Source organism: Apteryx mantelli, chromosome Z (assembly GCF_036417845.1).
Source record: "Apteryx mantelli isolate bAptMan1 chromosome Z, bAptMan1.hap1, whole genome shotgun sequence".
NCBI classification, from domain to species: Eukaryota; Metazoa; Chordata; class Aves; order Apterygiformes; family Apterygidae; genus Apteryx; species Apteryx mantelli.
Genome location: NC_090020.1, coordinates 11,204,843 through 11,326,738, shown reverse-complemented (window position 1 = coordinate 11,326,738; position 121,896 = coordinate 11,204,843). Strand labels below are relative to the sequence as shown.

Genomic DNA, 121,896 nt, shown 5'->3' with positions numbered 1-121,896 from the left:
TGCTGCACTAATGTGCTCCAGTGTGCTATTGCGTTCTGAGATACGCTAAAATAAAATAGGGCATCCAAAGGGACAGAGCTTACTCACTTCATGTAGGTATCTTGAATCCAACAGTTTGCTAGTGGTCTTTCTTCATCTAAGGCAAATAGGAGATGAAAAGGGGTCTGTAAGAGTCCTTTAGAGAAAGTCTAACTAGGGACAAGTTTAATAACTCATGAGCAAGGGCCTGGTTTTCAGCTTGAGGATTCAGGTAATTTATAGTGAACCCACTGTCTTTATCAGTTGCTCTACAGAACAGGCTGTTGGTTGCGATATAGCTGTTTTCAGTTGTCCAGTGGCATAAATAGTATTAGGGAAGAGGAGCACAGCTTACAACCTGGGCAATTACTGATACAAACATCTGTTCTCACATAAAAAAGGGACAAATTTCTGTACAATTCACTACTGCAACTAAGTACAATTTATGGAAATTATGCCTGGGAGAAAATGTCACTTGCCCTTCCACATTCAGGTAAAATCTATGAGTTTTGTTACTGTCTTGAAGTGCATTTTACTTTAGCACTTAGAGATATGAGTAAGAACGGAGGCTTGGGGAAGTAGGCAAAAGTACTCACCTCTGGTTTAGTTGTGTTCATGCTCAACTTAATGATAACACTTGTGCAGTGTTTAGCAGGAGCAAGGTTAACCAAGCACAAAAGGCTTATGAAAGGAGTTTCTGTGGCAGTGTGTTGTAAAACCCACAAATATCAGTCTTAATCTACTGACCTTCTGAGGAACAAACACGCAGAAGCCATTACATCAGCTATCTGCATAAATACGTTAACCTTTCCACCTCACTTTCTGCGTGCTTTTTCCGTAATCCAGTTGCTTTGGGTTGTTCTCACTTGCAGACTCGCTAAAAATACTAAAACATGTCAAGTCATACCTCAAAAAAAGAAAAACGATTTCTTTTCACCTCAGAATCCGTTGCTGAAGGTCATTCTGGTAAGCAAAAATCCTAATTGAATCTTTCCTTTTATTAAGTACTTGTAGTGAAGAATGCTGTATGACGAAAGTTAAGTCATTTCTACCTTAATGGAGAAAAGGAAGGACCAATCAATTATTTTGGTTAGACTTCAAATTAGTTTCTTTGTGTACTTCAAAAGAATTTGTTTTATTTGTTTAGTATGCAATATAGTCAGGGATTATATTTAAATTTTAAACTTTTGTTCAAGAGGAGAAGCATGGGGAAGTCTTGTACAGGTAGATTCGGAGCTGCTGCATATACATTGATTTCCTTTGCAATTCTGTAATGAAAAGAAATAACTTTATGACCATGTCTAGATGATCATTAATTCTGTACTTCTGAAATGTTTGGAATATTAAGCATTAATTTTCATCACAGCTGCATTCCAGATAATCTGTAATATTAAATATGCCTCTTTTGCCATGGTGCTGTCCTTAATACAAGTTCATGTATGCTTCAGCCTGTACAAAATCAGTCTACTTTCTAGGTCTGGGACTGAAGGACAGTGCCTCAGCTCTATGTGCTGCTCACTGAATGCAGCTATTTTTCACACAGACTTTTTTAGACAAATACTTATCTATAAGCTTTGTTAACTGATGGACTGGAGGAAGTTTGGACCTCCAGAAGGAATCCTATGGCTGAAATTTGCTATAAAGGTAGCAACAGGTCCTATTATTACAACCTTTAAATGACATATATTTTAATGTTAAGACTAAAAATAACATTAACTGTCTGCTTTTCTGCAATAGAATGAAAGAAAAAAGCCTAATAGTGGGAAAATCGGGGTGATGTCACACACTGAAGGTTTGCAGCTGCCTTTTTTTCTGTGTATCTGTTTTCTCAGTGTACCTATTCATTAGGTGAAACTGGCATAGTTTGAGACCAGTTACATTGCTATCACATTTGTCTGCCCAGCCCCTAGAGAACAGTGCAAGAGCTGCAAAATGACTGCAGTGTGTAGCATTGCATCTTGAACTGCCACCACCGCTTGTTTGCTTTATATCACTGTGCTGTATGCTGCAACGGGGCAAATAGCTGAAAGCAACAAACCCTTTTAATAATAATAAAATTAAATAATAATAAAAACAGTTTTTCCAGGTGATGCTGTCCCTGCTTGAGCATCGGTCCCCTTGGTTTGAAACCGTTTCTTGACCTGCAGAGGTCAGTTTGCCTCAGGGTTGTTGACAGGCTTGCCAGCTAACAAATCTGGCAACATGGCATTACTAATTTTACACCAGACTGTACAAATGATTCCTGGGTCTGAATTTAGACCACAGTTTGTGTATTTGGAGCTTTTGTCTTCAGACTGTGGTCAGTTTTTATCAGTGAAGTTGACCGGGTACAATATAACTTACCTAACTGACCAGGATTCTGATCCTACAAATAAATATACTAGCAAGAAATTTCAGTAGGATAATGCTAGAACTGGGGATCAGTACAGCACCACAAATAGCTGAAGACAAGCTTTACAACTGTCAAAGCTTTTTGTTTTTTTCAAGTTTTCAAATTGTTGGGCTTGCTTGCAAATGCTTTTGAAATGCTTGGTTGAATGTTTACCTTAGGGTTGATTGGGGAAAACACTGTCAATCAAAATATAAAGGTACTGAAATTTCTGTTTGAATTGTAAAAAAAAAAAAAAAAAAAAAAAAAGCAGATTGTCAAGACTGTGCCAGTGAACAAGAGACCTGTGCACCGCTACAAGCAAATCTAATGCTGACATTGAGATCATTGTGGCCTGTGTGTACAGAAGTGGCACATACTTCTTTGGCACTTATGCTTTGCTTTTAGTCTGTTTTCTAGTTTGTATTTAAGTGGAATAGGATTGATGGCCCAAAAGCTCACCTGTTAAAAACTACATGTTAGCATGTTTCATATTTGCTTGCTTTTAGAGTATATTGGAAGATACCATTCTGCAGCTCTCATGTTAAATTCACTTTGAACCTTAAACTTTGGTTGTATTAGGACATTTTGGGGTACAAAATAGCTCTAATCATAGTTTATAATTTCATTCTGATGTCTGTTTGCTTCCAAAGCAGATTGCTTTAAAAGTAAATAAGTAATGAAGAAACATGACTGAAAGTTCAAATGAAATTAACTTCCTCTTTGGGGCAATCTAGTCTGCTTACAAATGTAACAGTACTCACACCTGCAAGAGAAGTGATATTAGACTAGAGATTACATATATTATTATACAGAGTTTTGCAAACACTGCAGGCGTATGACTCATTGCTACAGACAATATTTTGGATCCAGCTGTGTAGTTCTGTGACTGAATCTACTTTGGATATATATATTTTTTTGTAATGAAGTGGATGCCTGAAATTAATGCCTGTTTCCCATTTGGGGTGTGCAGATCCAATCATCAAAGCTGTACTTCTGAAGAAATACTATGAATTGCTTTTACCTGGTTCATTTATCCTGTTGAGACAGAGAACCTCAATTTGTCCCAAGATATAGATCATTAACTTTAAACAAACCAAATGCGCTTCTGAAAAGAAAGTAATGGCATTCTCAGGTCTTATTTGGACAATAAGTAATTAGCTGCTAAAGACAGAGTATGTAAAAACTTTTTTCTCTAATGCTTTTGTCCTTAAAAATGCTTTTTGTCCTTTTGTTCTGTTTTGTCAGAAATCTTACTGTGAAAACTTGTGAATGGCCAGTGCTTGTTGTCCCTGAGAATATTTGCAAGTTCTTCTCTAAATGCAAATGAGCTGAATAGTTGTGGGTAATTGTAAGAGTGGATTCAATCAAAAGCACATGTTTTCAGGAAGAGGAATGCCTCTTGTGATCCAGAAAAGCTGATACATGAGATCTCAGAGGTCCCTACAGAAGGTAGTGAAGGGATCAAAAGTGCTGTAAGTGCAGATCTCTGGAAGTTATAAAGTGCAGATAAAATTGGATACTTTGCACACAAAGTGCAATACAAATTTTAAAACAAAGAGGGGAAGAAGAGAAACCCCCTACAGAAGGGGCTTAGCTATCATGTAATTAAATTCTTCTTCAGAAAGTCTTTTCTCTTTTATTGAAATGAACATTTCAGGATGCTTTCACGGGCCTTCTTCATTTTTCCCTCACCTGGTAAGCTGCTGGCGCTTGCAGAGGACAGTGATAAATCAGTTGGGTTTGACTTGAGGGAAGTGAAAACATACATACATACTTAAAGCATACATTTCAGGATTTAAGTTGTTAAAATTGCATCTTGGCAGTTTTTTTGGCAGAGGTCTGCTGCCCACTAGAAAGGAAGTTTAACCAAGAAGTTATTTTTCTCTTCTCACAAGAAGAAATGTTATGTCTTTCTTATTTTTGTCCTCTAGATAAAATGTGTGATCAGATAAGCGATGCTGTTCTGGATGCTCATCTCACTGTTGATCCGAATGCCAAAGTTGCCTGTGGTAAGTACAATGCAGTTAGAAAAACAGATTAACAAAGTGCAAGAAACTAATCTATGCTGACTTAACATCCTCTGATCCAATATTCTTGTAGTAGGTGGTTGGCAGTTGAGAATTTCACAGACAAGAGGCCAACTCTGGCATCCTGACTTTGAGCTGAAGGAAAGGCAGAAAAAAAGCTGCAAAAAACAATCAGGAAAAGGAAATAGAGAGTATTCCATACAAATTAAAAATGACCAAATATATGGTTGAAAGGGCTAGAGATAATGAGGAATGCAAGAAAATTGGGGAAGAGGAGAATTGAGGAAAGATATATGTCAAGGCATATTTCTTGATATAGTAATTAAAATGTGTTAAATGTGTTGAAATCCAGAAGTATTAAATGCATATTTATCCTGCCTTTACAGAAGTGGGGTGATGCCCTTGGTTCACAGTAAAATGAAGTGCACAATTCATTTGAGTGTGACTCTCGCTGCACTGGTTTGCCTTTTTCTTGGGACTTTCTCTTAGAACTATACTGTATATGGACATTGGTGCTATGCAACATCACCTCCTCCAGAAGCTAAGAACAAGTCATCAGAGTAGAGTGCAGCTGCCAGTGGGGAATGAACACTGGGAATGGGGATAAGAATATTTCTAAAGAATGGCAATGTTTCTAAAGAGCCCTCTGAATGCAACATCATCTCTTTCTTAGAACAAACCGTGGAGGCAGTTACAGAGCAGAGGACTAGCTGCATCCCAGGAACACAGTGACCTAATATGACACTTGGTCTGAAAAAAATCTCGAGTGATCCTTGGAAGCGTAGATGTGAGCAGTGAGGAGAAGTGGAGAGAGAGTTTACCATCTGTATTTGACTTAATGAAGCATATATTTGGGTATTGCATGATGCTTCAAAACTGCCAAAAGCTGAAGAGCGTAACAGAAAAAGCTACAAAAATGATGAGGATGGAAAAACATGTTTTGAGAGATGTGAGAAATATGATCAGTTTATCTTACCAAATGGAATACTGTGGTGTGACATGATTATGTATGTAAATCCCTGATTTTTGTAACCAGTTGGGAAAAAAAACATCAAAACTGCTGACTGGAGTCAGAAAACTTGAATTAGCATTAAAGCACAATTCTTCCTGGTTGCCTAGACACACAGTTTACTTAAAAAGTAGTGGGTTGGAGAGTGGAAAGTAGTTAGTTCACTCAGTACAGGGTTTACTGGGTGAAACTTAGTGTCTCATATTTTATAGAACTTCTGCCTTGTTGTGCAAACCTCAAAGTTTCTGAAAAAAATTTCAAAGCATTATATAAGTACTAAGTCACTGTAACACATTATTTTACAAAACTATGAAATGCAGTTTACAGAGATGTTGGAGCTAGGTTCTATCTATCAGTAGAGACAGGTATTGATAAATATCTCCGAATTTTATTTGCTGCTTTGTGTTTTAATATTTTGCAGATGATGTTCTGAACTACTTCACTAGCACTGCTTCATTCCAGCAGGACAGAGCTGGGCTGTCCGTGCACTGCCAACATACTAGCAGCAGTAAAGTCAAGCAATAGAATACTAGGTGCAAATGGTATAAGGCAGAAGGCAGAATAATTATTCTAATTCTTCTGTGATTAAGCGAAACCAAATGCTCTCTTGAAAAAAAAAGAAGTCCTTCCCAGTGTGTCCAGTAAATCAGAGTCAAGAGAGAATATTAACTAACCATACACCATTAGAGTATGAAAAAGAAGGTGGAAGTTTTTACTTAGTACTGGAGTTCAAAATATTCTTTGGGGAGACTTAAACCTGTAAGAAATCAATCCTTCTAAGAACCAAAAATCTTATATGGTGACTTTCCCTTAGGTGGAACTGATGGGGGTGTTGCCTGTAGTATTTAAACTTGAAACAAATAAAATTACATAAGCAAGATGGTAACTGGATGACAAAAGTGATGGATGAAATTCAGTGTAGATTAATGTAAAGGAACAGGGAGCAATCTTAACCCAACATATAAGGAGAGATGTTTGGAGATGATGCAGCCATTCACAAGTGAGGGTTTGGGGTTGTAATAGACTTGCATTTCTGTGAAAATGGTCAGTGGTCAGTAGCAGTCAAAAACCATGTGGAGTGTTAGGTGTTGCTGGGAAGGGAATGGAGAGCAAAACTGAGAACATCATTAAGGCACTGTGTAAATCCATGGTTGCCTCTGTCTTGAATACTGTGCACAGTCTGTTCCCCTCTCCCCATACCAAAAAAGGCTATAGTAAAATTGTAAAAAGTACTGGAAGGAATAACAAATGTGATTATTGTCATAGAATGGCTTCCAGTGAATAGCATAGGCTTCTTCAGTCTGTAAAAGAGAGGAATTAATTAGATAAGAAATAGAGCTGTACAGTTCCAAGTTATATGGATGTGGTGACCGGAGAGTGATTGTTTGCTATCAGTTTCAACACAAAACAGAGAAGGCATGATATGAAATTTGGGGACTGGATGGACACTTGAAACAAATAGTATGTAATGATTCTGCACAAAATTTGTAATGAAATTGCAGAGCTTCTTGCTGCAGGATGCTGTAAATGCTGAAAGTTTTCATGGTTGCCAAGGGCAACTGGACAAATTAATGTAACAATCTATCAATGACTATTAATGCCAGCTGTTAATAAATGATTCTGCTTCAGGTTCAGGAAGTCCCTGAACTGAAATTGCTGAAGACTGGGACAGTGTTTGGAGAAATAGTGCTATATGCATGACCTGTTCTTATGGTTCACTGTAGACATTTGCTGCTGACCACTGTTGAGATAGGATAATTGAGTTAGATGGGCTCTCTGACGCAGCAGTTTTGATGTTTGTATCGGTAGAGAGAAGACTGATTGCATACAGAGCTATATGCATACTAAGGCATTACACTGAGTTCCCCTATGAGTAATCAGTTGTTTATAGAACCATCCTCAGAATCTGATTAACTGTGAATAGTAGCAATAGAATTCTGATATTTAATCTTCCTTTTCAGAGTGTGTAGCAAAAACTGGAATGGTTTTGCTTTGTGGAGAGATTACTTCCCAAGCTATAGTGGATTACCAGCAAATTGTAAGAGAGACCCTTAAGAGGATAGGGTATGATGACTCTTCCAAAGGTGAGTGAGATCCTTCATATGTTCATTGTTGGGTCTGTTGTACATGTGGTCATAGTCATGTTTTTAACAGTATTCTGGAAAATAAAAGCAAATGTGGATCCAGGCCTAGGAAAAAACTGCACATATATTGATACATATTTTCAGTGCCACAGCTGGTACCAAAGGAGCTATTTTAGGGTGACATATTCGTAAGAGTATCAGGTGCCTCTTGCTCCTCTGATGCAGAAGGACTGGTGTATGCACAAATGACTGGAGATGTTGGGGGCACCTGAAGGTTCATACTGTGAAAGCTTTAACACTGATGTTCCTTGTTCTTGGACTGTCTCCTCTGAGACTTAAAGTTCATGGCCAAGGGAACTCTTTCTGTATTCTTGACATATTTCCCACAGTAGCTTCCTTTTAGCATTGAACCCTCTTCATGATTGTTCTCCCTTTTCATGACTATCTTCCCTTTTCTTTCACGACATATATGGCTCTTCTCCAATACTATCTAATTTTCTATAGAACCTACTACATGGAAAAATGAATAACAATTGCTGGTAACCTTTTACACTCTTACTCTCCAAATTTGAATGCCTAAATGGTTTGAGCCTAGACATTTGTCCATAAGCAATGTAACAACCTTTGGTGGGGCAACCTGCAGGATTACACTGGGCCTCTCAGTTCAGGAGCCCAGGTTTCAGCTAATACCCTGAACTTGCCAATGTCCTGAGACTGTGATAAAAATGTGCTCATGTTATCTGCTTCCACTGGCAATACAAAATGATGTGGCATAAGAAACTTATACTTAAGTCTTGGGAAATATAAAAGCTTTAGCCAAGATGACTGGTCCGTAAAGGCTTCTCTAGCAGTCTGTGAACTCTTTAGCATGCTTGACCTAACTTTCTGATATTCTCCTCACCAGGATTGGACTATAAGACTTGTACAGTTTTAGTAGCTTTAGAACAACAGTGTAAAGAGATCAAGCATGCTGTCTCCCATGGCAAGAGTGACGATGACATTGGAGCAGGGGATCAGGTAACGGGACTTTATTCCAGGCACATAATCAATTTAGCAATTAGATTTGTGGTGAATCAGAACCTTTGCTTAAAAGTCATTGTGCATGTTAAAATTTAAGAATTAGTGGCTAAATACTGCCCACTCTGTTAATCATAAGTGCAAAATTGTACCACGGTCTTCACTAGTTTCTGTGAAAGTGGCTTTGCCTGTATCCAGTGGCCCTCCTGGATAGTGTGCAATTAAGCCTTTTATCTGTAGGTGGCAGTGCTGGGCTTCCAAGTCCCTGGGGTGGCCGGTTTTTGCTTCTCAAGAGTCAAATGCTACGGGTTTTTTTTATTTGTCAGGAGTGAGGAGAGGGCTGAGCAGCCTTTTATGAGCTTTAAGTCTATTAAGCCTTTACAGTGGAGTCTTAACACAGAGTTATTCTTAGGAACAGATCACAGTGTGGCTCTGGTTCTTGTTAGAGGGCATTACCCTGCGGATGCATAAATGTTACTTCAAGCTGGCTATATATCATAATGTATTCAGGCTCCCTGTTACTGCTGTCCTTTTCTAGGCTTGAGTAGTTTTAAAGTAAGTGGCAAAGACAGGTGCAGAAGTGGAAACAGAATATGGAAATGAGTGCCTTCAAATTATACCCTGTTTTTCAATGTAGGGTTTGATGTTTGGCTATGCCACTGATGAAACTGAGGAATGCATGCCCTTAACGGTCCTCCTGGCACACAAACTTGCTGCAAGGATAAAGGCCCTGGAGCGGAATGGAACATGGCGCTGGATTAGACCAGACGGGAAAACACAGGTTCGTAAAGAAGATGCATAAAAAGTAGCTTATAAACTTTAAAGGTGAGAAAGAACAGAAAAGATTTATTCTGTCGGCTACTAAACCAGAATTTGTTTTTGTCAAAAAATGGCGATGTCAGTTTTATATTTTAATGTAGGGTGAGAGTATATCAAGGTGCACTTGTATATAACACGCATGGTTTGCTTAAGCTGTTCTATCAGTGTCTTAACCGTTTTCTTCAGAATAACGCTTGTCTTTTTGCTTCTTTTCCCTGGAGATTAGGATGACTAATAAATTACTGTCAATCAGCTGTGTTTTTTTTTTTTCCTGGAGAAATATTGACATTTCAGAAGCATGGATTGAGACAGTGCTATGGTTTCTCAATTAAAACATGCCTGTTCTTTTGTCAAACCTCATATTTGCTCTATTTGATCTGTGGCCAGAGCCAGTGGCAGTTGTGCTGCAGAACTGAGTGGATAAATCACTGTGCTGTGAGAGCTGCAATTTTGCAGTCTCTGAGTCAGAAAATCCTCCTTCTTCCGAGTTGTGAAATCTGCAGGAAAGGGAGGGAAATCTATACATGTGGCACTTCTGGGAGAGCAGGGTGTTTTATTCTTAATTTCTGTTGCATTAGTGGCAGCGAACTGCATTAATTTCTGTACTGCTGCAGTTGTGGCTGTGCAACATGCGGTGTGTCCCAAGTAGTACCTTTTGTCAGCAGCGTGTAGCACATGTGGAAAGACTGACTTTTGTGTGGTGTAACTATCTGAACATTTCTGAGGGATAGAAAAGTTGACAGGACTTCTTCACCTACAAGAACAACTGTATTAAGGATAGAACAATGCTAGCACATATTTGTGTGTCTATAAATGCCTGTATCTATGCTACAGTTTGTAAAGGAATGTTGCTTCAGACAGATCTCCATTTCTGGCTAGACTTGCCATGCATAGGTCAGGGTTACACTGATGCCTTCCTTACTGTCGAAAGGCAGGAAATGACCTCTGGATTCCATTAATCAGAGCTGAATCCAGCTCAGATCATGCTCAGCCATTCCATTTAATATCAAGAGTAGAGGAACTGTAACCAAGGATTTCATGGTGAGATTTTGTACCTATTATTTTCCTATTTCCCCACTTTGAGGAAGGAGCAGATGTGGCAGAGACACTACTTTCCTGTGAGTTCAGCATCTAGAAGTGAGAGATGCTATGTAGGAGAGAAACAAGAAACACTCCATGTGAGAGGAAAAATTTCAGCTGCAGCTTGAGTAGGCACCAAAGACAGCTGGTTGCACCACATAAATCTGTAAGACATGGAGTAGTTGTGGCATTCACAGAACAACTTGTTTTTAGTCCAGTGTGAAATATTGGTGTGCAGCCCACTATATTCTGTTCTACAGTTACTCATTTTATCCAGGTCCTCCAAAATTTATTTTGGCCTTACTTTGAAGATCCGCTATTTGAAGTTATGTTAATGTGGGCCAGCTGTGAATGATTTTAGCATCTGCCAGATAAAATCTCAGGCTTCTGTAGCTTTCTTACTGTTATTCTTCTTCTCTGTGGCAATACATGTAATATCCTGTCCTTAACTCCATTTGATAGAGGTTCTTTAGTACTTTCTGTATTTTTTTCCTACAGTGCTTTTAAGCATCAGCAACAATCCAGCCTTTCTCATCCTAATTCCCTTCATCTGTTTATTTTTTGCTGCAAAAGAAATGTGAGGTTCATTTTTAACTTTCAGACTGGTGTTCTGCCTGAAGAAGAGTGCTGTGAGGGTGCTCTTGGCCTTGAATAGCCACTGCTCTTTTTCCTTTTCCAGGTCACAATGGAATACAAGGAGTGCAATGGAGCAGTGGAGCCCATCCGAGTGCACACACTTGTGATTTCAGTACATCATGCCCCGGATATATCTCTACAACAAATACGGAAGGAGCTAATGGAGAAAGTTGTTAAAGTAGTCATTCCAGAAAAGTACCTTGATGAGCACACGATTTATCATCTCCTTCCAAGTGAAAAGTTTGTAGAAGGTGGTCCTAAGGTACGGTATTTCAAAAGGGGACAGCCTAAACACACTTGGATTCTACTTTGCCACATGCATCTAAATATTCTCTTGCACAAAAGTGCAATGACCTTTTAACTAAGATACACATTTAACTAAGATAATTTCCAAGTTTTTAAAGACGTTTCAATCACTTTTACTTGAGTTTCCCATTGGGCAGCTGGTATCTCAACTGAAGCTGTATCAGCTTGGACAACCAGCTGTAGAAATTCTTGGATCCTAGAAAGTATTTTAAATGACCAAAAGTTGACCCGTAAGTTATGTGCTAAAATGCTTGACTTGAAGCATCTCTTTGCTTTCCCAGTAAAGGTAAAAAATAAATAAAGATAGATCTGAGTCTGTACCTTTAAATTATTCAGAAAGCTACAAAACTTTCAGTGAAGACCTTGTATATAAAGCCTTACTGCTCGTTGGAATTTGACATGTGTTCAGCTTTCCAGTTGCCAGCAACCTGCAAGCACTAGGCAAGTAGGTGATTGCTATGGAATGGTAACAAAATTTGTTATACAAAACCCTCTAGTTTTGTATGAAATCAGTGAGGGACTAAAACTACAAGATGTACTTCTGATCACACTAGGATGATGTAGAGATACTACTATTCAAAATAGTGTAGCTGACTGCTTTGGTTGAGGAACAAATATCAGTTTCACTCCCTTGCTACTTAATTGGGGACTTGAAGTTAGTAGATTAATGCAGTTTATGCTCTTTCAGGATGGAGGTTCTTGACACTCTGGAGTTCACTTATCAACTTGTGATCACCAGTTTTGCTAATCTGACAGAAAGGTAGTTTCCTGCCAGCTGAACGAGTTAAATCAGCTCATCAAATTTTAGGATGCAGGCTGAAGTTCATGCAGGAGGGAGAGGGAGGGACCCCATTGCTGGAGGCACAGGCAACTGAGAAGAAGAAAGGAGAAGTACCAAGTAATCCTTGTGGCACAAGTGAACTATTGGGTGAGCTCAGCTATAATGCCTAAGTACTCTTGTGCAAGACAGCACTGAGCCACAGATCTATGAAGTCCCGTGTTCCTCTTTCCTATGCGTATGTAAGTGAAGGCTGTTAATCTCTTAGGTCACAGGTGATTTATTTTTCAGCAAGGCTTTTGTTGCTCTGAACTCTTGGCCTCAGCCAGGTGTTACTGAGTGAAGTCATTGTCCAGTAATTCAGAGATCACGTTTCATGATTGCAGATTTGAAGAGAACACACTTTTTGTAATAATTATAGTTGTTCCCCATTCACATCAGTCTTGAAAAGTTATTGCAGCACTGATGGCTTAGTACATTTCTGAAAAAATTCCAGTCGAGTAGACAACATTCATTAAATTGTCGCACGAGAAGGCAAGCACTGTGAACAATCAATGATATCTGGAAAATCCAAAACAAAGCTCTATCCAATAACATACAATGGGATTGGGTAAGCTGTTGTGTCTCATGAATGTATTCAACTCTTTGTCCTGCAGAGCGACGCTGGATTGACTGGCAGGAAGATCATTGTTGATACCTATGGTGGCTGGGGAGCCCATGGTGGGGGTGCTTTCTCTGGAAAAGATCCTTCCAAAGTTGATCGCTCTGCAGCGTATGCAGCTCGCTGGGTTGCAAAATCTCTGGTGAAAGCTGGTCTCTGTAAAAGAGTATTAATCCAGGTAAGAACAACAGGGAAAGTAATCCATCCCTTCACCAGGATCTTGTTAACTTCATCCTTGCTTTTACTTCCAGCAGCTCCAGTGATCCCCTGCACCTCATACAATCTGCATACACACACATTCACTGCACTCCGACCCAGGCTGTACCAGCACATTACAGACACTTAGGTTAGCAGTGACACAGTTTGTGTAGCCTGCTGTATTGTGTGACCATATTAGTTGTAACTTAAACCATTTCAAGTTATTTTTGAAATTACTGTTAAGTTACTGTGGGTTCCCTAATATACTACTACAGTGTGAGGTGTAACTGAAAAATTTCAATTGTATAAGACCTTTTCTTGCAGATTAAAACAAGAGCAAATTTCCTGAGTTTTAGATGCTCAGAATAAATGCAGTTCCTTCTTTATGCATGAATACTTGGGACTACTAAGTGAAAGAAATGGAAAGAGGTGTTTTATTGGCGCTTAGACAGTTTCACCATTAAATATGAACGCAAAGCGAATGCAGAACAACTAAGGTGCATCTAGGCAGTTTGCAGTGCTAGTTTATGCACATACTTATTCCGAGTGGCTGCTGGGTGATAGCTCTAACTCAGCACAACAAACTACTACAGTAAAAAGAAGCTGTAGCTTATGTTTTGCTGCAGGGTTGTGTTCAGCGCCCTTTACTTTCCCATGGACCAGAGACTCAGTAAATGTGGTTATGATCAATGACATAGTACCCAGACATCCCAATTAGGAACAAGGCCTCTTACTTTAGGCATTGTGCAGATGTTTGATACCTTGTCAAACTTAAAGTCTGGAGTAAGACAAGGAAGGGGAGTTTGGGAAGAGGCATGGAACAAACAGTGATGGTTAGCAAATGGCTGGTAACTTTGTTTTCTGAGGGGACAGAAGACAAACTTGAGACCTCTTGGTACGCACATTCTGAATGGGATTTTTGAACACACACATCATTGGCTTAATTCTTGGGATAGGTGGGAATGTAGTTATTCCAGTACTTTTCAGAGACTGTCCTTAAATTTATCTGAGCCTAGTTCTAGACACAGCAAGACTAGTTTTGTTAACAACAAACTGTGGAGATATCACAGCAATAGAGATAAGAAGCAAGAAAGGAACAGGGAGAGGATAAGAGCAGAAAAGAAGAGGTTGTGTGAAGTGGTGGCAGACTGGATCAAAGATTAACAAAAAGAAAATACATCAAGTTTGTCCTGCACAGAATTGCCCTGCGAGTCTGTCTCCAGCCCAGTAGTGGCTGGGTGCTGTAGTAAGACATTCCCAGCCTCTACTGAGGCTAACAACTGAGCTGGCTTTGCTATGGTTATTGTTTCCATGCTAACCAGCTTTTACTACTGAAAGGGCAAAATGGATAATGCAGGGAAGTATAGACTGATTAGCTGTATGTATCACAAATACCATGCACGTTTTATTTAGTATGATAAAGAATTATCAGCTTCTTGGTTAATGAAAGACATAACATGATATCAAAATTAGCTAGTGGAGATGATTAGGACAGTTTCTAGCGAATCAATACTTTATTACTAAGAAGTATATAAATAGAACTGAGCCATTTGGACTATTACTTCTTGATATATGTAGAGAGAAGAGACAATGAGGAAGATGAGTGACAGACACAGAATGGTTTGCATTGCTTAGTCACATTCCAACAAAATGCATGTTCATCCAAATATATCGTAATGGAAGAAAAGGAAGTGTGTGTTAGCGTATACAGCAGGAGGACTATATTTTGGAAAGGGATTGAATGATCAAGGCAAATACATTTCAGGAGAATCTGTCAGTGCTGGGCTGTGGTGTAAAGAAGCTAATGTAATTCTTGGATGTAAGAAAGGCTATAAAGCTGAATATAGTGAAATTGCAGGTAACACTTCTCAGGTTACTTTGATAACTACTTTATCAAAAGTAGTTTTGATAATTGCATTTTGAAAAGTACATGGAAATGCTGGGGGAAACTCCAGGGACTGTATGGAAATAACTCAGACTCTGGGAAAACAAGTCTTCCACAGGACATCTTAAGGAGATTGATATATTTGAAAGGGAAGGATATCTTGATTGCTATATATAGACATTTATATGTTGAGGGCTGTCAGTGAAGAGCTTTGTGGTTTTGCAGGGAAAGATGTAAAAAAGCTGGTGGCTGGAAGTTGACACTAATAGGCTTTGTCTTATTTAAAAGTTAAATTAATCTGTCAGGGTGACCAAATTGGAAGTGATGGATTTCCTACCACTTGGAGTCTAGGGCACGACTGGCTGTTTCAAAGGATTTTATCCAACTCTGGGAGAAGTTCCTGCACAGGCAGAGGCAGAGCCCTGCCCCAGCTGGGGGTGCCAGCGCAGGCTGGGCCTGGTGGGCTGGGGAGCAGATCGGGGTGCCAGTGGGCAGTGATGGGGACGCGCGTCGGCTGGGGCCAGCGACCCTGGAGCTGGCTGTGGTCAGGGCTGCCATAGCGAGACAGGGCGCAGCTGAGGGGAGGAAGGGGTCCTTCCTCTATCATTGGCACTGTAAGCCCAATCGTACCTGGGGTCGTGTGTCCAGTTTGGGCTCCCCAGGCAGGACAAGACAGATGCTGATCCTGTGGAGCGAGTCCAGTGGAGACCACCAGTATGGTGGGGGGCTGGAGCACAGCACGTCCAAGGAGGGACAGAGAGAAGGGCCTCTGTTCAGCCTGGGGACAAGAAGGCAAGGGGAGGGGAATCTGACTGCTGTCCCCAACTGTTTGATGGGTGGTTTTAGAGAAAACAGAGACAGACTTCTCTTAGAGGTGCACAATGAAAGGACAAGAGGAAATGGACACAAGTTGTAGCAGTTTTTCACCATGAGGGTAGACAAACACTGAAGCAGGGTTGCCTGATACTGTGTTTCTTCCTGCCCTCATCTGAAGTACTAGAGATGAACCAAATAATGGTGCTCTGGAAAGGGGGCGTGAATGCTTTAGGAAGATGTAAACATTTTTCTCATCTTGTCCTATATAATTTTTTCTCTGCCTCAGTGAGAACTGGAAATACTTGTAGATCTCAGACCTTCCTGTTTCAGGAGCATGGAGTACTTGTATCTAGCTGAGCTGAATGATGCAGCATGGCAGTGTCTGAAGATGACTGGAAAGCACCTCTTTTGCTTTTAAGTCATGTCATTTAGGTCAAATATTTGTCCAAGCTGATCAGTCTCTGAAGAAAACTGATAATTTTCTAAAATAAAAGAGAAATAGTAAAAACACACCTCCTAGCTTTCTTTATACAGAAAAAATGCATGTGAAATCTTCCCCTGATAAGCAATATACATGTCTCTTTTTGCTTAGGCAAAATGTAGCAAAATGTTTTAACTGCTTTTGGGTTTTATGCATATGCCCTACAGCTATCATATGCTATTGGTCTGAGTCATCCTCTTGCAATCTCGGTGTTTCATTATGGCACATCGGACAGATCAGAGGAAGAACTGCTCGAGATCATACAGAAAAACTTTGATCTACGCCTTGGAGCTATCATAAGGTTTGTGTGCCATTAGTATTTACTGAAGGGAATGATTTGTATTTGTAGTGGTCTCTTAAACAGTCTAATATTAAAGCTTCTGGCTCCTAACCTGGCTGAAGACACCTTCATCCTATGTCTGTTATTGCTGTTATATCTACTCTTGCCATGCACCCAGTAAAAGATACGAAATCTAAATTACATCATGTAACAACTCCCAGTAACCATGATGGTGTGCTGCTTGTTGCAGCTCATTAGCCATGTTGTATTGTGCTTGATAAAGTATAATTAAAATTTAACATTGACTGTAGTTAGGCTTTCCAAACAGCCTGTTAACACGGTGTGTAAGGCTCCCCATTCCTGCCTTATCTGGAGAGTATTCAGAACATTGTTCTTACCAAGAAGTACTCTGTGAGTATGGTCTCCCTGCCTCTGTTTTTTAAGTGGAAACAGCATATGAGACAGCTGCCACAAGATGGGAAGATAGTGGTGCCCTCACTTCACAAGCAGCCCCACTAAAATCAGTAGGACGTTGGGGTTCAGTAATTTGGTACTTACTGTGGTACAGACACTGAGTGTTGACCTACCACAGTAGTGACAGGCTGGTGTTTGCTGTTGCTTTTCTGGAGATATTGGCCATTTGCCCCAAATAGAAAAGAATACTTCTAAGTAACTAGCTTCTTCATGAGGTGAAAATGTAACCCAAGTTCTGAATCAAAAAAAGCTGAACAATAAGAGCCCTAGTTTCCCTAGTTGCCATGCAGTCTTGTGTAGCCCATTTAAAGTCAAGTAAACTTAATTTCAAAGGAATCCACATTTCTTAAATGCTCTCCAAGGCTTTGGAAGCAATTGAAATATTGTATGTGTTTATAAAAACAAAACAAAACAAAAATCCCACCATGAGATGAGCTGTCCTCAAGCGAAAGTTCAGTTGTGATTAGAAATATATGAGTCACTGAGGCTGTCATGCAGTCAATAAGGACAGGAAAACACAAAGCTACTTAAGCTGTCTCCTGCAGCCAACCCAGCTATATTCCTTCACTATTTCTGGAGCTGAGTAAGCAGGTGTTTTAGATGGACATAATCCTTGCATTTACAGAAGCAAGGATTATCCTTTTCTGAGAGACAAGAATTTCTTGACTGTTTTTCACCAAACTTGACAGGCTGTGCTTCTTGCAACTTTCATGACATGTACAACTAATGGAGAGAAACACTGTTTTCTCCATTAAGGAAGCAGCCACACTGAATTCACCCTTATTAAACTCCATAAAATTGACAAGAGAACTCAAGCCTGAGATAGGTATCAAGAAGAGATTAACTCCTGCACATAGGAACCAGTTTGTCACTTTGTGCTACGCTGGTTTTAAAACTCTTTTGTTCTAAAATGCTGGCATATATGTTAGCTATCTCATTATTTCAAGAAACTGCTTTTAGTAATTCACCTCTCTTTTAAATCCAAAGCTATTAATATCAATCCAATCTACATATTCCACAGGAATCTTGAAAATATTTGTCAACATGTTACAGAATAGGAGATGTCTTTTGTTCCTTAAAAAGGACAGCCATTTCTGACAATCAATAACAGTTTGCTAGTGAGGCCAACCCTTTGCACTTGCTTTTAAGAATGTTTTCTGAACGCATATGCTGAGAGTACAGCTGACATTTCTTTTTATATTCTGAGATAATGCAAGGGGTTATGGTGACTACTGTTGCTAGGTAATGTTTTCCAAGTGTTTTCAGTTTACAAGTATAACCAAAACTCTTCTTTGCCTTTGTAATTATGGCAGTTCACCGCCATCAGTAATTTGTATGATGGCTCCCAGATACTTTCCTTGATTTGGTGTGCTGAAAAAATGCTGCATTTTTCAAGTACATTATCTTAGCCATGGAAGTGCTGAAGGAAGTAAGAAGAGAAAACAGGCAAAAACAGTAGCATTGTTTAGTGAATATTTCCTTGTTAAACTTTACCTCACAGCCTTTAAAACTTCTTTGAATGGTACCAGTTCTAATCAACTAAGCACTAAAATGCTTCATGCTGTCTTAATTGTTCATTTAGTCAGCACTCAGATTTTGATGGCTTTTTTATTAGGGTCAGGTGCAATTGACCTTAGTAGCCATTAGAGCATGTGCTCATGTTACACAAAATATTATTCAAAACAAGACTTAGCTACTATACATCATGAGACGCATAAATGTCCCCTCAAGTGCAAGAATGTGTAATTTCTTCACCATCTGAAAATGGATTATCCTGTGTTTGTTCTTCTTTCCTTACTTTACTATTCCTCAGCCATTTTTCTCTCCATCAGCCTAAGATATTAATCATCTATTTTAAATGTGTTTTCAAAGATAATTCAAAACAGAATAACAAACAGAAGAAAAGCCTCAAAATGTTTCAGGCTTTGCCTGAAATCAAGAGGAACATCTGGTAGACACCTGTGACTAGTCAGTTAGTGTAGCTTCAATCCACTACATTATGCAGACCAGAAGGTAATAATCATGACTTATATCTTCTTTATTTATGTAGTCATAATCAGTGTTAAGCCATATTCTAAACAGTGCTTTTGTGTGTCTACATAAGCAGCTTTAAATCTCCAGTTACTCTGACATCCAACAATTGGTGCTGGTAATCCAGGGAGCAAATGTATATATCCTAGTTCACTTTTAATTATAAATCTGGAGGAATTCATTCTTTGCGTGAAAGTGATATTGGATGATTATCTGTCCTCTAGATAATCATCTCTGGCTGCTTCTTTTGAGATCATCATCATCTTTATGGCATAGCAACATTGCAAATAAAGTGGCAATAACACAGAACACCTTGAGGCTTGCACAGGTGTAGCTGAACTTTATTTTTAATGCTTCTGCATTGTAGTGCTTATAAAGGTTAACTGCATACTTACTTCATCTCTGATAAATTTGAAGAAGAGTAACTATTTCTTGTTACTTTAGATTGAAACCATTAATCCACTACCTTTCCCACTGTAAATGTAGGTGATTCTACAAGGAAAGGGTGTAGTTAACAATACTGTGTTTTTTTGTCTTTCTCTCAGGGATAACACTGGTTATCCCTCTGATATGTTTATATCATAATATACATTGGAGTAGAGCTAAGTAAAACTTACATTCTTTTTCTTTTCATGTAGGGAGCTGGATTTGAAGAGGCCAATCTATCAAAAAACAGCATGTTATGGGCACTTTGGGAGAGAAGAATTTACGTGGGAGAAACCCAAAAAACTTGTGTTTTAGACTTTTCAGAATGTTTTGCGTAATTGATAGGTGCTTAATAATCAGGTTCAACTTTAAACTGTTCAAGAAAAAGACTGTATCTGGCCTTTAAATGACATTCTGTAGCTAATAAATTTACTGAAAATTATTTAATTTCTAACTTTCATAGTGGCCTGACAGTTTAAATGCATATCCTCTAGCTAACATACTCTTCATTTTGTCTTTGTTAAGGGAATGAGCAATTTAGGCCTTTGGCTGCGATCAGATGTTAAATGAACAGCTGGCTGTGGAAGTTGAAGTCATTCCTGTCCTGCCAGGGAAGCCTAGTGCTGTTTAGTCAGATAACTTAGTACTGAAGTGAATAAAGAGCACTCAGCTGAACTGCTGTGCTGTGGGTGAGGTAATGTCCAATAGCTCACTGCTCAAGGAGAGCACTAATAGTGCAAATTCGCATAATTCTTTGAGCAGTGACTTCTGTGACTACACCTTTAGTAATGGTTCTTCTGATCCAAGCAAATTAGTAAAAATACCTATTTCAGAACACTGTCCATTGTAACCCTAATATACATTATCTGTGAGGTAGTGTTATCTGTTTGCTTTTTTTTCACATTAATTTTATAGGCATACCTCTGTGAGAGCTGATGAATTCCTTTCTCATAGTATTTCTACTCAGTTAAAGTCACTCCTTTTCAAACCGAGATTTTCCATGCTGGTCTGCATGAACTGGAACTGGTTGTGTAAAGTTTGAATTAAGTATCATTCAGTCAGTTCTGAATGTAAATGTAAAGACTTTTTGTAAAAAACACTCAGAGGACATTACCTTTCTCTGACTTGTCTGGCTGAAAGCACAAAAAGAGACACAATTCAAAATCACATAGCTTTTCTTTGAAGGGATTAAAAGGCTTGTATAGAGGAAGTAGCAATTCCAGTGAGCAAATTTATCAGCATATTGTAATCTAAGACAGAATGTTGGAATGCTGTAATTGCTCTTACTTAATACCGGGGAATTTTAATAACCAGTTAAGCAATATAGCTCCCCCCTCCTCATCAAAGGGAAAGTATGGGCTTCAGTGGTAAGTCTAATTAAATGCAAGTAGTTTAATATAACATTAGTTTTCAACAAGTTTTTAAAAACTGCTTCCTCGCATGTAAAGACTGATTGATCTACTGCTCCTTTCATGAAGCAGAACCGAAGTGAGGTCATTGTACAGCTGTACCTGTGCATTACCTGGCTTGATACAGTTAACTTGATATACCACAGCAGTGCTGCAGTCAGTCTTCTGGCTTACAAAGGTCTCTTTTTGTTATGTAAGAAAAACAAGTTAGTTCCTGGAATAAAAGCTGCAATTCTCTTGTGGGTTTTTTTTAGTTTTTTTTTTTTTTAATGACAGTTTTCCCTTTGTATCAGAGGTTAGCTTAGACCCTCTCTTTGCCTGAAATCCAGTGTAGTCTGAATATGGCCATGTAGTTGTAAAACATGTAGTTTAATCTTTATTAAAATATGTCCAAATTAATGTTGTCTATGAAATAGTAACGTAGTTTGCTAAAAAATCTGAAAAAGTCAGAAAAACTTATTGCCACTCCTAGTAGTATGGAAGTAAAATGTTTAAATGATGAGAGACTGCAAAGATTGCTATATAGTAAATAGGCTGTAATGATCTTTTGAAAGAGTTTTCCATAAATGGACCTCTAGCCTCAATTTAAGTCTGTCATGAAACTTCACCCTCCCAAAGTTGAACAGTATTTTTGGTAGGAAGCTGTGGTTGTCTGTTTGTCAGGGGAAAAGCCCATTTTGATAAAGTTTTTCGTTAAATTTGAAGAGGGAATGAATTATTCTATAGAGATGTCTCTTAAACACTGCTAACTGTAAAAAAAACTTGCTAACTTTTAGACAGCTGGAGTCTAGAAGAGGCAAATTGACAATGGGATGTTTGGACAATAAGAATGCATCTCACCATCATTTGATTCATCCTACTCTCTGGCTACCTATAAAAGTGTTGAGATCAAAGTTACAGACCTTTTCTTCAAGGACTTGGATAGTTTTTTAAGGAATTTTTGTCAAGTACCTAACGTTTTGTAGAGACAGATCAACTATTTGGATTCTCTGCTGCCATTAAATGCTGTCATAATTCCATTAACTTGTGCAGGAGTCGTACTTTCTGGTCTGAGAGATGAACAGATGCTCTGGAATGACACTGTCCTCCTCCATTGTCACAGATACTGCCACCCCCTGCTCTAAGGATAAATACATGTGTGCACCTCTCTTCCAAAACAAAAAACACAGCTGTAAACACATTTAAAAAGAAAAGCAAACACTCCCTCTCCCCACCTATCAAAATAAAGATTGTTATTCACAGGCGCTCTCTCCCAGTGAGAAGAGAGAGAAGCAGCCAGAAGCCAAATCTGTTGTTAACCTCATTCAGTGTCCTAGAAGTGACAGTGTATGTGGGGTTGAGGTAACATGAGGACATCTGTATGATAAAAACTAAATCAAACCATGCTCTGAGTAATAGCAAGTTCTTCTAAGTTTTAGAAAATATATTTGATTTGGAGTTCTAGCAACAAAGTTAATTTTCACAGCATTTCTGTGAACACAGGCACTTATTTTATTTATTGGAAAACTGAAGAGTAGTGATTAGAATATCTGTCAACTTTGATGCAGCTGGGCCCAGATACATGAAGACATATAAGTGCCTAATTTCTATGTTGACATCGACATACCTTTGTGGATGATGTTCCAACTGTCTATTTTATAGCAATTGTGCTAAGAACACAGCTGCAGCTGGAGTCAAATGGAGCTATATATGCACTCTGTAACTCAGATCTGAGGGTCTCACTAAACATTCAGAAAATGAAAGAGAATCAGGAACAAGTTTGGTCAGTCCCAGTATCACACATGAAGTCAGAGCAGAGTTGGATTTCATAATGAGTAGTTAATTTAGTTATGTTGACTGAGCAACTGTTCTTTCCCTTCTTGTAGTTCTCTTTCTTCACTGCTGACTTTGTAGCTTTTATAACATACTTCAAGTATCTGCATTCAAGTCATGCTCTACTGTTTTTTATAATGCTAGTACAGCAACACTAAGCGTACAGATCTTTCTTTCCCCTTGTTCTCGATTTTGGTATCTTGTTTCAAAGTAGCCAGGAGCACCCGCTATTGAGGAAATCCTCCCCACTCACAGGCTGGAGCAGGTACAATATACCTCCAATCTCCAGAGATTCTCTCTAGTAGGTTTTAACAAGTCTTTTAACAATTAGTGAATTAATTTTATTTACATAGGGCTGATACTTGCCCAATATGAAATTTTCCTCAAAAACAGCAAAAGACATATCCCTGTTTAAAAAAAAAAGGCTACCTTTGCTAAATTTGAAGTGCCTAAGCCAAAGTCAGAGATAAAACAATTGCTCCACAAAATCAGTAGCCATTTCTTCAGAAAACTGGCATATTTCCCACTATCATTCTAGAAATGAATCACATAATCTCAAAAAAAGAGAAAAGGTTCCCAAAGCAGACACAAGCATTGAGACTGCAGTTGCTGTCTAAAGCTTCACTAAATTATAATGTAGCCTACCTACTATATAGGGACCAATCAAAATATTTGTTTCCAAATGTCACAACTTTGCTTTATTAAACTTGGGGATTTAGTATCAAATGAATAGGCTCCTCTTTCAAATACACGGCTACCATATATTATATCTCGTATATATTGCATAATGGCTCATAATTATGTAAGAAAAAAAAATGATTATAATGATACATCACAATAAAAGAACATCATAGCCTACGCACTGTATTTTGGGGCTTCATCCAAAGTGGCAGGCTGTATAGATTCTCAGCTAATAGAAAAAAACCTACATGAATGAAAAATCTTTATTTTAGTGAAAAAACTTCTGTGCATCACACACTATAACATGCACAGCCATTAGTGGCTATCCTAGAAAACAAATTTGTCAAATAGTGAATTAAGATGGGATTTCCAAAAGCTAATGATTCTTGCTGGATTTTGTGAGGCAGAATTAAACAAAAATCTTTCAAAAGGGCACAGCTTCACTCAAACCAAGACAAATCAATTAGAGAAGAAACTGAATGAAGCAAAGTGCCAGCCTGGCTACAGGAGTGCCTTTCATATCACCAAATCTTTTCTTGGAATAAATTCTTTTGTGGCCTCAGAAGAGCTGAAGGGTCTCTGCATTCAGAATGAGGACATTAAGATTAAGAAAGGTCAGAACCTGTTCTGTTTCCTTGGTGTCAAAATTAGCTTTGTGACTCATGCTTTCAGTGTACATCACAAGAACAGCTGCACCAAAAAATACAAACCTTGGAGATGGGTTTAATGTTCCTTCTGAACTGTACTTTCTGAAATATATTTTCAGCTGCACTGAACCTAAACCTTACTCTGCAGACAATATTTTATATGCTATTTTGCTAGCTATATTTCTTTTAAATGGTACACAGAAAAATGCGAAGTGGAGTGCTAATTCATTACTATTTAATTCATTTAATTCCTAATGAGCTGAAAGCATTTACTGGAATGGAAATTAAAATGAGTAATTTTAGTACATGCTGATAAAGAGAATGGATTTTTCATTTAATCCCTCATTTCAGAGCTCTCCACTGCCTTGACCTTAAGAAGCAAAAGAGAATCCCCTCTTTACTACATTCCCCACCCAGGTTTCTGGCCTAAGTACTCTTGGCTGATGCTGGGTGAGGCTATAGAAGGAAGAGGACTGGATGAGAGGTAAAAGGGAAGGCTGGAGTAAAGCTTTTTCACCAGGAACTCTATCCTGCAGCAGTCCAGTGTGTCTATCAGAACAGGGATGCAAATTAGTAATAGATGGCAAAAACCCCTTTTTCTCTGCATTTCATGAGGGATGACTCCAACATAAGAAAGGATAGGCCTTGCTGCCTTTAACAACTCACCAAAAAAAAAAAAAAAAAGAGGGCTCTCACAAGGCATAAATAACAACCAGCATGTTACACTTTTTGGCCAAGCACTGTTAAAAACTGGAGCCCTTTACTGCACTTTTGTCTCAGCAATAAATAAAAGAGCTCAACCCGCTACTGCAGAGCCTTTCAAACAGCAGCCGGCATTTCAAACTGCATCCTACTTACTGGGTCTGTCTGACCTCTCCAGCATAATCCTGAACCTTTAGAAAGACAGGTCAGTAAAATACTACCCTGCTATTCTTTCCAACTTCTGGGCCAGAAAAAATGCATCTATGTCAAAACTCTCCTAGCATACCTGTAGTAAATGTAGTGCTAAACCCATCCTGATTTTTCTGAATGTAACATTCCCGCTTTTTACCCTACATTTTTTCTTATACTTCCTTCATGTGTAACATATAGTTACTGCTCCTGCAATACGTCTTCAGACAAACTCCCACAGTAATCTATGAGTGTCCTAGCTGAGCAATTTCAAGCAACCAGAGGAACTGTATGAATCACTAAGTTGTGCTTCTAGTACCAGATCTCACACTTGGTGAGATGTGTATGCAATTTTTGGACTGAAACTTTGGATCATCTACTCCTTGTGCCAAGGTCCTTTCCCACTAGTCAAATCAACCCTCACTTCTTGCATAAATAGTACAAACCTGAAATTTGTATAAAAATCAGTTTTCACTTACAGAATTTTATTTGCTAAATTTTATACATTAAAATTATATATGTTGATGGGATATCAAGATTCTCAGACCACAGCTTTAAGGATGCTTCAAGCAGACATAAGCCTGTACTGCTGCTAAAAGAAATAGTCAAGCTGTCTTGTAATCCTCAGCTATTTCTTCCAGTCCTTGGGCCCTCTCTTCTTCTGTGCTGATGTAAATGTGAGGCTTAATAGTGACGCAGATGAGGGAACTGGCCTATGTTAAGGCTGGTTGGCAAAAAAAAAGAAGAAAAAAAAGGTCAGTTTAACCTAGGTCAATTAATCTGTTACTGAAGATACAGCAGAGGCTGCATTTAACTGGAGTATGAGTTTCAGTTGCCTCATATTCCATCTATGACATAGTCTTCCTTTTTGAAATGAGAAAAGTTGTTAGAATAAAATTCAACCCCTCAAATACAGCAGGATTGCTTCTGTGGTTCCTTATAGATAACCTTGCTCCTCTGCCAGTGGTCTTGTATGAACGAGCCTATGAAGAACACGCAGGTGAATGACAGGGCAAGGGACACTGAGCCAGGACAGCATGGTATAGCAGTCCTAACTAGCAGTGTTTTGTGGTCCAAAATAATTCCAGCTTTTGCCTGAAAAAAAAAGGAAAGTCAGAAACCAAAAGTGAGAGCAAGAGTAGGATGCTCTTGACATGAATAGGGTCTGCTGTTATCAAACTGGTGAGGGTGTTGTGAACTTTCATAGCAAAAGAGGTTTCTTAGAGCAAAATAGCAATTGGCCTCTGTTGCAGACAGAAGGAAGTTCTCCATCTGGTCTGACTTTAGTAATTTAAAGGATTTTTTCTTTGGTAAGAGATATAAAAACATGGGATCTCAGTACAAATCTATTGTCCTTTAAGACCGCAATTCTTCTCTGGTCAGGCATTACAACACAGTGAAGGAAGCACAAAACACCATGCACCTGCAGTTTATATGCTAGCATGAAGCACAGTGAGTTCTTTGTTTATGGAAGATGATTGAGAAACACTGCTTTAAAATACGTATCTAGTCATCTGTGCAGGAGGAAAAAGGTATGGCCATCTGAAATCTTCTGGAATTTGCAGACCTCTGGGATGATCTCAAAAGTGATGGCTGTAGGCAGAAGGCAGACTGCTACAGCAGCAGAGACACATGGCGTTTTGAAGGAGAACCCTGGCTACCAGTTTGCTGTCTGTAACAAAAGATTTCAAGACACCCTTGTTTTTAGTCACCTGCTGTCCCAGGCCATATATCCTTATGCAGCATAGGGCTTACCAGTTAGTTATCGGCAGCTGTAAACATGCTGAGAAGTTAGCCTTATAGCTAAACCATTAGGCTAACACTCTGCACCAATTATAGCAATTACCAATACTCATGTGCCTGCTATGCTGCCACAAAACAAACATGTAACACCACATTCTCCCTGCCTCCAGGGGCAGGAACAGGGAATGCAGAAAGGGTTGGGGTTGATCTGTCAGGGTTGCAGAAAAAAAGCAAAGGACAGGTACACTTCGATGGCAGATGAACAGTGGAAGAATTGCAGCAATATCATATATAAAAAGTGCATATGCTTTGCAAGTGGAATCTGTATAGGCCTATGTCATTTACATGACAGACGTTAAGTCTGGTGGCTGCTAGGTTGCAAGAGTGTGAGCAAAAAAAAAAAAGAGCTATTGTGTAGTGAATGATGTCACTCCTGAAGTGCATCAAATGTTCCTACTTCCTGTCGCTTTTTAGGTTTGCGGCTCCCACCTACGCGACACTGCCGAGCTGCACCGCCCGTGGCAGTAGGTCCTCTCTCTCTGCCCACATGCTGGCTGAAAGCAACCTGTGTTTTTACCCGTAATCCTGGTGCCGCTTCCTCAACCCCATCCCACTTCCACCGGTCCCACAGCAGCTCTCCTTCCTAAGCCATGCCCACATGAGGCCGCAGAGCCACAGCAGCCCCCGGAGACCCGCATCCAGCCCCTCCGTGACACCCTTCGGGGGGCTGGGCCGTGGGAGGCCCGAGCGAAACAACGCCCCTGGGCTGCGACCCGCGCAGAGCGTGCCCAGCCTTCTCCGGCTTTCCAAGCGCGGGAACGTGAGGGAACCGCCGCCGACACGCCTCCGCTCCCCGCTTTCCTCTGGAAACGCGCGTGTGCGCGCACCTCCACTCGCGGCTCGCCGCGGGCAGCGAAGCACCAACGGCCGCCCCCCGGCTCCGGGCGGGAAAGCGAGCCCCGCCCCCGCCCCGCGCGCCCAACCGCCGCCCGGGGACCGTTAGGGGCGTGGCTTCCTCACGAAAGGGCGGGAGGGGGGTGCTGCGACGGCGGAGGGGCGTGGCCGGCGCGGGGGGGCGTGGCCGGCCGGCCGGTGCCGGCGGGTGGCTGCGGCGGAAGGGCAAGGGGCGGGGACGGGCCGGCGGGAGGCGGCGCCGTGAGGTCATAAATGACGCAGGGCTCCCGGAAGCAGCCCGGAGCGGAGGGTACGGTGGGCGAGGAGGGGCGCGCCGCCGCCGCCGTCGGTAGTTTGGCGGAGCCGGCCCCCGCGCGGCCCCCGCGCTCCCCCTCGCCTCGCCGCCGCCGCCGCCGCGCCCGGCCGCCGGGCAGCGCCTGGCCGGGGCCATGTCGCTCCTCCAGTCCGCGCTGGACTTCCTGGCGGGGCCCGGCTCCCTGGGGGCCGCCAGCCGCGACCAGAACGACTTCGTGGGGCAGACGGTGGAGATGGGTGACATGAAGCTGCGCATCAAGCGGGTCATCGCGGAGGGTGAGCGCGGCGGCGGCGGTAGGCCGCGCCCGGGGCCGGGCCTGGGGGAGGGCGGCGGCGGCAGCAGGTGCCGCTTCTCAGGCCGCGGGCTGGGCGCAGCCCTCAGGGTCTCCCCGTGGCGGGCCCTGCCCCTGCGGCGGGGGGCTGCGGGCTCCGCTCGGCCGCCGGCTAGCGGGAGGCGGAGGCCGAGGGTGTTTCCTGGCTGCCGCCTCGCTGCGCCCAGAGGCGGCTCGGCCGCGCGAAATGCCGCTTGCGTTGCGTTGCGTTCCTCCCGGTGCGGTCATGAGGGGTCGCGGGGGTGCTGATGGCTGGAGAGCGGTGGCTGTTAGTAAATATGCCTCGTGCCGGGAAGTCCCGTGGAGAGCCGGTTTGGTCTGTGGAAGCCTCCTCGCTTGCTTTATGCTTTACTTGAGTGGTGAAAATCTTCTAAAATGAATTTGTAATCTCGCTGAGACCTCAGTCAAAATGCCTGATTGCATATGTGTTTAACGAAAAGTGACATGCCATAGGTGCAAGCTTGCTCCTGCTCTTTTGGGTTGTCTGGGCAATTGTTAAACATAGGGAAGTATGTTAACTTTAAACAGAAAAGTCAGGAGGCCCGTCTCATTCTGAACAGTAGCTTCTCTAAAGTATGTTAATTAAATGTAGTACCATGGAGTATGTCAGGGCAGTCTTCAGTTTCGGGGAGTTTTTGGGTGTGTATCTCAGCACGTTATTCTCACTGCTGTGTTTTAAATTGGTGCATCTTGTGTGCAATTTTTGGTGTGCGTGAATGACTTAGAAATTAGCAGAAATTAGAATCCTGTTGTGTTTGTAGTCAGAGAAGTTGTTATAGTATTTTTTTCACGTGGAAGAGACACTTGAAAACTTGTCTTAAGTCTAAGATGCAAATTTGTCCATGTTAAAGCATGTATGTAACTTAACTGTGCAGAGGTAGTTGATGTTATTTAGGCCAAAGCTCTATTCAGAGCTCCTTCTCACTGTTGAAATTACTTCCTGTAGTTGTTTTCCATGACTGTCTTGTATTCATGTGGTTCTATATATAGATTTAAATTCTTTCCCTGAAGAGTTTTTAGCATCTTAGTGGGCAGTGTGAAAGAAAATTTTGATTCTTCAGGTGCAGCTATTTTAGTTAAACTCATGAGTTGCTTGTTTAAAACACCAGGAAGTTGATTTTCAACACTGTTTTATTTTCTCAGAAGCAAATAAGGTGTAACCTTAACTTTTGTCTGAGATCATGAGTCAACAGTGCTCAAAACCTGGCAGATTCAGCTGAAAAAATAGTTTTTGGATAGTGAGTGTCATTTTAAACAGTACTAAATGGAAAGTCTAATTCTGCCTTAAACTCTTATTTTTGTTTTCTTTCAAAAGATAGTCAGAATTGTCAATGTAATGTAAATGCTCATCATTATGTGAATCAAGGTGAATACCAAATAACCGGCTGTTACTGCTGATCCTCTGACATTCCAGTCAGGAGTAATCACAATAATTTTCAGAGAACAGTAAAGGAGAAGGAATGACAGGAAGCTAGTTTAAAAGAAATATCTGCTGTACAGTTCTTGGTTCTGAAACAAGTAGTTCATACTTTACTTTGGCAGCAGCTTACTGTTTTCCAGGATCTGGCACAGGTCTGCTAAAAGGTCAGGGAAAAGATGCCAATTCAATCACTTAAAGCAAATAGGGAGGTGCTGTAAGTCTAGTGTTTCCAAGAATTTATTTGTAACCACATTTTCAAGGATTCCATGTTTGTTTCAGAATCATGATTTTACCTTTTTTTTTGCTGTGTATTGTACTAAATGAAGTGTGCTTTACTGTTTGCCCATGTTAAATTCTAACTTTCTAGCCAATATATGTGAGCTAAAACAGCCCTTAAATGTAAGCAGCATTTGTACAAGTGTAGTTTGCAACTGTGAAACTGTGCTGACACCTGAAAATTGGGTGGACAGAACTTACAGAATAGGTATTGCAAGAGGACTGCTCCACAGTCACATTCTCAAATTCCTTTTTAGGGGAACCTTACTTTAACTGGTCCAGGAAATATTTGGCTGCCTAAAAGTCCCATCAGATTTTTGATCTTTCTTTACAGCATATACAGTCTTCTGCTGGGTAAAAAGATTGTGTGTATTTGTGTGGCTGATGAGTGTTCTCTTCAGTGCTTACAAATACAGAACTTGTCTGTCTTTTAAATGAGCCATTTTATACAACATTCCCTACTAGGAGTTCTAGTATTACTTTCTGAATTTGCTTTTCAAATGCTTGGTGAACTTTGTGTGATCTGCCCAGTGCAGAAAGCTAGCCTGTTTTGTAAGATCTTATGATCTGCTTTGTTTGAAATTGGCGTGAACAGTCTGTGGCTTAGCTTTATAAATTATCAGAGGGCAGCATAGCTTCAGGTATTCTTGCACTCTGAAACTCATTCCAGGTCTTCAGTGTGCTGCCTGTACGTGTTAGTGCAAATATTTCTGTGCCAGTGTTGTAAACCAGCTAGCTACACAGTTCGGTTGGATTTGTTTCTTCTGTGTGTTTCACAGAAGAGCCGCCCTAGGAGCAGGATTGGTCTAACTGAAAATGTGGTGTGCTACAGCAGGAAGTTAATAAGTGCATGGGGGATGGGGGTAATGATGATTGCTTGTACTGATAGTACCTCCACTTGCGTGAGGAGCTTAAGCATTTCACAGGATGGGCTGAGTGCTCCTAGAATACTGTCTCCTATATATTCTGCTTTGGCATTTCAGTAGCTCACTGCGGGTAAGAAATTTCAGGGGAAACGGGATCTGGGCCTTTACACTTAATCCCTACTTGCCCTTCATGATGATGCTGGCTTCAGCAGGCTGAACAGTAGTTTTCAGAAATTAATTTCCTGTTTCCTGCTCCTGGAAGTTGGTGGTATTTGCATAGACAGGCAGCCTTACACATTTGTTTTTCCAAGTGCTAAATGCTAACTGGTTTTTGGGTTTGCCTGTGTTGGACAAAGCATCTTTCATGATAGTCCTTACAGTTGTTTACCTATTAATGGTGAAATTCAGAGGTAGATGCTTACATTTGGGAAATTTCTTCATCTCCACCAGGCTATAGAAGTAATAAAACCTGGTGACGGGACTGTCAAAAATATTCTTTGATGGAGACTGACAGTGTAAAAGTTAGTCAATGGATTGCAAAACCTGTTTTTGACCTCATTCTTCCTTCTATCTGCAAATGCAACTCCAAGAAAAGGATAAGTTGATATGAGAATATCATGTCTCCTGATGTATGTCATTGGTGCTGTCAAGATCTAAAATGAAAAAGTTGGACTTATATTTGTGTGAGAATTTTAAGTTTTATGGTTTGATATTGCTTCAGTATCTAGCTTACTGAAGAGGGTGAGAAGCCTGTTTGTTGGGTGTTGAATGAATGTTTAATAAGTTATTGCTGCCTTTTAAGATATACAGATGAAAGGCTGGATGACAATGTGATTGAGTTGATACTGTCAAAACTGCTTATGTACTGAAAATTATGCAGCCTTTAAATGTTATTTTTTTGGTGAATGTGTTCAGTGAGCATTTCTTGTAAAAACAGTTAGCTGTTGTGCTGATGGGGTAGCAGAGATGGCTGTAGCAATTCATAAATTATTTCATATCCCTTGTTGAGTAAAATAAAAAAATAAAAACATAAAAATTAAACAAGAGAGCCTCAAAACAATAAATAGAAGGATAAGGTGATCCATGGAACAAAATCTGATACTTTTCAATCTGTTGTAGAGTTGAAAGGATAAAGAGATTTTTTGCAAGTTTCATATTAAGCATTTGCTTAAATTAGGTAATGTTTTTAGAGGGAGTTTATAGAATGTTAAAAATCAGTTAACAAGTTCATTAGTGGTTCCTACTGTCTCTCAGTACATAATATAATCTTCTTACAAATATACCTTTGCCAGCAAATGACTTCAGCTGGCTTCTTGAGTACTGCTGTTAAGTTTTGTATGTTGAATAGTAAGTAGGTAATTATTATCAATAATGAAGCTAGTGTCCTCTTTTAGCTTTATTAAATTCTCTAGAACAGAGATCATTTTTAAGCAAAAATAATCTTTACAAGATTTTGAGTATTCCTCTTCTGGTAAACTATTAAATGATATAAACCAGGTAAAAAAAAGTATTCTTCTATTGATGCTTTTAATGACTTTTTTAAAAAACACTTTATTTGGTTGAGTTACTCAGTTTATTGAAATCTACAATAGATACTTGAATCATGAAAATCATTCTATGCCATAATTACAGTGTAAAATTACAATTCTCATCTTTGTCAACAGCTCAATTCAAGGGTAGGCAGATTAATACTTCCATAAGCTGTGGTGCCTCTTTATTCCTGATGTATGTAATTACTGTTCTAAGAAGTTTAGGCTAAGACTTTGACTTTGTGTGAAATGGAACAATGGTATCTTGAACAAAAGTTCAGCTTAAACTTAGAGAAAACAACTCAGTGTCTTTTCAGTGGGAGGAAGCAATGGCATTGAATTAGCAATGCTTGTCTTTGAAAGTATATTGAGAAATGTGCTACATGTTTGTGAATGTGTGCCTGCTCATGTATGTTTATTGTAATGTGTTTGAAACTGATTTATTGCTTTAGCCAGGTACTCTTTGGACTGACAAATACAGAACAAATGCTGAGAATAAATGATAGAACTGGAATTTTAATGGATTTAAGGTTTTCCTGCTGAAGACTGTGAGATGATTTCCTTAAATAAGCAGTCAAATGAAGACAGATTTTGCTATTCATGTTAATAGCCTAAATCGGCAGATGATTGTGGGGTGCCTGACTGCTCTTAACATCTCAAACAGATCTCATGAAATACACTTTCTTCCTGCTGATATGTGTATTTGATAGCCAACAGAAGTGGTTTAGAGTCCTGATCTTTGAAGTTGTATTAGATGGAGAATTTGTGGTAAAATGTCTTCACAGCTCATTTTATGAAGCAAGAGGCAAAATCTGTTGGAGTTCTGTCTTTTGAAGATGGAATACAAAACTGCAGAAATACAAACTTAAACTAGAGCAAAGGCAATTTGGGGATCTTGGTCTCTGGGCAAGTCTGAAAAACATACTTTCTAGAGTTTTACTGTGCTACTATGGTAGTACTAGCCAGTTAAAATTAAGGTTCAGTACTGAAGAAGAAAGTAGTTTACACCAAGCACCAGTCTTCATGTCATCCATGTAAGTTTATAGGAAGTCATGAAGTTCTAAGTGTGTTGACTTGTGCACCTGCAGCTGTTTTCATTAAATTCATATGCAGCTGTCCTTCTAATATGTAACTTGTGCAAAAATGGGTACTGTTGATTAATTTTCACTGAAAGCTGCAGAAGTAGGATAAGAAGCACTAAATTGTGCAAATACTTTGTAGGATATTTTGCACTTTACTGTGCTGCAAATATGTCTTGTAATTTTAATGCTTTGTAGAATGTTTCTTGTTTTACGTATCAGACTGAACAATAGAGAACAAACCAGATTTATGGCTCTGTAAAAAGCAGAGGACAAAGTTCTGTAGCACATGTTTAACTTCATGATTCTTCATGTCTGTTGCTTTCTTATACTTTGAGCAACAAACAAGGGTATAAGATTGAGACCATGGAAGAAGAGAAACATGATGATTATTATGCATTATTCAAACTAAAAATATCACCATGAAGAATGAATGTTTCCATAGTGAAAGAGGGCAATACAGGCTACTGATCTCTAATTACATCTGGATTTAAGAACTGATGAATTGAGACCACATAGGTGACTTGTCACAGGCTGCATTCTGATAAAGTGAAAATTGTCTGTCATTGACGCATCAGAAAAATTCTGCCTTAGCCTTCAAGGCTGTGCAGTCAATCTTTTGAATGTGAGCAGGCATTATTACAGTTTACCAAGATTATAGGTACAAATTCAGAGTCTCTGTTGCAACTCCTGGATTCCGAGGATAGTGGTAATGTAAATAAATGCCATTTTTTTAATGGATAAAATTCATAACCCTCTAGGCAGAAGAGGCACAATGAGCACTTAGTCCTGTTTTGGGGAATGTTGTTAGTTTGATCTGCTGACAGGTATTTGGAATTACTATGAAGAGTAGAGAGCTTATATCAAGTGAAGGGAGCAAGTCACAACCTCCTGTGAAATAAAGGGTGATCTGACAGTTGTTTGCCTCACATCATTTGCAAAGTTTCTCAGAAGCAAGAAAAAGATGAAAATCTCCTTAAGAGTCAAAGCACCTTGACCCAGAAGCTTTCCTGTTCACATTCCCTGTGTTGTACCTGTAGAGAGGTTTTTGAACATGAAGCAGCTCAGTATTGTTATTGTTGAAAGCCTGTGTTAAGTACAGCAGTTCTTACTTGTAGGGTAGTAGTGAATGTTTCAAGGTGTTCAAACTCTTCATTTTTCAAGGTTATGGGAAAAATTGCAGATCTTTGAGTTGTGCTTCATCTTTGAGTCAGTTTTATCTTGTTATTAGGACTCCTTAATTGACAGAAATGTGATTGGACTTCTAAAAAAATAAATGTTTATCTATATCAGGCAGCGAAGTCAGAGCATCCCTTTCCCTTAAGGGGTGTTAAGGATGTTGCTTATACTCTGTTGGAAAAGCATCTGTCCACCTTCAGGTAGGATGCACTAAGTTGTAGTCCAGGCTAGAATTAGTGTTTTGTTTTTGAGCAATGATCAAAACATGAGCAACCCAAAATTGATAGGGAAACAAGTTTGGGCAGGTCTTGAGGATCGAGTCATATCAAGTGTTAAAATTAGGAAGTTACTCATTGTCCCTTTCTCATGACTAGTAAGTGTGTAATGAAACAATGCTTTGCAGTAGCGAGCTGTTTCTTCATGTGGTTGATGTCCCTTTACATCAGATGCTCCACTGATGGACAAGCAGGAAGACACTCCCTTCTGAAATGGTTCCTCTGAGAAGAGGAGTGAAGATAGGTAAAATAGAGGATAAAGGCAATTTGAACTTCTGAGCACTGTTTTACATCCATGATGATTTGTAGTGCAGTGATCTTGTTTGGTATTGTGGAATGCCCAGGTTTAAGCTTAGGGAGAAGGCAGATCTCTTGGCTGGAGAAGAAAGGGTCTTCTGATGTGGGTAAGAGGGTAATGAGAAAAACTGACAGGGATACAGGGAGCTAACTACTGCAGCAAATGAGGTAAGGTTGGTTCCTGATTCAAAGGGAGTCATAAGACAGTTTTAGGTGGGCTTGATAGGTCACAGCTGGTAAGCTTTCTCATCTGACATTATCCTCTGGGTCTGGTGTGGATGGAGCAGGGCTGACTTGTAGACTTCTTTGGCTACTGCTCTTCTGTCAGGTGATATGATGCTGTGTCTGTGTAGTGCATCTCTTTCGTCTAAGTTTGTGTCCACAGAAAAGGAAGAAAAACAATTTTTCTGCCATAGTTTCTGTGGCAGAAAATAATGGCTTGAGGCAACTTTTGAGAGTTTGGGCTGTTCTGGGAATGGACTATGAAATGCTTCAACACTGGAAAGAGTAAATTTGTCTCTCAGGGCAAGACCTGGCAGAAGTGTTTAAGCTGGTAACCAGTATGTGGAAATTTAATACTATGCTGATTTTAAAAAGCCTTGAAAGACTGACTTAAACCAAAAAAACCCTCAACAACCCCCCACCCCAGATGTTTGCAGGAGTGGAAATAACCAGTGAAAACACCTAAAACAGTATTATATTCTTATAGCCCTGTAAAATAAAACTGATGTTAGATGGTCTATTCTTAACTTACATTTCCTCATTTTTATCAGCGGGGTCTACTATAAGGATGTTTGTTTTTACAGGTATGTTGATGTATGTATGTTGACACTATTGGCAGTGAAATGCTCTGTAGATGTAGTTAAACAGGTGAAACTGCATTTTTTTCCCCTGCATTTTTGTAAATTATATTGCAAGGTATATTGGTCAGAGAGCCTGGAATAAACTCCAAAAGGTTCTGAAAAGTTCAAGATTAACTCTGCATTTAGTATTCCAGTACTTGATTTTTAAAGTGTAGTAGCTAGAGTAAAAGTGCATCCTTTAAGCTACTTGTGTACCCTTAAGCTATCACTATTTTAACGAAGTTGTTTCTTTCAGATTACTCTTTTAATGACACTAAAAATTGTGCAATCTTACTGCACAACTAATACTAGGAACTCTAGCAAGCCATGACACTGTTGAAATGACAGGGTCTGGCTTTGGGGAAGAGTCTGTTCATTAGTTTTCCTTTTGTTAGCCCATGCTGTGAAAGCATAGTTATTGAATGAAATACCTTGCTAAAAATATACAAGCTCAATCTCACCAGCTTTAAACTCTACTTAAACCTTAGTTTGGAAATTTTATATACAGATTTCCCCATATTTCCACAGAGGATTGCTTGTGATTCACTTAAAGTAAAATATCTATGCCTTCAACTAGATAGAGCTTGATTTAAATTCTATTTATAACAAGAATTCATTATTTTCAAATAACTTGCATTGTTCAAAATTACCTCTTTTGTTGCTTATCTGAAGTGAATACTTATGATTTTTAATGATTACTGACACTTATGACAAATATACATTTGGAAGTAGTTATACAGCTGAATTTAAAATTTGTGCAGTTTCCTAGGTTTTACCACTGTTATAGCAATTAAGAGAACTGAAGTGAATGTCTTGTTTGGCAGTAAGGTTCATTTAAATGCAAAAAATTAATTAAATTTGTATTAGATTAGTTCAACTTTATTTTTAATAAAATCTAGTGCAACCTTTGTTCAGTACTGAAAAGTAGTTGTACAGTGTTTGGGAACAGTTCTGCATGAGCAGTGTTTGCTTTTCGTACCAACTTCTTATGCTGTCCCAGCTTTCTTAAGTCATGTACACTAGATCAGATCCCTGTCTCAGTTCACTTAAACACGTGCACGCACGCACACACTTGTTTTTCTCTTCAGCTCTTAGTAGTCATGAAACTTTACCATAGCTTAGTAAAGCTCTCCATAGAATTTCAGTAAAATATGTGATTGAATAGTTCATTGTTTATTTTTGGTTTTGGGAATGCGTTGTATCACTTAATGCCTGTAAGTAGTAAAATTGATAAACTAGTCTTTCTGTGGAAATTTTAATGTCTAACTTGTCCCTTTGAATTGGGCTTTTAATAATGCAAGAAAACGCTAAATCAACTGGCTACTGTAACACCTCTGACTTACAGCGTTGTTTGCTGTTCACCCAGTGTGACGGGGTGAATGTCCAGCTGATCTGGCTTTTTGCTTTCCAACATCACAGGGCAGTCATGTTGGAAAAATACTGATGTAGTTTTAGTTCTAGAAAAATTGTGGGTTGATCACAGCAGTTAAATGTAAAGAGTTTCTAAACCTTTCCAGTTTTTCTGAAGTAGCATCTGGCTGAGTAGTATTTTCAGAAAAATTTCTAAGATGGTCAAGGCATAGTGATTCTGAGTGTTAATAAGCAGGCTTTTCATTGAGACACTTAACTTGTGTAGCTTCTATAAATGTGCTTAAGCTTTAGGCATGAATTTTAGTATTATTTGCCAACTGAAAGATTGAAAACTTCAGGGCAGCTGTGAATATGTCTAGAGTTCTGAGAGGACCACATGGAAGAAAAGTTCTTTTGCAAAAAGCTGAAGTATGCTATTCTTGAAGATTTAATTGATGGTGTCTCTTATTTTTAGTTTTGAAAAGGACAAATTGACTCCTTGGTACATCAGTCTCAGCAGGATTAGTTTAGTGATATTTTTGCAATTTGTTCTGTCTAGTAAACATTCCTCGCTGGAGGAAGGGCTTGTGGGGAAGGGTTATTAGACCAGCTGAAATAGCTGGAAAAGTTAGCAATGATTCTGGGGCCCAAAGCTGCCTTCAGAAATTTGATCAGCTTGATTGTTCATCAATAGATACTTGGAGGTGGTGGGATTGGATTGACTGGATGAATTTGTTCTGATGCATAGGTGCTTTCACATAGTTTTGAGGAGGGCATTTGAGGCATTTGAATAAAGCATGTTTCAGAGCACACATGTGGAATCTGTGGATTTTGTTATTTGCAGAGATAATAGGTGTATGCCTGAAATTCAGTTCAGATTGCTCCCATTTTAACTGTCAGAGCTCCTGTCAGTGTACACAGCTTAGCTGAGTTTGCAAAATAACCATTCAGTCATCTGTGCTGCCTCTGTCACCATTTTGCACTCAAGTGCCTTCCCGAAAACTAACCACAGCGATTTTGTGTTCTAAAAACTTGTGCTAGCCTGAAGCCCCTAACTTCGCATCCTGAAGCATCTTTTCAAGCTGCAGGTTGAAAGGTTGCTAGAATGAAAAAGGAGAAATAGTTAAAGATTCATGTGAAGATCTTCCAGTGCAGGGCCTGCAGTACTGCCACTGTGGGACTGTGTAGAACAAGGAGGACGTGGAGGCAGCACCTCTGCAGTGCAGTGGCTAGTGTGGGTGTACTGGTTGTGACTGGGGGCTTGCAACTCACTGGGACAATGGGTGCTGAATTTGGGGACATCTCTGGGAATAGAGAACAGATGGGAAAGAATAGTCAAAAAACTGTCTTCCCAGCACCCCCACCACTGCTACACCATCTCTTCTGTATAACTACTGGTATAAATTGTATACTCTGGTTCCATACAATACAGATGTGAAGAGTTTTTACTGTGGAAATGTTGCTGAACAAGACCTTTTAGGATCATGACATTACAAGAAAAATGTATAGAGACTGTCTAGAAGCAGCAGTGGGCTTCAGTCCAGGAAAAAATAATGGATTATCTTGCTTGTTTCACCAGTGCTGTGAAATCTGTAGAAGTCAACTCTCAGCACTATCAAGAAACAATTTCTTGCATATGCTCTTGTTCATAAAGGAGCAAAGTCTCTTCAGATAATACTTTAAGATGCTGGTAAGTGTGGACCTCATTCTGTCTCTGGCCCTTGTCACCTATCCAAAATGCTGATGCGTGGTTGTAGTTGTTAACCAGAATACTATTGTACTAGGGGATTTAGAAATGGAAGGGTCCCTATTGTGAGACGTGTAGAACCTGGTTTTAGAAAAACAATTCAAAGTAAAAGAACAAACAGGAAATACTGTGGAGGGCAAACTGGCCACTCTGTGGATTCTGCTTGTGTCACTTCTCTTTCATAGCTTAACGGAAATGGTGCCACGTGGCTTAGATTCTCTTGAATCTGTTGTGCTGTTTGAAAGCTTGGCGATGCACTCTGGTCTGTGTGGAAAAGCCAAAGGCAGTCACCGGTGATGTTTGGCAGGAGTGAATTACTCTGAAGATAACAGCTGTCGTCTTCGGTGTTCTCATTCTGCTTTGACTATTCTGTAGCCCACTGGGCATCTACTTCTTTTTCTTGTTCCCCCTGCTCTTCAGGATTTTGCTTTTGCTGTTCCATATGTAGAACCCCCCTCAATATACCAAAAGCAAAGGCAGTATTCAGGAGCTTGTCAATTATTCAGTTCAGTTTTTGATGCTGTTGTCTGGGCAGTACCATTTGGGAGTATTACTGGGCTAAAAAGCAAGAAAACTGAGGGCTGATTGCCATCTAAAACTGTTTACAGAGTAGTTCTTAAAAGACCTTGTGTCTGGTTGAATTGTGCAGAGCAAATACCCTGTGCACTTCTACCTCATGTTAATGCTTCTCATCCAGTGCAAAAGTATTGGGTATGAATGTGACTGCTGATTCACATTCTGCATCTCTTAACAAGTGCCTTGCCACCTTGTTTCTTGCCTGTGGTGTTTTATTCTTCACACTTATCCTGATCTCTTAGGTTTTTTGGTGTCCAGGGAAATTTTGTAGGTGAATAACATCTTAAGTGCTATGGAGATTCCTATGTAGTTGTATAAAAGTGAACTTGTATTAAAGAGGTGGAAAGGCAAATCCCGCTGAAGTGTGTCACTTGTTTTGATAGGCTGTTTTTCCACCAGGGATAGTCTGGAATAGATGGAGAACAAATGTGCAACCACACTGATGTAACCACAACAAAGATATTCATAGAAGAAATGGAAATGATACCAGGTTCTTTAAAGTGGATGGTACAGTGTAAAGTAGAACTGTACACAGAACAGATTAACATCAGTAAAAAATGAGGAAACAGACATGATTTTTTTGAATCCTTTTCTAATTATTAGAAATTTGGCCTGTGTTCTTGAGCAAATTTGTTCTTGATTAAATAGGTATTCTGACAAAAGGAGTTTGAAGGAAAATGTTATCTGGGCAGATAAATTGCAATTTAGTAACAACTTCACCCTTTGTGTGGTCATGGAGTTATGTGCTTTGGTATTTGAAAATGCTAGAGGCTTTTAATATGAAGCCTGAAGCGTGGAAATTATTCTAAAAGTATAAGGAGTTTGTATATGACAACTTATCTCCCTTGATTGTTGCTATTTTTTATAGAAAGCCTAAATGTAAAAGGTATTCCCAGTCAAGAAGTGGATTAATTAAAATCATTACATTTGAGCGTATTCTAATATTAGCAGTACCAGATCTTGGTTTTATAAGGATCTGTATTAAATTACTTCATAGAAAATCTGCATATGCAGATTAACAGTATACGGGAAGTAGTCACTATGGTTCTAATGCAAAAGAAAGCAAATTCCATTCAAGAATAGTTTAATTTTTATATGCAGGTTACTCGTTGTTACTGGTAAGCCACTGAAAAATCATCTTGCTTATTACTAGATTTGGAAAAAGTTCTAAAACCTCATGTGTTGGCTTTGTTAGAATAAAGTGAAAGGATTAATTTACCTGAATGGTCAAATTAAAACTGATTTAATCATATGCCTTCTTCTTGTAGGTGGTTTTGCTTTTGTCTATGAAGCTCAAGATCTTGGAAGTGGCAAAGATTATGCTTTAAAGGTAAAGTGAGTTTACTTCACTGCAGGATTGAAATGTCTATCTTGTCATTTAATGCTGTAGCATGGCAGTTTATTCTTGATATATGCTATTGAACATGTCACTTGGGGAAATCCAGAAAGATATAGCACTGTTTTCAGGACAAATTACCCATATTTAGAATGGATGTTCTCTTTAGTGCTCTGTGTTTAATACTCGGATGCCAAAGATGCGAATTACATTATTACCTAACAGTGCTCTTTGGCTTAATTTTGTCTAGAAATTCATGACCTGCCCCAAGCATTTTTTTTCCATGTATGTAAAAAAAAAAAAAAAAAATCTATCCTAGTCACCTGAAGAGGGGAAAGGGAATATATTTTCATTCCTCACAAGCAGATTTAGCCTGTTGATTAACCTACCTTTGCACTTACAGAGTAAGAGTTTCAGCAGTCTTAGAGCTAGTGCTGCTCACTTTGACGCACTGAGTGAACATTCAGCTAGCCAGTTGAGATTCTCAAACTTCTCTGGATTCTTGTGTTCTGAAGGCTTAGAGTAATAATGTTAGCAGCTGAAAAACTGAAGTATTACGGAGAGGACAATAAGGTAAAGTCGCTTACTCAGTATCATGCCTTGCTGCGAAAACCTCACACTTGTCATTAGTGTTCACCACCAAATGACTTCGTTTCAGAGTAGGGGTGTTCTGTGGCTACATGGAAAAAACTAATCTTGAAGAGGAGGTGGAAAGGCACAGTATGAGAGATGGGAGAGGAAAGATGGTATTATACCACCTCAAAAAATGGCTTTATCTGTTTTTTCTTTTCAGGATCTATATAGTATGGTTACTGTCGCGTGTTTTGTTACTGTAGCATGTGGTGTGGGTGTGTTCACCCATTTTAAAATAATAGCTAAGATGTGAAACATTAGTATCCTTCCCCAAGTTCCTAAACCTGATAATTTTGTAGCAAACACTCAGGTTGATCCTATTCATATGTGGACTCCAAAGGATATTGGAATTTTTTGTACAGCAGAAGACTGTCAGAAAGCAGTTGCTTTATAAATGATAAAGATTGCAGCTACTTAGTTGTTGATAAACCTGAATGGTATAGATAAATGGAAAGCTGTTTGCTTTTGCGGCAATATGTCTGTGCAATAAATCCCCTTTGCTTGGTCTCCTGTTGCAGGTTCCCAGATTTTTGACTGTAGCTCATCCTTTGTGTTCTGAAAAAAAGTGCATTGTTTTTCTTTTGTTTTAATACCTAAATATTCTCAAATATTCTGTTTTCTGACAGCGATTGTTGTCTAATGAAGAAGAAAAGAACAAAGCCATCATTCAGGAAGTCTGTTTTATGGTATCCTTTTCTGGAACGTACTTAGATGTTTGAATTCATTTGTCTGTCAAATGTTTCTGTGAACACAGATGACTGCTCTATAGATTAGTTTCTTTACATGCCTTATAGCAGTTAAGAGGACTTATCCTGAGGACAGTCTTAGTTCCTGGTCTGTCACGAATCTGGCAGCAACATTCCAGCAAACTTGGTTCCTCAAAAATTGCAGGAATTTAATTATACAGATAATTTTAGTAACTTGTGTAGACTTTCATGTGCTTTGTCTGGCAAGGAATGAAATTGATTTGGATTTTCTTGCAGAGTTTTGTGACCTTCAAAAGACCTTATGACTGCTCAGTTGTTCTTTTGGTCTTAAGTAGACTTCTCCCACATGTGCTGGATTTATTGCTTTTCTGACTACTTAGAATTTTGCTTTTGCTATCCATGTATCTTAATTTCTGCTTTAGATACTACAGGCTTAAAAAGTAATACTCAATATCCAGGAAATAATTTCAGTAGGATACAAAGAGCAGAAGAAATGAGCCAAATTTTCCCATAGTATGGTTGCTGTCTTTTTCATCCTCTATAGCAATGATTTCAATAGGGTATAATTTAATCTCAGAGCTTTTTCAGTCCTTGGCTTTCATAAGCTTACTGCTTGCTCCCTAACATCTTTTCAAAGACCCTCAGTTTGTTTCATGAGTCAGTGAGCAGCCTTGGGATGCTGTTGGTTTTTTCTGCCACTGAGTATTCAGCTACATTTTTGAGTTACTAGATAAAACCATTCTCATCTTCAGAACTTTACTACTTGGATCTTTCTTCATATGATTACTGAAATGTTTGGAAAAAAATTTTAATCAGATAAAGTTCACTGAAATAAATATATACCCAATGAACTGAGTGCCAAAACAGTATACAATTTCTGGCTACTCTGACTACATCTTGCCAGGAATGAATTTTCCATGAATAACAATGTTCTTTGAGCAGTTTTTCCACAGCTCAGGCACATGAAATGATTGGGGGCTAAATATTGCTAATTGTCCAAGATACAAATGTGAAATGGAAGTACTTCCTGCAGCCCTGAAGTACCAGTTTGTGAAGGAGTACATAAAATGTAAAATAGTACTTTGAATTCCTTTGTCTGAACTAGTGGATTCATCTTGCTTTTTTTTCTGTTTTATAGCTTAGTTCTTAGGCCATCTTCACTTTGTTTTTCCAGACTTGGTGAATACATCTTAAGCACTTTGTATTCATGACTCCCAGGCTAGAGTCACATTATTTGACTTAGATGATGTGCATCAGAAAATACAAATGCACATAGCACAATGTACACTAGCAGGAACTGAGATCACTTAAGTTTTCTCCCCTATATGTAATTCAAAAATAATACCTTGACTTTTTGAATGGAAAGTGAAACATGATAAAGGTTTTGGTATGAAGAATGACTTATGGCTTTTATTTGTTTTGAACTTTTTTATTTACTTAGAATTAAAGCATAAGAGACATACTTAATGCTTCTTTTGGAAAGACAGGTGTTGGTACAATGGCCCTTTCTTGATCAGCCAACTACAAAACAGATTGATACTTAAAAGGTGTCTGTGACTTGTGTTAATATCTTTTCATTCTCAAAAGAGAAAAAACAGTAACTAGGCATGAAATGGGGTCTGCTTTCCTCAGAATCTTGATCACAAGGGTGTTTTTCTTTTTTACTGTTTTATTTTGACTTTATATTACTTTCAGTGACTTACCTTAAAGTCTGTCTTTTTCCAGCTGAGACTTGGATTTTCTCCTTCTGCTTGGTATTTTAACTGCAGCTGAGATGCTTTCTGCAGTTGTGAGCTAACATTTCAAATGAGATGTCTGTGACATGCTGTACACAGTATCAATAAACTTGGCAGTTTTCTTCCTTGAACAAATTATTTCCAGAAAAAGCTTTCAGGTCATCCCAACATTGTCCAGTTCTGCTCTGCTGCGTCTATAGGAAAAGAAGAATCAGACACAGGCCAGGGAGAGTTTCTTCTGCTTACTGAGCTATGTAAAGGTAGAGTTTATTTTCTTTGACTGGTGCACCTTGCCTCTGACAGCTCTTTTGCACAGTTTGTTTCACAGCACAAAAGTTCTGAATGCCTCTTACAGATAGCATGCTTCAGTGGGGCTGCAGTTCAACCTCATCTTATGTGGGATAATAAAGTGCTTTGTGTTTGAGACTAGTCTGGGGAAGGAAAAAAGGAATCTTCTCTGACATTTTCATTGGCACTGTAGTCTGTCAATTTGCTGTATCCATCTGAAATATTAAAACACTGTATTGTAAATCTTCCTTGATGAGCAGAGTGTTTTTTGTACTTATGGGAAGTTTTGGTGATCTGTGTGTGCTTATGTGAATTTGTTTGTTTTCCTACAGGACAGCTGGTGGAATTTTTAAAGAAAGTAGAGTCCAAAGGACCTATCTCCTGTGATACTGTTTTGAAGATCTTTTATCAGACCTGCAGAGCAGTGCAGCATATGCATAAACAGAAGCCTCCTATTATGCACAGAGATTTAAAGGTGCCTTAAAACATTTAAATAAATGCTGTCTTTTTAAACAGAAGGAGCCAGTCAGGCTGGAAGTGTTGAGGCTGTTGATCAAATACAATGGAAGGTCTTAAATGTAGTGCTTGTCTATTGTATTTCCAACAATTCTGGCTGGCCACGAAGGATATAACTGAAATACCCCTCTCTCTTCAAATAACATCTCCTCCTTGTGCATATGATATTAGTACTTCTACTATTCCATCTGAACAAGCTGACAGGAAAGTAATATATCATGGTTTGCTAATTAAGTTAGCCTTTAAGTAGTTTGCTTTTGATAGAATAACCAAACATTTCTGACTCTTGGATTGAAGGTCAATTTTGGAAGTTAAGCAGGTTTTCTGAATAGAAGAGGTACAAAGCTATAAAGGAAAAGAGAAGGTAATGTCAGATTCTCTGTGAAAGGTTGCTTAGCCTTTGAGGATGTATAGCAAGCTGAAATACTTAAATGACTATAGTTTTAAGACTTGCTAGTAATTTACATTACATTTTAGGGCTTGTTTTTTTATCTTCATTTTCAAAATGTAGTAGACATAATTTGTCGTAGATCTTTAGTTTGATCCTGTTAGTCTTTACCAAGGTACAGAAGGCCCTGTGCTATAGGGCTATGCTGTAGACAGTGTTGTCCTTTTCGAATCTTTGGATATTTGAACAGATGACTTCTTTATTTGAATTTTGTATTTTGAGGATAGGGATTGACTTACATGTGTACCGTGTGCCAGATGATGAAGCTCTCATTAGTGGGACACTGTTATAGTACGAATACACTTGACCCTCATGGAAAGGGGTGATATTCATAACTGTAGCAAACTAAATAAGAGAAGGAAGATCCTTCTTCCTAAATCAGTGTCTGAATTTCATATATATGTCTGTTTCCTGCTTGACATGGTATCAGCTGAATAAAAGAAAAGGAAATTTTGTTCCTCCTTAAATAAACATGTACTGGATTATTTGGAGGAAGGGAAATGATTACTTTTTAGAGCTAAGTGTTTGCTAAGTTTTGAATACTTCTGTTGAAAGCTTTGATGTTAGACAGTGACATAACCCCTTAGTGTAAATATAGTTTGATAATGGAGCACTTTTCTCTTGGTACCATTGAGCTGGCTTCTAGATCATGCTGAAGAAATTTTAATAAGGCTAGGATGAAACTTTTTGGTGCCACTTCTTTCTAGAGTAGGATCTTGTACTCTTCGTTGAAATCTCTATAAGCTGGTCCTTAAATGCTTGTGGGAAAGATGTATCTCCTGTCTGAAGAGGGGGTAAAAGCTTTTTACAGATATATACCCAACTTTTTATATAGTCTGTTCCGCAGAAGTGTTGTCAAGTGTGTTATAGTTGAGCTAGAGCTGTAATTCAAAGTCTGTTTTTTCCTGCCAAGAGAAGTTCCTGCAGAGATAGAGCTATGGAAAGAGGCGGTGATTTAGTTTCATGTTGATTTCATGCTAGAAGCTGCAAAGGAAGATGGAATGACGGGGGTTGTGCTGCAGTAGTCAGAGACCTTGCTATAGTAAGGAGTCAGATAGTGTCAATTGCATGGTCACTTAACTGCAGTACACTTTGCAGCAGTGCTTAGGTCATCAGCGTAGAAAGCTGTAAGTCAAAGTTCTAGGTATTTTGAGGTAGAGCTTGTATTATCACCTGGAAAACATGTACAAATATCTTGTCTTACTCTACCTCTTTCTGCAGGTGGAAAACTTGCTTATTAGCAATCAAGGGACAATTAAACTTTGCGACTTCGGTAGTGCTACAACTATAGCTTATTATCCTGACTACAACTGGTCTGCACAGAAGAGAGCGTTGGCTGAAGAAGAGGTGAGAATATTTAAATGCAATTACTTCTAAAATTCTATAATATTGACCATTGACTCCATTGCTGTTACCATTAATCTGATCTTGACCTAATTTAGGGACTTCTAAGACAACTAAGGATTGTTTCGGTCATAGTGTTGTTCATAAAGCTCTATTTTTTCGATGTATGTTGCCAGAGAGTTCAAACATTGTCACTGTTCAAACCATCATAGCTTGTGTTCTGTAGCTGCATATAAACTGCTGCAACCTGAATGGTGCTCATTCTGCACTTTGTGGAAATAATCAAATGTGATGCAATAATTAAGGCTCCTTTTAACTGTGCTCTTAGACAGCTGGTTATGCCTAAGTGATTCCCACTTCTGATATTTTCTTAGCTGGATGATATATAATGAAGCAGTAGATCTGCTGAGCAGGACTTGAGAATAGAAAGTGTTGCTGTGCTCTTAGGATAACAGTGACAATATTAAACACTCTCCTATTTTGCAAAATTGTTTACGTGTGTGTTTAGTTGTGAGGTGAAAGTAATGCTGATAAACCTAATACAATACATCAACTAGACTCAGATTTGAGTATGGAGGAGTACAATAACACTTAAAACTCATACGTGTGCAATGTCTATCATGAGTCTCTATCCTCCCGTTAGGACCTGTGGAGAGCAATCCAGTGGTTTCTGGAGAAGAAAAGTTAATGTACCACTGTCTTGTCTAGTGTATGCAAAAGGGTATTAGAAAAGGTCTCTTCTCCAGGGATCATTATGAACATAGTCTAACTCTTAGGATTTGTCTGTGCTGTTGCTAAGCATGGTGAGGAAGTGAAACACCCACTAGAGCTTAAATTCTTATCTGATTTATTGTTATATTTCTGTATTCATGGCCCTTCTTACTTTTGCCTCATGTAGAACATAGTGATTTTGCCTTACTTGCTTTGCAGTTTGGAAGGATTCTTGAAGATCACCATGCTATTTAATTATAATTAAGAATCCTACAACCTTTATTGAGCACTGTCAAAGCCTCTGTGACTATTGTAGGTTTGAATTGATGGCTTCTGCCTTGACAAGTATTTCTTCTATTAACTTTCAATGTTAGTGCTATCCATTCTACACAGACAGCTGTTTCCTTGGCTGAATGTTGTTGGAGCATATTATTCAAGTTTTTACTTAAAGAAATTCTATCTTCTGCAGATTACAAGGAATACCACACCAATGTACAGGGCACCAGAGATGATAGACTTGTATTCAAATTTTCCAATTGGTGAAAAACAAGACATTTGGGTAAGAAATTTTTCTCTTCCTGTATTGTAGCTGCTTTTGTAATAATGAAGCTGATTCTGCAGTCTTTTGATTTTAATTTGCTGATTAAGTATAAAAAATCCCACACTGAAAGAAATGTTGGATAGCCTGTGTTTTTTTATGTCAAAACTTAAATAGTATGAATCGTATGTCTAAATATTAAATTAATTTGATGTATAGACTTCAGAGTTTTCTCCTAGTTTCAGCTTGACTTCCGCTGTGGAAAATAATGTTGAATTTTCTTTGATATTCATTAGAACAGTTCCTTAGATGGAGCTTGCCACCAGAGACTTTATATTTTTACTCTTTGGATTCAAGTTCTTGCATTTCATATTCTGCCATGCATGTAATGCTGGGACAACTGATTGCTAAGTTCAGTTAAAATTGGTTGTCTAGGTAGTGTGTCTATGTACAAGTGTTAAGATTCACTGAAAAATGCTGTAGCCAGAGTTAAGGATACATCTGAGGAGTTTCTAATACTTTTTTCAATTGCGTAATACTGAAATAGTACTGAAGTGCTGCCCAGTAACATTACACTTTTTAGTTTATTTTTAGTTTATTGCATGTCTTTTACAGAGGCAGGTGTCAAGCTTTTCAACTGTATCTGTATTGTCAACTTGACTGTATTGTGAGCTTGACTTTGGTATCAAAGGACAGAAAACTGAGAAAGTGTAACAACTGGTGCTTTAAAAGTCTTCATTTGGAGCTCGACTTCTTATGACTTCTAAAAATGATAGTGCTTTTATTCAACATCTGCAACTGTAAGTTGTTTTATTCTGGCATGTGGAGAAATACCAAGAGATGTTTTTCTGAAAGCTGTCACATCACATGCCTTAATACTAGGAATCTGAACCAAAATCGCATCCAGTTAAACACAAAATTAAAACTTAATTTATCAAAAGCCTCAGCCAAAAGGGCAATTTTTTTGTTTAGAATCTATATCTGTTAAAACTAACATTGTGGTTACCTTCTGCTGACTCATTAGGTGTCAGGGGACCTTTCTGCCTCTTTGGCAGAAGGTCTATGTAACATTTACTATGTTTTCTTTGGAACCTGTGATTGTTTTTCCTTTATTTTCTGGGTTCAGTGAAAACATGCAAAGTATTTGGCAGTAGAATATGACGCCTTCTCAGGAAGTATAACTGATCTGTAGTTTGTGGTAAGCATAAACAAAACAATTTTCCCCAAAAAGCACATGGAGCAGGTAGCACTCATGGTTATCATCTGTGTGCTTGTCATTGTGTGGCCTTAAAAATACCAAGGAGACAAGAATGTCTTGTGTAAAACAGCAGCATAGATGAAGTGTTAGTTACCAACCATATAGATTCCTCAGTCAGGAATGTGACTAGACACAAAATTAGAGGTTCTTTGACCCATTCAATTGTTTTTGTAGATTTTCTACTTAAGTTGAGAGATTTTCAGAAAAATAAACACGGAAAGCAAAGACCTTGAGTTCAGTTTCTTTCTAATCAATGCAATTTCCTGAACTGAAAATCAATGAAATTCAATGGAAAGGACATGACAGGCTTTACCTTGTCGTAGAGATTTTTCTTTGTTTGAATTATCCTTTATCTTGCAAGCCCTTTCATGTATTTCTACTCTTCCAGATTTCTGGAAATGTATGGATTTTGGAATATGTTTAAAAGCAAAACTTCAGAGTTGTCCTTGCCGATGCCCTGTAAGATAATATTCTTACTCTGTGTAAGGCATGCTGTGGCTTTTAATTCTGAACTATCACCTCTGTAGATTTAATGTAGTTTAATTTCATTCAGAAAGTTCGTTGGAGTATTCACGCAGTTATACCATAAAACTTTTCATCATTTTAAGTCTGTTTCTTATCTACAAGCTGGCCTGAGGAAAAATAACAGGCCCTTACAAGCTTTGTAACAAAACCCACCACAAAACACTGTCCTCAGGTAAGGAAGGAAGAAATAATTTTCCTTTACCATTTCCTCTTTTGAAAGACTTCTGTTTGTCAGTCACTTGTCACTAACTAATGCTGGCCCCTGAACACAATTTCGAGTAGTTCAGTGGGCTTTCTACCATTCAGGTGAGTTTGAGTAATTTATTATGATTTAAGACTCCTTTTAGCAATGTAATTACAAGCTTTTTTTTTGTTGCTAACATTTTTGCGTTCCTTTTTCTGCCAAGATTATTTCAAAAGTTGTTGGTTTTTAACCACTATTTTTGATACTTTCCCTAGTTTTTCCTAACATAATTCAGTATGTGTTTTTGGTATTAATTCTGGCTTTTTTCAGAGTACTCTGAAATCTTAGGGATTAGCATGGCAAATACATTCTAATATAGAATATGAATGACAATAAAAATTCAGAAAGGATAGCTGGGTTTCCTTTTCCTCCTGGGGTCATCTCACCAAACATCAGGGTGTTTTTCTTGTTCATGTGCTTGATTTTTGTCAACCTAACTCCTTCCTAGCATATTTAATATAAGAAAAACTGTGTTCACAGAAACTTCTGTCAAGTGATGCAAATTTAAATAAACTAGGATAAACACTTAACCTACAATGGTGAGGGTGGGACATTAAAACCAGACTGAGTTCCAAAATAAAATGTACTTCCTAGATTTACAGGAATAATTTAGACTGCTGTGGCCTCTGGCAGTTGGAATCAACAGATTCTGTACTTTGAGGGGAATTAAAGGAGAAGTTTTCAGGAAACTGATCACGTGGATTGTGCTGAATCCTTATTTTCAGTGCCAGACAAAATAATTGAAAGGTACAAGGGATAGAACATTAATATTCTAGAATTAAGTAATTGTGATTTTGGTTATTACTTGTATCTTTGACTTCCAAATATATATTTTTTAAATAATTTGTTCTGATAAATTGAATAAATATACTCAGTGGATTTCCTGATACACTGATGTTGTGAGGCTGGTGCCTTTCAGGAAGCTAATTAACAAACATTGGACATCCTACTGTGTGATTACAATCTTGCTTTTGGAAAAAGTGGCTAAATATGAAAATGTAGAAATTATGTTGTAATGGGAATATAAGTGGTGATTGATTGTTGTAGGAAAGACTAGATAGAATGGGTGAGCAACGTATTAGGCAAAATAATATGAAACAATGTATTGACACTTAAAGTCATCCAGAGCTTAATCTACTTTAAGATATCTAGGTAACTGGATGAGCAATGTGATAGGCAGATGTCAACTGTAGTGCTTCACAAGTAACATCTAATTATATATTTACAGGTTCTGAACTGTTGACTGAGAAGAGCATATAGATTTCACTCCAGGGTAGTTTGAAGATTGCTTGCTTAGTGCAGGGAATCAGTAGGTTTTAAGATTACTGTTATAAACACTTTTTTGATTTTACATGCCAAAACAACCCTGGCACTGCTGTAGTTTTATCTCGTTTATGTAAGAGGGCAAGCCTGAAATGGTTGTAGGAATGGTAGCAAACACTGGTGGATGTATGACTTCTGTGGAGGATGGGATTGTAATTAGAATTAGTAGATTAATAGATCCTGAATAAGGTACTTGATAAAATGCATTAGTTATTTCTCACCCTTCATCAAGCAAAGCGAGGCAATACTAATGTTACGTGATCCTTACAGATAAGTGAGAATTAGGAGTGCACTTCCCAACCCTGCTGCGTGTCCGGAAGTTATTTCTAGTTATTTTTGGTTACTGAAATATGTTGCTGTTCTTGCTGTTGGTTTGAGTTCTCAAACTGATCCAGACAACTTCTGTGGTGGGAGAGTGTGCAACTTTGGGGGACTCATCCTTGGGAAGCAGACCCTTCTGTTAAAAATATCAATGCTGAAGCTGTGCTGATGGCAGCAGCTTTGAGTGAGGAATGCCTCAGTGTAACTGGAATTGCCTTTTAGTCAAGTTGAATTGCAACAGGTGTTCAAAGTATTCAAAATAAATCACTGTTGGAATTCTAAACTGTACAGGTGGAGGGGAGGAAAGAAAAGCCTTTTTCAGTTAAAGCAAAGACCAAATCTAAGTGGTCTCTTTATTTTTGTGTGTTCAGCTGGTAGTCTTGGTGCTCCTCTCCACCTGGTGACTGGGGATACTGTCTTCTGATGTGCTTGGTGTCTGCTCGGGAAGTAGTTTCACTGCTCCAGCTATACTGTGGACTACCTCACTTCTTTGGAGATAGATATTTCTGTGGCAGATTAGATGTTTCTTGTACTTCAGTAATGGATTAATGCAGACTTGGTGCTTCAGTGCATATGTTTCGGAAGTATTTTGCATCAACATGCAGACTGGCAAAAATGTACTTGCTATACAATTAAACAAAAGCAATATATGCTGTTTATTTCTGGCCCTGGATTGAGATCCAGTAAATACCTACTTTAAAGTGGGTCTGGAGTGGCTATATGTCAACTCTTTGAGAGATATTTTAATAACATACAAATCTTTGAAACTGTTCTTGGTATAAATTGGCAACCAATGGCAGTTTGAGTCAGTGTACAAGGAGGACTGGAGGTAATAAACAAATTTCTTAGATATTTCTCATGCTTGCTTTATTTGTCTGACTATAAGCTCCTGTGTGCTGGGGTTCAGAAATACTGAGGAGGAATTTTCCAGTCTGTTGTGCAAGTATTTTCTCTGATGTTTCAGATACTTTATTTCCAAACTTTCCTAGGACAGAGTGTCATTTTATTATAGTGACATCACTCTGCCATTACAATTTATCTGTTAATTGATACTTTAATTTACTTAAATACCAGATGAAATTGTCCTAACTAATCCATGATACTCAGGCTATTCAAACATTAGAATTCAATGCTGGCTGCTGACTTTGAACCGAAATCAAGTTGCACAGGTCTTCTAGGTTTGGACACATGAGGGAACTTGAAAGTTGCCTGAATGTGATAGTCCCAGTCTGGTGACTTTTCAAGGCTTGAATAAACTCTTCTGGAATTGATTTTAAATTTTATTTGCTAGAAAGAATTGAATAGCCTTTGGATTACAGTTGTTATTTGGTTATTAGGAAATATTAATGCATCATTTCACTCTTATTTTCTGTAGATCTATATCAAAACAACTGTTTTGGAGAACTTTATCTACATAATATGGCATCTAAAGTGATTAACACTTAAATGCTTACCTAGCTGATGCACTATTGTAACAGAATGGGTTTGAATTAGAAATACAAAACTCCAAATCCTTTCCTCATAAATAAGTCTCCCAGAAGCCTAGCACAAAGTTTAATTTCATAAAACTTTACTCCTTTTTTCATAAAACTTTTGAGCCTTTTGTACAAACAAACATACAAAAACATGTTCAAGAGTGTTCATTTTTATATACTGTAAAATTTATAAAATGAAAGTGTTATCATTTTTTTAAGAGGGTAATAAAAATCTCTGAAACTGAAAGTTTGAGGTAACCACCCTGTCCCCAAATCTGTTTGTGAAAGCAATATTGCTGCCAGGTGCTCTCTAATTGATATGCCAAATAAATGAATGTGTCAATAAGTGTTTTGTTCTCAGAGAAATACTGAGACTAATTATTTCAAAAGGAGTATGAAACTGATCTCTAAAGCATAAGGAATATCTGTAGGGTTGTATGATTTGGAATTAGACTGAAACCTTCGATTTGCGAGCAGTATTGGGAAACTTAATCACTTTCATAGTTTAAAATTCAGCTTTAAACTTCATTGCTGGAGTTAAATATTTCTACCTTTAATTATCTCTGTATAGGCCCTGGGCTGTATCCTGTACTTATTGTGCTTCAGGCAACATCCATTTGAAGATGGAGCTAAACTTCGCATAGTCAATGGGAAATATGTCATTCCACAGAATGACACTCGCTATTCGGTGTTTCATGATCTCATTCGTAAGTTTATAACATTTAATTCAATGTCTTTATGAATACATCTTAACACTTACAGTACTGTTAGTGGTACTAAATGTTAACTTCTGCTTAATTATGTGACAGTGAGAAGGTTAGCTGATAGCTTTTCATTTTATTCAAAATTCATAATCAAACATAGAAACTTTAAATAAAACTATTTCTAATGCTGTGAACTGTCTTGCTTAAGATTTGGATTAGGCCACAGGAATGAGTAGTGTTTCATTCTGTTTCTTTGAATCTGCCTTGGAAATACGTTAGTAGAAACTTTACAATGCCTAAAATCTGTCACCAACTCCAGCTGTATTGGATGTGAATATAAAGTTGCTTTCAATGTTGTTCATTAAGAGGTGTGAAATATTCTTAATCCTAAATAGTTTTATTCATCGATACTTGTTATACAACAGTGATATTTGATATGGATTTGGCTGCTGCACACTGTTTCACCTGTTTGCTCATGTTGCACTGAAGTGCACTGAAGAAATTGATTTCTGCAGGAAGAAAACTCTGAAAGGTATCTCTTAAAACGTCTGAATCATCTATATGTATTTTTAGGTTGCACTTTGAAGGTGAACCCAGAGGAGAGGTTGTCAATCACTGAACTTGTGAATCAATTGCAGGAGATTGCAGCGGCCAGGAATGTGAATCCTAAATCTCCCATCACAGAGGTGAAGTAGTCTCATAAGGGGTATTATTGATTGTCTTCTTTTTCACCTCTCTTACCCAATATTGGTTTAGTAACTAATGTCAGAGTAGGCCTCTTATTCCTTGGAAGCCTTCTGAAAATTTTACACTAACTTGTTTTGAAGTTTAGTTGAATTGGTTTTATATCGCTGATAGGGTCTTGAAAAATAGACTTTAAAGTGCAGAGCTTGCATGACATTGTAGGAAACTAGCTGTAGTTCATAATCCTTATTGACAGAATTGTCTTGATCTTGTGTCATTCTTTAGTAAGTGCTCAATTTCACATGCTGCATTTAATCATAATTAACTTGCACTGAAAAATATAGTGTGTGAGGGCTCTCCCTACACCAGCTTGAAACTCAGGTGCCTATAGTGGTGCTTAATATGCACAGGACTGCAAGTGAATCAGTTAGTGTTTAAATTCCTGGCTTTCTCCTGAAACTCAGTAACTGGTAGCGTGCTTGTTTGCACCAAGTGAAAGTAACTTGCAAAGCATAATAATTGGCTGAATCAATATGAAAATCCTCATAGTGGGTATTAATCTCCACAGCTCCTGGAACAAAACGGAGGCTATGGAAACAATGCTCAGCCTCGGACGTCTATGACCTCAGTTTCACAGAGCTCCAAGCCTGCAGGACAGCTCAACAATATGTACAATGCAGGTATGTGCTGAAAGGGGTGTCTCAGATAGCATATAGCCAATAACACATCTTTTATGTGGGGGAAAAAATGTGGGGTTTTGAATAGACATTTTGCACAACTACTAGGTACTTGGCATTTACGTGGTTTTAATTTACGTTCAACTTTGTTTCTAACCCTGTCTTATTATTCTCAAAGTTTGCCTGTATGCTGATATGTGCAAATACGAATTTCTCAAGTTCACTGCTGGAAAGGATAGTAGTTAGTTTCCTGATGTAAAATAATTGAAACCAAAATGCATTTTTGACCTGAAGGGGAAAATAAGTGAATCAAAACTTGATGAAAATGACTTGTTGGTACAATAAGCTATAGTCTTTCTAAGAACGAGAGCTGTAGAGAAACTTTGACTCCTTATGCCGAAAGAACAAAAAATGGCTTATATTAAACACAAAACTGATTCAGCCAAGTATATGATACTTGAAAATGTGTAATGCTAACAGGTAAACTTAAGAGGAGTTAAACTTGGACTGTTGTTCTTCTGAGAAGTGCTGTATTTCAACTGAAGCCTCATTACTTTGTGGCTGAAGTTACTGAGATAAGTATATATTTTGTGTCTGTGCATGACATTGGATCTCTGGTATAGGAAAGTGCCACTTTTGTCTTTGCTTTCCAAGCAGAACCACTTAGCATCAAATATGTTATGACTGAAAAAGATAGCATTCTGTTACTTCTTTGTAACTTTATGCTAAAACAGGCTTATTGGTGTCTTACTGTTGAGGCGGTGAAATAGGAAATGCAAAAGTAAATGCAGGGGTTTTGACTATGACTGCAGTCAGCTACAGATCAATGTAGTATTTTAACAATAAGGAGTCACTGACCTGATAGTGTATTTACTTTAGTCTACAATAAGCCTGTATAAGAAAGCAATACTTCTGCAGTAGTCTGGGGACCATCCTCCCTTCTTCCCCTGACACCCCTCCCTCAAAAACCAAAAAACTTCTGAACCCTCTGATAATTTGGAGCACTTTTGACAGCATTGTCAGTCTAAAGCTGTTTAGTTTTTTCCATTTCCAAGAGAAAAATGTCTATTAGGCCCAATAAGGGGAAAGCAGCAGCTGCAGCTCAACTCACTGGCTGTCCACTCATTACTACCTAATTCAGAATTAGCTATAAACTGTGCTGCCTTCTGCCCAGCTAATGATGAGAGGGTTGTGCAGGGAGGGTTTAAGGAAATGCACAGAGGACAACAATGGTGAGGAGAAGGTCTCATGGGTACCAGCTGAGGGAAGAACAGTAGTTGGACTAGCAGTACTTCATTGGTTCAACCAAAAGTTGTCTTCAAAAATCACACAAAATCTGACATAAAGCAGGTATTCCAGAGTTCAGTCAAATGAAAATATTTACATTTATTATAACAAAATGAAAAGCTAGACAGGGTTATTTGCATCTGATTTCTTACTAAATGAAAAGGTAGCTTCTGCCTCCATCTGATCATATATTGTATGTAAATATGAAGTGAAGCTCAACATTTCAATTATTATAGAAGATACCGAGGCAGTATTTTGTGAGGTTTTTCCTGCCAGATTGGTATTTCTTGCCATATTACTTGTCTGCTGAATTGCCAATGAGAGAAAGCGTATGCAAGAGGAAAATTTTAAAATTGGATAATGTTTATAGCAGTAATGTTGTTTGTGCATCAACTTCTGTGGAAGTATCCAGCTTCCTCATAGGATTATATTCAAAAGGTTGTCTAGTCATCTGTTTTATGCACGGTCAAGCACTGTTTGTATACAATCAAATCAATGGAGTACTACCTGGGAGTCTGTTTAAAATGTAACTTAATTATGCCAGCTTGCTTTTGAATTCCTGCATTAAAGTGTCTCTATAGTGGAGATGCTTAAGTAGATATGCTAATAGTATGCTGCACTTTAAGCAATTGATACCAAAGGAAAAGCAGTGTATTGCTGCACAAACAGTATGAAATAAATGCTTTAGCTTCAGAGACTTTGTACTCTGTTTTCTTTTAAATGCAAATACTCTATGAAATAATTTCAGTTATTAAATAATTTGACTAGTACTTCTTGGACATACAGAGGCCATTTTTATATAGGTCACTTAAGAAAAAAGCTTTCTTTTAAAACTGTGAGCCTCAAAGCAAGGCTTAGTCTATATGTATATTCACTTCCAGCTTTGTAGGCAACATGTATTAATATGGTGCCCATTCCTGGACGTAACTTCTATTAAAGTACAATTATTTTTATTTAACTACTCTAGGCCTGACCGTTGCGGAATGTGACCAGACTTATGGAGGGTTCTTTGATATTCTGAGGGGTGGAACAGAGCGATTTTTCACTAATATTAAGGATACATCTTCTAAAGTTATCCAGTCTGTGGCCAAGTGAGTAAAAAATAATAAAAAAAAAATTGTGCTGGTAAGAGTTCTAAATGGAGGGTTAAGAGCTTACTCCAGAAATGATCAAATGCAGCATTCCTTTCCAAACATGAGCTCTAAAATCCATTAGTTAGCACTGAGATTTTTGACTAATAATATAAAAGTTATTGTAGCAACAGTATTCTAGCACTGAGAATGTTGGGGGGGAAAGCCTATCCATAAGTACTGCTTTCCCTTCTGTCTGCTCTGTTTTTTACAGATACTGAAAACCTGGGAGAGGTGAGCAGGTGGTCAGGAGCAGGGAGGAGTGCTGTGGAATAGGACTATTATGAAGCAGAATGAATCAGTTTGTAGATATGGACTCCATGAATAGGAGAGGAGGAAAAGAGTTGGAGCAATGAAGGATAAAGGGAATGGAGATGGGAGAAAAGCTGCAGGGAAATGGCTTATGAGCTCTTCTGTCCGGTTTAGTTTTCAGGTGGAATTCTATGCCCTTTCAAACACTTGTCAGATACAGGTGATTGGTGAAAGAGACTTAAGGCAAAATGAGAAAGGTTTGTCTCACTGTTTGTCTCCTGTGCTCTGAATTACATGGAAAATACTATTGTGGTTTGTGCATGTTCTCAGATACCCAGTGTGTGACTTTCTTCTAGTCAGTTTTTCAGTCCAATTGCAACTGTTTTTCCAGTACCTTTGTGTGAGTAATGATCAGAATCTGTTTTTATACATTTTTGACTCATAATAGATCATGCAATGTAAAAGCTTTTTCATAATGAATAATTCTAAGATGAGAAGGTAAGTCACTACTGAAAGCTGCGATTGAAATAAAGCCTCCTTAGGAATACAGTGCCATGTCCCTTGATCATAGGATTTCTGTCCCTCTAATTGGGATACTGTGCTATGGCTTGTCAAGTGTGTCTTATTTTGCCATATGTACTTCTGCCACTGAGTGTAGTTGTTTATTTTGCTGCTCTAAACTGTTTTTAATGTTCAGATAGTTGCGAGAGCTGTAGTTCTGGCACCTCTGTAGCCACTTCAAGTGCATTTTTAGCTGTTCTGTTTAGTCTGTTCAAACTTCCTGTGTGTAGCTTCAACAGAAGGGTAAGGTCTCCTATTTAAAGGTCACCAAAGTATAAGCAGCTTTTGTTCTCAAATGTTCTACAGATAAAACTAACTGGCACTGTAGCATCAAGCTTTTCATCAGTTGTCTACCATGAAGGATCCATACTGACTCAAAAGAAGGCAGGGAGGAGTAAAGAGGACTGAACAGCTGCATGACGAAAAGCAGTGACTGAATAGTAGCTTTGCAAAATTGTAGGAAACCTATAGTCTGTGTTAGAGGCTTAAAATTTGTGCTGCCTGTGGTAGGTGTCACGGTTTCTTGCTTAAACCCATCTGTAAAACCCAGAGGTACAGAGTTTGTCAGTCAGCCCAACTCAGCCTGAGTATCCATGCCTGAAGTCAGTTCCATCTGGACTGGAGCAAGATGGCGAGGCAGCATGTGGACGATGGCGGAGTTTAGGATAAATACAGCCAGTGTGCTCTGCCCTTGCAGTGCTGTGATGCAGTGTAGACCTTCCTCTTCATGTGTTGCAGAGCTCCTCTGTGGAGTATGAAGATGTCGTCTTTTCACTGGAAATCAAGAGGGAAGGAGTTAATATATGGATGTATTTATCCTCCACATGGTGAATGTCGTCATGGCCAGGAGAAGCTTTTCTCTTCTGGGGGTTAGGGTTGAGTTTTAGTTTTTCATTTGGGAAAAGTGTCTCTTCCCAGTGCTTTGCCTTCCACATTCTGTTCTCTTGGTTCTTATTCCTGTATATGAAGTAACGTGATGAGCTACAACTTAAGTGCTCTCCTTTTTTTTTTCTCTTTGGTGTATACTGTCTTGCAGGTCTGTCCTTTATCTCCTATCGGACCTGCTAACTTCTCTGGAACTGATCTTCCTCTCACCTTCTCTTCAGTCTTACTTCTGTTCCTTTTGTTGTACCTTGTTAAAAATTAGTTTGGTAAAACATGGAAATGTAAATATCCTTGCCTTTGATAGCTATACTGTTTACAAACTTGAAGTTACTTAATTTCTTGTCTTAATTTTGGCCAGTTTTGCTTACCTTTTTACTTTAAGTTTTGTAGCATTTCTTGTGAGAGATAACAGTTAAATTTCTCTTCTGCTCCTTTGAAGTTGACTTCTACTTTCCCACCTGTTGTTCTTCTTGATCTTACTCTTTTGCACCTGAAGTTGACCTGAGTTTTTTGATTGTATACTATTTCTGAAGTACTCTTGCACTCAGCTCTTCTTGCACTTTTGTCACCATGTGACTTTCTGCATTTGTTGTGTCTCCATCAGTCTGTTATTGAAGAAATTTCCTCTTCCTGCTCTTGCAAGCAGTTTCTTCCTTAATGGCTGCTGGAAGTATAATTATCTTTGGAATTTCATCTTCTAGTGTTTTGCTGTTTTCCCAGTATTTAAGAGCTGTCTAAAAATGACCTTACAGTATGGAATGCCTCGTATTACCCGACAGCTTATTCTTGTTTCTCTTATCTTGTTTTTTTGTGTTTTTTTCTGTTTATTGGTTTTCTTTATTTCCATAGTTAGTGCAGTATGGAAGGAATAAAACAGTAACTGTATATCCAAGCAGAGCTGATCTTGCTGTTTATGAAATGTAGGTTAGTGAGTCCTTGCTATCTGAAAAGATTCTACACAGTTCACAAACTCTTCTCTACAATTGGTTTAGATTATAGTGACTATCCAAAATACCTGTCTAGTTCCTATCATATTCCTGCGGAGTTACTGTTTACTGTGCTACTTCTGAATGGCCGGTTAGCAGTCTGTGGTTAAACTCTACAATTGACACCTTATTTATAATCCCCTTTTTTGGAAAAAAGGGAAAAATATGACCGAGATGGAATATGAGGCTCTACTATATAGTGCTGTCCAGAACCCCATGGCATTTATGCTGTAAATTTGAATGGAAAATAAACTGTTGAAATCCCATAAGTTGCTTCAAACTTTATCCAGTGTCATTAGTTAATTGTGATAGTGTCTGAGCCTCTGTGATGGATTGAAGTGCTGTTGCAGATATTTTTAGTATGTCCTGTGGAATTTACCAAATGTTCTTAGTCAAAGAAAACATCTTTAAATCTTTGCATCGTATTCTTTTACACTACAAAAAGTTGCATATGTGGATATCGATTACACTAAGTAGCTTGTGAAGGTAATTGTTTGCTGACTTTGTTTTGGTTTGTAGCTCTTAAGTGGGAGCATCATGGTATCAAAATTAGATCAACTAATCACAACCCTTCTCCAGCTAAAGGGGAGGGCAGCAGCTCTTTGGGTTTCTGAGAATTGCCAGAGGCTTGCCAGACAGGGTCTGTAAATGTGCTGTGAGTTAAAACAGATTACCTTGTACAAGCTGTTTTTCCTTAAATTGTCTAAATAACTCCCAGGTTTCATCAGGAGGGGGCCCTTCTCAGGTGTTTTGGTCTAGATTGGTTCTTTTTAGTGGTCCTATAATTTTAATTTCTGGGTAGGTCTGGTTAGTGTGTATTTTAATCCTTAATTGTGTTCAATAGTTTACTGAAATGGCAAACCATGAATTTGAGTATTTCCTAATGTTTATGTAGAACCTGTGACAGGGTCTCTTAAGTTCTTTAGCATTTAAACATTCACGATGCTGCTGAGTCCTACCACTGGCATTCCACTTTCTTGAGCTACTTATGCTTTAACTGAGCCAAAGTGTTAATTCTTTGTATCTACTATAGAAAATATCTGTTGGTCATAATCCATTATATGTGCTGCCAGTGTCATTTTCCCTTTACAAGCTTGTGGCTGCAGCTGGTACCATGAGGGGGGGATGTAACACTTTCTTCTCTCCTATTGTACCCTTCACTGCCTTCCCATAACTCTTCAACTAACATGAGCAACAGACATTCTGGACAAAATAAAGTGTCTTTTCTTTGCTGTGTTTTTTCCTCAACCACGCCTAAGTGCTCTTGTGTTGAAGTCCTAGGAAGGTAGAGGTGTCTCCTTTCTGCTGATCACTTTTTCTGAATCATGGAGATTTCCATTATCTGCAGTCAGAATTTTTTTCCTCATTGAATCAACACCATAGTGGAAGAATTAAAGCAAATGTTTTATATTTGCTACAAAAGTTACTTTTTTCATCTCCACCCTACCTGGCTTTATTTTAGTTCATATTTTGGTCAGATGGCCTCTTATTTATCCCCAGTAAGTGATAGTCTGAAAACTAAAATGTGTGTCATGGGCTACAAGGAACTGGAGTGAATGAGAGCTGTCCTTGTCCCCCAGTTCACCTCATTTGGAGATTACAGGTGGTCTGCTTAAAGCCAAAACCCCCTTCCAGCATAGCCAGTAAATGTTACATGCATCCAGTTCCAAATGGTATTCATAGCAGCCCACAACTTGTGATCAGTCTTCTGCTCCATTAGAACAGTCTTTGTCCCTAAAGTGTTTAATCTAAGAATTTAGGAAACAGGTACCTTCTATTGCTAGCTTACTTTGCTTCTAAGGTAATTTTGTTTCTTTGTGCAGTGCTAATATTTCGTGAATTTTGGAGTTGCACTAGGTAGGTGAATGATCAATCCAATTCTATGAAGCAAGATGTGAATTTTGGTGCTGCACTTCCTCCTAGCTTAAAAAAAAAAGCTATTGCAAGGATGGTGGTGCTTAGATGGTTCTTGCTTGTTGTTGTGAGTATAGTGATGCTAGCTGGAAGAAGATTATGTAAAGCTTTATTTGACTGATGATGATACTTGTTTACTCACCTTGTTGCTCTACCGATTAGTCTGCCATTTTGTTCTTTCTTTCCCATCTTCATCTGTTAATAACTCAAGGTAACTATGCACTGTTCTAAAATTTTGTGCTTAATGTTAACCAGCTTGTTTTGTGAATTTAATTTTAGCTTGCTGAAATTGTATATATTTTTTGTTTAGTATTAGGTATAGTGCTTAAATGCAGTTATCTGGCAAGATTGATGTTGCCAACTGTTTTTACACAGTGAAGAGGTTTTGTTATATAACTAAAACTTCTGGTTTTGTTCAGGTGTTTACACTGCACAGTGGGAGTTTGTAAATTATTTCACTTGCTATATTTCTCATTAGACTTTTCATTACAAAAACCTTGAAGTAACCTGATACCATCAGAAAAGGGACTCAATATGGGTATGATAAGTTTCCTGTTTAGCTTAATTGGAGTCTTACAGTACACTGTCTGGGGCTTTTCTTGTGGGTCATAAGCCAGAAGCTCTTCATCCAATGTGTTGATTTGTTTGAATATTTTTCCATTCTTGTTACCTGCCAGCAATATCTCTATGTAAATAAAATGTGTGCTGCTGTTAGCATTGTAATTAGGAAAGGCCTCAGTCCTGATATTTAGTCCAGTGCAGAAGATCTCCAAATAAAGAGGAAAAATTGCAAAAGCTTTTTCAAATTTAGTTACAGGACTATATCTTGAAGTGTGAGGGAATGCAAATAAGTGTGAGGAATGGACTGCACAATTGCTGCGCGTATTTTTTTGTCTTCCTGTCATTTAAAGCAGCCTCTTAGTTACCAAAGTCTGACATGAAGCACTCCACTAGAAATATAGTAATAATGATTCAGTCTTAATACTGAAGTAGCTCTGAAATTTTCATAATAAAGTCCAAGGAAAACATGGAATGGTAATTCAAGGATAAAAAGTTATGCTTTTTAGGGAACTTCTATTGATTCTGCAGTTTGTGTAACGGTCACATATTTTAACTAAGCACTAACATTCTGAAACTTGTTCATTTTTAATAGGCAAACAACGTATTTTCTGCAAAACAGTGAGCTTGAGGTGCCCATGCTGTATATTATTAGCATACTATGTTACACTTTTTCAGTGGGTATTTTAGTTTAAAAGTGTATAGAGCTTTTCTGTAGCTGTGTAAAGTGAGATCAGTGCTCCTAATAATGTCATGTTTAATGTAGACGAATGTAGAAAGCAAAGCTATATAATAAAATGGTGTTGCTAATAAAGGGTCAATATCTGAAACAGTTCCTAAAGGAATGGGTATGAAGACCTTGGGTTTTTGCCTTTCTATATCTGTCCATCCATCTCAGATTGCTGTAACACTCAGGTTAAATAGCATCGAAGGCATAATTGTTCTTTATTCTCAGCCTATCATATGAGGTGGATGTTTAACTTGATGCCAAAAAAGTTGAACTGTTCAGAATCTTGGAATAAAAATTATTTGGGTGTTTTGTGCACCTCTTTCTGCAGGATTTTCAGGTTTAAGTTTTTTCAGTGCTTTGTCAAGTGAGATACTCAAATTTCTATATGATATTTTCCAGTTCTCTTGAGTCCCTTGTTCAGTATCATTGTTAGGATGCTCTGATCATGCTGTTCTACATACACTCCTTGATGTCATTGTTTTAGAATAATTGTTCTTGCCTTATATAATGTCTTCCTCAAAGTCCTTGTGAATTCAGTAATGCTTTAGTCTATCCCTCCAGCTTCCTGACTTTTTACTAGCAAGCCATAAGGAATCCAAAACAGTGTAATGTTTTCTCTTGATGTTTGAGTGCAGTGTTCCAGGTCTGCTCTCTGAAGTAGTCTCTTGAAACTTCATCATGATGTAAAAGCCTTCCTTCAGTAGCGCTGTTTAATCGCTTCTACATTCTTTAAATGCGAACTGTAGTAGTGTGATGATATTTTGATATTCTGAATATTATACACTACTGAAGTTGGAGATGCCTAAAGCATGTTCTATAGGTGATGTTTGTTCTTGTTTTGCCAGTCAAGAATGCAGACCTGCGTGATCACGCTCAAGGGTGTTGACTTATGCTGGGCTCTTCAAGCTATTTCATCCTGCTACATAGCAGGTAGCCTAGAATAAAAAAAGTCACTGGGAGATTGTTACTCTTCAAAAGGCTGCTCTTTAAAAACTGTGTGTAGCTTTACATATAAAAAAAGTGATTAATGCCTTGCTTGCTATGGGCACTTTGGAAGTGAGTTTTCAGGGGAATGATTTAATGAGGGAAGAGATTGAAATAAACTCTACTTGTATGGAATCAAGAAAATGGGATGCATGGCAAACTTGTGGGAGAGTTAAGTTGGTTCAAATATAATCTTTCAACAATCTTTGTTTTAAGCATTAAAACATACTCCAGTTAAGATGTTAATGGATTCTTCTTAGACTTTAAAACTGGTACCTTCCCAGTAATGAGATGTCTTCAGGTTCTCTGAGAAGCCACTTATTTGCATATTTACAATGAAACTTTGAGTAGCAGTAGGAGCTATTGGAATGATTTAAATACTGAAGGCAAGTGTACAACATCCCAACAGATGGTTTTGTGGCAACAAGTGCAGATTAGTAGTTTTTCAGAGTTACCTTCTATTCTGTAAACCTTGAGCTGTGAGGAGCAAGCCTCAGATAGAAGAAAGTGGTGGGTGGAGCCTGAGAGACCTGGGATTTGGATTTACAGCTGGACAGTTATATTACCATATATTAATTCTGATGTGTCTTATTTCAGTTATGCAAAAGGAGACTTGGATATATCATACATCACTTCCAGAATTGCTGGTATGGTAGCATGTCTGTCTTATGAATAATTTTTTGTTTGTTTTTAATATATAAAAAGTGAATACCTTACCTGGTGATGTTCTGTTTTCAGTGATGTCCTTTCCAGCTGAAGGTGTAGAATCTGCCATCAAAAATAACATAGAAGATGTCCGGTTATGTTTAGACTCTAAACACCCTGGCCACTATGCTGTGTACAATCTTTCTCCAAGGACATACAGGCCTTCAAGATTCCATAACAGGGTGTGTATAGTTTCTTGTGTACTTTCTTATAAAAGGTCTTTCAACACAATATCTTGATTACAACTACAGTTTCCTGTTGTGTGATTTGTTAAAGTAGGTTATATAATCAAAGTTCATGAAAGAATAGTTATAAGGTAAGAGTAACCTGAATTCTGCTTGTCTTTGCTTCCAATCAAACTTGCTGATTAAAGGCTGATCTTTAATCTTACTGATTAATGGTTGTTTCGTAGACTAGTAATACCTTTGAAGAAATGTGTAGGTACCCAGGAGTTCCCTTGCCTGTTTCAGACTTAAAAATATGTAGCTTAATTAAAAATCTTACTAAATTTTAATATTCTACATTCAGAGGTTTTCCTCTTCCAGTTGCAGTACCCTTTTAGGGACTGATTTGCACAACCTGTTTACTGGACTTTCTCTTTGTTTGGCTACATCTTTCTTGACTCTTATGTGGCTCAGTCTTGGAGTGCTGCTTTTTCATAAGTGAGCAACCTAGCTCTGCTTATGGCTACTGCCTGAAATACTGGCACAGCTTAGCTGAACCTGCTCTTGCTTGCAGGTGCCTTCCTAGACAATTCTCTGAAAATAAAATAAGGAAATATTTCCCCAATTCAACATCAAGATTGAGGACAGCTTGTTAGGTGCTGAGATGTTGGACTTCAGTATCGGTCTCTGCTAAATCCATCTCAAAGCTGTCCTGTAACTAGCCCAACAGTGGAAACTGGTACTGTGTTATGAGCTCTCTAGCATTGTCCACATTAGGCCTCAGATAAAACAGTCTGCAGTGATCGTGCCCTTTGCTATGGTACTAACTGACCAGAGGAGAGTCAAAACATTTGCTACACACAACTCTTTTTTGACCTTGCCTTGCAGAGCTCTCATTAGCATTACTTCAGTTATCTGAGTTTACTTAAACTTTGTCAGGCTGGAAAATGTTTAATGTATTCTATTCAGTGCTTGTCACTTACCTTTCCTCCCTTTGCTTCCTCACAAACTGATGGAAAAAGACACCTGAAAAACAATTGCTGCCTCTTTGGGTAGAGGTGCTAAACTTCTTTTTTTCTGAAGCTGGTTCCATATCAGGGCTTAGTCTAGTTGCCAGAGTCTGTTCGACATGAAAAGCAAAATTTGATCGTGCAGGGGACCTGTGATTGATTTGGAGCAAAAAACAAGTTTCAGCAGTGCTTTTTAGACCTAGAGTTCTCAAATGTCCACTGCAGGTGATATGTTTTTTAATGAACTGATTATTCCTCTTCGTACAAAGCTGTCAGTCCCAATTTATGGAATGTTAAATCCTGACTGGAAAATTGTCTACCCTGGAGACACAGTTCTTTTGTCTGCAAACAAGTCAAAGGTGCCAATGCAGCGATATTCATGGTGTATTGGCACAGTGTAAGGTAATATGAACACTGCTATATCTGCCAATGATTGGAAGCTCTTCTGATCTTTCAGTACATTTAACTTAGTGACATTCATTTTGTTTCATGAGCTTTGTTTTGTTTTCCTGTAGCTGAAAGTTAATAGGAGATTATAACTTGTCAAAACCGTTGTAGGCTCCTGCCCCCTTTATTGTCTGGGATGTTTTGAAAACTTCTACAAAACATTATGGTCTTTTGTAAACCAAAGATTTTACTTGGAGAACAAGCTCTTACCGTAAATGTGGTAGGAAATTTTCACAATGCATCTTTGAAATACAGATACTCCAAATGAGCAATACTCACTACTTTTATTTTGTTTTTTGGTGACTTACACTGGGTGAGAGCAGCTGTCTAGGAAGCTAAGGAAGCTTAGTATTTCTCTAGTGTCTGCAAATGTAATTCTGGCAAGCCTTATAAACTTGATCAGAGGAAAACAGCTTCTGAAATACCTAAAACCGTGACATTCTGCTTAGATATTTACAAAGTGGTAGCTTGTTGATTCCTGCTATGCACTATCTTTAGGGATCTTTTTTGATCTTTTTCTTTATCCTTAAAGTTGATGCTAGTTTTGAAGTCTTCTCTGTTCTAGTCTTGGAACAGGTTGGCCAGAGGTTGTGCAGTCTTCAGGCCTGGAGGTTTTCAAGTCTCAGCTGGATAAAGCCCTCAGCTGACCTCGTTGCTGACCGTACTTTGAACAGATTGGACTAGAGCCCTCCTGAAGGGAGGGGCCCTAGAGCCGTGTCCCTTACAACCTGAATTATTCCTTGATCTTATTTTATATGAGGAGGTTCTAGGTATCTAAAGATGCCAGCAAAATGACATTAGTTTGGCGATTTAGATTCTGCTAATGACCTGGGTTGGTGGATCAGATTGTTTTGAGCTTACAACACAGACAAAGAATGAAAAGGCAGTGTTATGTGGTATACATTGTATGGCAAAACTAGTCTGAGCAGAATGCAAACTGTAAAACAAAAGCAGTTCTGCTTGCATTTTGAATACGCCTGTTTTCCAGACAGATTTCTAGTTTATAGCTGTAGTGCTGCTGTATGAATCTTTCACTGATAATATAATACTTGAATTACTGAACCCCACACTGAAACCTGTGGTGAACAAGAAAAGGGCTGCTTGCTTTTATCTGGTCAGTGATTACTGTGTAAGCTTTTTACTACCAAAAGAATATTTGACTTAAATTTCCAGCAAGGAGAAGCACTTTTAATCCAAAAAGTACAGCAATTTCAGGATACTAGAATACAGCAAATAACTATAGGAGACTCTGTCAAACTTTTTTGCACTTTTTTTTCTGAGCTTGCCATGATGATAATTTCATTGAGAAGTTTTTGTGAGTGATACTCCAGTCAGTTCAGGTAATTACTCTTAGAACAACCCTTGTACCATTCAATCTGGGTAAGAAGGCATGTGGCTCATAGCAGAAGTCTTCCACAGCAGTTGTGGTCCTGGTTAAAAAGAAACAGTAAAACTTGCTTTGTAAATTGTGTCTTTGAACCTGGCAAAACATCCACTTTAAGTTTCAAGAGCTCTAGGATCAGGTTTCATGGATTGTGTCCTTATGTGGCAGCCAGTTTTAAGAACATAGACTGTCTCAGCAGTGAAGTTTATTATTTCCTAGTCTTTTGTAACACCAATTGTAGAAAGAACATTATTCAATTTTTAAAGCTTTTCTTTGAATAAAGGAGAAATATAAGAGAACAACTTTGTGTTTTATTTAATGTGTATGAATTAAGTTGAAAGCTGTTTTGTTTCACTAGCTGAAATTGTTTTCCTGAAGAACAAGAAATGATTAGGTTTGAGCTGCTGATATTCATAGTGCAGCAAACTACAGACAGGACTGAAGGTCTGTTGTGCTTGATGCTATAAAGAGCTTTTTACACTGTGTGAGACTACTTTTCTTGAACAACTCGTTTCATTTCTGCCTGAGGTTGATGCTGAAGTGTAAAATTGCCTCTACAGTTTATACTATGTGAATGTATATGAGTATTTCTCATTTGTTTCTCACTGCAGGTTTCTGAATGTGGCTGGCCAGCAAGACGAGCACCAAATCTTCAGAATCTTTATAGCATATGCAAGAACATGCATTTATGGCTGAAACAAGATCAGAAAAATGTTTGCATTGTGCACTGCCTTGTAAGTAATTGGTTTAATTCTGGAGTGCTTTGCTCAATCCAACTTTAGATTGTCAATAAGGATGCTAGTGTCCACTTGGTTTGTGAGTATTAGTGATTTTTTCTACTCTGGAACATGGAGACTGTTCTGTGCTAATGTGTTTAGAAAAGCAGTTTGCATCAGTTTTCTCTTTAGGCAATCAGTAGGATAATATAGCCCTTGTTTCTGTGTTCGTAGTGTGTACGAACATGCGTGCGCGCACACACACACATACAGTTTTGGGCCAGATGTCACAGGGCATACACCAGACTTACTAGAAGTGAATGAGAGCTGCAATGTCTTGTATTTGTCTAGCTGGAAATTACTTTGGATTTAATCTGTTGCAAATAATGGCTTTAACTGGGAGAGAGAGTGTGTTTTAGACAGTTTCTCAGGCAACAAAACATGATTTGGGAGTTTCTTCCTGTAAGGAAGAAACCGTGACCGTGGGGAGCAGAGATATGGGAGCGGATAAGGGATTCCTGATCTTCTGATCTTGACTAAAGTTTGTACTACAGGAGTGAATCGCTAAGTTTTTACATCCTAATTTAAATGCTCTACTTGAAAACAAGCAGTTAACAGCAAGGCCGAAATGGCAACCCTGCCCCACTTCAGCTACAATTAAGGCTTTCTGGATTGCCAAAAACTGCCATCCTGAGTTTCTGATATCATTGTAGCATGTATGCCAAAGGGCTGGAGTAGCTCCTGGACATCTGCAGTAATACTTTGTTCTGCATAATTATTTGAGGTCATGCAGTCATGGTCATCCTTGAAAACTTGTGTAGCTTTGTCATTGAAGATATCAGTACAGGATCATTTTGATGGAACTTAATGGCAAAACTCGAACTCGATAAATGACAGCTATTTAAATATGGTTAATTGTTGTTTCAGATACTGGCATTTGACCTTTGTTTGAATATAGCTTTTCCTTGTGTGTGTGTGTGTATAATTATCTTGGTACTTTTAATTTCCTTTATGAAGGCTATTTCTTTTCAAAACAGTTCAGCCACAAATCTCATCTGGCTTTTTGGGGCTTCAGGAAAAATTTTAGCTTTAAAATCTAGCTGTTTCTGATTTTTATCTAGATGTTTTTTATTGCTGCCTTAATGACTGTTCTGGCCTGAGGATTGTTTATTTTTAATATCCAAAGTCCATCATCCTGTAAAAACACAAATGGAAAAATTGAAATTCTTACTCTTTGGCCTTCTGTCCTTGCAGTAGTTTCTTTTGTTTCCGTTCTGTATATCAATCAAGCTTCTTTCTGAAATGCAAGCTTCTGTCAGTGGATTTGTTTACTAATGAATAATATATTCTTAATATTTTGAATGCTGTAATTCTGACTGAAGTCTTCAGTGCCTGAAATATCTTCCTCTGACATCATGAACAGTTGCAAAGGATTTTCTATGACTTTCTAGTTGACCTGTACAATGATTTTTCTCCCTTCTGTGTGATGCTTTTATTTGGAAATGGCTTTGTAATGCTAGTGCACTTAAGTCACTGCTTGTCATGCTGGTCAGTGTTTTATTCTTCACTTGTACTCATCAATGTCTTGTCCTAAAGAGTAGTCTTCTCAGGGTAAGGACTGTTTTTGTTCCATCTGTGTGATATTTAGCTGAAAGGCATGGTTTAGTTTGTAGAAACAGACTAATTCAGGTTAGAAGTTACTTCTGGAGGTCATTAGGCTCAGTCTGATGCTCAGAGCAGGGCCAACTTCAATATTAGTTCATACTGCTCGTAATTAAGGCTTCCTAGTTGTGCCAACAGTATAAGAATTTACTGATTTACTCTTTAAAGATTTGGCTGCTCTGGTGCTGGCAGACCTTTTTAGTGAGCTAAGTTGTGGTTAGAATACATGCCTGGCTCTGAAGGAAATGACTATTAAAACAAGCTGAGAAGAGATTTCCTTCTTCCCTTGGTACTTTTGCTCAATCCAACTTGTAATTTTTGCTCAATCCACACACGTAATGAGTATTAATATGCTAAACGACTACACAAATTTGTGTTCTTTGCTTGCTAGCAAAGAAAACTTGAGGAAAGTCCTGTCAGCCTTTATCTCCTGACTTCCGAATCTTCAGTATTTTATAGTGTAGGGCTGAATTTGGCATGTGTAACAGTGGTCCCTGCAGATTAATGCTCGGTGTTATTCTTTCCCTCTCTTAAACTTCCCTGACAAATATTAGTCTCATGCAGTTTTAGTCACAAGATCTTCATAGTGTTCAGTGTGGCTCAATTCTTTTGCATCTTAGGACTTGTCTTGTAGCAGAAACCAATGGGCTGTTGGCCAAGAAAAGCACTGAAGTTGAGTCTCAGGCAGCAGCCAGAAAACAGGCTTGAAAATGGATATTAGTGATAGTAAGGTAAAAAACATCGAATTGAACACTTCAGACCATATTAGGCTAAAGTTATTATTGACATCTGAGCAAGTAGATCATTTTAGTATCTTTGTCTTTTTGAAATAAAATGAAAAATTTTCACATTCAAATTCAAATTTCAAATCTGATTGCACTGGAGCTTGGACTTCATTACATAAAGTAGGCAGCATGTTCTTCAGTAACTTCTGTAATGCTTTTTCCACTAGATTTAATAACAAAATTGCAATTTTTTTGTAGGATGGAAGAGCAGCATCTGCTGTTGTAGTTTGTTCTTTTCTATGTTTCTGTCGTCTCTTCACTACTGCTGAGGCTGCAGTTTATATGTTCAGTATGAAACGCTGTCCTCCTGGCATTTGGCCTTCTCATAAAAGGTATGGTATCAGTCTGTTTGTAGGGTACTGTTGAAGCAAGTATTTCTACAATCATGAATATGCTACTATTCATACAGAACGCTTTCTAGGAAGATTAATAATTTCAAAAGTGGCTTTGTTAGAACTGCAATATTCAGGAAAATGGGTGTCATGATTAGGTAAAGTAGTTGTGAATTTTGTAAGACTTTACACATTCTTGTTACTACTGAATCAAATGCAATCTGTGGTGAAGCAATGTTAGGAATGAAAGCAAGGGTATACAATGCTTTTGAAATGCATTCTTAAGTATAAGATGCACTTTCACATGTGGATTACATTCTATGCCATGCTTAGTAATTGTTATTTCAGTAGGCCTTAGTGTCAGCAAAATGCAAGTTCTGTGGAAAGAGTAACAGTATAATTCCTGTTTAGTAGATAACAGAATACCTTCTGTTTTTTAAGAGTGCGTGCAGAGATTACTTTCGTACATGTTGAAGTGTTTTAAACTGATTATTTAACTTGATGTACTTTGCTAGATCTTGTAACAATGAAGTCTCAGTAACAAGTGACACTAGTAGTAAAGGTGCTTCTGCAGCAAGTTAGATTTAGAAACAGTGAGAAGGATTAGTGAAGTGTAAATGACATTATGCTGTTGTACAGATTGCCTTTGAATATACTTAATGGGCGCTTTCCTCTGTAACTCAAATTTACAAGGATAAATTACAGCTAGCCCAACATGTAGAGTGCCTTTTGGAAGCTTTGGATTACTAGCTTCAGAACTGATGTGTAACCTTGATCCAGTATGTGTAAAATACAAGTAAATAGTTCTCCTAGTGGGGTGTTGTAGGGTTTTTGGAAAGAGTAGCTAGTTTGTCTAATAAGTAAACCTAAAGCTAAGGAAGTAAGGCGAAGACTGGAGTTGAGCCTGGAAGGTGGAACACAGGTGCAGATGAGTTCATATACAGTGCTATATTCAGTTTTGTGGACAGTATGTTCTTCTGTTGTAGCTTAACCAATGGGTTTTCATGCAAAAACGCCATTGCTGGACTTAGAGACTGGTTAGGGATCCTAAATATTTCTCAGTGTTTCTATTTCATTCTCCTTTTGTGAAATTCTCTCAGATTTTAAAATGTCTGTTTACCAGAAGTGCTGTTCAGTGTTCCCACTGTTTATTGTTATCATGTGCTACTGCTCAGTGGCTGGATATTACAAAAGTCCTTATGCGTTCACCCATTTTTAGGATTTGGCTTTCTGTTAAAATGAGTACCTCTTGGTTTTGACAGATACATTGAATACATGTGTGACATGATGGCTGAAGAACCCATTATTCCTCACAGCAAGCCAATCTTGGTCAAATCAATCACCATGACTCCAGTTCCACTCTTCAGTAAGCAGCGCAATGGCTGCAGGCCTTTTTGTGAAGTTTATGTGGGGGATGAGAGAGTGGCCACTACCTCCCAGGAATATGACAAAATGAAGTAAGTACAGGTTGTGATTTGCTCTGAAACTGCATGTTGAGTTTTTCTAGAGCAACTTAAATATGGAGTCCTTACTGTGAGGAGAAAGCATGTTTTTTGATGTGCCAGTTGAGCAGAAAGCTTCTTTAATGCTTACTCTGCCTGGAAAAGCTCCTAAGTCCACTGGTTGATTCAGCTGATCCTGAATGATAAATTACAGGAAAGAGACAAAACAGTTGTAATAGCTGTTCTCAAATGGGGCACATCCCCAACAAAAGTATGGATTATGGTGGGGAGGCATGTTGCAGAGTGGGCACTGGGAGGCAGAGGTGAGCAAGACCCTCTTTCCTTTTAGTCCATATGGTGAACAGCCTGGGGCCAACCTTCATAGTTTACATGTGGTCGGGCTGGTGTATCAACGCTGCTGAAACTGAACTTTGTCTCAGTCATAAAAACAGTAAGGATCCTCCAGCCACTGTAGCTGTAAGGAAGGCGTTTAACTACCTGTTAGCTCCTGTGTAGCTCTGCTGTTCTGGTGCAACGCTGGAATTGCAAATATTACTAGTCAGGGAGGGAAAGTGTGAGAGAACATCAAAACCCTGCTAGCTTCTCTCTAAATCCAAGCCCGATAAGTGTTATGAATTTGGAGAGAGGGACAGGAATAACCATGAGGTATTCAAATAAAACTTTTTCTCTTTTACACTTTTTCTATCTCGCTGTCCCTTAGTGGGAGCCCTGACACAAGAAATTATTCACAGCAGTATAGCTTTAGGCAGCTACTGGTTCTCTGCACCTTTCTTTTGGAACAGCCTGCTTTGTAATATCCTGTTTCTTGTCATCCTTTATCCTTAATATCCTTTGCCGTATTCATGCTCCTGCATTTTCCAGCAGCTCTTTGGAAGCATGTTTTTCCCATATCTGATTTGAGAACTTCAGGTCTAAATAGGTACCTGTTGGTCTGCTGTAGGCAACTGTTAAGCTTATTTTTAGACAGCGTTTAAGTTTTCTTCATTTAGAGTTAAGTCTTTACCCCATAACAAGAAATTAAAATGGAATTTTATGGGGTAACATTGAATGACTTGGAGAAAGCAAACTAAACAGAATGTGGTGTATTTTTTTTAAATTAGGTTAACTGTGGATATGCTTTTTTTCAGGGAGTTCAAAACTGAAGATGGGAAAGCAATAATTCCACTAGGTATTACAGTCCAAGGGGATGTTCTCATTGTGATATATCATGCCAGGTCAACACTAGGAGGCAGACTGCAAGCCAAGGTAATGATAAACTTAACAGCCTGCACAGAGGGTTTTCTTTTTATTGCTGCATTTTGAATTTAACTGTATTTGTGATCTCGTTAAGTACCTGGTTTTATTTACTACTGTTTACTCAAGTAAATATCTGAAGTTTTCATATGCTTAAGTTCAGCTCTTACAGGCCTGATGTGTAAGTCCGTTCTCTTAGTTCTCTCCACATAAATGTTTTGGTAAGCATTTCTGGAAATTACTTCAGTAGTGTTGGTTATTATCTTTGCATGGAAAGCCTCTAACCAATTTCTCCAGGAAGTGATTTTGAGTTGCACAACAGATGAGTTTTTTATTAATTCTGTACACACAAACCACAACTGAAGGGGAAACATTGCTGAACTGAAAATTGGGATTCCAAGGACTACCTGTGCAAAGCAGGCTAGGAAACTCTCTGTGGTGTTGTACCCTATTTCTCCAGCCAGGTTGTGTGTTTTTTATAGCCAATTTTCTCACTGGCCTTCATTTTCCTAGGGAGAATGCATGTTTACTTTTTTAAATCAACTAAGAATGGTAATGTATTGGAAGGTCACAAAAAACTTATGAAGCCTCTCTTCAAATTTCTAAGAATAAATGAAACCTGGAGATCTGTGTAAAAGATGGGAAGGAGTAGTATAAATTTTAGGGTAGCTTTGAGCATTATAAAACTTGATCCAGGGTTTTTTAGAATAATACTGCAGTTTCCACACATTTTGGTAAAACAAACATTCATACACATCTACTATTACTAACAAAGATGTTTTTCCCCTGAATTTTTTTTTAGTTTGTGTGTAGGAAGGCAAGTATCAAATCTTGTCATGTTGCAGAAATTCAAGACTTTCTTTATGCCTCTGGAAAATGTTGTACCCCAACTCTTTAATCACATTTTAAGCCTGAAAGCTCAGTGAGGTGGTTCTCTAGAGCACAAAAACAGTGCATGGACCAAGTTCAGCAGCAAAGAAAGTGCACAACTGGGGAAGATTCAGCCAAGGTTAACTTGTTCTTGTGTGCTGTCAACATCAGTTTCACTGATAGGGTTAAGACTTGGTTTCTCTGGCATTTATTTATTAATTGGAACAGATTAGAACTTTCTCGGCCGTCTGCTGTAACGTCATACATGATCAGTGTTTTGTGATGATCCTGGTTTGGAACTTTGAAACAATATTCAAAGTGCTTTAATTTAGTCTAAACTGCTCTGTGAAGTACTCTGTCAAACTTTTATGGAGATACCACCATGAATGTGTACCACTTGCTTACAGTTAATTTGAGAGAGGATTTAGTTTGTCTAGGAAGTGCCTTGCATATCAAAGGATTAAGGAAACTGATCTAATAGCATATTCAGGTATTCATGTGCATTTCAGAATAGATAGGAATAGACTGATCAGAGAAACTGATTTTTAGTTCCTTTTCTTGGGCTTGTTACTAAGTTGGCTTGACCAAAAGGCTTTAGGAGTAAATTCAGCAGATCTGTTGGTGTCAGATCTACCATGGGGAATGAGATCTTTGCTCAGGTAAGTGCCAGGGGAAATAAAGTAGTTCATCTACTGGGAAGAAAAACTTCCCTTCCTGCTGTGTGAAGTCCTACTTCTCTCTTCTGGTAGCATTTGGGACGCCATAAGTGAGCAGCAAAGTTAAAGACCTTTGAAGTACAGGAGAGAACTGGTGCCTGCCTATGACACTAGCCCAGCAGAGGTGGATTTGGGGTCTTAACAGGTGTTGGTAGGGAAAACTTGAAATAAGTTTCCCATGGTGCATGACAGTGGGAAGACAACTCAAAGATTTTTGATACCATGGATATCTAGTCTGTGCTTAAACTGGATGTACCCATACAGCTGATTTTGTATCTCATGTTTTACAAAGCCTGACAAAACAGTGAAAGTCGCTTTTAGCAGTGGGAAGGTTACAAGATACTCTAGCCTTTTAGGAACAAAGCAATTGTTTTCAGAATGTACTGAAAGTTATACTGTTAAAGCAAACTGCTTAAAGAGGTTATGCCCTTGAGGTGAAGCATACAAAGTTTATTCACTTAGCATTGAGTCCTGAGTTCTTGACAGGAAAAGTGTGGTAGGCTGTTGACATCACTTCTCAACGAGTAGGTAAGGTTGGCTTCAGGACAAGATGCAAGTCTTGAGGAAGACAGGCTTTTTAGTAACTGTTTAAAAAAAACCCTGAAATCATGCAACTATTTGCATATCTCTGTGTAAGATTCTTTGAGCAAGTTTCACCAGGCACTGTCTAATCCTCTGCCATTGAAATGGCCAGTAGAATACCAACTCAGATGTGCTGGTGGCAGCAAAGTAGCCTTCAGGGTCCTATGGCTGTGATTTGATGGAGACTTAATGGAGTCTAGGCAGGGCTTGCAAGGTCTGAATATGGCTGATTCAAGCAGGGCAAGTGCTTGCTTTAAAGAAGATGCAGCTTACTCAGGTATGTAAGTAACTTCACTCTCATCACTCTGACTTCTGATTATTTGTCTTTCAGGAAACTTAACTGTGATAGGGGAAACGGTTCATCTGTTGGCTTAGTGCTTTTGTAGCCATCAGAGTTGTTCTGCGTGTGTACTGGTTGTCTGTAAGAAAGCAACTTGACTCCTGTCACTTGAATTCTGGTTTATGATGTTCCATGAATGCACACTTACAAGGAAAACTTTCAAAATTTAATTATACTAGGTCGTGTTTACTGGTCTCCCTATCACTTGCATTGTAAGGACTGGCAAGAACATTCCACACATGCTGTGTGGGATTAAAGCCAGGGAACAAATGTATTGTGGGCTTATCGAAGCTTGTTCATTTTTGGCTTTGTGCAAGATGGAAGCTACATGGACATCTCTTTTGGGGTAGCATTTTCTGAGCTACCTGCCATGCTGATGAGGCATGGAAAGGTAGTTTTTCTGTTGGTAGAAGAGTTTGGAAAGTTCTGTTATAATTAATCAGTTTGGAAAACCGTTAATTCTGTTGGAGCTGAGTGTCTGACTTGATGTTGCAGAGGAAAAAAGGTAGTCCTTGAACATCTTTCACAGTGTCCTTTTAAAAGTAAGTGCTAGAGATCCTTTCTTCCTGTACTGAATAGAATCATTTATCGATGACAAATCTTTTTGCTTAGGGTATCTTGTGTAGATAGTTTTTGAGCAAGATGAGATTTCCCAAGCATGTGTATGTTCTGAAAAATGTAATACACAGGCCATAGAGTTCCAGCCTTTAGAACAGGGTCTGGAACTGCTTGACAGCCTTGATGGAGTCCTTGAAGTTAATATGAAAAAGGTATCTGGTTCAAGGCCTTTTGGTTTGTGGAGAATATTTCCACAAAAGGCACTACAAACTTACTTTAATATTAAGACTTAAGATTCATTACATTCTGTGCTAATCTGCATTCAAGTCACTCAAGATTAAGTATGGAGGTAAACTAAAATGGTAGCAAAATGAACACTTTAATATATTTTAATATTGAAAATATTTTGTACTAAAAGCAAAGCACTGTGCTTAGTGTTCATGTGGAATTATGGGCTTTCCCTGTATTTCTTGTTTTCAACAGATGGCTTCAATGAAGATGTTCCAGATTCAGTTCCACACAGGTTTTGTGCCCCGAAATGCCACCACAGTGAAATTTGCCAAGTATGTTGTTGATGCCCTTTTGTAGATGATTTGGAAGATGTTTTCTTTCAAACCTGTCAAGCTTACGAATTGGGAGATCCATTGCAATAAGATGACTGGTTTTTTTAACCTCAGTGAACCAGAAAGTTTCTTCACAATACAAAAATATTTCTTTACCTAAATATCACCTGTTTAAATTTTTTTGGAAAAGTTAACAAGTATGACACAAGCTTTACATGAATTCCATTGAATTTCTATCTTGGATTGCTGTGAATTTAATCTAGTTAGGTATTAGTTTCAATCTACTTGTATGTGTCTGTGCAGGTATGATCTGGATGCTTGTGACATTCAAGAAAAATATCCTGATTTATTTCAAGTCAATTTGGAAGTGGAGGTGGAGCCCAGAGATAGACCTAGCTGTGAACAGCCACCATGGGAAAACATGAACATAAAGGGACTGAATCCCAAGATCCTTTTCTCCACCCGAGAGGAACAACAAGAAATTTTATCAAAGTTTGGTAATGAATCTCTTTAAAAAACTAGAGAATGTAGTTTCTAATGCGCTTAGTGTTTGAGGGTGTATTTTTGTTTGTTTTCTGACATTCCTTCAAATGTTAAACTACAAAGGTTTTTTGTAAATATCACTTCAGAAAGTTGAATTGTATAAAGAAATATAAATTATTGTCCAATAATGGATTATTGGATTATTGTCTTATCTCTACTGTTAAATTTGCCTGTTTTAAAGCTCCAGAAATGCAGTTTGGAGGGATTTTAACAAATGAAATTGACAGCCAGGATTTGTAGACAGATGTCTTAAAAGAATTCTTTGGCTAAATTGGCATTATCACTTCACTTAAAATTGAGCATTCTTCAAAATAGTCTTAACTGAAATCTTAATAAAAACATTTTTTCTTACATATAGCTAAGTAATTTTGCTGTTTAATTTCTCATCTATACCTCATGTACTATTAAGAAATCCTCCTGGACCACATGTTCTGTTCTTCATCTGTAGATGTCTATATTAATTCCAGTTAATGTTGCCCAGTATCTTTCTTCTTTCCCATGTATCAGTAACTCCATTTTTGCCGTTGTTTAAAAAGCATGGTATTGTGGTCATTGCTTCTAGTACACCATACATGAGATCTTACTCTCTGTTTTTCTAGTTCCATATTTTAATTCTATTTCTCTTGATATTGGATAGCTGCCGCTGTCTTATCTTTTTATCAGCATATGTTCTGCTGCACTTGCACTATGGTTTAAGCCATGCTCTATTTAACTTAGCTTATACTGATTTAAAAATCATGTTGTGAACACAACTCTGAGCTCCCTAAAGTCAAGGTGTTTCACTGAAAATAAGGACCTTTGATTTTAGTCTTTCTTTCTTTATCTTTCATTTTAAACAAGTCACTTTCACTTTTTGATTTAGAAGTGAAATGCAAGGGGTTCATATTCCGTTGAAAACATTTCTTGCTAAAACTTGTGGGGAGGCAATAGCACTTCCTCCTGTCCTATGAACATGTTTTATAAAACTCTCCTTAAATGAATTCTCTCCTTAGATAAACTGACATAATTTCATTAACCGTAATTTTGTACTTTTCCTGAAATGGATTTTTTAGCATTTCTGTACGTTACAAGTAGACTATGCAGAAGGAGGTTTACCAGTCTGATATTTAGGTTTAGACAGAGCTTTCTCCCAAGCATGCATCCTATTCATGCATCCTATTCTTTCCAAATTAGTGGATGAACACTCATAAGTTCAGGGAGTCCTTATCTTTCAATGAGGAAACCTTCCTTTCTCGGAGGCAGTATAGCATCAGGTAACCCAGCTCAACACAATTTAATACAAGAGTCACTTAATATCTGATTGTCAAATAAGAAATATGAAGAGTGGTTAAGTGCAGCACATGGTATATTACTTAACTCTTTTGAGATGCTTGTTGACAACTCTGTATTATTCTCTAGCCTTACACTTGAGGTACTTTCTGTAGCTGTATCCTTTTCTCATGTTCTTTTCCTTCACTTAAATTGCTGCAGACTTTGTTCACAGCTGCTCTTGCGTAATTTAGAAGTGGTGGTACAAATGGGCTGTTAATGATTAGATGTAACTAAAAATTGGTTAAAATTTCTTACAAATTTAAGTAGAATGCCTGAATGAATACCTGAGTTTTGCTATCAATCTGACTTCTTAATTTAATGTTGCAGCTGGAAATAGGCTTTTACAGGTCTTCACAGTTGAAATAGGGTTAATAATCCTAAATTCAAATCTAAGGCATTTTGCCTTTGCGGAGTAATAGCTGCTTTGAGACACAGATATTTTGCCATAGTAGTCAGTGCGTAAGTCAGATACCAGCTACTGTGCGATCAGGGTTGAGTTTGTTACGAGTACCTCTAAGGATCCTGGTTTAAAATCTAATCTTCTAGGGAAACCAGAGCTGCCTAGACAGCCAGGTTCAACTGCACAATATGAAGCAGAAGCATCCCAACTGGAGCAATCTTCAGAAAGCATACCTACTGAGACAGAATCTCCACACAGCAGTAGTACTGATGCAAATAACTTCTTTCATTCTCTGGACTGGAAAGGTAGGTTTTTTCTTTGAAGTAACTATTTCTTGTATGTTGTATTGTATGCCCTCCGATGAATTCTACAGTTGTTCCTTTGGCTGCCTTGTATGACAAAGGCAAAGTCACTGTTTCACCAGATCATGAGAAAAAACTATTTTAAAAGAGTGAGCTCTGCAACTTAGTAAATGTTCAGCTTCATTTGGGTAAACATTAGGTAATGACTTTTGTATTGTACAAACCTATAAATGCTGAGCAAATCTTTCCTTTTCTGCAAGAATGCTAACCTTAAATGTCTGCAAGGAAGCCTTGTATTCCCACAGCTCCATCTAGGGCTGGTGGTGGAATGGAGAAAAGGTAGATTAGCCAGTGAATCTCAAATGGTCCAGATAAGTATATATGGACTGAAAAAATATAACTTCATAGTACATGTCCAAGCGCTTTTCCTGGACTCATCTCTGATGGAGAAATTGTAGTAACAGCATATGTTGCCATTGAATGGTATCGGATTAGAGCAGCAGTAAATGAAGGCTGTTTTAAGCCATACATGGCATAATGTACTGAGGAATGTGTCCATGTCAGTCACATTCTGAAAGTATTCGTATTACCTTCCTTTCCACAGTGGCTTATTTTTTGGTGTGGTAGGTTAAGTATATGTCAGTTTTTTCATGCTTATGCTTTGTACCTGGAGAACTCCTCTGTTTACATGACTAATCTTTACTAGTAGAGTGCATGAGCTAAAATGGAAGGAGCTGCTCCTTTGCCTGCCATATGCACAGATGTGATAGGCAATGGTTATTTTTTTTTCCCCCCTTATCTCTTTTGATTTATCAAAGCTTCTCACACAAGGTTTGATATCACATGGTCTCACCACATAAGCCTGTCGTCTTCTAGTTGGCAGGATAATCCTGGTATTCTAAAACTGTTATTTCTTTTCATTCAAGATGGAAAAAGTTCAGAAAGTGGAGTAGAGGACAATTCATCCAGAAATGATCATGTTCAGCTAACTGATGACAAGGAGGAGAGTGATCCTTCTGATGAGGAATTCCCTACCCTTTCGGGAGAAGAAAAGGCAGTAACTGTTGATGAAAAAGATTCTTCTACTCCAGAAGGAGAGTTGCTTTTTGAAGCCAGTTTTGAAACACCATCTTCCCTGTTACAAAAACCTGCTTCTGAAGAGAATGTAGATTTACTGGGACTAGACTCTGATGTTTCACCGGAACAGAAACAACCTATCTCAGAAATAAATCCTTCATCAAGCAATGCGGACTTGTTGAACAATCTTTTTGTGGGTGACACATCACAGATTTCAGAGGAGTCCACCGGAGATCTTCTGGGACAAGGAACAGATTTCTTTTTCAGCAGTCAGTCTCAGCATCCAGTTGCTGCTCAGACTATGTCTTCAGCAGCAGCCATGTCTTCTGGTATGTAAAGTCAACATCAGAACTCTTAAGCTGGCCAACATTTAAAAACAGTCTGCTTTGCACTCAGAAAATGAGTATCATGTTTTGATATGTACACTGAGGACATATGTCTATAGCAAGAATCTGGATAGAACAGCTTATTTACTGCATGAAGCAGACAAATTGCTCTATGTTAAACTATTCATGTGGTTCAGGCTCAGAGGCAATTCTTACGTTACTGGAAAAATAGGTTCAACAGTGAAAAACCTTTTCTATCTATGTATTTTGTTATTAGTTGACAATATCCTCTGACTGATATGAACAAGCAAGTGTCAGGTTTTGAATTTCGAGGAAATTCACTGCACTTAAAGAATCAGTGGCTTTCCCATGCAAATGTTATGTATGCTTGATCTTTTAGATCCAGCTGTAAAGAACTTTTGCTAAGTTACAAAACTGTAAAGACTTACTGTGTTCTTACATTTTACGTAGAATGGTAGCATTAGATGTGGTGGAGAGCTGTGCTGTGTAGGTCAAATGGCTCTGTGCGATTTTTTGGCTGTGTTAATCAGATAAGACTTCTAGGCAACTGGAAATCCTGTAGATTACTGTTTAGACCAGTTGGATAATACTACTGTGAAAGGCTGTTTTCTTGCTGCTCTTACTGATGTTGTTGGCAGATCTTTATCCTGAAAGAGAATGTTAGATTCTGCTACCTAACTGGCCTTAAAATAAGGTGTTTTAATTTGGAGGTCCTGTTCTTAGTGATGCATTGCTAGCTCCTTGTGTCACTTGATTAAACTTTTGGGGCATAGCAGTTCTCTGTAGTACTACAGTAAGATTTTAAAGAATATTAGTCAAATAATCAGAAAACAGAAGGTTTAGCCTTTTTGCACAGAGATAATACACTTGGATTGATAGCTATAATCCAAGTATAGCTGCATGGTTATTTGGAGCACTTATGTGAGTTCTAATACTTCTGTCTTCTGAAGTAATTCTATTGAATTGCCTTTGTTACTACAGTCAATGTGGAAATCAATTTTATCATTTTTTTACATAGGCAGAAGTGTATAGAGCAGAACCTTTATCTCCTTAACTTTAACTTTATGACATGAACTCCCCCAAAACCCTGAGCAGTAGTCACGTGTGTATCTCATTCTGCCTTTGAACTGGCTCAGGAGAGAAGGATAATTATAGGAATAAGAATACTTGGCCCCTGCTGCATTTCAGTTTTCCTATCACATTTGTACCTGAGCTTTTGTACATGTACAATGCTGCAGTAAAAGAGCTAGTATAGATGAAAATCCAGGGTGTTTTTTGAAGTGTTACTGAGTGCTATGCAATGTGACCATCACCTCATGATGCAGTAGGCACTAGGGCACTGTAGCAGGATTATTCCTCCGCTTTAGCTTTTGTGTGAATCTGGCAAGAGTCCCTGGGCTTTTGAGGATTTGAACCTAGAGGGCAGCAGTAATGGGAAGATCTGGAGCCTTGCTTCCAGCTGACTGTCACATGTTACCCCATGCTGACTATAAATACTCTTCCAATTAGTTTTCTTCACTGTGATCAGTAAAGACCTGCTGAAAGCCCTGCTTCTGCTGGCTTTCCTTCTTGAGCTGACGCGTTTTCAGCCCCAGATTCACCAATGCCTTCGAGTCAGAGTGGTAGGATGAATGTTTTATTTGACTTTAGTAGTTTAGTCTGTTTTGTTTAAATTCCTTGGAGATTTGGCATTATAAGCAACTGTAGAAACAAATAACTTCTTTGTTTATATGCAATGATCACTTAAACTTAAGGAGTGCCTTACATGAAGGGAAAATAATGTGGCTGAATATATGCAGCCTTGATAAGGATTTATGTTTGAAGAGAGCTATTGTTGTGTATAGCTGAAATGCTTTCAGAACATGAAAGTATCAGTGTCGGGACAGGGACAATGTTGACTTTTTGCCACAAAAAAAACTCTCAGGAGGCTGGTCCAGTTACCAACAGAAACTGTACTTTTTGTCTGTGACCCCAGGGGTAGAAATTTTTTCTGAAGCTTCATTAATCCTAAAATTTGTCATAAGATAACTTTGTTTTCTGCCTCTTTTAGTTGATCCTTTTGATCCGTTCACAATGTCATCGAGTCCTGAGAATCCAACACTGTCAGGTCCAGACCTCTTTGGAGATTTTCTTAATCCAAATTCAACATCTACATCTAGTACGTTTCCTTCTACACATGGTTCACTTCCACCTTCTTCCAGCTCAGACTTCTTAAACTTAGGTAAGTGTGCTTATGATGATCTCTTTCTCAACAGTTTCTGCTGCTCAGTACATTTGTCTTTCAGCTTAGTCAATGTGGATTAGTGTGTCTGAGTAGATCCACTTGTTGACTTCTGTTTTAATTAGCTCCTCGCTCTGGGAACACAGATACATATGTCCCAGGTAGCAAGATTTTGCTATATAATGTCATTTTGATGCAAGAATATTTCTAGCATTGTTAACCTTCGGTTGAGAGTTTGATTTTTCCTCTGAGTTCTTAGAACTGAGGATACGCAAACACTTGTGAACATACTGTCAAGATGAGAGAATGCTATTGTGATTCTATTCATATTTTAAAGATTTTCTTGAAGCCTTGGAAAAGAAACAAGCAATTCAAGCAAGTTAGAGTACAACAGTGTCTTAAAGGCGAGCTAATGCTAGCTGGATGTTCTTGACCTGAATGCATTCTGATAACGTACTTACAGAATACATTATATAATACTCTAATCTTATTTGTGTCATTTGGTTTCTCTGACGTGTTCTTAGTGAAACCTTTCCTTCATGCATTTGTTTTAAAATCTGTTTAAAGTAAAAAAGCTAAATTGTATTGTTCATGCCTTCTAAAGTTGGTATAATCAACACTTCAGACTCAGTTGTAGTAATCAGCAAATTAACCCTGTGCATTTTTAAGTGGAAAAAGAGCTAGTAATGCAAGGAATTGATGGTATTGCAATAGTACTTATTCTTTAAATAGAAACATGCCATTATGAAACTGGTGGGGAAGGGGAGCAGGAGTGTTGCTTTCTCATTTGACTTTCAAAAAATAGCGGTGTGTACATGGTTGTATGGTTTTTCTATTGGTCAATATGTTAATTCAAATGTGGCAAAAACAGAATTTGTGGGACTAACTTTTTATCTGTCATTTTTTAAACGAGGGGGGGACAATAAGGTTGTGGGGGGAGAGGGAAAGATTGCAGACTTGGAGAGGCTTTTTTTCTGAGAATGGGAACATATGTGAAGGGAACAACTGGTTAAGATTTGATATTGGGGTTGACACTTTCAAAAAATGAAAATTTGTTTTTTCCACATCTGCGAATGATTATCCTCATAGATATCTGTTATTGCACCTTCTTTCTAGGCTTTTCTTTCATTCACTTGTCTTCAGAAATATGACATAGTCTAAGATGAGAGCTTTTTTCTCTGCACTTTTTTGAATCATAGTTTAGGACAACTTCTATTTTAATTACTTTAATGTGAAATCTAGAAAATAGATCAGTAAGCTCTTATGGCTGTTATTTCTGCTTATACTTATCCTGGTAAAATAGAAGTGTTAACTTGTATAGTTATGTCAAAAATGATACAGGTCCCCAAGAATTTTTAGTGGTGTTCCTGAGGTTTTTAAACTTTCACCCTTTCAACTCTTGCCCTTCAGGTAAGAATACAAGAAAACTCAAGTGATGGATTTAGTTTCCTCCCTCCTAGTGATGCATTAAAATAACCTTGTAGAGAAACAGGTTTTGTACTCAGATGGAGATGAGTTTGTGTGGCACAAAAGACAGTGATATCTGCGTATCTTTTCCACTGTTCAGAATTTATTTTCCTTTCACTTTCTTGAAAGTGCTCTGTTAAGAGACTGAGTAACGTGTGCTGTTAAGAACTAGACTGGGTAGCGTAATACTCAAGTGCTGCTTATTTTGTACACTTAACTACTTCCAGTTTATAAACTCATTAAAAGTGGTGATATGTTCCTCACCTCTAATCCAAGAACATTTTATTCACAGAGCTTGTTTTATGCAAACAGTTTTGAGTTGCCCCTTGTCTTGGTCAGAATTTGTGTAGTTGACTCTAGCTCTGCGTGATGTACTTTCTGTGTTTAACTACACAGAAATTAGATAAAAGATGCAGTATTTGCCTGGCTGAGATGAGGGCTTTCCTCTGCACACATGAGACTAGCCATCTGAGTACCCTGTCACTTTACTGTAAATTAAGTCTTATCTTGCAGTTGTGATTCTGCTGAGGGGAAGGACTGTCCCACTTACTGCTCAATTTGAAACATTTGTGTTCCTATAGGTACAGCAACAGCTGCATGTTGTTTAGTTATATACTTATGTTTGCCACTCTTATGCCACTTTTAGTTATGACACTGTCACTGCATGAGGTGACAAACAAAGATAATTTTTTTTTGCAGTTCAGTGAAAGATTTGATTGACAGTGATCACTGGAGCATCTTCTCTGCCAAAATCTACTCTCACTACCTATTTTCTTAACTATACAACTTTTCTAGCATACAACTGTGTATGTGCTTGGTTGAGTTTCTACTTGATGGAATACACTGATAAATCCTAAGGAGGAGGAAATGAAGTTCATGGCAGGAAGTTTTGACTCCTGTGCTCGTAATGTGCTGTGTTGGAAGAGGGATTACTTTGGTATTGCTTTAGAAGAACAGCCATATGCTGCATGGATTTGAACTCCTTTCTTGCTGACTCCTCTAGCTCACTGGGTACTCTGCTGTCATCCTTAGCTTTGACCAGTGAAGTGATCCCGAGAGCAGTGATAATTATAAAATGTTATCAGTTGTATTTGCTGCATTTTAAAGGTCTGCAATAGTTCACTCATATCTTGAACCAATTGTCATAGTCCTACTGCAGTCCACTTACACTGTTTTTATTCTAACCATTCTACATTATTATATCATAGAAATCACAAAATGGCTGAGGTTGGAAGGGACCCCTGGAGATCATCTAGTCTGACCTGCTGCGCTCAAACCAGGGCCAGCTAGAGTCGGTTGGTCAGGGCTGTGTTCAGTCATGACATGGATATCTGTAAGGATAGAGAATCCACAGCCTCTCTGGGCAACCTGTTCCTATGTTTGATAACTCTTATAGAAAACAAATTTTCTTGGTTTAATCAGTTTCCTGTATTTCAGTCTGTGCCCATTGCCTCTTGTCCTATCACTAGGCACCTCTGAGAAGAGTCTTAGTCATCTTTACTTTTTCCCATCATGTATTTATACATGTTGATATACTCCAATGACAGATGTTCCAATCTTTCAATTCTTTGGCTCCTCGCTGGACTCACTCCAGTAGCTCCATGTCTCTCTTGTACTGTGAAACCCAGCACTAGACACCACATTCCAGATGTGGCCTCACAAATGCTGAGCAGAGGGAAAAGATCACCTCCCTCAACCTGCTGACAACACTTCTAATGTAGCCCAGGAGGCTCTTGGCCACCTTTGCTGCAAGGGCTCATTGCTGGCTCATGGTCAACTCATCCACCAGGATTCCCAGGTCGTTCTCTGCAAAGCTGTTCTCCAGCTGGTTTGCCCCCAGCCTGTCCTGGTGCATAGGATTATTCCTCCCCAGATGCAGGATTTTGTGTTTCCCTTTGAACTTCGTGAGGTTCCTCTCTGCCCATTTCTCCAGCCAGTCAAGGTCCCTCTGAATGGCAGCACAGCTCTCTGGTGTACCAGCCAGTCCTCCTGGTGTTGCACTGTGTGCAGACTTGCTGAGGGTGTCTTCTGCCCTGTCATGCAGGCCATTAATGAAGCTGTTAAACAGTAATGGCCCCAGTGCTGACCCTTGAGGTTGGGCGCCAGTGCCAGGCCTCCAGCTGGACTTCCTGCTGTTGATCACAGCTCTTTGAGCCCATCAGTTTAGCCAGTTTTCAGTCCACTATATCTTGACTTTATTGTCCGATATAGGATACATGCAAGCCCTTCAAGGAAGGGGAAAGAGTAGGATAGTCTATCTCTTTAATTGTGTTTAGGATAAACCTTAGCATCTGGATTGGTGCTTTCAATGGACTGTATAAATCTTATCCCCACATAATGTGGTTTTCAAAACATTGTGTTAGGAATTTAACCAGATTTTTGAAAGCTCTTACGTGCAAGAGAACCTCTTTGTATACAGAATTTAAGTTGAAAAAACAGACCAATGAGAATTTCTGCTCTCTAAATACTTACCTGCAGCCTCAAGGAGAGAATGTTTTGAGTTGCCAGAGTCTAACATTTGAGGAGATGCAGAAGATAAAGGAAGTATATATTGCTATCTGTTCTTCAGTGCTTCTGTACTTCCTTTTCCTGATTTCAGGTTGACAAGTTGCACCATGGTGAATGCACTATTTCTGATATTTTGACAATGCACTGATATTTCTGATATTTTGATATAATTCTTGGCGGTTTCTGTCAACATTGGCAAAAATACTCCAAATGTACCCATTTTTTCCTCTTCATAATCTACTGATATTCTGTAGATTTCTACAGATATAGAGATGACTTCCCAGTATTTGTCAGTTTCTAAAGCTGTTGTTATGCAGACTTTAAAAACCCTTCAGAGGTGGAGGAATTGGGATAACACTTCATGCTCATTTAAGTTTACCTTTTAAATGACAGCTCTTCTGTGTGTTTAGCTGAAGTCAGGTATGTATTGGATCCTTTAGCATTTACTTCAGTTACTGACATCAACTTTTAGCAGTAAAATTGGGAATATTAATTATAATGCTTTTAATATCAGTGACTGAGTATGAGAGGACATGCTAACTAGTGACTGGAGAGAAAAGTGCAAAGAGCAGCACTTAAATGACAGATTTGGAAGCATCTTATTGAGAGCAGAGCAAAAATGCAAGCATCAGGTCATTAAACTGAGAAGCAATTTTAAACTCATTAAAAATAAATTAGTAGTAATGCCAGTATTCATTTAAAATAAGCTGCAGCAATGAGATACAGTTAACATGCTGTTGGAGCAGTAATGAGTGTCTGGAATTAAATGTTAAAGAAATGGATAAGCTTTCCTGGGCAGTAAATAATTATTAAACCTCTTTAAATACCAGGAGAAAAGCTGTTACAGTAAACACAGTTGAAACAGAATTTTGGGCTTGCATTTTTCAATGTGGCTTAAAATTTGAAATAAATCACTGAAGGAGTTTTAAAATGTAATTTTAGCATAGGAAATATAGTTCTTAAATCTGGTCTGTCAATCCATTGTCCTGTAATAAAAAAATACATAGTAATTGAAATTCAACAGAAATGTGTTTACAAGGTATTTTAATCTTCCACAAAGCTTTAGTCACTTGGCAGAGACTCAGCTATGGGATGACTGTTCACTTAAATTTAAGAGCAGGTTATAAATTCTTAAGTGGCCCCATTTGCAAGAGCAAATTTTATTTCCAGTAGATGGAGTATCCATTTTTCCTTATTGGAGATATCTGTTTAGTGAGCACATTTGAAAACAGAATTGCTTAGTCTGGATGTACAAGCAGCAGATGAGTTCTAATGAAAGTCTGGCCAGGAATGTATTTCCTGTTGCCAAAATAAAGTGATCTGATGAAAAGATAGCGGAAAGCATGGAAAGTCATCAGAAGCTTGAGTGACTAGTATAATTTTCTTCAGAGTAGAGGCAGTTTAAGTGGTTGTGTTCTCAGTCAGGCTCTAGTCAAGCTTAAGAAGCCTTGCATCATACTATACCAGTCACTTAATTCAGAGGAAATCTTGTTGGCCTTTGATTAAAGGATTTCCTGTGTAGGTGGCAGGTTAAATAAAGAAAATGTACTGTGAAGTTACGTAGGATATAGTAAAAAGCAGGCCTTTTATTTTGGGAAGCTGGAAAGTGTGATCTGATTACCACCAACTTATTCTTACCTCTTAGCTTGGTTTGAGTGGTTAGAAAAACTGGAAGTCAGGGCCTAGTTTTACTGTTGCATGGTGAAGGATTATAAAGATGCCCTTTATAGAAGAATTTAAGGAACAAGTAGGGAGGGGCTTGCTTGCTCATGTTCTGAATTTCTTCAGCTTTTGGAGTATTTAGCTATGCTTCATGTTTTACCCTTTCTTAAGATAGATGTTCTGCTCCTCTGTCTTAATGGGGCTATATGAACTCCAGTGTACCAGGCTGCAGAAATAAGGTTCAGCGTGTGGGCTGGTCAGCCCTTCAGAAAACTTTTGAAAGTCAGTTGCGTGTCTATAATGGTATCTCCTGATTGTAAAACCTATTGTAATGCCCAGTCTGTACCACTGAAGATTGCTCTGTTTCTGGAAATAAATAGGCATATGCTCTATTCTTTTAAGCATATTGTGTGTTGTCTCCTGGACATTGTGCTCCATGCTCTCAGATTTTTGATGGAAGTGTTATGGATGTACGTGGGTAGAAGTGATGACTTCAGTAGCTATTCACAGTGAATTTACTGCTGTTTACAGCAGTAGGTTGCTCCCCACATTGTTCAGCGGGTTAACTTGACTGCTCTTTAAAATGCACAATTACTTACAGCACACACTAAGTTGTTTTGTATTTCTTAATCTTTCAGATGCATTCAGCTGTAGGTAACCGTATCCTTTCTTATTTCTCTGTCCTTGGTTTTATTATAGGAAAAGTGTTCATTCAGTAAGTGGCTGTACATTTTTCTCATGCCTGTGTGAGAAACTTGTCATGGCAGGGAGCTTAAGCCAAAACTATTTCTAGCTTGGAACTTAGTACTGATTATTTTCAAGCCTCTTTAACACTTGGGAATGGCATATGGTACTGCAAATTTCTGAACCGACAGCAATTGTTGGAGACTTTGACTAGTCTTTGACAGCTGCTGTATAGCAGATAGCTGGGGTTTTGACTAATGAAGGGCAAATGCATACTGTTTCTCCCTTGGTTTTGGAGGCAGGAGGATGCGACTTAAGTTTGGAGAAAGGGCTCCAAATTTCCCTATACCTTCAGTAGGCTTTGGCAGCTCTTTTTGTTCTAAGGTCTGTCTTTACATGCAGCAGAGAAATATGACTATGCTGTGGTATGTGCTGTCAGCATGTTTGTTGCAGAGTATTTTGTATGTTCTCTTTGCAACTGTAAGGACTACGTGTAGTTTCTTAAGAGTGTTAGACGATGGATTGAGGTGGTGGAAGGGATGTTTAATTTGCTTCGAATTATTTCCTTAGACTAGGTCCTCAGATAATAGGTTGTCATTTGGTATTGGTATTCAGAATATAAAATTGAGAAACTGGGAGAAGTGAAAAGCTGTGATATAGTAATCAAAACATATCCAAAGCATCAAAATGTTACTATTTACATGAGGATAGCTACTGTTGGGTTTACTTTCCTGGTTCCAGCTCTTTGAAATATCTTAGAGTACCCCAAAACATACCAGCTTTCGTGAAACATCATCTCCCCCTGTAGCACTGATTGTTGCTGTAGCAGTGAAAGAATTGTTGCCTTCAAAAGGTACGCTACTGTACTGTGAATCTCTGCAAGCAGTGGTTAGAGGGACTGCTCAGAGCTGGTATGCAACTTCGAAGGATTATTCCTTACTTAGCAGCTCTTATTCTGAAGATTATTCTCTCATGCTGTGTGTGAATATGAAAGGGGAGAATCTGGGGACAAAAAGATGGCAATTATAAACCTGTATGTTGGTTAGGACACATGTTAGAAGTTAGTGCACTTTCTAGTGCACTGCAGGATACCATTAGCCTTAGCCACAAGGGCACATTGCTGGCTCACGGTCAACTTGTTGTCCACCAGCACTCCCAGGTCCTTCTCTGCAGAGCTGCTTTCCAGCAGGTCAGCCCCCAGCATTGTCTGTTATTGTGATGGTTTCCTTAAAGGATAATAATGGATTTTTTCTTCTCTAGGGAATTTGACAGCAGAGCCACCTAAAATATCATCATCTTCAAGCCACCCTGATCTCTTAGGTGGATGGGATTCGTGGGCAGATTCCTCAACGACTAGCAGTGCGGCATCACCACAGCTGAAGAAGTCTCTGTTTGAAGGTATTATGAGTTAAATACTTCCGTTAGAAGAGAATAAGAAACACTCCAGACTTGGTCAGTTTAACCACCTGAAACTACTGAATGTCTTCAAGCCTTTCCTTTTGTTGGTTAAAGGACTCCATACTTAGTCCCTTTAGTAAGGTGCTTGAAGTTTTGTTTTGCTTTTTCTCCCCAGAGTAAGTTCAAGGCAGAAGAACCAAATAGTTTCAGTTGCCTACAGTAATAGTGATTCTAGTCACAGTAAAAGATTCTATGTAGCAAAATGCTGGGGATGTTGTATTTGGGGTTCTTGTGGAAATGGTATTTTTATTGTTTCTTCTGAATTCCCAAGTGTGCCAAATATGTTATTTTCTTATTATGCAGGTCAAGCTTTTACCACAGGGAGCCAGTCCAGTGTGTCTTCAGGTCCATCTTTCAGCCAAGCTAAATCTCAGAACTTTGACCCTTTTGCTGATCTTGCCAACCTTGGATCTGGTCTTCCAGGTAAGATTTTTTGAGACTGATACTTAGAACTGATACTTTCTAATTTGCTTCTTGTTCCAATAAAGGTAACTGATAGCTTATAAAAAGGAAGATTTTTCCTTTTAATTGGTAACAATCAGTGTCAGTTGCTGAGAATAGACATGTAACAAGAAAAGACTGAATCTTTACAGGGATGGTATGAAAATTCCAGAATTACGTTTTAGAATATAACCATAGCTGTGGTTCAGAAACAGGATAAGCACTTAATGCTTCAGAATCTAGCTGAAAAGATAAGAGAAGCCAGGGGTCTTCTATTCAGCAACTGAGCATGAAGTTTCTTTTCTATCATTGATACTGTGCTGTAAAGAATATAAAATGGAGATCTGAATTAAGTTCTTGTTTAGGTCTAAAATGACAGTTCTGTTTTCCTTTGGACTCAATACTTTGATTTAATTCAGTAGTCCTTTATAGCTCTGTTGCTGAAGAATCTGTCATGGTTGGGCCTGATTTGTGCTCATCTTATACTTCTGTACCAATTCCATCAGCATTATGAATATTTTCTGTTCTACAGATTCCAGAGTAATGTCTCCAGGGTGTTATGTTCACCCAAACTCATTTAGCCTTGGAGCATTCTCAAACAGCAAAAAATAAGGGCAATAAAAGGAGCTGATTTGCATTTTAGGTCCACATTGCCATAGCAAATGACTAATTTGTGGCTGTTTCAATGAGGCTGGATGCCAAGAGTCCAAGCAACAATTCGGAACAGCCTGTAACTGCCAAGTTGCAGAAGTATGCTTCGTCCTTAGCTTGGAACTGAAAGAGGGTGTTGTGCTGAAGCCAGCCTTTTGCCACTTGACAACTATTCTTAATTTCTCCAGAGTAATAATTTGGTAGGTTGTGACTAGTTCTATGGCCCTTGCATGCCAAAGTAGTAAGATAAGGTGGCAGTAGCCTTGAAGAATCAATGCTTTCTGTAAAATAAATGTTAAGGGTCAGGGAAGCTAGTTTACCTCTCTTCCACACACTGGCAATTCTGTGATAACTCGTATGCAAAAGACAGCAGGAGAAACTCCTCCCAAATCAATTTCAAGAAGGAAAAGGATCTAGCAGCTGCTTATAACCACTGTGGTGGGCTGGAATGTAAGGTATTGTCAGAAGTAACTGGTGCTTTGGAAGTTAACTTCATAATTATGGCAACTATACCATGTCAACTGTTTCCATATGAGTAATTTGTATGGCTGTCACTTGAAGCCTGCAGCATGTTTATATTTAGGTTTCTGGTTAAAAGGTTTATCCTGTTGCCTTGATATTTAAAACTGTGCATCAATTTGATCAAATATCCTTTCAGTGGAATTATCTTTACTTAAATACAGTGTGACATGCAATGTGTGGCTTCCCAATGTTGCCTGTGTATCATTACTTGCAAAAATTGAAGTACTGGAGTAATTCCGATAAGGCTGCTCTGTAGTAAGCAATTTCCAAAACATTTCAATTTAATATGAAGGAAACTCTGGATATGTTAACTCTTTATAGGTAGTGTGAGAGGGGAAAAAAAAAATCCAGTAATTTATCTTTGATGTTAAGATTTAGGTATAAAACACACTGAACCAACAGAAGGAACTCCACTGATTTTTGCAAGATTTGGATTGATTCATTACTCTTCCAGTTAACTTTCAGTAGGAAAAATGGCTGCATTTGAAAGAGGCCAGACATCACTGTGTTAAACTTCAGTACTGAAATGGATTTTCAGAGAGGTATAAGAACTGGAATTTAGTCTGTCTTTTGCCCTTAGGAGTGTTTTGAACTTCACATACAGGTCATTATTCTGTAAAAAGTGTTCTGAGAGTGAAAGTTGCTTAATTGGAGTGCTGTACTAGCAGTTCAGAAATGGTAGCTAAAAGCAGTAATATTAAACTAAGAGTAAGATACCAGTGGCGATTGAGAGTTGGTCCTCTCACTTGTCTTGTTTAATTTCTAATAATAATCTTGCATGAGAAAGTAGGGATGGGCTGTTGGAAGCTGCTGCTGAGACAGTGAAGTGTTGACTTGTCCTATAAGAAGAGCTGGATAGTCTTGAGGATGAAGTAATAAATGTAGGATGATTTGCAAGAGTAATAGAATGAGATTGCTTTTCAGTGTGCAAGATCATGTACTAGTAGTAGGGATTTTTTGCTAATACAAGTTAGAAGTGCCAGACTGAATTGGTTTGGTCTCCAAGTAGATGCTCCTATGAAAAAGGCAATGCAATCCTAGGTTATATCAGCTGAGGTATTTAGAAGCATAGTATGTTATGTTGTACAAGGCACTGGTGAGACATCTGCTTGTGTAAGCTGTTATAAATGTATGCAGCAGCTACAAAAGTGTGGGCTGCCAGGAGTGCCCAGGGCTGGGGAACCAGTTTTGGAAGAAGAAACTGAATGTACATTGCTATGTCTGGCCTGACAAAGCTGGCTGGGTGAGTTTTTCTCTAAGGCTCTGTGGTGAATATCAGAGGAAAAAGACATGATTAGAAACAAGAATGGAGCAGGAGCGTTTCAACTGAAGTTAAATTCTAATCATCAGCAGCTGAGTAAGAAAATAAGTGGAGATGCAAACATTAATCCACCTTTCTTGAGGAAATGAGATGGGATCATAATTTTGTCAAAATGTCCCAAAATGTCTTGCTTTTTTAAAGGATCAGTACTTCATTAGTGTTAAACTTCCTGCTGGCTTCAGTTGCAAAACCATATTTGACCACTAGTCTTGAATATATTTTGGTATTTTTAGGTAATTGTTCCACCATGAAGAGGTCTAAATCTGTTTGGGGCTAGCATAAATGTGGTATAAAATTTTTCCTTTCTGAAAACTCTAGACACATCTAAATTCAGCCACCATGCTGCTTTTCTTCTGTCCTGGGTTTAGGCAAGGAAATGTTATGTTGCAAGTTGTCAAGGAAACTGACTTTTCTAGAAATCTTTCTGAAGGAAGTCAGTCAAGGGCAATCTAATCATGGTTGGGTTTTGAATAATAAATCTCAGGCTAGTCCTCATGATTGAGAACTGACTAGTGAATTAAAAATAGCAAAGCTTTATTCTTCTCAGTTGCTTACCTTGAGTGTAATGGAGTTGAGAAAAGGCCATGGATGTTCTTGCCAAAGAAGTAAACAGCAGCTGAAGCCACTAAGCGGTTCTATCTATATGATTTTAATGAAAGGAAATGTGATCCTACAAATCAAGGCAATATTATTCCGATATACACAGGTTAGAGCACACCAGGGTGGTTGTAACAACAGGCTTCAGTGTTTTTCCTCTTGTGTGTAACATTGCTCGATAATGCTCCTACAGAAAAGCTTTCTCATCTTTCTTATAGTTATACAAGAAATTGCTGAAGAAAAGACTGAGAATATTTTCAAATGACTGCTTTCAAAATAGGCTACACTTTATTGATCGTATAATTAGCCTTTCAGGGTCCTCGGGTATGCCTTGACACTGAAATGTAATGAATTGGCAGGAGGAACTACTGTCATTGCTGAATTGATTTTTCTGATGAGTGCATGTGCCTGGCTGATCAGACAAGTGAATGCTTCTGCTAAATCTGACAGTTGCAAACTTTTAGGTGCAAGAGCTGGGAAGACTTCCAGTAATGGCTTTAACTCCTGTAATTCAAGTTACCTTTTAATCAAACTCTTAATATTTCATTGTTTTACATGCACTTTTGTTATGTTTTCTCTTCAATATTAGCATCACTGTAAACTCTGTGTGGTTAGATGTCAAAGTCAGAAACTGGCTTACTGCATTGAATAGGTGACAGATACCAAGATGGACAACAACTGAATGAGTATTTATTGTTAGGTCCCTCCAGTGGCGGATTCCCAACTAGTGGGTTTGCTCAGAAGTCTGCTCCATCTCAGAAGTCAGGAAGCCAGTGGCAGAAAACCACAAAACCACAAAGTACTTCATGGCAGTCCCAACCTAAACCCAGCACACCAGCTAAACCCAATTATACGGTAAACTTCAGCGTGATTGGAGGACGAGAAGAAAGAGGAGTCAGAACCCCAGGCTTTGGTAAGCTTTCTGAAGGTATTACTGTAATGGCCTGTGTGAAATCAGTAAGACGTGCTCTCAGCTGAAGAAACTGTTGTACCTTCATCTTTTTGTTTGTTTACACTTGCTTGTAAGTGGTATTTAGTAGACATCAGAAAAGATGTTGGTAAGTTTGTCCTACTTTTGCAAAGCTACACTGGAATATCACAAAAATGAGCTGACTATCCAAACCTATGCAAATTTGGGTGTAAAGTCTCAAGATTATATTCACTAACCCAGATGGGTGGTGTTTTTGCATCACCTGATTAGAAAGGTAAATTTACATGCATGTAGGGAGAAATGCTTTATATCACTGCTTCCTGCTAGTCAACTTCTGATACACAGGCAAAACGATGCAACTGTTTTCCTGGCTGAAGAATAATAGCTAGTCTTAAAGGACTGAGCTTAAACTTGTGGGAAATTCTTTTGTTTTAAATGGGGATGGGAATGGGGTGGGAATTGTTATCCTTGGAACCATTCCCTTAAAATGTTCCAGCTGAATATGCAAATCTAGAGGTATAGGGACAGGCATGTCCTCTTCTACATTTGCCTTTTGGAAAGTCTTATTTTACCTGTGTATTGGTGTCAGGATAATGCTTCCCCTTAGCTGGCACATCATTAAACAACCAGGACTTCTGAGTGGAAATGATTCTGATCTGCATCTGGAGGGTCGTGATAGGATGACAGGCAGTGGACAGAAGTTGCAACACAGGGAAGTCTGGATAATAAAAAAATTTCAGTTGAGTGTGGTCAAACACTGGAATAGGGGCCTAGAGATACTGTAGAATCCCCACCTGTGAAAAAGTTAACCTGCAGCTGGGCAAGGCTCTGAGCCATCTAGCTGTTGCTATCTTGAACAGGGATTGCACTAGATATCCAGGGGTCCTTTTGAAAGTGTTATTCCACGATTCTCTGAAAAAAATAAAATTTTGGCAGAGTACAGTTAAATCTGTTTCCTGTAACAACTGTTCTTGTTGATATTTTAATCCTTTATTATTCGACATAAGTTTCAACATACTTAAATGTACAGTACATTCTTGACTAGAATATACAGTCATTTGAAAAACTACTGCACAGGAGTTAGAATTACTTTATAGTAAAAAATGAACTATCTCCAAAAATAGTAATAGGTAAATGTGTGCACCCTCTCCCTCAAATCTACTTGCAATCTCTGAAAAAGGGCATTCAAGTGATTAGTCATCACGTGTATGAGAGTCTGTTCTGCTGGACTGAAAGGTTGTCATTGACCTCTTCTATTCCTGTCTTTTTCTTGGTGTTGTGGGGTTTATCAAGCCACTTCAGGGTATTCATCATGGTAGTGAGAAATGTCAGACACCTCTATCTAAGTGCCATGCATTTCCCCAAGTTATATGACAGCATTTTCATGTAATGTTTTTTTCCTTTTATAGGTCAAAAGCCAAAGGTTTCAGAAAATGACTTTGAGGATCTCTTATCTAATCAAGGGTTTTCAGCCAAATCTGATAAAAAGGGACCAAAGACAATTGCTGAGATGAGAAAACAAGAAATGTCAAAAGATATGGACCCCTTGAAACTGAAGGTTGGTTTAATAGTGATTTTGATTCAAGGATAAATCTGAGCTTATGCTTAGATCTGCTGGTAACAGCAGGTGAGCAGGCAGATACAATGAGTGACAGAAGAAACGGATAAAGCAGAAGAATAGTTTTATTTGTAGTTAAATGACCTTGTCACATGACTGTACAAATTAATTAGCATAAACTACAGTCAACAGGTAATGAAGTAGCAGGGATATTGCTACAAAAACTGTGTAGTTCCCAAAGGGTTCTGAAATGGTAAAGCTTTCTTATAAATGTGAGGATAACAAAGCAGCAGAGGGAATGAGTTGTGTTGCAGGTATGCTGTTATAATCTAGAAAGTTTAGAAGGGATGGTAGTGTAATCTTGTTTGTATCTTGCAAGAAATGGTAACAAAGAAGTTGAGGATGTATTTCATTGATTTAATGGAAAAAGGAAAAAAGTCTAATGGGCAGAAAAGTATGGGGAAAACTGGTCTTCATGGTGTGAAGAACATTGTAACAGAACTGAAACTCAAGGGAGCAATTTGGACACTAAACCTTAGTTTTGAATTCAAGTACCTCTCACCTGGTGCTCTGTTCCTTAAGGCTAGCCATTTATTAATAAAAGGGCATTGCCTAATTATAAACTGGGTTTGTTGACTACAAGTAACTTACTACTGAGAATTAAGTTAAAGGAGGGAGAGGGATTTCCCATTTCTTTCGGCTAAACTTGGAGAACTTAAGAACAAGCACTGTTGCCAGTCTATTTTTTTAAGCCAGAATTGTTCTTTATCTTCGGTATTTCCAAACATCCCCCTAGCAAAGACTGATTTGGCTGGTAATATAGAACTGTAATTTTCAAAGAACAGGCAAATGAGATGAGCTGTTTTCAGTGTGAGCATTTACTTGCATTTACCAGTAAACTAGTACTACTGCTATCCTAAGAAATTACTGAAAGATGCCATTTTGGAGATGCACTATTAAATTTGTATTAAAATTTTTATAGTCTGTGGGATGTTACCTAATCAGCTGTTCAGATTTTTTTTGTGGTATATTGCTTGTTGATAACACTAAACATTAATATATTTTCACAGTTGTTTGAAGTCCTTATGGTGCTTTAGAAAATTTAATAAAAGGATTTTGGAGGGATACTTGAAATTGTTCTTACAAAGCATCTTACCTGAAGAGTGTGTGCAGCACTTGCAGGACTGTCCTTTAACATAAATCACTAAATAGAAGTGAACATTTTATTATGCTCCAGTGCTGGTAGAGGGCAGAGAATTTCATATTACATAATGTTGTGTTAAATGAAGATGCTGTTTCACTCTATCACAGTGGTTTGAATATAGCTGTATCAAGTCTGTGAAATGGCCAATTATTCTAATTAACTTTCAAGGGAATATCTGAAAGAACACTTCAGTTGTGCATCCCTGCAGATAACTGAAACATTAATGGTTAACATACATGATTTGAAGCTTTTGTGTACAAATCAGGTAAGAATCTTAGTAAAGACAGCAAAGAAATTAATGTTATGCCCTCACAGAGAAGTAATGTAGTTGAAACAGATGTTTTTAATTACTCTTCTCAATTCTCTTGTAACTAATGATACAGGGTTTTGTAATTGGTAACTATTTCAGTAATTAATTTCTCTTGTGGTGACTGAATTTCTGTAACCAAACTAATAATGTGTGAGAATCTCTAGTGGCAGATGCAAAATGTGACTTTAGAGTGGCTAATAACCTTGGATGCCTGATTAAAAAACACAGTAAGACTTGGGTGAAGAGCACAGCAAGGCAATTGAAATAGGTCTTAATCTTGTAACCTTGTACAGAGTAATGAGTAAAGGTTATGTGTCTAGGTAGAATGAGGATGCTTACATGTGTTGCATTCAGGTTTTTATGTATTCTGTTTTTTCCCAGATTCTTGAATGGATTGAAGGAAAGGAGAGAAACATCAGAGCATTAATATCCACTCTTCATACTGTGCTTTGGGAAGGGGAAAACAAGTGGAAACCAGTTAGTATGGCAGATCTGGTAACTCCTGAGCAAGTAAAGAAGTTCTATAGGAAAGCAGTACTTGTAGTTCATCCAGACAAGGTAAGTGTTCCTCTGGCCTTCTCTTTCCTTTAGACAGAAGGAGTAGAAACTGCTTTTACTGCATCGTACCAGTCATTGACAGATCACGCAGCCTTGTTTTTTGATCAGCACCGTAGGTGCTTTGCACTTTGCTTGGATAGTTTTCTGAATTTGGCCTGCTGCATCCAGGTAGTGCAGAATTTTTCCTGTCATACTAACACAGCACAGAATTTAACAGATGAGTCTTAGCAAGTAAAAGATCTCATGAAGGTCATACTGAGCACTAAAATCATTTGGGCTGGGTTCTGACTTCTGGCAGCTTTAATGCTGATTAGTGCAATCTACTTTATTTCCACTAGCTGAGTCTTCAGGTCTTCTAAGGTGCTTTACTAGTATATGAAGACCCAGAGGCTACCATGGCAAAACTAGGGGATTACAAAACAGTTAAACCTTTGCTGGAAATCACTCAGCAATTGAAAAATATATTAATACAAAATTCCAGTTGGCTACAAAATACCTGCATTTTTCTGCTGCTGTTAATTTCCCAGTATGTGAAAATAGCTTCTTGTTCTGAGTCATTGTTCTAAGCAATTTTTTACATGTGAAGATATGTCGAATATACTTGGTTTGAATTTTCACGCATGCCTTGGCTGGTGTGTCAGTAGGCAGCCGAATAAATCTGTCTTGTTGCCTCCATAACAAACAAGACCATCCCTTTTTCTTCTCCTATTCTTTCCTGTCCCTGGCCATGTGTTATTTTTCTACCTTTATGCTGGTTTGAGTTCTTTCTGCGAGCACCCAAATTCACCAGTGTCGGACTCAGCAGTCTTTCTTTTTTCCCTTTGGCTTCTTTTCTGACACTTAAAGCAGCTCACAAAAGGGTCCCTAAAGTGCTACACCTGGCAAAAGCCAAGCAGCAGGGGAAGGGAGGAAGGTACAAGAGGGGGATTTAAGGCTCCCCTCTTGGGTTAAAGAACCTGTTACAATGGCTTATGTCCTGTGGGGCTGGATGTTTACTAACCACAGGGGCTGGTTTGGCTGCTGTGAAGTAGGCAGGGAATCGGTAGCGCTCTCTCATTTCTCCATTGAGCGCAGGAAGTTCGGTGTAGTTAATGTTGAAACTGAACGTCGTTCATAACCAGCAACAAATGTTTCTCCAGGAAATATCATCCAAAAGGAGTGTTCTCCAGAACAGTGCTTAAATCTTATTGCTATGTGCTAATGCAAGGACTGTCAGGAAGCAATTCCTACAGTGACTAGATTTGTTTTTTTAGAGCTATTAGCAGAAAACAAAGTTTTCCCAGCTGTTCTTTTCATAGCAAATAGTTCTAGTACAGTTTCAGTTATTTAAGAATTGCACTAAAAGTTTAATGTAAGGAAACTGAGGCTTCAGCTCTGTGGTAACAAGGGACTGAGCTGTGTTTGCAAAATTATACTCAGTGTAACACTTATTACAATAGCCGGTGAAAGGGGATGAAGTCTTTCCTAAGCCACATCATAATTCCTACTATTTTTATATGTTTTGTTCTGTTTGTTTTCAGGCCACAGGACAGCCTTATGAGCAGTATGCCAAAATGATCTTCATGGAATTGAGTGATGCATGGTCAGAGTTTGAAAACCAGGGATCAAAGTCCCTTTTCTAAAACTTCACCTTTTATGGAATTTTTTCCAATAACATGAAGCTGAGCCATGGAGCTGAGCAGTCGCGACCTTACTGTGCCTGCAATTTAGGAAATGCTTTTCCGTGATTTCAGAGCACTTTGAAATCATGCACTTAAATGCGGTGTATTTTGTAAGATGTAGTATAAAGCATTACATAGATGCATTAAGCAAACAGCTGCTCAGTACTTCAAGAAATCAGTCTGGGAGTAGAGATTTCCTTTCAATTTTAAATATGGTAAAATGGAATTTTAATGATGTTTCCTGGTATCTGGTATACTAGTATCAATTGTAAATCATTCCAAACCCATTGATCTTTGCTTAACCACTCCCTTCCTCAATTTGTTATTCTCATTAGTTTTATGTGATTTGATTTTGATGTTTGCCTGTCACCTTATTCAAAGTACTTGCTTGGCTTATCTCAAATCTGAAGGTGTATATTTTCAGCTGTTTTTTATGTAATCAATCTGATAATCATTCTGTAAATTAAAATGTTTTCTGATAATACCTGTGTTCCTTACAATGAATTAACTAGTTGTTTAGTCAGAGTTCCCAGCTGTGGGAAAGTCAGCCAGAGTTGCTGTTTTTTTAACATATCATGAACATAGAAACAAATCTTGGCTTTAAGATCTGCATGTTCCTGTTTTATTTATTATGAACTTTGGAAGGCAATACTGTGTGACCAGTGCTTATTTTCCCGTACTTTAAATTGTATCTTTTGCTTCTGATTTCAGTGAAATGTGCTTTCTATTGGACTTTACTATGATAGAAACAGTGTCATTCTGAAACTTGAAGTGTGAGCACAAAACATTTTACTCTGTCTGTTATGAGTAAATGTTACTTTACTAGTTGTCATCTGGAGAGCATTTAGAGTGCTTTAACACTTTTTTCTGCATGTCTGAACTTCTGTATTTTGAGATATGCATGACATAAGTGTATGTGAAAACACAAGGTGCATTGGTAGTGTCACATTTTTGCTCCTACGCCTTCCATGGACTGGCTGGTGCAAAATGAGTAAAGACCCAACTTGAGAACAAAACTTGCCATTTTTCTCATCCCTCTTAAAATGGCAACTTTTCAGTAGTGCTGGAATAAATGAATGCAAATGACCAATTGTATAATAACAAACTGCAAATCTCATAGCAAGTTTGGAAATGCTGAAAATCAGTATTGCTGTATTAAAATTTTGGTAGCTGTCTCTTGGAACAAGGTAGTTCAGCCATCCAAGTGGATGGAGATATTTCAGTCATCTTGCCATTGTATCCGTTTTTCATGCTTAACTGAGAGGGAAGCTATAACACTGTCAGCGGTAACTCTTCAGCTGAGCAACATCTGACCAGGAAAAAATGAGATTTCTAATGCTAAGTAAACAATGTTGTGTTGCATGAGGTTTTCCACTGCCAAACCAGCCTGCGAGCTGATGGGATAGAAGTTTGTGAATACAGGGTGCAATTTATAGTTGCTCAGATCTAATAGTTATGTGTTAACATCCGTCTGTAATGGGTGTGTGTGTGTGTGTATATATACTTATATATACACACACACATATATATATTCAGCTACTGTGATTTCTTTTAAATATGGAGGTCAGGATCAGGTGGAAGGTTATGTATTATTCAGAGCTGCAGTTGTATTTCAGTTGCTGCTCTGAAGCAGTCTTAAATCTCAGGTTTCTCCTTCATGAAAATAGGTAACTTACCATCTCATTTAGAGTAAAGGAACTAAATTTTTTTTATTGGGAGATAATTTTTGTCTGCATCCGTAGAAATTAAAGGCTTCTGCTGGTAGAATAGATGTGTTGGAGGCCTGCATGGCTTTTTACAGGTCTAAGGTAGATTATATACAGTAATAGGCTTAAAAATAGATGCACAGCCCTGTAGTGACTGGCTGCATACTTTAAAATAAGCTGTTCATTTCGGCACATTCAGGGACCTTAATTTGGAGGGACACACTTTCATAATTGTTCTTTTCTTGAATATGTGCATGATTAAAAAAAAAAAAAAAGAAATGAAACTTGGAGGAAAACATCTTCCTCTGTCTGCTTTGTATGCTTGGTAGCATTTTCTGAGCAATATCAACAATTCTCTAGTTTTTTGTCCCCTCTTGTTTTCAAAGTTTTCTTGGGCAGCAGAGAAGAACGTTAGTTGTGATTTCAAAAGTGAGCAGGAAAAGAGCAGAAGCGTTTTATTTGGAACTGAAGACGTCCTGAAATTGACTTCCCTTTTAAAAAGTGTGGAGAATCGCGAAGTTTGGCAGTGGTTTCTTCCAAGAGCCACTTGACAGTGACTGAAACTTCAGTCAGGTTTTGAAGGGACCCCTCAGCTTGCTGTATGGCTTAAGCAGCTGCGGTTCTCAGCGAGGGAACCGCCTGGCCTCCTCGACCCCGTTGCTTTGGGTGCCGGGAATCTGGGAGAGGCTCCGAGATTTCAGTATACTCTCAAGTCTTGACGGTGCTTTGGTTTGGTTTTTGTTTAACTGGTGTTTAACTGTGTTGCGTACAGGAATGCACAAAGAAGGTGGGGTTTCGGTAAGGCCCTTTAAATGAGCGTTCAAAATTTAAGTGATGAGCATGAGCACAGTAAATGGAAGTTGTGTTTTCTTTAGAATACAAAGCAGCATGAGGAACAGAGTAAAAGTGTTTCATTGTTTAAGGCTTATACATTACGTTCTTTTACTGGAATCTGAAAGAGGCAAGTTAAGGGGAACTTTATGTAACTTACATTGAGTCTTAAGCAATGTTGCTGTTAAAGGAATTATTTGGAAGACAAGAGTCCAACAAGATCTATTTGAATTCTTCTTGAAATAGCCATCAGAAATGGTAAAAATTGGAAGTGAGGACTCTTCCCTTTCACACCCTCTGTACTTCATGGTTGTGTGCTTTACAGGACAGGACTGTACCCAAACTATCATATATGTATGTCACTACAGCTATATTCTTAATGCCCATGAATGGAAAGGATTTCAGAATAGGCTACAGGAGTTGATTAAGCTGAGACTTGATTAGATACTTTGAATTCTCTCTGGGTGTAAAATGCAGATTTTTCCATTCATGCTTGTTATGCCATGCACAGTTAGATTTTTTTGAAATGGTGGAATGAAATAATGCCCTGAAAGCTAGACTTTATCTGCTTCTGCTGATTGCAAAGCTTGAGGTTCAGGTAAATGGAAGTGGTGTCACCAGGATGAAGCTGTCTGAGAGACTTCACATGTGGCACTCAAAGCTCTGTTGTGAAGTGTCTCCCTGTCTCTTGCACCACATTGTGTCTTCTGGACCATGTTTGAGGTTTCTTTGTTAATGGGAAAGAAGTATAACTTTTTTCATTGCAGCCTCACAGGATCTTAAATTTGGGTATCTTCAACTGCTATTGCAAAAGCTAAGTAAAACCAAGGCAATATAGATTGAGCGAAGAGTAGAGAAGAGCATCTGGATTCTAACCTGCATCTGAAAGTTATTCCCTCATTCACCCTTCACTGACTTACTCCTACCTATGTTTAAAAACCAGTCTAGACTGGTGGGCAAAAATCTCTTGTGTTGCCTACTTTTCCAGTCCTTTTGGCAGTGCTACAGACTGGTTGTAGACAAGTGGCAGTACAGGGAGATTGGCTTTTTTGAAGGCGTTGGTGTGGAGGAGGGTCTATAAAATGAGAGGCAGATTTCCACTAGTTACTTCTGAAGTTGCTTATGTTAGAGTTGTACGATCTGGAGGGTCGGACAACCTAGTTGTTGAAATAGAGCTCTGTGAAAAAGAAATGGTGTTAAGAGTGCATGTGGCTAGGACCTGCCAAATGAGGGGAAAAACAGTGTTTTTGGCCAGGTGGGGGAAGTCTGTTGCTTTCTTAGCTTTGGGCATGTCTGTCTGGTGTTTCCTACTGCTGTCAGACTTGACTTAGCAGGGAAGAGAAAGAAAAATGAGCAGTTAAGCATTTACATCCGTAATCAAGCAGTTAATATTGCTAGTGGGTACTGACACAGAGGCATGGAATGGGGGAAAAGTCCCTCTGCTTTGTCACTTGGGTGAAGTTCAAGTAGTTTGCTAATCAGTGGTAGCTTCTTCCAGCAAATATAGAAAGCAAAATTTACAACAGTGCTGATGAAGAACATTTCCATGCAACAGTGGCAAAGTCTTTGGTATTGCAATTATCAGTGATTAGTGCTCATGAAATAAATGCATTGCTTATCTCAATTTTCTTGTTGATTCTAGAAAGTTCCTCCAAAGTTGCCCTGCCAGGCATAAAATGAGTTCCTTGCTGACTTTGTCTCAAAGGTGCATGCAGAGAATTAATATTTTGCACCAACAGAACCTGAGTTTGAGCATAATTGAGGTCTCAGCTGCCCTTTGGGATTGCTGGGCTACACAAACCGTTCCACCTCCCAAGGCCCAACAGCACCTTTGCGTCGGTGGCAATGTATGTTTGCATAGTCATTGGCCATAGCATTCTTTGCTGCTCACAGGAAATATTTCAGGGGTTGCATAAATGTGGTGATTTCGCTCCTTAGCTCTGTCCTGAATCGCCTAAATTGCAGTGTAATCAATGCTTTGTAAATAAGTTCAAAACAGTCCTGTACATTTGCCTGTGCTTTATTGGTCAGTTGACATTTTTCTGTCAAGAACTTGCAGGTGATTGACCTGCAGAAGCTGTAGGAGGAATGTATCATTTCCCACCACTTGAGTCTGTCCCTAGTTCAGAGTGGTTCTGGCTACCAGATGCCCAGTGGTCGGCAGCAGTGCCACAGGCGGTTGTGTACTAAGCGAAGGGATGACTCAGTTGAGCTGTTTGTTCTAATCTTGATGAATCTTGCAGTGTTTGCTTGCTCTCTGTTTGGGTGAGCTTATTGTAGACTGCAGCTTAGGCTGCGTCAAACTTTAAACATGTGCTCCAAAAAATAAAAACTCAGTCATTTTATGAAGGATACATTTTTTGTCATGGAAGCTTTTATTACTAACAGAGGATTAAGAGGCATTGTGAGAGCTCCTGAAACCCTCTTTAGTGGGATGTACTGTATATTTGCTATTTAGACTTATAGAAACAATTGTTATCTCCATGATGGGGACTTAGCTTGCTCTGAGATCCTTACTGTAATTACCTGTAGTTGTGATTGTACTTTCTATACCTGTGACTTTTCTGGTTTGGGGTGGGCGGAAGGACAGAATAGATATTCGAGTCCTACTTTTGCCATCCTTCATCAGGAAACTCAATGTACTGAGTAATTTTGCTACTAGTGAAATGAAAATCTATACTTGTATGTATATAAAGGTAATATAGTCAAATTAAACCTTGTTTAAAAAAGAAAAGAAAAAATGAATAGATTTAATGTTTGGCACAATGTCCCTGAAAAGAAGATTTTGCTTTGAAATGTATTATGACTTAACCAGTGATCAATTAAAACAAACCAAATGATTTTGCCTGTTTCTTTCTTTAGCAAGGGAAAAATGAACTGAAGATACCCAAAAGCATTTCCACTGCTTTTTTCAGAAGAATATATGAGCACTTAGAGAAATGGCTCTCACTGTTGAGGTAAACTGAACCTCCAGATCACTCGTCCCTCTTTGAAACAGAGCGTGTCTCTTCAGAAGGGCTGCGCTCTCCTGTTGCAGAGGGGGCAGGATGCTGCGGGGGCTCCTGTCTAGTTTGCCAGCCCCAGTACGTGCTGCAGCAATGTCATTCCTTTCCCTGGGGATGCTCTTGCACAGGGGCTTAGCAGTAAGGGGCAAAGAGGGAGAGCAAGGACAAGACTGAGGCAGGAACAGCCCGGGAGAAAGTGGTGGAGTTGAGCAGCTTGGGGGAAGGGGACGAGGTGATGAAGAATCGCAGATCTGCAGGATCTGAGGAAATATTGGAAGAGTCGCTGCTGAGATGATACTAACAACAGGGCTCCAGGTGCCAGGAGGCCCCTGTTTTTAGTCCCTGCTCCCCAACAGGAATGGAAGAAGCAGTGTTTCAGAGCTGGGAACAAGTCACTCCACATTCAGAAAGTAGCGGTGTGTGTGTTGTGTTGGGGAATAATAAAAAGCATGGCAGCATAGGATTGCCAAGCAAATTCAGAGTGGCAGGGGAGGATTACCACAGGTGATCCCCAAGGAGAAGGGTGGAAAACAGAGGATATGGGAAAATGCCTATGCGTGATCTAAGGAGGTTGGTTGGGAATAAGCAGTGCAAACTGGAGGAGACTGCAGAAGGCATTGAGGATGAGAGGGAAAGATGATGATGGAGAATCCCAGGGCATGAGGTGGGAAGGAGGAGCACTAGCAAGCTGAGAAGTAAGCAAAACAAAGTTGGATTAGGGAAGGGTGTGAGGCATGAGGGAGATGCTGAGTAGTGTGTGTGTGTGAGAGAGTGTGGGCTTTTGGAAAAAGGTGTAGGGCTTCCTAGCAGGGTCTCAAATACAGCCCTGGAGAGGGAAGGAGGACCTCTTTGGAGAGGGAGGACAAGGGAAAAGCAGAGACCACACAGACTGCAGAGGATCTGGTGAAAGAAGTAATCCAAGGACGAGCATCAGTCTTCATGCTGACAGAAGACCCAGTTAAGGTTAGCCAGTGCAGAGACCCCAGGGACTGAAGGACTGCAGGTTTCTGCAAGGTCTAGAGAAGCATCCCCTTTTTTCAGTGTTTCACCAGGTACCAGTGGGTTGTGATGCTTGTGCAATGTGCACACATTGGGGTTCATTCACATATGAATAAGAATTTGGGGACAAAAGTGCTGTGCTCTGCCCTACCTCCAGGAGCAAGCTGAGGGGTGGGTTTGTCTCGGTTTGGCCATGTGTGCGTTCTCCTGCTGATTTGCCGGCAAGCTTAGATGTGAACTTCAGTTTAGCTTTGGGGAAAGTCACAGGCCTAAAAACTGGAGTGAGAGAGAACACCTGGACACTGGCCCAGGCCTTGCCTGATGGGCGTTGTGAACTGCAGCAGTTCTTCATGGACTATGTGCTTTACCCCTCAGGAGCTCAACCCCTGCTGTCACCCCAACGTAAATGAACCTCTGAACTGCTGGAAAACAAAGGAGTTTGAATTCCTGTGACCTGAAGGGCTCTGCCTGCCTGGACCTCACCCTGCCAGACTTTTCTGTAGGCAAGGCATGATGCGGTGGTTGAGAGCCTTGTCTTACATACCAAGGGTCACTGGCATGAGGCCTCTCATCTTGTGAGCTCCATCCTGCCCCAGCATCACCTTCAGAGCAACTTATAACAATTTCAAATCTGCACCATTGGTGTTCATACTCTGCTTACTACTTCCAGTAGTCTGGGCTGATGATAATTTAATACTAAGCTAAGCTTTCTAGCGTTTTCTTACTGAACAACCCTTCTCCCTGCATCCCATACACAACATGCTGCTACTTTTGTCATTACTCTTTTTTCAATATCTCAGCAAGTTTGCAAGTGATTTGGGAGTATTGATACCCACTTCGAGTCCCTTACTAGTGCAAGGAAAAAGGATGAAGTTAGTGAGCTGCCTCTTTCTTTGCATATGCAGAGCCTCTGTCCTCTGACATGTGTTTGGAAAGAATCTGGAGCACCATCCACACCAGATGGAAGTCCTGCTCTGTAGCAGGTGTCACTGTGAGATAAGTAATTGCTCCAGCTAGGTAGATGGGTTATGAAGAAGTATTATGGCCTTAAATTCAACACAAAATCAAATGGAGCAAATGAAAGGGCAAGAATACATGGGGGATAAAAAAGGCAGCAGAAACACTGCTGTCCTACAGTGGTGGGTGATGCAGCCTGTGGCAATCTCGGCTAAAGCCTTCCAGGTCTGCACTGTTGATCACTTCTGGTTTAGACATGGGAGAGCTGAAGAGGATGCAACATGTCCAGCCTTAGCTCTTTGCTGCAAAAATGTGAGGAATACAGGATCCTTTCCACTTCTGGCAGACTTTTACCTTCTGTACAGTGGTACTCAGCATAAAGCTCTGAAGAAGGAAAAAACGGAGAACGTAAGTATGTGAACTTTCACTGGAAGAATGACTTTCTTTCTGAACAAACTGATTAGGAGTGTGAGGAATTTTCCATATCCTGTAATTTCTAAGACTGTGCTGGCTGTCTTCCTGGGTGGCCACCACTCCGAAGCAAAGTTTTGGGTGTAAAGAAAGCTTGACTGTAAGGTTCTCTGGTCTGTAATGATTATGGCAGGCTGGAGAATTAGTTCTTTGTGCAGTGTACTTGGGGCTAACGTTTAATATGGTCTCATTTGGCTGTTATCAGTCTGTGAGCTTCACTGTCTGCTTCCTCACAAATGCTCTTCGTGAGCAGGAAGGCAGCAAAAGTGCTCTTCAAGCTGCAGTGCGCTGATGATCCCACGTCCTGAGGGCACCTCCCTGTCTTGGTCTGCAATGTATTCGGCAGCAGATTTCTGGTGTGCAAGACAAAACCTGAAGTGACAGATCGTTCAGCTTGCTCATAAAGCTAATTTTAATGACAAGCCCTTAAAAGATTTAAGATTGCAGCTGTTAAACCAGTTTTTATTTCTTCCATATGAAATCAACTGAAATACCTAGCTGTGAATTTTGAGTACTGGTCTAATCCTTGCTGGCTTTGGAAAGAGGAATATTCTGTTTGTGGAATAAATTGAATAGCAAATAGCATGAGAAACACTTCAAGAAATAAAGAGCATCAGAGTAACTGGCTGTACTTGATGCCTGTCAACGTGGAAAAGCCATGTATGGTGAAGTGCTCCATTTTTTCGTAGCTTAATGTCTGAGTTTGGTGCTTCCACCAGGTCAGCTCCTGACAGATTCTCAGCTCCCTGTCTAATCCCTGTTAGTTGGGTCCTGTCAATTTCATTATGAAGTCCAAAAATATTAGGTGATGTTGACAGCCTCCCTAGTAGCTGTTAATGGAGCACTTGACCCTGAGCCTTTCCTGTCATCGCTGTTCTTTCCAACACTTCAGCTTGCAATTGGCTTTAGGCAAAAAAGCAATGGATTTAGTAGACCTCACGCAGAAACTGATTATCAGCAAAGCAGAACTAAAACCAGAAAATGGGCTACAACCTGCAGCCTGGAGCTGTTGTAATTGGTTTCATGGCTTTTCCTTTCCCACTGCTTGCTTGCCCTGTCCAGATCCTTGCTGTGGTCCACACTAGAGGCAAATAGGGCGCCAGGTTTATTATAGGGATGTATCAGCTGTGGGAACTGGACTCCCACAAGTGTTTCGATGGGCTGGATTAGGATGGGTTTTCTAAGTGGTCAATGTTCTGCATAATTTCATTCTGGTGAAATAAATTTTTTATATATCATACCACAAAAGTCTCATAGCTATACTTGCCCCTCCTACCGTCACTGGCTCACCATCAGACCAGCAATATATGTGGACTACCGGGACTGTGGACTACTGTGGAGTAGCACAGTTCTGCTTTGACACCAGCATTTTTTCACAGATATCTTCCTTATGACAAAAGCCACCCCCTCATCTCCCCCTCTCACCTCCTTTCTCCAGGCTTTTCTGCAGCTCCTATGCCATGAGCCTGACACCTATTAGACAAGGAAAGTGCCCACCTGCTGCTGTGTCCTCCCAGGGCAGCTGCTTCCACCAGGAAGAGGGGCATGGACTGTCCTTGGACCTCTGCATCTCCCCTCTTCCTGTGAGAGAGGGGATGGTGAGGGGCACATGTCCCACGTCCCAGGAGGGTCATCAGGAGCCATGTGTCCCTGGTGCCCTGTGTCCTACTGAGCAGGAGTGGTTTTCTGTCTCCAAAGAGACCATCTTGGGGACCGCCTGGGACCATAGATGGGTTATCGCCTGGGAAAGGAGGCTCAGGGGGGTGAGGGAAAGGCAGCTGGGCTGCTCCCTCTGCTGCAATGCACCTGCCTGCAAGGGGAATTAATGATCAGGAGTTAATCATGTTTCTTGGTTTCGATTGCCATCTGCTGGCAGAAGGACATGCTCATAGTCATTTCAGGATCCCACGCTCTGGTTTTTGCCTGAACCTCCATGTCGCGCCATGCTGCGTTTGGGGCGGTGACCGCTGCCGAAAACGGGCTGCTGCCGGATGCCCAGATTGAGAGACCTGGCGACACCAGAGGCAAAGCTCGCTGCTGCCTGCGGGGCTGGGGCAAGGGCCGCGACACCGGCTCGCCTGGTGCAGCCCCAGCAGAACACGCGGCCCCTTTCTTGGCACCTGTCGGTTCTGCTGTGGCCCCAGGACCATCCCGCTGTGTCCTGCATCCCTCTGCTCCGCTGGCGTCCAGGGATGGCTCGCTGCCCCACCGCTCGCCTTCGCTGCTTCACCCACGGCTTGAAACGGGAGCCACCGACCCCGCTGCTGTCTTGCTCGTGTCGGAGACATCGGGGAGGAGAGGAGATGTGCACCGATGGCCTCTCCGGCCCGGGAGAAAAGGGGCAGAGGGAAGCGAAGGGCCGTGGGGGCGCGCGGGCAGACGGCCGGGCTGCGCCCAGGAGATGCCACCTCCGCGAAGGCTGCAATATCCACGCGCACACGCGCAGCGGGGAGGGCGCAGGGGCACAGCTGCCGGCCGTGGGTGAGCAGGCTGCGCAGCCCGAGCTTTCCGACAGTGCGAGCTGTTAAATCTCCCAAGTGTTTTTTGGGGTGGCTCTGCTGGGAAGGGCAGGAGTTGGCGTGGCTCTCCCGACCACCTGATTCCCCCGCGGTGCTGCACGGAGCCGCTGAGGGCAGCTGGAGGGGCTCTGCCGGGAGCGGCGGACCGATCCCTTGCCCCTGTCCCGTGCCCTACCGTGAGCGCCACGAAACGCACCTCGTCGGCACGCTAAATGTTGCACTCGATGCTGGCTGAGGCTCTGCCCTGGGGAATGTTTCTTGCCTGAAGAGCAAGGTGCACCAGCAGCTTGAAAGGAGATTTCGCTCTGCATTCACCCTTGTGCAAGAAAGTATAAAATTCAGCCGAAGTGACAGCAGCTCACAAAGAGCTGACACCAGTGAAAAGCCTTAAAAGCCACGCTTGAGCTTTACCCACTGGGAGTGTTGGAAACTGCATCGTTAAAATGATCCAGCATGTTGTGTACAGTAAATAAAATTAGATGAGCTTTAACTTCTAATTCTGTTGCTGTCAAGTGTAACGTACCTGCTTGAGCTGATAGATGATGAATGCAGTTCCTTAATTTCAGCACTATGCAAATAGTATTACAAGATTACTCCTGATAGTGTGCCACATTAGCATAGGCTGGAAGATCTGCTGCTGTGATCCATAACGGCATTTAATACTTATTCTCTCCTACATGCAACAAAAATAGACCAAAATGCAAATGTATTCTCCAAAGGCCCTCTTCTAGAACAAGTATTTATTAGTTGTGCAGAAACATACAGGGAAGGACATGACAAAAGAGCAGGAGAGAGGCAAAGCCAAACCTTATCCAGGAACATGAAACTAAACTCCATGTCTGCAGAAAACTACCTCTTAACCAGACAAAGGCTGCATCAGTTTTAATGATCTCCACAGGGATCACAGGAAAAGGCATGTGTCCACCTGCTGCCCCTGCCCATGTCCTTGCCCCAGACTCCTCCCTGCACCTTGTCAAAGGAGGTCACTAAAATTTAGTGTGAGCAAAACCAGGTATTTTTCCATACCCTTCTCTCAGAAGCGGCTTTAGGCTCTTGGATGGGTTTTCCCTGAAGCCCGGCCAGGAGAGCTCGGGAAAGGTGCACGTGGCCGAGAAGAAAGGGGAGTGCGGGGAGCAGGACCCTGGTGCGGCGCCGCTGCCACCCTGACGTGGACATCACGGAGATGCCCTGGGCCTGGGATCGCCCCAGGCCTGGGATCGTCCCGGCTCCGTTCCTGCGCTCCTGAGCTGCTGCCTCCGTCGTGCCAAAAGGAAGAAAGGAGCTAAGAAAGGTTGAGAGCAAGAAGTTTGCCCTAAGAAGCGTGATGCTTTACTTCTAGTGCTGGAGACTTCATCAGCATCTCGCCCGTTTTGTACTTATTTCCCAGATAACGAGTTACGTGCTCGCTGCGGGTGCTGGCACTCGGCTTTGTCAGCACCAGCGGAGCCAGGGGACTCGCAGCGGCTGGCGGCTGATGAGTCTCGGGCCATGCTGTGCCCTTATTCACACGGTTTAGTCATGGGCTACCAAAGCGCACACGATCCACAAAGGTCCGAGAGATGTAATTAGTCTTAACAGCATTTGAGCAGTCTCGTCCAGAGTTAGCAACCGCTCAGTCGTCTGATTGCAACGCTAGTCGCGCTTCATCCAAACCACCCTATTCCAGATAAGGATCCTTAAACACACAGCGAGATCAGCAGCCACAGGCACCTGCCCCGGCCCCGGCCCGAGCCCTCTCCCTTCTCGCGCATCGCTAAGGCGAGCTGGCGACGTCCCATGTCCTTCACCGTGTTGATGGTGGGGGATTTCTTCGCTCTTGTTCTTAGGCGCTTTTGGGTTTATTTTTTTTTATGTTTCAACCCCATACTGGCTCATGGGCTACATTCCTGTCTCCTGTTGGTCCATGGGGTGAGTTGCACCCTGCTTACGTCGGTTCGCTGCTCCTTTGTATATGTCGTGAGTTTTTAGCAAGGGAGAGACACCCAACTGCACAAGATGAACAAAACTTAAGCTAAAGAAGTTAGGCAAAAATACAACAAAAAGCAGCTCAAAACCATGGACGAACCACAGCTATCTGCCCCTCAGAGAACCGTGCTGTTACAGCTAGGACAAACTACACAACAGGTATCTGATCCTAGGCTGCACCCTAAATTGCAGGTGCAGCTGATGTATCCTAAATAATTTTGCAAATACAGCTGAAACCAAGCAAAGACAGGCTGAAGGACAGACAAAGCCTGCCAGGTCCCAGGGCCTGGTACAGGGAATTGTTATTACAAATCTTGAGGCCTGTAACGAGCACATGGCAGCACCAAAATGGCTGAGCCGCAGGGCTACAATATCTAGGTGACAAAAGGCAAGTCCAAGGCCTGTTAGCACCCAAAATCTCAGAAATTCCCTGGGTAGCCAGTGGTAGGTTTGCGGCTGGCAAACACCCGTCTTCCCCTCTAACGAATTTCCAGGAGTCAAGATGTGTGAAACCCTTCATCTAACCCTAGACTTTGCAATGGGAGGTCAATACATCTGATGACTCAGGTAATTAAAAAAAGACAAAAAAACCCTCAGATTTGGCTTCTTTAGCATGGGGCCTACGGTTCTCCTGTGCTCCCCACGCTTGAGGACGTTCACCTGGCTGAGATAAGTTTGTTCTCGTGTTAGAAGTCTAGTTGGTGGCACGGACTAGCTGCCCTGCCGGCAGCTGCTTCCCTGGTTGCAGGCTTTTGGTGGCGGCCTGGAGAGGGACCTCTGCGGTGGTTAGCAGCAGGGTTAGCAGGTCTCCGTGCTCCCAGCAGCAGGGTTTCATCGGAAATGCAGGCTTTTGCACTGCTGCTTCTTGCTACAGGGCTGAATGAATACTACGGTGCTAAAAAGATCCAGCTGAGCCGCCTGAATAATCCACTAATAAACTGCATAATAAAGAAGTGAATTCGGTAGGGTAGCAGCTGTTTAAATGGGGCAGTAATTGATCACCAGCAAGCAGCACGGCCGTTTAGCGTCTTTGCTGCTTTCCAATACGCCCACACGAACCCTGCAGCCCTGGGGACGCGGAGGACGACGGGGCGCCCCAGGCGGTGCCACCCGCTCGGTGGGACTGACTCTGCTGCTGCTGCTGGGTCCAGTGGTGGGGTGGCATCACCTCCTCTCCGTCACTAACGCGCAGCGTGACCGCTCTCCCCCACCTCCTTGTCCTGCCCGTGAAGATTTACTGCCGTCAGGGTGCCCAGAGACTAATTTGCTACGAGCAGACTGGCTGGAGCATGCAGAGCACGTCGCTAGCGCAACCGCCAGGAAGGCTTCAGCTGCTGCGAAATGAGATAAGCTGCACAGTCTTACGTTGGCATCTGCGGACAAAAGAATCAAAAGTAAAGGGGGTTTTGTTGTTCTGCATAACAAAAAAAAAAAGAAAGAAAGATGTATTAAGTCTGATGTTAGACTGTTCATGAAATAATTAGCGTTTCCAAGTGTGTCCTAATTTCAGACAAAAGTGAAAATACAACAAGATGAACAGAAAATGATGGGTTATGCTTTTGGAACAAGGCACTTTAATTGAGCCAGATGGGCCCAGATGTTTCCTCCTACTCTCTGACTGAAATGATCACCTATTCAGAGAGAAATGTTGTGGAAGAAACTGTAACAAAGATGCAAGAGGAAATTTTCCTCAAGCAATGATTACATTAAGGGGGCTTCAGGCAGCTCTTACTGCTCTTTTGAGGCTAATAGAGTATGAAAATAGGAACATTTGAAGGCTGACTTAGGGGTGCTTACACTGCTAACACTTCAGTTTGCATTTTGATCTAAGAAAGTCTTTGTAATCAGTCTCCTCTCTCATCAGCTGGCTTTGACTTCAGGTTTGCTTTCGGTCATCTGCTCTTTGCTAATGCAGGCAAACCTCTTCTGCTGGTGTTTCAACTTTCCTGATGAGCTGGATATTTAACAGTGGATGTTCTTCATCCTAGTCCTTTTTTTAGAGCCTCGGTTTGAAATTTCACTTGAGAAGAACGGCTTTTTATCAGGGTGGTGTTTGACATGTTTAACCTACACAGAGGTCTTTGAAGAGTGGTGAAGGGCTCCCCGCTTCCCCACGCATGGACCCGCAGCTGCCAGGAGATTTTGCCTGCTCGGGGTGCATGCACACGTGCACGCACACTGCAGATGTGTTCCCAGAAAAAACACGGAGATTTACGGCTATGATGTTAGGAAGACACTGAGGCCACGATGGGTCTGGACAGGGGGATGCCTGACCTGTCTGTCCCGGGTGCTCCCTTCCTAGTCAGCAGATGCTCCCCATGCTCCTCCTCGTCCTCCTGGCTGCAGAAACGAGGCGGGAGGAGAAGAAAGGAGGAGAGCACGGGAAGGGTGCACCTTGAGGCGGACACAGGTGATTCAGATGTCCTGAGTCCGGCTGCTTTCAGTCAAAGCTTCCTGATATCCCAGATTCATCCTGGGGGCTCTTCTGGTGACCGCACACTGTGAGGACTTTTTTGCAAGGTCTCACCTGGTCTAGAGCTGCACTGGTGGCATAGCAGTCCTTGAGACCGTAGCCTTGAGACTTTTAGTTCCTGTTCATCATATGGGAAAAGCTCGAAGCTGCTTGAAAAGTCTTTAGCTCTGCTCTGGGTCCTGGTATGCGGATTAATGGCAAGAAGCTCTAGGGAGCAAAACCCATACTCGCGTTTAGTTGTTCCAAGCAGGTGCCGCAGCTGTTAAAAAAAAAAATCTTACAAACGCACTAACTCCTCACCGCCTCCTCACACCTGTTACCTAGTAGCTTGCAAAATATCTCTCCTGCTGATGGGAATAAAGAGGCTTTTTTTTCTCCCTCTCTTTTAAGTAGCTTTCTAAGTGGGAGTTAGTCGCAAAAAAAAAAAAAAAGCCCAAATCACAGAAGTTCCTGGCCTGATCCTGATGTAGGAAGGCAGCACCCGACATGCACGCTCCCCTCCCAGGTGCATCCGCCGCAGAGAGCTCATCGGCACGCGGCTGCGGGGAGGCTGGAGGAACAAAACGTTCCCTGGGCTTCTCTCGGTCGGGAGGTCTGCCCAAAAACCCCCCGATCTGCCTCGAAATACACCTCGGATGCTGGCTCCCTGCCGCTCTCTCTACCATCGGGTTTCAGAAGCGCTGGATGCTTATGTAGAAAGCCGACCTCGAGGGTAACCAGCCGTCTCCTGGGGCTCCCCGGGAAGCACCCGGCCCAGGAGGCCAGGACACCGGGGACCCCCGGGGCACACCTGGGCCACGGCAACCCTCGGCTCGGGCAGCCCACGCGCAAAGGCGCTGAAGATCCGGGCAATTTCCCAAGGTTATTTCCCCCTTGACAGTCCCACAGGCTCCCTTTGGTTTTGTTTTTCCTTTGAAATGTGGGGAGCTGAGAAGACAGGATAAAGACAAGCTACAGAGCTGCGAGATTCAGAAGTTTCTCAGCAGACTCACAGAAACCGCAGTAAGAGTTCAAAAGCCGCTCTCGCGTCTCTGGTTTGTGCTGGTGCCTGAGCGCTCGGCGTACGAGGTGCTGAAAGAGCCGCTCAACACTAATCAAAGTAACTTTGAAATGAGGAAAGAGCTGCCCGACAGTGAATTTCGACGCAGCGCTCGTTCCCTGATTGAAGGGCTCTGACGTTTCGGCTCTCGGCATTCGGCGGTTTCCATCTGGAGGGACCCTCCGGAGCGACCCTGCATGTACTGCGAGGGACTTGCGTTCAAAACGGAGTTAGCCCCTAAACCGGGCGCTTGGGAGCCAGCATCACTCAGCCTCAGCTCTACCACTTTGGACGTGACTCCAGGAAAAGAAACTTCCCTCCTCACTTCCCCGTGGCCACGTTAGCAAGGCTTCAAGGGCCGTGGCTTGGACTTGGGGGTGCTGCTCATGGAAACCCTGAAAAGCAGCTTTTCTTACACTGCGCCGTGTTTCGGGGAAGACCAGAAATGGGCATGGGAGTGATCAGCATCTGAACTTCCATATTTCCTCCACAGAGAAATGTCCTGTCCTTGCTGGTAAAGGGTTTGATTATCTCAGTGGGTAAGAACACAGGTTTTGTTTCTTCGGAAGTAGAAACCAAAATTCTTCAGCAGACCATTTCCAACGTAATTCTAGTTTTTCATGAAATGTGCAACGGTCAGATCTTCCTAGGAAAATAGCTGCACTTTGTTGCTGCCCCAGCCTGTCCAGAACCTGGCTTATCACGTGATACAGGTGACAGGTAAAGGTAGAAAGAAAATTTTTTTTTTTTTTGAAAAAACGGAAGAGGTCAGGTCACTTTAATAAATGTCATCTGGTTACCAGCTGAGCAAACAGCAGCCACCTATAAATGAAAGACAAACAGCTCTTGGCTTATGAAAGGAAACGTCTGTCTTATCACTGCAGTTGGGATGGCTCCCAAAAATTGCTAGAGCTCAGTCCTGGGAGGACAGTTATTCTCCGCATGTGGGATGGATGCTCTCAAAATGGAAATGTCTCAGGCCCTCACCTCCGGGAGGTGCTGCACCCTGGCCTGGCGTCGCGCTCTGCAGACACCTCCAACTGCGGCTTGTTTGCTTTGGCAGAGTGCTGCTCCCTAGGGCTCCCAACATGCTGCCTAATTAGATAAACACGGCTAAAAACTGGGAAAACGTGTTCGTGCTGACACACCCCGTATGCAACTTGGTATTGCAAGGTGGTGTGCGGCTCAGCAGCGTCTGCTTGATTTTCAGTTGTACGCTGAAATGCAGTGACCATTGCATGGAGCTATTGGGCTGACCGTGCTGCCACCTTAGCAAAGGGCTCCCAAAATGCTGTCTTCTCCCCGTGTTTCCTCTCCCCTTTCCCTTTTCTGCCAAAGTTGGCTTCTGTGTTTCTTGCTTACCCTCCCATGGTGGATGCCGTGAGCAGCTAGCTGCTGCTGGCATGCAATACCCACAGGCCCTCTGGAAAAAGTAAAGTTTCTGTAGAGAGCCTCAGCCTGCTGCATGATTTGGGCAGTAAAAGCGTTTCTGTCATGAGGTGCAAGCCCCTCACCTTGCACAGTAAAAGGCTGGTTCGGGAGGTCAACCCTGGGCCTTGAATTTGTGTGGCATCACTGGACTGCAAGGTCACGTCCCTGGCCAAGGCAACCACTGTGGGCTGTGTGTTGTGCCTGTGTGGGTCTTCAACACCTTTGCAGGTAAAGGAGATGCTCTCATGCCATGGGAAACCCAGGTGTGGGCTGAGGTCCCTTACCTCCAAAAGTCTCGCAGAGAGAATCAGCGTTAAACAGACAGATGAAAGGCTGCTGAGCAGTTGGCACGAACTCTGTGGTCCCCACCAACCCCTTGCCCTCTCCTTCATCCCCAGCCATGCTGAAGGTGAGCTGCTTAGGAAGCTTGCCGGGACAAGCTCCTCTGGCAGCCCATGCGCCACCTGGCTGCACTGGGACGTCCCATGGGCAGGATGAAAATGTGCCACCATGAGAAGCTCTCTCAGCACGTTTCTGAGGGCAGTCCCAAGGAGAAAATGTGCTGACTTGGGACACCATGATTCACAAGCAAGCCTAGTAAGGATGCCATTTGTTTTGAGTGTCATACCAAAATAAGTCAAATGCCCACGAAAAGGCTGAGAAACCTGCACCAGCCTGGTTCCCTCCATGTGACCACCCTGCACCCCTCCAAAGAGCTCACGTCTTGGTAATAGTTCAAAAGCCAGTAGCTTCTGTGCCAAGGCTGGCAGCATTTTGAAAGCTGAAGGCAACGAAGATTGCACAGGGAGAGACCCCAATATACTGAAGAAAAGCCCAGTGAAGTGGAGTTAGCAGAGAGCTACATGGAGGAAACCGTGTCAGAGCCAGGGCAGCACTGGAGCTGGTTTAAAGCTGAGGCTGGATGACTTGTTATGCTTTTCTTGCAGGGTAGGAGGGAAGGAGGTCTGTACCTACTGTTCTCCATCCAGACTCACCGGCTCTGTGGTGAGTTTAAATGTCAGGCGGTTAACAAGGCCGCAGAACAGGAGCTGTTGTTTAAGTCGATTTCTTGGCCCCTGATCTCTAGATGAGAACTGAGTTTCAGGAGTTTGCTCTGGAGAAGCCAAACATTTCAAAGAAAATGGAATTAAAAGTAATGTACTGAAAACATGAACTGTGTAGTGCAGCAGGTGAATTGAACTGAGTGCAGTGTAAATATTACACTGAATAAATAATGTGTGATATAAATTCTATAAATAAAATAGAAGGCAATACTTGTACTGAAAGTTTTGCAAGCTTGAGGATGTTAAAATACCAGAAATGAGTAGCCAGACATTGTACAAGCTTTAGAGGTAGCCTAGTTTTGTTACCTTGCTTTTACATGAACTGGCCTGACTTTCTAACTTGAGGTCAGTTTCAGCTACCAGAGAGTATAACAAAAAAAGCCTCCATCACTTCTACAGCTTCATATCAAAGACCACTTTCTCTGATTCCTCTTTTCTATTTATCTTAGGCTGAAAGCCTTAATTGAACATACAGCTCATTATCTTTCAAAGAAATCTAAGGCCCTCTAAAAGAGATGCAAAAATTTGTCATTGCTACTTTCCTTCTGCCTTTTTGTATACACATCTTTGGGAATAAGAGCTGTCTGAGCTGTGTTTTACAACACTCATCACTGCAGATCTGGTCCATCCCTGGCATTTCTAGATTCTGCTGAAAAATTTGCAAACTTTCTCCAGGCAGTGGTCAAGCTCGCACTCTTGCAAGAGCAGTGACCAGTTTTCTTGCTGACCAAAGGCTCCCCCAGGCATTTTGTTCCAGCTCCATCCTCTGCCCCGTGCCAGTACTCACGCAACACAACTGTCCTTCTATGAGATCTCTGCTCCCCTGCACATCAGCTGCGCCGGCCTGGGAAATAAACATAAATTCACCGCTTGCATAAGGAGCTGCACGGAGGTGTTCACTGAGTCCTGTCTCTATACTGGGTGAGACACCAATGCCTTGTGCAAGAAGTGGACCCCCTTCATTACAGCTTCTCCTGGCACTGATAAAACAGTGCAGGATTTCCAGTACGATCTAGCTCTCATCATACACTTGTTTTTTTTCCTAGCAAGTGCAGACACCTACCAGCTGCTGCCATTTCACTGCAGTCCTTAAGCAAAAACTTGGGGATGAATTTTAAAATATTTGGGATAAATGCAGGAGCACTGTGCTCTAGAGACTTTGTAAAATAAACTCCTGTTCAGTAGCACCAGATAAATGCGAAGCTTTGGAAGGGTTTCTGCCTTGGTGCTATGCTCTACTGTCTTCACTCCTGTTCCACCTAGTCTCCTGTTCCCTACCAATTTCAAATGAAAAATTCTTTGCACTGAAAAATTGCAATGGAGCTGCTGCTGACTACGAGCTCTTGCATTTACAGGTGTGTTGGTTCGCCTCTCTGGGACAACTTCTATCTGCAAATTAGGCAGTCTGCACTGGTTCGTACCTGCCTCCGAGAGTGGCCCAGTGCAAATCAACTGAAACCTCTCAAAGAATCAAGTTCAGTTCATTCTGAATGGGAAAAGCTGGCCCATGGTTAACTTTATTGCCTTTTCCTCATCCTATTCTTATGGCAGCAGTCCCCAGATGGCACTATTAGCCATTTTATGTGGGACTTTTTTATTTGCTTTTTTTTTTTTTTTTTAAGTTTATAGGCAGTATACAGTCTTTGAAGAAATGCTATGTATTTTTCCATATAGAAGGAAGGGCTGCTTCCTAGGAACCAGGCTTGGTGACTGGGTTGATTATTTCTTGGGGTTTTTTTTGGAGCCTCATCCACAGGAAAGGCTTCTTTCTTTTTGAACGTCTGTATTTCATAATGCTCTGCTCTCCTCGAACCTCTTCCTCCCATGACATAGCTTCCTCTCCCTCACCTTGACTATTTT

The 121,896-nt window shown here is 39.8% G+C and overlaps 2 protein-coding genes across 6 annotated transcripts; both read left to right on the top strand.

Annotated features, from left to right (window-relative positions):
- The first annotated feature begins 368 nt into the window (after positions 1 to 368).
- Positions 369 to 21,825, top strand: LOC106482502 (S-adenosylmethionine synthase-like). Of its 4 annotated transcripts, XM_067315939.1 has the most exons (10): positions 369 to 511; positions 891 to 984; positions 4,321 to 4,398; positions 7,387 to 7,509; positions 8,414 to 8,526; positions 9,164 to 9,307; positions 11,105 to 11,323; positions 12,802 to 12,984; positions 16,354 to 16,487; positions 19,610 to 21,825. In XM_067315939.1, exons 2-10 carry the CDS (start codon positions 912 to 914, stop codon positions 19,710 to 19,712), a joined length of 1,170 nt encoding a protein of 389 aa, XP_067172040.1. In that variant the 5' UTR covers positions 369 to 511; positions 891 to 911; the 3' UTR covers positions 19,713 to 21,825. The 4 variants fall into 4 exon arrangements, with proteins under 4 accessions (XP_067172040.1, XP_067172041.1, XP_013795549.1 ...); XM_067315940.1 differs by lacking the exon at positions 891 to 984; XM_013940095.2 differs by lacking the exon at positions 369 to 511 and having other exon boundaries at positions 765 to 984.
- Positions 21,826 to 27,917: 6,092 nt separating this feature from the next.
- Positions 27,918 to 106,953, top strand: GAK (cyclin G associated kinase). Of its 2 annotated transcripts, XM_067316594.1 has the most exons (28): positions 27,918 to 28,065; positions 40,826 to 40,887; positions 42,153 to 42,212; positions 44,115 to 44,229; positions 44,590 to 44,732; positions 46,443 to 46,568; positions 47,746 to 47,835; positions 53,532 to 53,667; positions 54,238 to 54,350; positions 54,917 to 55,028; positions 57,280 to 57,403; positions 64,910 to 64,959; positions 65,051 to 65,199; positions 68,634 to 68,756; positions 71,384 to 71,517; positions 72,780 to 72,974; positions 74,108 to 74,225; positions 77,763 to 77,842; positions 78,146 to 78,339; positions 80,243 to 80,401; positions 81,325 to 81,804; positions 83,873 to 84,043; positions 91,625 to 91,762; positions 92,126 to 92,245; positions 96,055 to 96,267; positions 97,695 to 97,843; positions 99,739 to 99,915; positions 101,436 to 106,953. In XM_067316594.1, the coding sequence occupies exons 1-28, from the start codon at positions 27,924 to 27,926 to the stop codon at positions 101,535 to 101,537; spliced, it is 3,975 nt and encodes a 1,324-aa protein (XP_067172695.1). In that variant the 5' UTR covers positions 27,918 to 27,923; the 3' UTR covers positions 101,538 to 106,953. The 2 variants fall into 2 exon arrangements, with proteins under 2 accessions (XP_067172695.1, XP_067172696.1); XM_067316595.1 differs by lacking the exons at positions 27,918 to 28,065; positions 40,826 to 40,887 and adding an exon at positions 41,412 to 41,466.
- Positions 106,954 to 121,896: the final 14,943 nt, after the last annotated feature.

What these genes read in the sequence shown, in the direction of transcription:
- LOC106482502 (XM_067315939.1), top strand. Translation starts at nt 912, where the DNA reads ATGTCAAGTCATACCTCAAAAAAAGAAAAACGATTTCTTTTCACCTCA. An exon ending in TTGTAGAAGGTGGTCCTAAG is followed by an intron (nt 11,324 to 12,801) that starts GTACGGTATTTC and finishes TTTGTCCTGCAG; the next exon opens with AGCGACGCTGGATTGACTGG. An exon ending in CGCCTTGGAGCTATCATAAG is followed by an intron (nt 16,488 to 19,609) that starts GTTTGTGTGCCA and finishes CTTTTCATGTAG; the next exon opens with GGAGCTGGATTTGAAGAGGC.
- GAK (XM_067316594.1), top strand. Translation starts at nt 27,924, where the DNA reads ATGTCGCTCCTCCAGTCCGCGCTGGACTTCCTGGCGGGGCCCGGCTCC. An exon ending in TTCAGGAAGTCTGTTTTATG is followed by an intron (nt 42,213 to 44,114) that starts GTATCCTTTTCT and finishes AATTATTTCCAG; the next exon opens with AAAAAGCTTTCAGGTCATCC. An exon ending in AGTCAGAACCCCAGGCTTTG is followed by an intron (nt 96,268 to 97,694) that starts GTAAGCTTTCTG and finishes TTCCTTTTATAG; the next exon opens with GTCAAAAGCCAAAGGTTTCA.